At 49.4% G+C, this 126,097-nt stretch overlaps 1 protein-coding gene across 3 annotated transcripts; it reads left to right on the plus strand.

The window, feature by feature from the left end:
• Nucleotides 1-69,621: 69,621 nt before the first annotated feature.
• Nucleotides 69,622-118,985, plus strand: GLRA4 (glycine receptor alpha 4). 3 transcript variants are annotated; one of them, XM_030576325.1, is made up of 11 exons: nucleotides 69,622-69,695; nucleotides 70,461-70,558; nucleotides 91,216-91,349; nucleotides 92,138-92,205; nucleotides 94,348-94,571; nucleotides 96,832-96,914; nucleotides 98,809-98,949; nucleotides 99,483-99,697; nucleotides 102,698-102,847; nucleotides 105,130-105,252; nucleotides 115,151-118,985. In XM_030576325.1, the coding sequence occupies exons 2-11, from the start codon at nucleotides 70,488-70,490 to the stop codon at nucleotides 115,439-115,441; spliced, it is 1,500 nt and encodes a 499-aa protein (XP_030432185.1). In that variant the 5' UTR covers nucleotides 69,622-69,695; nucleotides 70,461-70,487; the 3' UTR covers nucleotides 115,442-118,985. The 3 variants fall into 3 exon arrangements, with proteins under 3 accessions (XP_030432185.1, XP_030432184.1, XP_030432186.1); XM_030576324.1 differs by lacking the exon at nucleotides 69,622-69,695 and having other exon boundaries at nucleotides 70,392-70,558; XM_030576326.1 differs by lacking the exons at nucleotides 69,622-69,695; nucleotides 105,130-105,252 and having other exon boundaries at nucleotides 70,392-70,558.
• Nucleotides 118,986-126,097: the final 7,112 nt, after the last annotated feature.

A 126,097-nucleotide genomic window follows, 5' to 3' on the forward strand; every position in this document is an offset into this window, starting at 1 on the left:
CGCGTTAGTGAAAAGCACTCAGATCATGTGGTGATGAGCATAGTACAACAACTTGACTAGACTAAAAATTGCCCTTCTCCTGGGAGGGGGTAAACTCTACTGGGCGGGGGGAGCAGAGGCAGTGGGGGGAAGGCCTGGAAATACCGGGGGAAGGACTCTGCAATTTTCAGAGGCTTAAGACAGAAGCAGCCTCACGCTTCCTTCTCCCACCTGCATGTAACACACAGGTTCAGTGGGAGCTCTTAGAGAGCACCAATGATCTCACTGAGTCATCCCATGACAAGGGGGCTCTCGGGCAGCTCGGGACATGCTCGAGGGCTCAGCACTGCAGGGAGGAACTTGTGGAGCCCTAGAGAGGTTAAAAATAACACAATCACCTGCTTCTCAGCAGGTGTCAGGAGCCAGTCCCTCCTAGCTGCTTCTGTAGACAGTACAATAAAGGACACTGCAGGGGACTCTGGGTCCCAGCTCAGGGTTTTAGCAAACAGAACGGGGGGAGAGGAAGGAAAGAGGGACCCTACAGTTCCTTTTGATCAATGAAGGCCCCGGGGAAACCCGATGGCCTGCTGAAAGGTCCCCCACAGCCTCCTACACCAGACATTGACAGCAACGAAACTAGAACGGCTGCCAGGTAAAAGTGCACAGAGTTGCCGCAGGGGGTTAGACAAGTTCTGCCTCTAACAGTGGAGGGAACAAAACCCAGTGTGCAGCCTCCCGCCCGGGAGACCCCAAGGACGTGGGGGACCTCAAACCCAGGACACGGGCGTGTAAAGGAGATCCCGTCGATATCGGGCTTGAGGGGAGAATACCTGAACCTGTGGTGGGAGGCATCGACATGGCAACACAAGGTGCATGTGGGGAAGGTGACACCTTAACTCGTACCAGGGCACCTCTCCAGCAGGCTGCCGAGAAGGTGCCTGAGCCAGGGTGACTCTCCCAGCTGCGGTGAGGACAGTCATCTGCCGGCTGCCTTCAGCAGGGAGCACATCAAAGTCAGTTGCGATCCCCATGGCAGACTCCCTGTGTCACGCATTCTATTACGGAGTCTGTCATAAACAGACAGCTAAGGGTTAATGCCTCTTTTACCTGTAAAGGGTTAAGAAGTTCACCTAGCCTAGCTGACACCTGACCAGAGGAACCAATGAGGGAACAAGATGTTTCAAAAGGAAGGAGGGAAGTTTTCCTTTGTCTCAGAGTTAGTTTCAGGTTTGTGCCGGAGTGAAAAGACCCAGGAATCAAACAGGGTAGCGAGTATTAAAGAAGGAATAAATCCTTTTATGTTTATTTTCTTTTGTGACTTGTCTTGTGCATTAGAGGGATAATCAAATTGGGTCTTCTTTTGTGTGGCTAAGGTTTGTGCCCAGGGGAACACCCTCTGTGTTTTGAATCTGTTGTCTGCGAGAGTAGCTGGTATGCTAATCTCACAGAGGTATTCCTTATACCCCTTTTCTTTAATTAAAAACCTTCTTTTTAAGAACCTGATTGATTTTTTCCTTGTTTTAAGATCCAAGGGGGTTGGCTCGGTGTTCCCCAGGAAATTGGTGGAGAAGTCTCTCAAGGTTACCCAGGGAAGGGTTACAGTACTTGAGAGAGATTTTCAGGGGGGAGACAGTTTCTCAAATGACTCATAAACAGCTGTTTTAAACCATTTGGGTGGTGGCAGCAACCAGATCTAAGCTGGTAATTAAGCTTAGGGGTTCTCATGCAGGTCCCCACATCTGTACCCTAAAGTTCAGAGTGGGAGTGAAACCTATGACAGAGCCATTTATAAATACACGCCTGTCATTTATTCCAGTGCCCCATGTCCCAGAGTCCAGAATGCAGCATGCTCCTGCAGGGGGTCCTCCTCACCCACCCTCTGCCCCACCCCACAGGGCTGCAGCATGCCTGGCTCAATCCCCAGACTCGGCCCCAAGCCTTTCTCTTTGTAGGGGGAAAATGGGGTAGCCCCTCCTGGGCTGGCCTGGGGTCCCCTTGGTGGAGCAGTGGGGCAGAATTCCTCACTTAGGTGGAAGGCAATGGGAACTCACATGAGGAAAGCCCAGGACCAGTGAACAAGGGCCTAGTGTCTGACCTCACGCCAAGGGAGGACACATCAAGGCAGGGCCAGGGTGCCCTGATCACGGAACAGTGGAAAGAAACTCAGGGCTGGAGCCCTGGCTGAGCAGGGAAGCCCTGCAGAAACTGTGTCACATGCTGGAGCAGCAGTGCTGAGAGAGGGCCCAGTCACCTCCCCGCTGTGCCATGCCCACGCCAAAAGGGCAGCAACATGATCCCAGCAGGTGTCCCTGAGCCTGAAGTGTTGGCCTCCTGGGCACACTGTGTTTGGGAAACGGCTGCTGAGTGAGAGGCAGATCCAGGAATGGGACAAAGTCCCCCTGCGATAACTCCAGTCACACCTTCCCCAGAATGCTCCCAGCTTACCTCTCACAGGGGTCTCTACCACAGGGCTCGGGGAGCTCCCAGCTGCATGGGAGGAGGATGAACAGAAGGGAGTAGGAGAGGCTGTTAGCACTACAGGCCCCGTCACTGCCCCCTAAATCCTCCTTGCCTGGCATCCTTGAGATCCCCATGGCAGCACCCCAGCTCCTGCCCCTCTGAGATCTCTCCCTCCTTCCTCTTTCTGGTTCCAGCTTTTGCTGGGGCTGCATTTTATTAAGGATCTGGAATGTCTGTAGCACAGATCAACCCAGCTGTGGGGATGGCCAGAGCTTGGCTGGGCTTTAGCAGGGCAGAGAAGTAGGGGGACAAGGGGCAGAAATGCCTAATCTGGTAATTCAGCGACTTGAAAGATTGAGGGAAGGAGCTAAGGAGACTAGAAACAAAGGGGAGAGAGGGAGAGAGAGATTGGAACAAGGAAGAGAGAGATAAGAAAGGAGGGAGGGAGAAAGAACAACAAAGAAAATAGTGAGAGACAGGAAGGGAGATGGAGGGGGAGGATTCGAAGGAGGGAGGGGAAGAGTGTGGGGGAGGAGAGAGAAAGCAAAGGGAGAAAGCCAATGTAAAGGGGGAACTGAGCTAAGGAGGAGAGCATGCAAAGGTGGCACAGGGTGAGAGCAATGGAGTAGGAGGGGAGGGAGAGAGAAGTGGCCACTGGCAAGTGTGGGTAGTGGTAGTCAAGAGCTATTAGCTCCAGCACTAGACTGAAAGGGGAAGAAGCTGTCCTGAAAATGAAGCATAGCATCTCTGCCTTGACCCACCATCCCAGCAGACTGCTCTGTGATAGCAATGGCTGGCAGCAGCCCTCAGGCCCTAGGATCTTGGCTCAGGGGCAGAGTCTATCATTACCCTCTGGTGGCTGCAGACAGCAAAATCTGTCTGGCGCTAGCACAAGGGGGACAGGAGACCTCCCTTGTCAGCTTGGGCATTAGCTCACTGTGACACAAGTAGGAGATGCTGGCGGGGAGCAAAATGCCCCTTCTTCCCACCCACTTGCTGAGTCTCCTGCTCTCTGGGGCCCATGTCCCAGTATTGCATGTCCCATGCCAATGTGGACACATGGGTCACACATGTGGCAAAAGAATGCTGTGTCCCTGGCTTAGCAGCAGCAGTCAGTGGGTGAGGTGATGCATGTGAGACAGTCGTCTTTGAAACCAGAAGTGTCTACTAGGGGGAAAATAGTTGGCAGATAAATGGAAAATAATGAATAAGTTTGTGAAAAAAAATCACAAGCGGTTCCCAGAGTCTCCCCAGGCAGCAAGAGAGAAGACATGTCCAATAAATAATTAGCTATGATTTGCTTGGATCTAATTAGTTAATTAGTATCACAAGATTCACTAAAGCACTTAGCCCAAGCAACAAAAGCATTGTGCTGGAGTATAAACCAAAACAGCCTTTCAGTATAGGGCTATGCCAGGTACCAGGCTAGCGGGGCTGAGAGCGGGGAGTGAAAGAGGGTGCGGGAACAGAGGCTTTACACCAAGTACAGCTGTATAGTAAGTGGCAGACATTTTCCAGGACATTTTTTCAAAAGAAGCAATTCCCTCCAATAAAAAAAGTTTGTAAACGTTTTCCAGTGAAAAGCCTCCCCCACCCCCATCCCCCCAACTGTTGGGTTTTTTTGTTTTCATCCAAAAAATGGATTAACCCCCCTGCCAAGAGCTTGCATTTTCAGTAAAAAATGCCAAGGCTGGTGAAGGGGGTCTGATGTTCAGAGGTGCTGCACAGTCACAGCACCTGTTGGTGTCAGCTGAAGCGAGGGGTTCTCAGCACTTCCGAAAGTCTGATTTGTAGAGTTGGCAGATGGGAAAAGGACGCGCCAGAAACAGAAGGAAGACATCGATGCATGCACAGGGCTCCCTCCAGCGAAGTGTTACGTCCCATCTGATCCAGCAAAGCAATTAAGAATGTGCAAACAACTATGAGCACAGGAGCAATCCCATTGGAGCAAAAAAGAGTTCTCATACTTAACTTTCAGCCTGTGCTTCAGTGCTTTGCTGGCTCAGGAGCAGTGGGCTCAGCACCTGACAGGATGAAATCTAAGCATGGAAATAGGAATACATCCCAAGATAGTGAGTTTTGGGGTGAGTCAGGACCATACCACCAATTTTTCAAATCAGAGGTAGTCGACAACAGGCCCTCAGGAAAATGAGAACTGCTGAAGGCCAGAGGGTCTGCACAATCCCAACCCAGTGTAGCCTGAAAAGGAGGGGGCTGTAAGCAATCCTTTTACCCTCTGCCCTGACAGTCTCAGTCTGCTTAGCCAAAAATTCAGCTCTTTCAGGTTAGTTCTGGTGCACGTAACAAGCACTCACACGTGCAGGGTACAGTATGGTTTAAGTGCTGGTATGTACCCCCACAGCAAGTTCCCATATGGTGACAATCGATCAGCTATTGATTCACCCACTTTCTCTGCATACTGATGGCATCTAGCTCTAGGTGCTTTAAAGCTGGTACCAGGTCTGTTCCCAGGCAGAAGAAGAGTATGGAATTGATGCTGCTTTTATTACCCAGCTAGGGTAGCAGCAAAGATGACTTCCTGCTTTCCAAGAGGCTGCTCCTCTCTTTTAGTTTTATTGATTCCAAGGCCAGAAAGGACCACTGTGATCCAGTCTGACACAGGCCACAGAACTCCCCCCAAATAATTCCTAGAGCCAATCTTTTAGAAAAAGATCCAGTCTTGCTTTAAAAGTTGTCACTGATGAAGAATCTCTCCTGACCCTTAGTAAATTGTTCCAGTGGTTAATTACTCTCACCATTAAAAATGTATTCCTTGTTTCCAGCCTGTTTGCTTAGCTTCATCTTCCAGCCATTGGATTGTGTTAGATCTTCTTCTGCTAGATTGAAGAGCCCATTTTTGAATATTTGTTTCCCGTGTAGGTATTTATAGACTGTAATCAAATCACCCCTTAATCTTCCCTTTGTTAAGCTAGATTGAGCTCTTTGAGTCTATCACTATAAGGGAGGTTTTCTAATCCTTTAATCAGTCTCATGACTCTTCTCTGAACCTCTCCAAATTATCAGCATTCTTACTGAATGGTGGGCACCAGAACTGGAGAAGCATTCCAGCAGTGCCAAATATAGAGGTAAAATAACCTGTCTGCTCCTACTTGAAATTCCCCTGTTTATGAATGCCAAGATGGCATTTGCTCTTTTGGTCACGTTGTCACATTGGGAACTCATGGTCAGCTGATTATCCACCAGGACTTTTTCAGAGTCCCTTTTACCCAGGATAGAGTCCCCCATCCTGTAAATCAGGATTATGTTCTTTGTTTCTAGATAGATGTATTTACATTTAACAGTATTAAAATGCATTTTGTTTGCTTGCACCCAGTTTACCAGACAATACTCCTTTCTGTGTCAGTGACATGTCCTCTGTATTATTTACCACTCCCCAATTTTTAGGTAATCAGCCTACTTTATCAGTGATGTTTTTATGTTTTCTTCCAGTCACTGATAAAAATGTTAAATAGTGTACGGCTATGAACCGATCCCTGCAGAACCCTACTGGAAATACACCTGCTCTTTGATGATTTCCCATTTACAGGTTCATTTTGAGACCTATCAGTTAGCCAGTTTTTAATCTATTTAATGTGTGCTATGCAAATGTTATGTGGCTCTATTTTGCTACTTAAGGCTTCCCAGGGTCCCTTTGGTTCACATTATTGCCAGGCAGAACTCCACGGCAGCAACACACAGGACCCAGATCCTTCTGCTCTGAATGCCCAGAGCTACCTGAGATAAAGGAATTCACTATTCCCTGCTAGGGGCTATGACACACAGCTGAGAGGTGCAGATTCCTCTCATTGGTGGCGCAGTTTTATTCATTAGGACACAATCATTCTGCAAGAGGCAGTGCTAGTTCAACAGGCCTCCTTTCTGAATTGTCATGTCTGAGACAGGATGCTTAGAATACAGCAGCATCTCCACTAAGCACAAGGATCTGCTTCATTCCAGCAATTGCTAGCCAGAAAAACCAAGAATAGAGGTTAGCTATGAACATGTGGGAAGAAAGAATTTCAGCTGAGCCAGTTTGCCCATCCCTTCATGTTCCCTGGGGTGGAAAGGAGAATTTCTGCCTCCTGGCTACATATGTACATTTCCCATAGATATGCCCCAGTTGCGCCTCACATGCTTTAGTGTATTTATCCCTATCTTCCAGGGTGTTGGGAGGATAATGGCACCAACCTATTTTACCAGATGGGGAACTGAGGCAGAGACTAAAGCCCGTATCCTCAAAGGTATCTTAGCACCTAGCCCCCCTGCAATACCTTTTAGGATCTGGGGCTAAGACTTGCCTAGGGTCATACAGGAAGTCTGTGGCCGAGCAGGGTCTCAAATCCCAGAGTAACACCCTAACATTCTACGCAAAAGAATAAATGGACACAAATCTGACATTAGGAATCATAACATTCAAAAACCTGTAGGAGAACACTTCAATCTCTCTGGTCATTCAATAACAGACGTAAAAGTTACAAAACTTCAAAAACAGACTCCAACGTGAAGCTGCAGAACTGGAATTAATTTGCAAACTGGATACCATCAGATTAGGCCTGAATAACGACTGGGAGTAGTTGGGTCATTACAAAACCTAAACTAAATTTCCCCAATACTAATTTCTCCCTACTGTTACTCACACCTTCTTGTCAACTGTCTGTAATAGGCCACTCTCTTACCAATTCAAAAGTTATTTTCCCCTCCTTGGTATCCTGCTGTTAATTGATTTATCTCATTAGACTGACCTCACACTTGGTAAAGCAACCCCCATCCTTTCATGTATTTATACCTGCTCTTGTATTTTTCACTTCATGCATCTGATGAAGTGGGTTCTAGCCCATGAAAGCTTATGCCCAAATAAATTTATTAGTCTCTAAGGTGCCACAAGGACTTCTCGTTGTTTTTACCTTAACCACTGAACCTCCTGTTTCTCCAGGGCAAGCAGACAGGTGTGCACATGGACACCTAAATGAATGACTCGCTAGACACCACAAAAAGTCAAAGCAGAGTGTAGAGGCCCCAGAGCTCTCTGTTCCCCAGCAGGGGGATGAACTGCAAAAGCTACTGTAGGGAAGTGACGACCACAGGGTTCTCTATCCAATGTCATTTCTGTGTTATTTGGGGATATTTCCTCCTTTCCAGAGCCTTTCCCCACTAGGTAACTGGTTCAGATTCTTCTCACTTAATCATTAATGAGGGTCATTAGCACCTTCCATGTGATGAATATGATTAGACTCAGTTCTATTCCTACAGTACAAAAACCGCCATCAGGTCTAGTGTCACCTGGCCCCTTGTTGGCCGTCTCATCTGCATGGATTAAGTGGGCAGGAGATTAAATTACGGTCCCACTGCTCCCAGTGTGCCCCAAACTGGACCTAGAAGGATCACTATTTATTAGTATTGTAGGAGGATCCCTGGTCATGAGTGCCTTATTGTGCTAGGTGCTGCACAACCACAGCAAAACCACAACCCCTGCCCCAAAGATCCAACATGCCAAGTATAGATAAACCAGCTGCACCCATCAATAAGCCACATCCTTCCAGGTCAGCAGAATGGCAACACAGGATAGCAGAATTGCCTAGGCTATACCTCTGGTGTTGATAGCATACATAGGGCTTCACTCTCTAGGACTGGCAATATGGAACCTTTCGACAGTGCTACAATCACTTTGTAAAGAAGAGTTTATAGGAGCAAACAAAAGGATAGAGAGGAAGGGAAACTTGTCATCTTGATTCTCCCAGCAGCCAGGGACTGAGTGAAGAGAGAGAGAGAGAGAGAGAGAGAGCAAGTGCTCCACACTGGAGAAAGGAGAGGCCTTATTCTAAGCTGATCATGCAGAGCCCTCAGCCACTCAAAACCGAAAGGCTTTACCTGTAGCAAATGGCAGGTTTTGGTTCCTGTTGTGGGCTTTCCCAAGTAGGAAGCGGAGTTTTCCCGAGAACTGTCAGGTGGGCAGGAATTGTGCTCCCAACAGGGCAGAGGAAGGACTGGGGACAGGAAAATGATGTTTTATCAGAGCCTCTTGCTTGGCTGCCCTCAAGCCCCATGGTTAGAATCCTTCTTGAAGGGATGAGGGACTGAAGGGGCCGGGGAATGGCTGCAGTTAGAACAAGATATCAGCAGGAATGAGAACTTGCTCTCAACTAGGGGAGCAGGAGAACCCCTCAGCATGTCAGATGCCATGTCCAGTGCCTTATGTAGCAGGACACCCCGCTGCATCTCTGTCAGGTATGGGCATAGATTTTCCCCTTCCTGGTTAGTGGCTGGCCCTGTTCCTCTGCTATGCTTCAGGGCTGGCCTTCCTCTCCAGAGCGTCACAGGAGCAGGCTCAGGATTAGAGCTGTGCTGAGGACAGGAATTCCATTTTGCAGAGAGCTCAGACTTCAAGGTTTGTTTTTGTTCTGATTAGAAATAAACCCCCAAAAGTTCAAAGTTCTCTGTAACGGGCAAGGGGATGGGGGAAGAATGTGGTTTGCATCCATCCAAATGTTTCATTTTGACATTTTTGATTTTTTTATGCTGATATATAATAAAAAACTCAAACCAAAAAGTCATTTCATCCAAAAAATCAGAATGTTTTGCTCCAAAAATGTCAAAACATTGTCACAACTCCCCTCAACCCTCCCTCCCTGCGCACACACTTCTTATTCCTCTGAAACAACATGCTTTTGCAAAGAGTTTCAGTTCCTACAATCCTCCAGCGGAAAACTATTCCATCCGCATGTTTCTGCCCGGCCACTCATCATCGCTTCCACGTGTTGCTCATTGATAGTAAGACGGCTAGGTGATAAGTAACAGACTGTCTGCAAGCTGGCCTTCTGTCTGCAGTCTCAGCGTGACAGCTCCTTGGCTGTAGTTTCCTTAGCAATTCATTCTTTATGCCTTAGCTCCAGCTCCTCTGCTGGCAAGGTCAGTTTGCTCTTTGCATTTGGCTACAGGTTTCAAAACCATGCCTGGCCAGCCATGCTCACTGAGATGCAGGCAGGTACTGACCAATGTGATCCATACACCCTCCCTTGTAGGACACAGACAGGGACAACACTGAGCACAAGCAAGACAAGTGCATGTTTATACTCCTGGTTTTAAGTGGGTTATGGGCTGATTACGCCCCTCGGGCAATGGGGATCACAAGGGAAGGCAACTCTCAGCCTGATTCCCAACCTACCTTCCTGCTTGGAGTCTCACAAGTCATAAGACCAGGCATGAAGGTGGGGGGATGCATTCAGAACACCAGGTCAGCTGGCCTGTGGAGAAGAAGGTGGCGCTTGGAATCCATCACTTTGGTTATGTTGGAGATGAAGGTTTCATAAAAATCAAACCAGCCACCTCTGCCTGATGTTCTCCAGCAATCTCCTTCCTTGAGGGCTTTGCTTATATCCAGTGGCCCAACTCTGCTGTCAGCTCCATGCCTGGAAATCCAGAGTAACTCAGTTGATTTGCACTAGATTCACACCGTTGTGAGAAAAAAGAATCAGACTCATTATCTCTTGGAAGACATGAAACAGCGCTGCTTTTTTCTACACTATTTCAGCTCTTAACAATAAAGTGTTGTTTTTTTCCCTAGCTACACATGGAAGATCCAAAACTAAGACCCTGTTTCACTAGAGCAGGCCTGCACAACATACGGCCAGCGGGCTGCATGCGGCCCTCGGAGGCTCACTGTGCGGCCCGTGGCAGGGAATCAAAAGGCTCTGGGCTGCCAGCAGCTGCGGGGAGCCCAGAACCCTTCAAATCCCAGCTGGCGGCCAGGATTCAAAAGGCTTTGAGCTGCCCGCAGCAGCGGGGAGCCCTGAGCTTTTTAAATCTCAGCCGTGGCCGGGATTCAAAAGGCTCTGAGCTGCCAGCAGTGGCGGGGAGCCCAGAGCCCTTTAAATCCCAGCAGGGGCCGGGAATCAAAGGGCTCTAGGCTGCCTGCAGGGTGGGGAGCTCAAAACCCTTTAAATCCCAGCCGCGGCCGGGATTCAAAAGGCTCTGAGCTGCCTGCAGCCATGGGGAGCCCAGAGCTCTTTAAATCTCAGCCGCGGACGGGATTCATAGGGCTCTGGGTTGTCTGCAGCGGCTGGGAGCCCAGAGCCCTTTAAATCTCAGCCGCGGACGGGATTCAAAGGGCTCTGGGCTGCCAGCAGTGGCAGGGAGCGCAGAGCCCTTTAAATCCCAGCCGCGGCAGGGATTCAAAAGGCTCTGGGCTGCCCTCAGCGGTGGGGAGCCCAGAGCCCTTTAAATCTCAGCTGTGACTGGGATTCAAAGGGCTCTGGGCTGCTGGCAGGAGCTCTGGGCCCTTTAAATCCCTGCCCCAGCCCCGCAAAGCTCAGGGTTCCCCCAACCGCTGCAGCCCCGGGCCCTTTAATTTGCCCCTGACAGCTTCCAGTCACCTCTTCAGCTAGGAGCCCCTGGTTGATTTAAAATCAAGTATCACCTCCTCACCCCCAACCTTCCTTTTTGGCCCACAGCTGTTTTGGTGGGGCGGTGCTGGGGAAGGAGAGTTTGTTTCTGCAGGGCTGGGAGGTGCTGGGGCAGGATGTTTCCGCGGGACTGGGAGGTCCTGGGGGAGGGTGTTTCCGTGGGGCTGGGGGGTTTCGGCCCTCAGCTGTTTTCTTTGGAGTAATGTGGCCCTCGCCACTTTACGAGTTGTGCAGACCTGCACTAGAGCTGTAACTGAGTCACAAGGCCTGGTTGTGCCCAGATCTTTTTACACCATGGTTAAAAACACAGTATAGATGACACCTAATGGAGTCTTATATGTGTCCCCTCACACTATTATTGTCTAACAGATTTTCTGGATAGCCTGATTCTTTTCTAGCTGCATCCCCAGTCTCACCAAATCCTTTCCATTAGCAGGCATCCCTCTGTGCTGGTGAGTAAGACTAGGATTAAAGTTTAAGAATATGCCATACAGCATCATTCTTCTTCAAAACCACTTTGAGGAGAGAGCACTAGTGGCATGCAAAGTCCTTAGTCGTCTCATGGCCTTTTTTTTTAGTTTAGTTTTTTTTAGGTTTTTTTTTTATAGTTTTGTCTCTTTGAGTTTTGTCTCTTTGATTCACTCAGATAATCTTCAGACAGAGTAGCTTTAAAATGTCTCTTTAAATAGAAGCTAAATGTTCTCTGATGTCCTTTTAATAGTCCATCTGTCTTGCTCAGCACTATACAAAATGGTGTTTAAGGCTATTAAAGTTTCCTGGACAGGCAAAATGTTATTAAGTGAAAACACTTCATGTGATTCCAGAAAGGTGCTTTTATTCTTTGGGGAAGAGAGGGATTTTGTCATATTTTGGCTCCTTTATGATGTAGAAAATGCTTCTTCCTTTTAAAAAAGTTTTTGTGCTTCCATTTCACATTGGAAATTCAGGTCTTGTCTATTCGATGGGAGAGCCAGGAGGTTTATTCCACCCTGGATAACCAGGTAGTGGAAACTGGGCAATTAAGAAGGATTGTGATTTTTATTCCTGTTTAAAACTATTTGGATTTTTTGGTCAACTGACATTTGACTCAAATGTTCTCCAGACAATTAGGAGAAAAGTCTTTATTAAAAATTACACATTTCCAGACCTTCACTTATGGCTGACAGAACTCCTAGTATGTCTCTTAGATCTACCAAAATCTGCAAAACCAGTGAAACTAGATTCAACATTCCTGATATTTCTACTGTGAAAGAAAACAAGCAGCAAAGAAAAAATTTTCAAACCTCTGTCTTTGTACATCATAAAGAAACAAAAGAGTCACAAACCCAATTAGCTCCCCCATCCCCTGCCCTGTGCTAACTTGAAAGACTTCTCATGGCTGACTCATTGTCCAGGATTCAATATTGTGACACTCTGTATCCCAAAATGACATCCTGGCACACTCGTATTTACCATGGTAATATGATTATGATATGTTTTGTACAAAGTATGCCTTGCAAGGTATCATTTTAAAACTCTTACTCTGTTGAACATTAATATCCTGTTGAATTGTCTGTGCTATCATTGTATGTGGAGTTATGAAGTTTTGCTATGTGTATGTAAGCAGAGTCAGGATGAGCTCTACCCTGACATCTGGTGGTGAATTGTGGCAAGTTGTGGAAAAGAAATTCAGGGGCTGATCTTGGGGCTGGTCCACACTAGGGAGGGGAAATCGATCTTAGATACGCAACTTCAGCTACGTGAATAACGTAGCTGAAGTCGAATATCTAAGATCGGATTACTCACCCGTCCAGAAGACGGCACGGGATCGATGTTCGCGGCTCTCCGTGTCGATTCCGGAACTCCGTTGGGGTTGATGGAGTTCCGGAATCGATATAAGTGCGCTCGGGGATCGATATATTGCGTCTAGATTAGACGCGATATATTGATCCCCGAGCAATCGATTTTAACCCGCCGATACGGCGGGTAGTCTGGACGTACCCTTGTTTGCATATGCACACCCATCCCACCTAGCATGAGCCCAAATGGTCACTTTCACTGCTGTGGGATCCCTAGTTTCTCTGTTATTGGGGCAGGAAGAATAAAGTGTTGTTACCCTGATTATGTGAATCAAGGACAATGAAACTGTTTTTTGACAGAGGGACTCAGTGAATTGAGAGAGGTTGGGGGCAGGTATTTGTACCTGATGGCATGGGCCTCTTTTGAGAGCCTAACAGTCTTCTCCTCTCTGAAATATCAGAGCTAAATTTAATTCCATTAGGAGTCTAGTTACAGGTTGCTGAGCTGAATTCACTTTGGGCCAATGGTGCACCAGGACTGAGGCTCCTCTACTATCAGTTGAAATCAATAAAGAGCTAAAATTACTGAGAACTGAAATCACTGAGTGCTGGGGTGCCTGAAGATATGTTGCTGAGCAGCTGGCAATGCAGAGCAGTTTGTGGGACAGCTGGCAGAGCAGAGCAGTTTGCAGGATGAGTGGAGTGGCTCATGGGACAGCTGGTGGAGCAGAGCGGCTGGCAGAGTGGAGCAGTTTGCAGAATGGCTGGAACAGCTCATGGAAGGGCTGGTGGAGTGGAGTGGCTCACGGTGAAGGCTGCAGCAGAACCGCATGGAGAGGTGGGGCAGTTGGCCTTGGACCTCATAAGGTGCCCCTTAATAGTGCTGTTCTCCCCCACTCCCTCAGGGCTGGGAGGTAAAACTCTGCAGATAAAATTTTGAACTCTGGGGCTGCACTGACCAGGGACAGAGACTTTTGGGTGATTTTTGGATTGCTGGACTCAAGAGACTATTGGGGTGTTGGACTTTTGGGACTTTGGGTGATTTTTTGGGTTGCTGAACTTAAGACCCTGAGGAGAAAAGGATACTGCCAAACATACTGAGGGGGGCTATCATAACCTTAGTCCCAGATTTGGACCTTAGCGTCCAAAATATGGGGGTTAGCATGAAAACCTCCAAGCTTAGTTACCAGCTTGGATCTGGTACTTGCTGCCACCACCCAAAAAATTAGAGTGTTTTGGGGCACTCTGGTCCCCCTGAAAGAACCTTCCCTGGGGACCCCAAGACCCAAATCCCTTGAGTCTCACAACAAAGGGAAATAATCCTTTTTCCCTTCCCCCCTCCAGGTGCTCCTGGAGAGATACACAGACACAAGCTCTGTGAATCCAAACAGAGTGACTCCCCCTCTCCGTTCCCAGTCCTGGAAACAAAAAGCACTTTCCTCTTCACCCAGAGGGAATGCAAAATCAGGCTAACAAATCCAACACACACAGATCTCCCCTGATTTCTTCCTCCCACCAATTCCCTGGTGAGTACAGACTCAATTTCCCTGAAGTAAAGAAAAACTCCAACAGGTCTTAAAAGAAAGCTTTATATAAAAAGAAAGAAAAATACATACAAATGGTCTCTCTGTATTAAGGTGACGAAATACAGGGTCAATTGCTTAAAAGAATATTGAATAAACAGCCTTATTCAAAAAAAATACAAATCAAAGCACTCCAGCACTTATATTCATGCAAATACCAAAGAAAAGAAACCATATAACTTACTATCTGATCTCTTTGTCCTTACACTTAGAAACAGAAGATTAAAAAGTAGAAACTACTTCTCCAAAGCTCAGAGAAAGCAGGCAGACAGAAAAAGACCTCAGACACAAAATTCCCTCCAACCAAAGTTAAAAAAAATCCGGTTTCCTGATTGGTCCTCTGGTCAGGTGCTTCAGGTGAAAGAGACATTAACCCTTAGCTATCTGTTTATGACAGGGGTGGGGTTTGCTCATCGTTTGTGTTATGAATCCTGTTTGTGGTGTTTCCCCAACATAATGCCACATTGTTTCCCTCTTTTATTAAAAGGATTTTGCTACACTCAGACTCTGTGCTTGCGAGGGGGGAAGTATTACCTCTTAGAGGCACCTGGGAGGTGGTGTGTAATTGTCCCAGGTCACTGGGTGGGAGCTCAAGCTGGTTTTGCATTGTGTTATTGAAACGGAACCCCTAGATACTGAACCTGGCCCTTGTTGCTGCCAACTCAGATGGGCAGAAGGGTTACATGTATGTTACTGAATTATGTTGTGAAGTTGGAAACGATGGGACAGACAGACGCTGATGATAGCCCATTAAGGGGAATCCACCACACTCACAAGCACTACCCAAGGAGCTGTACAATGGACACCTCTCAGAGAGAGCACTTAAAACAGTGGTCCCCAACCTTTTAGTCTGGCGGGCACCAGATGAAGGACCATGGCAGCTGTCGAGCACCTGCTGAAATGCTGCCGAAATTCTGCGGCATTTCGGCGGCAACACCTCTGGATGATGTCGCTTGTCGGCAGCATTTCGGCAGATGCTTGACCGCTGGCCAGGATGCAGGTGCATTTAGTTGGGACCTGTGACTTAAACCATGGAGACTGCTTGACTCGTCATAACAAAAGATCCCTCTGTTATGTTGCAGTCTATATGATTTTATAAAAAATTGATAATGAGTGAATATAATGTAACTGGAATATGCTTCATGCAAAAGGTCTCTTGTAAGGTATCATTACAAAGCTTATAATCTACTGAGTGTGATCATCCTATTTGTATAAATGTACCACTCTTGTATCTGAAACTAGAAATATGAAGTATAACTCTGAGGGCCTATTGTAATTATGTAACGTGTGGGCCATTAATGGTGGTTTGGAATCTTGATGACTCTCTTTAACCAGAACAATTGTCTGCAGATGGCTGTGTTTTACCTGTAAGTCTTCCTGTATACGTGTGTGCTGGCGAGTGAGCAATGAAGTCTTGCAGTGACATGTGATCATGTTACCTGAACTGGAATCCATCTTTAACCTGGTGTCTTTCCATAGAGAAGGAGGGAGTGGAAACCCAGAGAGGGACAAAGGATTCCCACCTTATGCAAAAGATATATAAAGGGGTGGAACAGAACAAAGAGGAGAGAGGAGTCATCACGAAGAATCCCCCTAGCTACCACCTGAGCTGGAACAAGAGCTGTACCAGGGGAAAGAATTGGAAGGTGTCCAGTGTGAGGAAAACAATTACTGAAACATCTCTAAGGGTGAGATTATCTGTATTCAGTTTGATTAGGCATAGATTTGCACATTTTATTTTGCTTGGTGACTTACTTTGTTCTGTCTGTTACTACTTGGAACCACTTAAATCCTACTTTCTGTATTTAATAAAATCACTTTTTACTTATTAATTAACCCAGAGTATGTATTAATACCTGGGGGAGCAAACAACTGTGCATATCTCTCTATCAGTGTTATAGAGGGTGAACAATTTATGAGTTTACCCTGCATAAGTTTTATACAGGGTAAAATGGATTTATTTGGATTTAGACCCCATTGGGAGTTGGGCATCTGGGTGTTAAAGACAAGCACACTTCTGTTAGCTGCTTTCAGGTAAACCTGCAGCTTTGGGGCAAGTAATTCAGACCCTGGGTCTTTGTTGGAGCAGACGGGAGTGTCTGGCTCAGCAAGACAGGGTGCTGGAGTCCTGAGCTGGCAGGGAAAACAGGAGCAGAGGTAGTCTTGGCACATCAGTTGGCAGCACCCAGTAGGGTTTCTGTGGTCCAACCCAACACACTTTCCAGCAAAGCTAGAGGAACCTATAATGGAGAGGAAGTGACATCATCATTTGGCCTCTCCCCCTCCTCCCCCACCTCACAACTCAACACCTGGAAACACTTCTGGAGGACAAAGATGAACTGAGGAAGTGGTCCCAGGCTGGAAAGTAGCAGACTGGGTAATAAACTTACACTGGTCAGACTTCTGACCAGGGGAGGATGGTACAGTCTGGGGGTCCTAGGCTGGGGAGCTGGGGGAACTGGCTGGAGCCTCTCTATTGTTGGTTCATGAGAGGCTAGGAGAAGCGTTCATGTAACTCCCTGCCAGTGGATGTCTCTGTAAGTGCAGGACTTGGAGAAGTTTGCAGCTTGTCACAGCAACACAGTGTGAGAGGGAGTCCAGGTTGGTGAGACAGAGGGCTCAGTGGTACCCCAGTTCCAGGTGGTACCTCAGGGAAAGCATCACAAATATCCGAAAAAGCTATGTCCCAAATGATCAAAGGTATTTAGACACCTAACTTCTTTGAAATTAATCGGACTTGGGCATCTACATTTCTTTGAGGATCTGGGCCTATGTGACCATGGTCTTGTAGCATAGTGTTTATAATATATTGGGTAGGACCATATGTATTATATGTATATAGTTTAAGGGCAGAGTTGTGGGGAAGGGTAAACAGGTTTTTTCAAAATTGTTTATAAAACCATTTGAACATGACAAGCCCTGCAGATGCGCTGAGCATTGGTACTGCCTTTCTGTTCTTTGCTCTGTGGAATCCTTAAAACCCTGTTTTAAATTCTCTGTGCAATGACCAAATTGCTGTTCTGTTTAATGCACTTCCCTATAAATAAATTAATAATACTTTGTAGTGCAATAGCACAAATTCTCCAGGTGCTTTACAGTCATTAATTAACAAAACCTTCATTGCAGTCCCTGTGAGCCAAGTATCATTAGACCCAAAACAAGCAGAGGCAAAAAGGGCCCAAATCTTCATTGCCATGCACCGAGGGAGCTCACTGGGCAAAGTGGCTGTGAAATTCTATCATTCCGGGATGAGCTGCACACGTGCAACTCACTAGATTACTGAGCCCCTCATTCAGCAGTAGATGATGAGACCTGACCCATCTTCTCCTTCACCTTTCCTTACAGTTTTATGGGACAACACAAGGCACAGAGCAGTAGTAGAATCAACTTTAGGAATCTATTCCCTGTCATTTGCATCAGCTTGCCAGTAGACAACTGGGACTCAGGAGACCTGGGTCCTATTCCTGGCTCTGACATTGACCTGCTGGGGGACCTTGATCAAGTCACTTCCCCTCCCTGTGCCTCAGTTTCCCCATCTGTAAAACAGGGATAATAAAAGTTCTTTGAGATCTATGGATATGAGAAGTTATTATTATTATTATTATTATTATTATTACATCACTATCTCCTAGGGCTTCTTCCTGTCCAGCAGCCCATTTTGTTAATCTCTGTACCTCCTGCTCCAGATTTTCTATATTATTCTCAATGGGTCACATAGCAAGTTATGTTAACCCAGGTGCAGTGGAATTCAGCACTGGGGCTAAGGGCTTGATACTGAAAGGTGCTGAGCACTCTGGTCCCAATCCAATAAAACCCTTAAAACACCCTTAAGCACACACTTAAAATTAAGTAGGTGAATGGTTCCACTGACTTCCCCAGGGCCACTCATGCTGACAGTTGAGTATGCATCACTGCTTTGCTGGACTGAGGCCTGGCTGCTCAGTGCCTTCCAGGATGAAGCCCATCAGAGGAGTTCTCATAAGTGACATTGGTTCGTTAAAAAGTTTCCAATATGGACTTCCTTCCAGTGACACATGGTACTGCTGCTCCAGCAGATGTAGCAAGGAAAATGCCTCTCTATTCGCCAGCCAGGGTGAGGGTGAAGCCTGGCTGTTAGAAGTAAACTCTTACAAGTCAATGTGGATTGTGCTGTGATTTGTTCTAGTCTAGCCCAATTACCTGAAACGATCTCCCAATAGGCAATTAGTGGATTAGCTATTTAGCTTCCTTGGCAAAGCACATCATTTACTTACCACGCTTATGAAACAGCGTAGCCCAAGAACATAAAGATCTCAGTTACCATAGCAAGGACCAGTGCTCAGACATGATGATTGGTTAATATTGCAAAAGCGGCCTGTAGCCCCAGCTTGGGCTCTGGTAGGTGCTGTGTAGACCATCCATCACACACACTCCAGCATGCCTAGGACCAAACTCCTTCCTGGAGTAAGGTCACTGAAGTCAGTGGACTTCTGCCAGACGTGGCTTCCCCATAAGCCACACACAACAACCCAGCTCCATTACACAACTCTGGAAGTCCCAGCCATCAACAGCACAGCTGGCCCCACATGGGTTCCATTGGTTCTCACCTCTCCCATTCAGCCCTTGTCCCCTTAAGGGCTGCAGTGAGAGGGAAGGTTCGACGGTCTCTCCCAAAGACAGCACACACCTAAGGGGAAGTTCTGGGGCTCTCCCTCCTTCAATTCCAGCTTTACAATGACTTTCTTTTGTAATTCAGCTCCTGCAACATCTGTGCTTTACGAGGGCTACGTTTGGGAGAAGCTGAGACCTGGCAAGCTGGGAATTCCCATTCCCACATAGTCATCCCTGCTACACCATTTCCTATGGTGGCTACAAGTGGGGAGCAACTAGAATCAGAGCAACTACAGGCTCTCAGAAAACCCAGTGCAACTGTATCATTCCCTCCTGCTGGGATGGGAATAGCCAGGAGCTCCCAACAAGCTCCTGCCCCATTCCCTACAGAGCTCCTACTGGGGCTGGAGTGGCTGGGTGCTCTTCCTGATTCACTGGTTACTCTGGAGGTTGGGTGGGCGGCAGAGACGGTTTTGAGCTGCAGTGTGTCTATTACAGGATCTCTCTCAGCTCTTGTCTTCTGCAGCACAACCAAGCTCCTCATCCTTCCCTTCCCAGTCTCGCACTGCTTCATGCTCAAGGATTGAAATCACAGCCCTGGGTTTAGCAGGCCAATGCTCAAACCACTGAGCTATCTCTCCCTCCCAGCTACTCATCTAGCCACCCCTTTTCGAGGTTTCCCTCTCCCACGCATCTCTACTCTGTACCTTTATCCATGCTGTCACCTTGGACCGGAGCTCACACTGTGACCTCACCCACCATCTTCTCCTTTGCCTTTCCTCAGAACACTTCTTCTAGGAGCCCTGCACATTCCAGTCTTCCCCTCTTTGCAACAATATCTATAACAACACCCACAGAGCCTCAAGAAGATGCATGCAAAGTTTCCGGGTGATTCTACTGTTATGTCCCACATCCTTCCTTCTCCCACAACACTGAAGAGTTGCCTACTCTCATCTTGCTGTGTCCTCACTGAGGCTTGTCTACATGGTGAAATTGCCTAGCATTGCTACTGCAGACTAGTTATTCCTTGATAGCTAGGTTGGTATTCTCCCATAGAGGGAAGCCCTTAGAATGGATGCTCTACAGACATCTAATGTACACCCATGCAAGTCCATTGACCTTGCTGGATAGACCATTGACTGACACTGGTGAGAGATCCAAATCAAGCCCAGTCCTGCTTTCTTTGGAAGGCACCAGGCGTGTTCACACATGCTGCCTAGAGAGAAAATAAAATCAGTTATGAATATTGCTAACAACAATCAATAACACCTCAGAAGCACTGGCTCATTCCTCCCCATTCACCATGTAAATATCAGTGCAATCCAAGCCCCTCCAGCCCCTCCACCCTGATTAATCTGAACAGAGATCAGTCAAGTAGGCCACATAGTCTGGATTATCTGTCACCAGTGTCCTTTCCCCAGTAGTCTTGAATTCAGTTGTTTCCCTTACTGCTGCAACACATCAAAGGAACCTCAGGTTCTCCATCCCACACTGATGCTCTCAGACCTAAAACACCACTACATTCTGCGTATGTCATTTCTTAACATCATTCTCTGCCCTGTGGTGCTAATCCAGGGAGGCCCTTGGGTCTATTCTCTGGGGTTTACATTAAGGGCAAAACAGGAAGAACAACAGGGTACAACAAAGAGGAAAGAGTGTTGTCAGAATACTCTCCATTGCTGCCAATGGCAGCCTTGACTATGGGGTTGCAATGGGGTCACCACCTCCAGAGCACCCTCTCATGGCCTCAACAGCATCCCTGCCTCAGTTTCCCCTTCTCAGCTTGCTGCAACAGCTGCAGTAACTTGGCCCTCCAGCTAAGTCATTAAATAAAAGTCCACCCCTTCCAAGTCCAAAAATAAACTCAAAGAAATGCTCCTCCACCCAGTTCCCACCTGGGCTCAGTTCCTCCTACCTGAGGATCTGTCTTCTCTGCTTCTCGAGAGTTACTTGCCCCAGGAAAGATCCAAAGCTGTCCCAGGGCCGTCTTCTCTCTGGCTCAGAGACGCCAGCATGCAAATGCCCTCTGCTGGCCTCCTAGCCTTCCCCTGGTATCGCAGGGTCTCCTACAGGGCCCTTGCTGCGCTCAGCAGCCTTCTCCAGGCCTTTGCTCAAGTCACTCCACAGGCCTCTCTTAACTTCCCCCAGAAGCCTGCTTGACTCACATGACCCATTTCCCCACCTGGGAAGGCGAGTTAAGGATATTGAAGTAGATGAAACCCATCTCCCTTTAAAGTGACTAGGGCAGAGACCATGACCCAACATCAGAAAATGCCTATACTAAGCCTGTGGCAGGGACTTTCTGCTCCTGCTGGCACAGTCTGCATCACCACCCTTTTCAAATGCATGCAGGGTGCTTTGGCAGTGCCCCAATCAGATACAGCACACATGCTTCTGTCTATCTACCCACCCATTTATCCAGCTCCCATCACGGCACACCTCCCAGGCGTTTAAAAATAGCACAATGATTCACTCTCAATTTTCCTGTCTAGCCTGTAGGACAAACAGCTTTATTACATGAGGGAGTACTTTTGTTTGCTTGCTCGTCTGTGTGTGCACTGGTTCCCAGGAGAGGTCTGTCTCCCACACTCCTGAGCGCCTGCCCTTGGCTGGCCGTTTCACTATTCCTGCAACGGGACGTCCGAGGCACAGAAGAAGGGACAGTCTCTCAGGCAGGTGGGGCCAATCCCGCGAAGGCCTTTGAATATCAGGACTGAGACCTTAACCTGGCATGTGAATGCAGCAGTGAGCCAGTGCAGAGGGGAACCCTGGATAAGGTGCTCACAGCAAGGACATGGCAAGGGAGGTGCAGAACTGGGTATCATCCGCAAACTGGGGGCCCCTTGGCCCATGTTGCCTCCGCAGCTCCACCAATGGCTTCCGGATGTGGGAGAGGATCTGGAGACTCTGCGGGTGAGGACTTTGGAGGTGGAGGAACTGCTCCCCATAGGATGCCCTCCGAGGGCCTGAGCCATGTCAGGGTATTTCCATTCACCACTACAGCTCCGTGGAGCTGGGGCAGGTGTGACCAGGCACCAAAGGCCATGCAGACAAGTGCTGGTTACAGCAGACATAGATGAGCAAATCAGCACTGCCCTGGAGAGCAGTAGTGCTGTCCAGCGGAGGGGTGTGACAAGGGCATCCTGGGGCTTGCTGATTCTGAGCATCCCCTGTGCAGTGCATAGATTTCCCATGGAGCCCGCAGCCCAGTACAAAGCTGCCTGCCACTGCCACACCCCCTGGGGCAGGGCAAAGATCCCGCCACTGCCTGCATTAACTCCCTGGGGATTAATCCTGCTCAGGGGCAATGGCCCACACTTGTGCAGTTTGCATCTCCCAGCATAGTAAGTCAAGTCTCTCATGCTGCACTCTCGGCGTCGAGCCACCTCCTTTGCCTCTGTGGTGGAGAGCGAATGTGCTCAGACCCTTTGATTGCTGGCGGTTCTCTAGGGTTCCCTCCCCAGTTTCTGAGGCTGAAATCTGAAGATTGTCACTTTCCTTAGCCTTCCCAGCGAGGGGGCTGAGCTGTTTTTAATTCCAGCTCTCACTCGGCTTGGAAACCTTCCAAAAAAGATTTGTTCTTTTCTTTTGACGTTGGAACAAATCCATCCTCAGGGAGCCAGAAACTCCTGAACATGGGAGTTGGGGGCTTGGGGAATATTTCCTAGGATCACTGGGGACTGGGACTCACCTGGCAGGCATTCACATAGCACTATGCTCCCTGAGTGGCTAAGAGAGTGATGGGGATGTGGATCTTCCCCAGATGGCTACTCTGCTGGAGCCTTTGCTGGTGGAATGCTCCGACAGATATTGTTCCAGTCTCTGGCATGGTTTTTATTGGATGTAACTGCACCTCTGGGGACTGTTATGGAGTTTAACATCAGGCCAGGGCCACAGAGCCCTGCCCACCCTGCTCCCCACCTGTGATGTCAGCCTCAAACATTCACTTGCCCCTTGGCCACACTTCCCCTTAGGCATTAAATGTCCTCCTTGATCTGATTCCTAAGGCCACTGTCTTCACTTCCTTCAAATCCCTTCTGAAGGCCACCACCTCTGCTGGGAAGCAGAGAAGCTAACAATGACCTGGCTGGGTGGCTGTCAGGGAGAGCAGACTTTATTACTTATTATTTATAAATACAGCCCTACCAAATTCACAGTCCATTTTGGTTAATTTCACAGTCATAGGATTTTTAAAATAATAAATTTCATGATTTCAGCTATTTAAATCTGAAATTTCATGGTGTTGTAGCTGTAGGGGTCCTGACCAAAAAGAAAGTGTAGGGTGGTTGCAAGGTTACTGTAGGGGAGATTGCTGTACTGCTACCCTTACTTCTGCACTGCTGCAGGCGGTGGCAATGCCTTCAGAGCTGGGCAGCTGCAGAGCGGTGACTACTAGCCAGGTATCCAGCTCTGAAGGCAAAGCCCCCGCCAGCAGCAGCACAGAAGTAACGATGGCATGGTACGGTATTGCCACTCTTACTTCTGCATTGCTGCAATTCTGCACTGCTCTCCAGTGACCCAGCTCTGAAGGCAGCACAGAAGTAAGGGTAGCAATACCGCGACTGCCCTATAATAACCTTGTGACCCACCTCCTCCCCCCGCAACCTCCTTTTGGGTCAGGACCCCCAGTTTGAGAAACAATTTGGCATAGGTGGAAACTCCCCAATATGTTGTGCTCTAGTGAGCCAGAATCTCCTCCAGATAGGCTGAAGAGGCAACTGCGGGGAGGTGGAGGGGAGAAGAGGTTATTAACAAAGGGTGATCCACAATTACCTGGGAACTAATCAGTGTTCTGGGAACCTTCCCTGGATGGGATAGATAGATAGATAGATGAACACACTGTCAAGTGTGTTATGTGTCTCTCTCTAAGCCCAGTCCACAGAGGACAGCCTTCTGCTCCTGCTGCCAGCTAAGGACTTGGCCCTCTGGCTAAAATGGTAAAGGCCTGTACACTGAAGGTAGAGGCCCCAGAGTCAATCCCACTGACGATCACACCATGGGTGTTGCTACAGCTAGACGCTCTATCTCTGCTCCTCTCCTCTGGTGGGTTAATTAGCCCTTTCTGGAGCTGCGATGGGCATGTTTCTGCTAAAGAGGCACAGGGGATTTATGAGTTGCAGCCTTTCCTTGTTCTTTCTACTGCATGTGAAGGAAAGAAACAGGGAAATGCCTGTTTTCCCCAGGGGCTGACAGTTAATTGCGAAGGGATGAGCTGCCGGTTTTGATGTCAGTGCTGACTTCTAAGGCCATTGCTCTGCTCCTCTTTCCTCAGACATTTCCACATGCGTCTCTGTTGGTCAGTTCAGAGGAGGGGACAGCCTTCAAGCTGCCAACATCAGACAGAGAAGGAGGAGAGAGGAAGAAGCATTAGTCCCTCAGGCTTTGGCAGTGACTCTCCAAGAGATGTCAACGGGGATCACTATTAAACAGAAAGAACTGATTGTGGAGTCCTGACCTCCCTGCTACACACACAGTCCTTCATGGACAAAGATACAGTCTGTGGGCCTTCTCTCACTGCGATGCCAGAGCTGTGCTATTTGGAACCCCAGCGTGGTGAACTTCCTCATAGCAGTGTCACGTGTGTGCAGGACACTTCCCTCTCTTTTGGTTCACACACAATCTTGAAAGCAACTTTCCTGACCCTGAGCAGGGCTGGCTGGGAGCAAGGCAGCCTGCCTCAGGCTCCCTTACCTTTTGTTTTCCCTTTCTTCATTAGTTGTTTCAGTGCTGCCTGACACACCAGGCGCAACACACACACTGCTCCTCCAGTGAATGCTACCCAGTGGGAAGCGGCACAGATGTAGCAGTGAGGAAAAGGTCTGTTGTTTTAGCTAGGGGAAGCTGCACCCCCTTAGTGAGGGCATGAGCCAGTTCCCATTGCATTCAATGGAAGGACATGAGCCAGGACTTCAGTGAGAGCTGGATCAGGCCCTTGGAGGCCTGGATGAGATTCCCTGTAGGGTATATCAGCCCTGGTCCAAAATCACCCAGACGGGGCCCTGCAGAGCAATGGGAGATTCTCTCTCTCCGCTGGCCTTGGGCAGATTGAGAAACAGAGATCACAGCCAGCTGGGACTCAGCACTGCAAGATGCAAATAATTCCTGTTGGCTTCAGCAGGAATAACTCATCCCTGCAGCGGGAGCACAGCTCTCCAACAGCATTGCAGAGCATTAAGTGAGGGGCCTCAGGGCCAGCCCCCCCCGCCAGTCTATTTACCCTACCACTACACCTTGCACTTAGTGGGCAGCCATTCAGACCGAGAACTTGTCTACATGGCGACATTCTGGAAAGTTCAGGTGAATCAACTAAAGGTGTGAGGTTAAAGTGCATTAAGCCCTGTGTACACTCGCATTCAGAAGTGGCCTTCGCTCCCAGTAGTTTAATCCTTAGGATTTCCTTTCCCAAGAGTCCTGTGTAGACAAACTCTGAGAGACCTAAGGGAGCAGCTCCCAGGAGAATTCAGTCTCTGCCTCCCCTTCCCCTCCCCAGGATCAGCATTTTTTAAACAAAGCAAAGTCCAGCCTTGGAAGGAGAAAAATGCTGACTAAGCCAAGCAGGGTGAGGGTCACACTTCAGTCCCTCCGAGTTACCTGGGCATAGCAGGCCACTTTCACACACTCAGCAGCTCTGTTAGGAGCTGTCAGCTTCGGCTTCAGCTGCAGGGCAGCGGCTGGGCTCCCATCACGCCCCTCCTTTCCCTCCGCCCCCCAACACCTCTTCAATTAATAAAAATCAAGTCATCCAAATAAAGAAAAAAGATCATGTGGTGCTGCCTTGCAGCCAGCTAACCAATGAGACCCAGGCCAAATCCTTGGGGTAAACGCCGCAAAGTAACATACTCCACAGCTCCAACGGCAGAGCCAACTCTCTGGTAATCAGCCCAGACAACCTGTCACACATGCTCCTGTCATGGCTGTTTTATTGATAGCAGGGGCCAGGCACCTGCCTCGCACTGCACTGCCCAATGTTTCGGCTGGGTTCTGCAACATGCTGAGCACTCCCAGGCCCCGTTCAAAGGGTCACTGTCAACTCCAGTTAGGCCCATATTTTGTTTAAAAACAGGATTTGCAAAAACGAATGGCTCAAAATCCGGAGAGCAGCTGAGAGTCTGAAATGCCCATGAAAGGTGACAGGAGGCGCAGGTGCTCAGCAGCAACTCAATCCTGCAAGGGAGGCTACCATCTCAGGAGCTGCTCTGCACCTTGCAGAACCTAGCCCCAAGGGCTCAGCACCACTCCAGATCTGGCCCAATTAGTCACAGAAATATTTGCATGATCATTTTTTAATTTCCTTTGAAACATGTTTTCCCTCTCCATGGTGTGAGCAACTCAAGCCCAGCAGCTCTGAGGGAGTGCCCGGTAATCAGAACTGACTAGAGAGGAGAGCAATTGTGAAACTGAGCAGGCTACGTTCAGGTCACATCCCTGCCTGCAGTCCCAAGGAGTGAAATGCCAGAAAGGAAATGAAGGGCACTAACAGAGAAAAGCAAATGTCATTTTTCTTTTCAATAATTGGTCTGGTTTCATTTGTCTGTGGCTTTTTTTGAATGACTCAGGGAAGGATTTATTTTAATTGGGGATTGTTTTGGGTTGGTTTCTTTTGTTTTTTGCTTGCTGGGTTCTTTGGGGCACCAGTTTTTCAGCTCCCATTTAGGCAGTTAAAAAGGGCCAGATTTCAAAAATGCTCAGCTCCCACTGTGCTGAGCTCTTCTGAAAATGTAGCCATTTAGATGTTTCAATAGGATCTGATCCCTTTAAAATATCTGCCCCTTGAAGCTTTCACTTAAACAAATGAATGAATAGAATGTTTCAGCTCTCACCTAAAGGTAAACTGATCCATGGAAAGCACCTCCGGGTTCAGGAACAAGGAACTAGGCAGCAAAACCACCCAGAGCCAAAGTATGTCCTGAGATGCAAGTGCCCAACTTCTGTATTAATGGGAGCCGTGCACGAGCACCTGGACAAAATGTTACCATTGCACCAAAAACAAATCCCCCTCCCCTGCCCCAAATGGGCAAGAGAGATGAGTGAGCAACAATCAGGAAAGGAATAGACTTTATCCATTATACATAATGCCTCAAGAATAGTAACAGCAAATATTGTTACATCAAGGAAACTCACCTCTATTTTTAGTCAGCCATTTCCAGAGCAAGGCTGGATTTCTTGTTATCTTTTGCTGCTTTTAAACATTATTCTTGTCTAGCTCACTCTGCGGGGCCCTGCCATTTACCCTGTGCTGAATGGTTGAACAACTGGATGGGAACTGTTCCGAGCTGAAGATTGGGCTTCATGTCTTTGGGATAGTGATACTTCCACTCAATATGTAATTAAGTCCTGGAGATGACCTACAACCTCAGTCTGATACTCTGGTTCATCAGGCAGGTGCCCTCACTCATTCCTGAATAGAACTACCAGCTCTGCTGTCTGGCCCAGAGCTCTTTTAACCATTTCACTACTCTGCCACCCTGACTGAACATGTGCCTAGCAGACAGGACACCAAGGTTCTCTTCCACACTTTGCACAAACCCCTTCATCTTTCTGTACTTTGGTTCCCTGCTCTGTCAGTAAAATGAGGCTAACAGTTGGCCAAGCTCCTCTGGCCGCAGTGAGGATTGAGAAATGTCTGTGCAGTGGAGCTGGGTAAAAATTAAATCTCATCCAATCAGGGAACAGAAACAATACCATGTGATTTACTTGCCTAATTGCAGATAATTGACATAGATCCCAGCGAACTGTTCAGAATCAATTCACAGGATCAGAACGTCCCCTTGAAGTGCAGGGAATACTTTGGAATGTCAGATATGAATTAAAGGAAGCCACAGATTGAAGAAGAAGAGGAAGGTTGGTTTTGTGATGAAGGCTAGGGCCAGGATGTCTAGGGTCAGTTCCTGGCTCTGTGGCAGACTTTATGTGTGAAGCAAGCCATACATCTTTTTGTGCCTCAGTTCTCCATCTGTAAAGTAGGGGAGGTAATCTTTCCATTATCTGCATGGCCTGTTAGCTCTTTATGGCAAGGAAACTCTCTCACTCAGCTTTTGTACAGTACCTGGTCCAACGAGGCCCTGATCTCCTGGCACTTCTGTAAGACAGATAATTAATAATAATAGTGTGTGAGCAAAAAAAGAGGCCCTATTCTACTCAGCTTGTAGCTAAGAATGAGTCACTCAGCACTGCAATTCAGTGCTTTGAGGGTGCAAAGTGTTAAGTGTTTTCAGACCACTTTTAATTCAGAGCCTGAAGACAACTCTGAGGCAAGGACGAAGTGAGGGTGTGTGGTGGAGGGGGTGAGTGGGGAGGAGCAGGGCAGGCTCAGGTACAAAGAAGCCAAGGGTCAAGCCAACTTTATCTGGCAAAGTCTATGTGGAAAAATAAAACCTGAGGCCAGATTCAGCCCAAGTGTAAAGAAAATTCAAACAGGCAATAGAAGGAAACCCTCCAAAAGCAAGCCCACTGCACTGCATGGCTCTCCCGTGGAGATGGAGTTCACTGAACAGAGGAGCTCAGGATGAGAAAGAGGCAACCTCTATAAGAGAGAGAAATTAGGCAGACCAGGAAGCCTTTGGTTGCTCATACACTGCAAAAACTCCCTCTTTTCCAGCCAGTTAGTGCAGCAACTCCAGTCTGACTCGGGGCCATGGAATTGCTGAGCCTGCTTTTCCCACCTCAGCCCTTCTGAACTGATCTGCCTACCCATTGCCTCCTTGTTTGTATGGTCAGCCGGGGAAAGGGAGTTCGTTGCATCATGCAGCCTCCCGCGCCTGCCTCCAGTGCCTCAATTTCAAGGAACTTCAGGGAAACCTGAGTAACTCACCGTCCATCCGCTTGCACATAATTCAAGATGAGCGTAACGGGGCTCTGCCCTTCCCAGGTGCCCCGGCAAGGAGGCACTGTGGCTGCATTACTTACGCTGAGTTTGTTGCACGCAGTACGGATTAGCCTGGCTCTCAGAACTGTTTGTGAATGGGGAGGCAAAGGGCTCCAACTCCCCCATGTTATTCTCATTTTCCCTGTCTTGTAACCAAGCGTTTTAAGTGCACTTAGTGCCGGAGATGGGTTGATCACCCTGGACCTTGAAATCCCCCATATCCAGAGAACAGGTACATTGTGATCAGTCACAGTAAAAGCTGCCTCAGCCCTGAGCTCCGTTCCGCCTCTAAGACCCATCTGCTATTGACCTACTTGGCTGATACTACCAGACCCAGTTCTAATGGATGGTTTTGAGGTTCGGCATGTGGACACCTCTCCATGGGGGGCTGGGCAGAGACCCCCATCTCATTTTACATGGGCCACCGATTGCCATTCCCTGACTTCTGCATGTAAAAGCCATTTGCCCACAGCAATCAGAGGCCGTGAGGGTAGGTACCCAAAGTGAGTGGCTGGTTTTGAATAGTTGGCCCCATATCCATAGTAGATGTGGGGCTGCGGAGGGAGGAGAAGTTGATGTAGAGGGTGCATAATTATATGTTGGGCTGGGGGGCACTGAATTAATGAATGAGAATACGGGGAAGGAGAAGCTGGAAGCTCTGTAACATTAGACAGCAGATAGAGGTCTCATGGCAGGGCCAGGTCACTGTACTCTATGAAGCTGGGGGGCGGGTGATACCAATGATCACACACATGGTGAGGAGGGCAGACGAAGCTCAGCAATACAAACACAGACCTCCAAACTGTATTTTTTTTAATCTTATGATTTTGGGGCCACGCTCATGATATTTGGGAGGGTCCAACTTATGATCTGTGAACTTTGGGGGCTGGTAAAACTCTGAAGCCCAGAGACACCAGTGAGAAGTACCCCAGAAAGGCTTATAAATACCTTAAAATGATTTTTTATTATCCTCCTAACCCCAGAGCCAGGACCAACTACTAAAGCACAGGAATGCAGGCTAGGTCTGCTTCACCTCCGAGCCTGAGCCCTGCAGCAGGTGCAGCAGCAACCAGCACTGATGCACTGAGGCGTATCGTGCTCTGATCCGTGCTGACCCCACATTTGTCAATCACATATAGAAGAAGGCCCATTTGATTTGATCCGAAGCTGTTACTGCTGCTGCAGAGACTGGTGCATGCTTGGAGATGGCCTGCTCGCTATAGGAAACACTGTGTTTGGGTTGGGTTTAATCCTCTCCCAGAGGAGCAGCTCTTTGCTTCAGCTCACCTCAGCATAAAAGCATCTTACTTCCTTGAGCGTCTTCTACTATTTAACAGCCCAGATTCTTCTACAGGCCTCCAAGGAACCATGGGGAGGCAGGTGTGCTTTATGCAAGCAGCGCTGGAGCCAAGGACCTTTGTGATGTGTGATCAGCACCAGCTCTGGGGCAGCATCTGGTCCAGATGTGTCTTCCCTGGTTATGCCAAAGATGTCTGCCAAAGTGACTCCTGCTTCTGTCCCTCTCACCCAGCACTGACGTGCACTGAGTGGACAATTTGTATTCCTGAATTGCTGTGAGGCTGCGAATTGCTCAAATAATTAAATTAACCAAAAAAAAAGCCAGCAAAATGTGGCAGCAGGCTAGCAGAGGACAGGTGGAGGGATATGGCAGTGGCGGGAGAAGGAGGAGAGCTGAAGGACAGGTGGACCGAAGCACAGACACCAGGGGAGAAGAGATGAAGGGCAGGTGAACACATGGGAGAGAAGCAGAGGGACAAGTGGGCACAGACTTGTAGGGAATCAGGGGCTCTTAGTATGATCTCAGCCCCAATCTGCCATTGTCAGAACTGGTCCCCTTGCTGCCAGACTCAGCAGAGGTGCTAAGGGTTGAATGTGTCCCAGAGATTATCCTCACAGAGATGTGCTCCAGCCAGGAGTGGGCACATCTGCACACGTAAATCCACCAACAAAAGAGAAGAGAATTTCCTGGATTTGGCCTCATTTTCTCTGGTAAAAGTTTCTCATGTCTCTAGTAATGAGAGAGCCCCTCCCAGCACCACCACCACCCACTTACCCCCAAACACTCCAGGCTGTTCAGTACTGGCTGCTGCCTCCATCAGCAAAGGCACAGGCTGTGATTTGGAAGCCAAGATTGGGGCAGGGAACTAGGCCATCATATAGGCTGATTATTCCTGCTGCTCCATAGATGGTACCAGTGGCGCTCCCCTCCCCAGTTGCGCACTCAGCTTCCCTTGTGGAAGGATCTGTGCAGAGGGATCTGTGAGTTCAGAGCTGTGTGTGAGGAGGATGAAGTGAAGGGAGGGGAAAAGCTGTTAGCATCGCAGGGCACTCGCTGCCCCCTAAACCCTTCTGGAGACTGGAGCCCTGAGATCCACTGGGCTGCTCCCTGATTCCCTCTCCTCTGAGATCTCATCCTCCCTGTTGGTCCATTTCCAGCTCTCCCGGAGCTGTTTTATAAAAGAGCTAGAGGGGCAGCAGAACAGATAAATCCAGCTGTGCAGAGGCCAGAGCTCTCCCGGCTGGGCCTGAGAGCGTAGCTGAGAATTGGTGCTGAAAAGGTGCTGACAAGGTGGGGAATTGCTCATTCTGGTAATTCAGCTGCTTGAATGTCTACATCTACAATTTTGCAGCGCTGGTTGTTACAGCTGTATTAGTACAGCTGTATAGGGCCAGCGCTGCAGAGTGGCCACACTTACAGCAACCAGCGCTGCAAGTGGTGTTAGATGTGGCCACGCTGCAGCGCTGTTGCACACCGCGGGGGAGGAGACCTGCTTGGAGGGAGGGTCAGGGAACGCCAGAGCACACCGCGGGGCTGGATATCTGCTTGGAGGGGGGGTTGGGGAACGCCAGAGCAAACCGCGGGGAAGGAGACCTGCTTGGAGGGGGGGTTGGGGAACGCCAGAGCACACCGCGGGGCTGGATACCTGCTTGGAGGAGGGGTCGGGGAACACCAGAGCACACTGTGGGGAAGGAGACCTGCTTGGAGGGGGGGTCAGGGAACGCCAGAGCACACCATGGGGCTGGATACCTGCTTGGAGGGGGGGTCGGGGAACGCCGGAGCACACCGCGGGGAAGGAGACCTGCTTGGAGGGGGGGTCGGGGAACGCCAGAGCACACCGCAGGGAAGGAGACCTGCTTGGAGAGCAGTGGAGTTTGCTTAATTACCAGAGAGGCTTCCTCAGGTATGCTGGGATACCTGCTTATTCCATGGAGCTCAACAAAAACGCTGGTGAATGTCTACACCTGATGACCAGCGCTGGTGATCCAGCGCTGGATCCTCTACACCCGAGGCACGACCGGGTGTACGGTCAGCGCTGCAAACAGGGAGTTGCAGTGCTGGTAATGCCCTGCAGGTGTGTACACATCCTAAGTTGCAGCGCTGTAACCCCCTCACCAGCACTGCAACTTTGTAGTGTAGACAAGGCCAAAGGAGGGAGATAGCAAGACTGAAAACAAGCGGGGCAGGAGAGAGAGAGAAGAGCCTGGAGCAAAAGAGAGACTGAAAACAATAGAGGGAGATGGGCCCTGCAAACACACTGTAATAGGGCTGTTTGGCCCAGGTTTACACTGGCCTGTGCTGCCATATACCCTAGCCCAGGCACCTAGCTTTAAGGCCAGGAGGGAGGGCGCCCTGGTGGAAAACAGCCAGCACTTTCTCACTGCTGGGGAAGGCACAGAGGTCCAGTGGAACCTGAAGTGGGTGGCACTAGCTGGGAAGGGTGGGGGTCCAGGGCACATGGGGTGAATTAACACATCAACTCAGCAGCTTTCCAGCAGCTGCAGTGGTACCAGCAGCCCCATTTGAATCAGGCGGCCCAGCTGGAACGTATACCCGTGTGCTGGCTTTGGCTCAATGCAGCTCAGAGAAAGAGAGGCTGGGAAGAGGGAAAGAGAGAAACATTCCAGTCCAGACTGACAGGAAACTTAAATAGTATTTTTCATTCAGAATTATTGTCATGAGAAATCATGGATAATACAGACCCATTGGAGCTGCACAAAGGCAGCCTGCCCAGAGAATTAAGAGGCTCCCAGCTCCTTTAGCAATCCATGGGAGAATGCCATCAGTAACCGAGTATCAGCTTCTTCCCTTGCTAACCAGGCTCCAGGGCATTGACATTAACAGCTGGGCACTCGGGCACATCCCCTCCATGGCCTGCCAGCCACATCCATTGCGATGCACCAGCCAGTATCCTGCCCAGCTGCACAAGCTCTCTCCATCCACATTCACCCTCCTTAGCCTGACACTGGGTTAGAGAAGTGGATTTGACACGCCCTTTCATTCCATGGTCTCTCTGCGGCAGCTGCCAAGCAGGGTGCCAGCTAGTGCCAATCGAGATAGCCAGCAACTGTCTGCAGGTTTTGTGATGGGGGTGCCTCTCCTATGGAAACTGGACTGAGGCCACCAAACTCAGTCAGCGAGGACACTGGGGTCAGTTGCTAACAGCTTTTAATCACTACAGAGCTGTGACTGATTTGAAACAGCAACCCAGAGATGAAGGACTCCCCAGCCCATTCCCTATCCCAGACCCAGCCAACCCTCTCGGTGCTCATCTTTGATATTTGTTCTGGTTTCAAAGTGTTTTCTTGTTATTTTCTCTCCAGATCGACTTTATTTGTCTACACCAAAGTACATGCTGGAAAGCTGAGTTGAAAGCCCAAGAGTTTAGATCCCAGCCTGCAGCCCTTTACTCAGGATAGTAGATGGTAGTGCTTGGGTTTTTTCCCGTCAGCAGCAGATTATGTAAAGTTAAAATTTCAAGGTCTAAAAGTTCAAGGTCTGCTCAGCTGGTTTGTTTCATGACTAGCACAGCCTATTGGGCTTTGATTGCTCATGTCAGGGAAGGAGGGAGGTACAGACAGACAGATGTTTGTCCTGTACTTCCTATTTCAGAGTAATGGCTTGGTCAACTGGATAACTCAGAAGTGCCTTTGGAGCCCTACCAGCTGATTTTCCATGGGCAGTTTTACTCTGAAAGTGACTCAGTAACATGGTGGGGTTTATGATTTATTCCCTCTCAGCAATTCCAGTTCAAATTGGCTCCATTTAGAAGTCAAAGGATGATTTTTCAACCTGCCAATGCTGCAGCCTCCACCTGGGATCTCAAACTCAAACTGTGTTCTGTCCGCTTCCTTCAATATCACCCATAATAAAGCCCGTGTGGCCCACATTCTGAGCTGTTGAAGATGCAGAAGGCTGAATAGACTCCAGCTCACTCTAAGAGAGCCGCATTGGCTCTGCAAGGCTAAACAGCAACTGTTTCACAGAGCACTGCAATATTACACAGTAGTTTAGAACAGGAAGTGAAGAGTAATTTTTTTAACAAGCCAATTCCTGCTGCCGGCGCTGCTACACTGACCACGGGATCACACTGCAGATCCCCTATAGTCCGTAATATGCAGCAAGGTCTATGGGGCATTGTGCCTCAAGGGTCACTCTAGCACTGAGGGACAGAGTAAATGCTTCTCAGCTCCTGCTGTTTTATGGGGGGAAGGAGGTGAGGCCTCTTCCCAGCACCCTTCCGCTCACCTCGCAAGACCCTTACAGCTTGTGACTAGGTGACTCCCCTTAAGTTATGGGGGTAGTTTGCTGCCAATGCAAATGCACCTTAACAGGCTCATGAACCAATAGAGGCTGAGTTGGTATCAGCTGTTGGCTGCTTGAGTGTGTCAGTCTAGTGCCCAGGCCCTGATCCTGCAACATGGATAAGCACATGCTTAACTTTAAGCATGGAAATCATCCCAGTCGTCCCTGGCAGTCTCAGGGGAGACCCTGGAATGAATGAGCTTGGAGACCGAACAAACACGACCTTCTTGCCCCTGGAAGTGCATGGATGCAGCAAACTGGCAGAGGAGAGTGGAGAAAGTTTGTACCATCGCTGCCTGCTCTGCTGATAAAGAGACCTGCTATCTCCAGGGCTGTCAATCTGTCACCTTTCAGCACTGTTAAACTCAAGTGGCAGCAATAACTCCATTTGTGGTACTGTGCAGGCACCAGCTATTTAATAAATACTTACGCTTTCCCTTGCGCTACATGTTCTGCCCTTTTCAGGGTATATTGATAGTAGGCAGGCAAAGTAGTTCCAGGCCAGGAGGAACGTTTATACCCCCTGCTTGGAAGCACTGTTGAAAAGTTGTATCCCTTGAATCTTGTTCCCCGTACCATCATGTGACTTGATAGCACTGCACTTGCCCCTAGCATCCCTGTCCTGCATATGGTGGATGGAAGAACAGGCTGAGCTGGCGTTAGGGCACAGCTGTTTAATGTTCAGCACTCAATGGAGGGGAATCATGGGAACACGTCACTGATGGCAACAAAACCAAAGACCCATCTGATGTATTCAAAACGGCAGCACCACTGGAGGGCAAATTGGCCTCAAAGATGCTAGCTACTTATTTTATCCACCACATAACCAAGTTATTTACTGCATAAATCTGGGATAATGTGCTGAACCAAACAGCTGTCTCCGCTGCTTTCCTAGATGCAGCTTGGAAGCAATAGGGCTCAGCCAAAACACCTGTGTGCACAGTCCACACATTTTCTAGAACATTTGCCGTGAAAGAATACCTCCACTAGCATTTGCTTCCAAGGGTCCCTCCATATCACAGGCCGAGAGACTACTAGCAACCAGCGCTGGGCGAATCTCACCAGGTTTGGTTTGGACACATGCCCATATAATCTGGGCTGAGCAGTGAAACAGGAGCGTGGATCTCAGAAGGGACAGCCCTTCCTTTGATATCTGGGCACTGAAAGTTCCCATCCCAGCAGGAACACAGGAGAAAAATGAGAACGAATGGGGAAAAAATAGCGACCTGAACATGTCAGAGTTCTCACAGCTTCAGTTCAGGTCCAGGTCTAGAAATGTGCAGAAGTTTAGGGGTTCTTATTTCAGGGTCGCCCAGAGGATTCAGGGGACCGGGGGTCTTTGGCAGTGAGGACCCCCCCATAAAATTGCCACCAAAGACCCAGCACTTCAGTGGCGGGTCCTGGGACGGAAGGACCCCCCGCCACTGAATTGCCACCAAAGACCTGGCACTTCAGCGGTGGATCCCGGGGTGGAAGGACCCCCTGCCATGGGTCTTCAGGGCACTTTGGCGGCAGGTCCAGAGTGGGGTAAGTGACTGTCTGCAGTGTTTGGGTTTGTGTGTGTGTTTGGGGGTTACTTGCTGTGTGCTGAGCTTGTGTTTGTCAGTCTGTTTGGTTTGTTTGTTTGAAGGACCGTGTGCTGTAGCTGGCAGTTGGAGGTGGAGCTACTAGGAAGGTTTGGAAGCTAGAAGCCTCTGGTAATTGGCTGAACCTTAACCAGTGGGGCGGGGCATTCACTCAGGCCAGGGCTTTATAAAGCTGCGCACAAGCGACCAGGGAGCTTAGCGAACAGGAGCTGCTAACAGGGAGTTTTGCAAGGGAGTTTGGAAGGGGGGGTCCCTTGTCAGTCTCATCTGTGACCCATTGGTCCCCTGAACCCATAACCTGAGCCACATCGAAAACCTTTCTGTTTACAGCAGAGAGGAGCGGATAGGGAGCTGTAGACAGGAATTTGAGAGTGTTTGACAGAGGGAGGCTTACAATGGTGAGGAGAACCCGCAACACCTGTGCCAGCACTGCTTCTGTCTCCTCCACCTGTGCCTGTAGCCAGACAGAGCACCAAAGCATGGATGCTTTTACCCAGATTCTGGTGTGGGCTTGCAAAGACTGTAATTTGCAATTTCCACTTACTGATATCCAGGCTGGCGGTGGCATCCAATGTGAAAGGTGCCTACTGGTGGAATCTCTCAGGCAGCAGGTGGGAGAGCTACAGGAGGAGGTTGCCAGGCTGAGGAACATCTATGTCCATGAGCAATTCCTGGACAGTATCCATGTGGAGACAGCTGATGGTGCTGTCCCAGTTGACAGGACTACTGACACTCCAGTGAAGGAGGAGATGCCTCAGGGTGTATCTGACACACCAGTGGAGGAGGAGGCTCAGGGTGGACACAGCCAGCTGGTTACTTCTAGCAGCAGGCAGTGCTCCACCGCTGCTGCGAACCCTCCCGCTGTGGTAAAAGATAACCATTATGCTCTTCTTGATACAGGAGAGAAGAAATCACCCCCAACAGTTAAGGGGGTGAAGCCTCATACCCCTAAGGCTGGGAGGTCTGCTGCCACCACTGATAAGAAACGTAGGGTAGTGGTGGTTGGAGACTCTCTGCTGAGGGGGATGGAGACACCCATCTGTCGCCCTGACCGTTCATCCCGGGAGGTATGCTGCCTGCCAGGGGCCCGTATCCGAGATGTTACAGAGGCATTGTCGAGGATTATCCGGCCTTCTGATTACTACCCCATGCTACTCATCCATGTGGGCACAAATGATACTGCGAGGTGTGACGCCGAGCAGATAAAGAGTGACTACAGGGCTCTGGGAGTACGGGTTAAGGAGTTTGGAGCGCAGGTGGTATTCTCTTCGATTCTTCCTGTTGAAGGTAGGGGTCCGGGCAGAAACAGATGCATCGTGGAGGTGAATGCCTGGCTGCGAAGATGGTGTCGCCAGGAGGGCTTTGGCTTCCTCGACCACGGGATGCTATTTGAGGAAGGACTGCTAGGAACAGATGGCGTTCACCTTTCAAAGCGGGGAAAGGCCTTATTTGCGCACAGACTGGCTAACTCGTAAGGAGGGCTTTAAACTAGGTTCGACGGGGACAGGTGAGCAAAGCCCACAGGTAAGTGGGGAACAAGACCTGGGAGATGGGTTGGAAACAGGAGGGAGCACGGGCTATAATAGCAGAGAGGAAGGAGGGTCAGGGCAAAGCTGGGAGGCAAGATCAAACCAGTATCTTAGATGCCTTTATACAAATGCAAGAAGTATGGGTAATAAGCAGGAAGAACTGGAAGTGCTAATAAATAAATACAACTATGACATTATTGGCATTACTGAAACTTGGTGGGATAATACACACGACTGGAATGTTGGTGTGGATGGGTATAGTTTGCTCAGGAAGGATAGACAGGGGAAAAAGGGAGGAGGTGTTGCCTTATATATTAAAAATGTACACACTTGGACTGAGGTGGAGATGGACATAGGAGACGGAAGGGTGGAGAGTCTCTGGGTTAGGCTAAAAGGGGTAAAAAACACAGGTGATGTCGTGCTGGGAGTCTACTACAGGCCACCTAATCAGGCAGAAGAGGTGGATGAGGCTTTTTTCAAACAACTAACAAAATCATCCAAAGCCCAAGATTTGGTGGTGATGGGGGACTTCAACTATCCAGATATATGTTGGGAAAATAACACCGCGGGGCACAGACTATCCAATAAGTTCCTGGACTGCATTGCAGACAACTTTTTATTTCAGAAAGTTGAAAAAGCTACTAGGGGGGAAGCTGTTCTAGACTTGATTTTAACCAATAGGGAGGAACCTGTTGAGAATTTAAAAGTAGAAGGAAGCTTGGGTGAAAGTGATCATGAAATCATAGAATTTGCAATTCTAAGGAAGGGTAGAAAGGAGTACAGCAGAATAGAGACAATGGATTTCAGGAAGGCGGATTTTGGTAAGCTCAGAGAGCTGATAGGCAAGGTCCCATGGGAATTAAGACTGAGGGGAAAAACAACTGAGGAAAGTTGGCAGTTTTTTCAAAGGGACGCTATTAAGGGCCCAAAAGCAAGTTATTCCGATGGTTAGGAAAGATAGAAAATGTGGCAAAAGACCACCTTGGCTTACCATTGAGATCTTGCGTGACCTACAAAATAAAAAGGCGTCATATAAAAAATGGAAACTAGGTCAGATCACGAAGGATGAATATAGGCAAATAACACAGGAATGCAGAGGCAAGATTAGAAAAGCAAAGGCACAGAATGAACTCAAACTAGCTATGGGAATAAAGGGAAACAAGAAGACTTTTTATCAATACATTAGAAGCAAGAGGAAGACTAAGGACAGGGTAGGCTCACTGCTCAATGAGGAGGGGGTAACAGTAACGGGAGACTTGGAAATGGCAGAGATGCTTAATGACTTCTTTGTTTCGGTCTTCACTGAGAAGTCTGAAGGAATGTCTAGTATAGTGAATGCTTACGGGAAGAGGGTAGGTTTAGAAGAGAAAATAAGGAAAGAGCAAGTAAAAAATCACTTAGAAAAGTTAGATGCCTGCAAGTCACCAGGGCCTGATGAAATGCATCCTAGAATACTCAAGGAGTTAATGGAAGAGGTATCTGAGCCTCTAGCTATTATCTTTGGGAAATCATGGGAGACGGGGGAGATTCCAGAAGACTGGAAGGGGGCAAATATAGTGCCCATCTATAAAAAGGGAAATAAAAACAACCCAGGAAACTACAGACCAGTTAGTTTAACTTCTGTGCCAGGGAAGATAATGGAGCAGGTAATCAAAGAAATCATCTGCAAACACTTGGAAGGTGGTAAGGTGATAGGGAATAGCCAGCATGGATTTGTAAAGAACAAATCATGTCAAACTAATCTGATAGCATTCTTTGATAGGATAACGAGCCTTGTGGATAAGGGAGAAGCGGTGGATGTGATATACCTAGACTTTAGTAAGGCATTTGATACAGTTTCGCATGATATTCTTATAGATAAGCTAGGAAAGTACAATTTAGATGGGGCTACTATAAGGTGGGTGCATAACTGGCTGGATAACCGTACTCAGAGTAGTTGTTAATGGCTCCCAATCCTGCTGGAAAGGTATAACAAGTGGGGTTCCGCAGGGGTCTGTTTTGGGACCGGTTCTGTTCAATATCTTCATCAACGATTTAGATGTTGGCATAGAAAGTACGCTTATTAAGTTTGCGGACGATACCAAACTGGGAGGGATTGCAACTGCTCTGGAGGACAGGGTCAAAATTCAAAATGATCTGGACAAATTGGAGAAATGGTCTGAGGTAAACAGGATGAAGTTCAATAAAGATAAATGCAAAGTGCTCCACTTAGGAAGGAACAATCAGTTTCATACATACAAAATGGGAAGAGACTGTCTAGGAAGGAGTATGGCAGAAAGAGATCTAGGGGTCATAGTGGACCACAAGCTTAATATGAGTGAACAGTGTGATACTGTTGCAAAAAAAGCAAACATGATTCTGGGATGCATTAACAGGTGTGTTGTAAACAAGACACGAGAAGTCATTCTTCCGCTTTACTCTGCGCTGGTTAGGCCTCAACTGGAGTATTGTGTCCAGTTCTGGGCACCGCATATCAAGAAAGATGTGGAGAAATTGGAGAGGGTCCAGAGAAGAGCAACAAGAATGATTAAAGGTCTTGAGAACATGACCTATGAAGGAAGGCTGAAGGAATTGGGTTTGTTTAGTTTGGAAAAGAGAAGACTGAGAGGGGACATGATAGCAGTTTTCAGGTATCTAAAAGGGTGTCAGCAGGAGGAGAGAGAAAACTTGTTCACCTTGGCCTCCAATGGTAGAACAAGAAGCAATGGACTTAAACTGCAGCAAGGGAGATTTAGGTTGGACATTAGGAAAAAGTTCCTAACTGTCAGGATAGTTAAACACTGGAATAGATTGCCTAGGGAAGTTGTGGAACATCCATCGCTGGAGATATTTAAGAGTAGGTTAGATAAATGTCTATCAGGGATGGTCTAGACAGTATTTAGTCCTGCCATGAGGGCAGGGGACTGGACTCGATGACCTCTCGAGGTCCCTTCCAGTCCTAGAGTCTGAGTCTATGGAAGGACCCCCTGCCACCGAATTGCCACCAAAGACCCGGAGTGGAAGAAATTCCAGGGGCCCAGGCCCCGTGAGAGTTTTCTGGGGCCCCCGGAGCGAGTGAAGGACTCCGCTCCAGGGGCCCCAAAAAACTCTCATGGGGGCCCCTGCGGGGCCCAGGGCCTGAGGCAAATTGCCTCACTTGCCCCCACCTCTGGGTGGCCCTGTCTTATTTACCTCCATAATTTGCTGTTGGGATGTCTCCAGCCATCTGTCATGTCATCCTGCAGAAGGTGTCAGACCCTGGAACCACAAGTTTAAATCCTAGCAGGGTCAGCTCATCCCAATTGAGCTGGTCCCATGCAGTTCACTGCATGCTGTTAAAAATATAAATGTGTCCTGGCTAGTTTGCATGGACACTAATGATCCCATTGAACTTTGTGTAAAAGCAAGGTGCTTGGTCCACTGTCCTTGACCAGAATTTCTTCTCCTGGGCAGCATGACCTCAGTCCCAGGGGTGGCTGCGTTTCAGGGGTGCTGTGCATATAGAGTTTGCAAAGAGATTAGCAATGACAGGTGCCACAGAAATATGAGCTGTAACTATTATTGTAGCATCAGGTCCAGGTGATGACCAAGCCCCTTTGTATTCTGCAGCTCCTGGGTGACTGACACAGTACACAGGAACTTGCTACACTGGATCAGGGATCCACCTAATCCAGTATCCATTCTGATAGGAGCCAGGACTACAAAGGAACATGCAAGAAATTATGGAATAACTAGTCCATAGGGGAGTTTCTTCCTTAGCCCTATCAGTTTGAGGTTGCTTTATGTCCTGAAGCATGAGGGTTTATTTCCACGCTGTCTTTTATTGGCTGTCTGTTGCAACTATGATTGTTCTACCTATCCATACAAAAAAATATTATGAACCCTAACAAGCTCTTGGTCCCAGTATAATCTTGTGGCAGTAAATTCCACAGGTTAATTATGGGTACGGTAGGAAGTATTTCCTTTTATCAGCTTTAAATGTGCTGTCTTTCACTTCCATTGACTATCCCCTTGTCCTTGCCTCATGAAAGTGGGTAAATAGAAGCATCCTACTGATAGTCTCTACTATTCATTAGTTTGTATCCCTTTATCTTTTATCTTTTAGAAGGTCGTATTTTTGAGCTCCTCATTTTCTCGACTCTCATATACCCTTCAGGAAACCCTGAAAGGGAAAGACAAGTGTAATTCTGTCAATAGTATCTGAACAGCGCAAATATACTACAGACTTGTTCTGTTTATATTTCAAAGGGAATCCAGTATGCATGAGGTCAGACTCATCCCAGGTATAATGCCATTGACTGCAGTGGAGTCACGCCAGAAATGGATGCAGCCTATAAAATTAATTTTTAATAAGCTCAGATGAATGCTGGTGCCTCCAAACTTAGCAAAGAATGTGCTAATTTGTCCCAAGTATTTATAAATATGCACTGATAGGTGTGTAGAGGGAGGGTTGGGAGAGTGGAATGTCTTGGGGCATCTCTACCCATGGCATTCATTATGGTCTAGACTTTCAGTGCTCCCCAAAGCCACCACTGCAGATGCTCGTGTTTAGAAGCTAGTTTCCCATCCCACAGGCAGTTGACTGGCTCTTCAGAGAGAAAATTTCATTCATGAGGCTGGGAAATTTTACATCACGTCTCAGTGGAAGTTGAAGGGATAGGGGGTAACGTATGCTGGAAGGCAGGATGGTGCTAACAAGAGAAGCATGGAGCGTCACTAAGGTAATATCATGTCTCATAGACTCATAGACTTTAAGATCAGAAGGGACCATTATGATCATCTAATCTGACCTCCTGCACAATGCAGGCCACAGAATCTCACCCATCCACTCTGGAACAAACCCCTAACCTATGTCTGAGTTATTGAAGTCCTCAAATTGTGGTTTGAAGACCTCAAGCTGCAGAGAATCCTCCAGCAAGTGACCCTTGCCCCATGCTGCAGAGGAAGGCGAAAAACCTCCAGGGCATAGTCAAGGGTTAATAGAACAGAAGTACTTCATGTCTCTTTTGCCTGTAAAGGGTTAAGTTCAGTGATCCTGGCTGTCACCTGACCAGAGGACCAATCAGAGGACAGGATACTTTCAAATCTTGAGGGAGGGAATTTTTGTGTGTGCTGTTAGGATTTGGTTGTTGTTCACTCTGGGGGCTCAGAGGGACCAGATGTATAAGGCGAGTTAGGCTTATGTTTGTTTTCTTTATTTGCAAATGTGTATTTGGCTGGAAGGAGTTCAAATGTGTATTTTGCTGAAAGGATTTTAATTTGTACTTGTATCCTTAGGCTGGGAGGGTATTCCCAGTGTCTATAGCTGAAAGACCCTGTGCATATTCCATTTCAAATTTACAAAGATAATTTTTACTGTTTTTCTTTCTTTAATTAAAAGCTTTTCTTGTGTAAGAACCTGATTGTTTTTTTTTCTGGTGAGACCCCCAGGGGACTGGGTCTGGATCCACCAGGGAACTGGTGGGGAGAAAGGAGGGAAGGGAGAGAGAGAGGTTATTTCTTTCTGTGTTAGGATTACTTTCTCTCTCAAGGAGAGTCTGGCAGGGGGAAAGAGAAGGAGGGGGGAAGGTGAATTTTCCTTTCTGTTTAAGATTCAAGGAGTTTGAATCACAGTGATCTTCCAGGGTAACCCAGGGAGGGGAAGCCTGGGAGAGGTAACAGTGGGGGAAAGGGTTTACTTTCCTTGCGTTAAGATCCAGAGAGACTGGGTCTTGGGGTTCCCTGGGCAAGGTCTTGGGGGGACCAGAGTGTACCAGGCACTGGAATTCCTGGTTGGTAGCAGCACTACAGGTTCTAAGCTGGTAATTGAGCTTAGAGGAATTCATGCTGGTACCCCATCTTTTGGACGCTAAGGTTCAGAGTGGGGGTTTATGCCATGACAAGGGCCTCTGCCAATCTGCCCTGGAGGAAAATTCCTTCCCGACCCCAAATATGGCGATTAGTTAAACCTTGAGCATGTGGGCAAGACTCACCAGCCAGCACCCAAGAAAGAATTCTCTGTAGTAACTCAGATCCCATCCCATCACAGACCACTGGACATACTTACCTGCTGATAATCAAAGATCAATTGCCAAATTAATTGCCAAAATTAGGCTATCCCATCATACCATCCCCTCCATAAACTTATCAAGCTTAGTCTTAAAGCCAGATATGTCTTTTGCCCCCACTACTCCCCTTGGAAGGCTGTTCCAGAACTTCACTCCTCTAATAGTTAGAAACCTTCATCTAATTTCAAGTCTAAACTTCCTAGTGTCCAGTTTATATCCATTTATTCTTGTATCCACATTGGCACTAAGCTTAAATAATTCCTCTCCCTCCCTGATATTTATCCCTCTGATATATTTATAAAGAGCAATCATATTCCCCCCTCAACCTTCTTTTGGTTAGGCTAAACAAGCCAAGCTCTTTGAGTCTCCTTTCATAAGCCAGGTTTTCCATTCCTCGGATCATCCTAGTAGCCCTTCTCTGTACCTGATCCAGTTTGAATTCATCCTTCTTAAACATGAGAGACCAGAACTGCACACAATATTCCAGATGAGGTCTCACCAGTGCCTTGTATAACGGTACTAACACCTCCTTATCTTTGCTGGAAATACCTCACCTGATGCATCCTAAAACCACATTAGCTTTTTTAACGACCATATCACATTGGCAGCTCATAGTCATCCTGTGATCAACCAATATTCCGAGGTCCTTCTCTGTTACTTCCAACTGATGTGTCCCCTATTTATAACTAAAATTCTTGTTATTACTCCCTAAATGCACTTGCACTTTTCACTATTAACTTTCATCCTATTACTATTACTCCAGTTTACGAGGTCATCCAGATCTTCCTGTATAATATCCCAGTCCTTCTCTGTGTTAGCAATACCTTCCAGCTTTGTGTCATCTGCAGACTTTATTAGCACATTCCCACTTTTTGTGCCAAGGTCAGTAATAAAAAGATTAAATAAGATTGGTCCCAAAACCGTTCCCTGAGGAACTCCACTAGTAACCTCCTTCCAGCCTGACAATTCACCTTTCAGTACGACACATTGTAGTCTCCCCTTTAACCAGTTCCTTATCCACCTTTCATATTGATCCCCATCTTTTCCAATTTTACTAATAATTCCCCATGTGGAACTGTATCAGATGCCTTACTGGAATAGAGGTAAATTAGATCATCTGATCTGTAGCCAACAAGAGAACACCTGTGCAGCTAGCACCTTTGGCCAGCAAATAAATAAATAAATAAACCCCCCCTAGAGAAAAGGCCCAGGCCTAAAATAGATCATTTTATCCATAGCCCAAAGCTTCTCCTTGTTATTTGTAGATCTGAATAAGTCTTAAATACTTGGAAAAATATATAACCCTCAAGGTACAGATGATCCACATTAAAATAATTGCATTTCTTAAAACTGATTAGAGTTGTATAACGCAACTGTTGAATCAGTTTCCCCCCCAAAGTAATTCAGGGAGGGAGGAGAGTTGGGGATTGATTAATTTCATTTATTACCCTCATTATCATTTATTACTACTAGTTATTACATAATCCTGCCTGGAATGCAGGGGACTGGATTAGGTAACCTATTGGGGTCCCTTCCAGTCCTACACTTTGATGATACTGTAATGCCCATATTACACTAGGTGCTGTATAGACACATAGAAAGAGACAATCCTTGCCTTAGAGAGCTTTCAATTTAACTAGACAAGCCAGTAAGAAGGGTGAAAGACTACACTAAATACACACACGCACACACATTTCCTAATCAGAGCTGTCACAGCCTGTTTATGTGGCCAAAAGAACAGAACCTGAAAGAGTCAGCCACAGGAAGGTTGCCAACACCTTAATTCTAGTAGCATGAATGGGAATGTAACAGCAACGAAACACCTGATGAAGAAGGGAGGTTGTACCCGCCCTGACTCAGCACATGAGGAAACGGGGTGACAGATTGTTTCCGAGTTGGGGCGCTCCTGCTTCAGCGGTGGCAAAGTCTCCAACGGCAGGAGCTGCCATTATTTCCTCTAGCAATGTTGCCCAAATTGGGATGTAATGCTGGAGAAAGGTGGAAGCAGCTTGATTGGGTTGTATAGCACCTGGATACTGCAGTGACGGGTTCATTAGACATGTGATAGATCAGTACACCACGCACTGCTATTATCAGGATGACCCCGTGCCTTCACTCCCACAGCTGGCAAGAGCGGAGATCTCCCTTCCAAGCAGCATCTGCTTCCTCCACTGTCATTATTTGCATCTCTGTGCACTGGAGGAACATTTGATACCTAATTAAACTAATCCTTCATCTCCTCCGTTTTGTGAATGCAAGGCAGGGGAAGCGAAGGGTGGGAGGAGTGGAAAGGGAGAACGTTAAGGAGTCAGGGATCCGATTTTTGATTCCTTCATTCTCTCATTTCCTGATGCCAAAAGCACGTAACACCTCGTTTTCCAAACTTGTCCCTTCCAGGACTCTCTGGAAAAAAAAAAAGTACATTCCAATTAGCCTCAGCAGGACAGCCTGTATTTAACGCAGGCAATGCTACAGCATATTTCGCTTCTAGTAATCTCCTTCTGCTTTAGTGCTTTGAGACCATCGGGGTTTGGGGTGGGGGAAGAAAAACAAATAGAACTCATCAAAACCAACAGAAAAACCTCATGCTCCCAGCTCATTAATCCTCTCTGGGCCTACTAATCACCATGGCAACGAGTAGGCCTGGAGACACCCCCCCCCCCCCCGGCTGTCCATCGAGTTGTTATCTGAGCCACCTTGAACCTACAGCGACCTCCTAGAATGTTTGCAGTCCTGGGAGAATTAAAGGGGACGAGGATACTCTAACGGAGGAAGAGGGAGAGGGATGGGGGAAGTCAGCATTAGCACCTCTCTTTCCCAGCTCTATGCAGGCTCTGCAGGCTGAACCTTTTCTCTGGGTTGGCATCAGCCAACGCATTGATTTTTAGAGCAGTTTCTCGCCTTTGTTTACAGGCACAAACTCAGACAGGCAGGAGAGGTAATGGGGGAGGCTGAAGCCATGGGCAGAGTTCTCTTAGATCAGGCACAATTGAGTGCTAGCCTGTCTGGTCTCATTTCTGCAGACACATCTGCCAAGAGAACACATTTTGATCGCAGTATAATGTACTCCCCCAAAACTGGTTGGAAACACTTGAGGCACTTAGAGAGACAGGACTAAACTAATAGAACACCCCTTCCATAGAGGCATGCAAGCAGCCTGGGGGCACCTGCCCCGAGCCACCACGTCAGTTGTTCTTGAGACTCATGCCCTTACTCTGAAGATCCCACATGAGGCTTCAGCCACCTTGGTTATCCTAGAGTGCCCCATCCACCCTCCCTTTGGGCTGTAAGCTCAATCGGGACTATTCCAGAGTGTCCCATCCTCCGCACTGAGGCCTCACCAGGCCGCCGGCCACAGGTGACTACCCCAGAATGCCATAGCTTCCATATTGAGCTCTCCAGCCTCCCACTCATCATGCTCATACTAGAATGTCATCCCACTATCCCCATGGACATCCCACAGGTGTCAGCACCCACTGTCCAAGTCTTAGGGCCAAACTCCATGCCAGAGCAAATGGGTGCAGTTCATCTGTAGCCAATGGTGCTACATTTGTCGATGCCAGCAGTGCATTTGGCCCTAGGGGTGTGCCCTTCCTGAACCCTGCACCTGTCCTCCAAAGCAGGGGGATCCTTCACATCAAATGAAAGAGAAGGACACATACTAAAAGTGAAGCAGCCCCTTGACATAACATGGCATGGAAAGGCGATACAATACTTTCACCTCTTCAGATTAATAGTGTGCCCTGCGCTCTGTGCCCCCCAGTGCCACGTGCAGCACCCTTGCTTGCGCTCAGTCTCTCTCAGCATGTGGGGAGGGTACGTTTCAATCATATCATAGCTTCAGCTATGGCTACCCTGCGCACCTTACAGCGACACAGCTGTGCCACTACAGCAGTGCCACTCAGGAGCGGCGCCAGGGTTTTTGGCACCCTAGGCAGGGGTCCTTTTGCGCTCCCGGTCTTTGGCGGCAATTCTGCAGCGGGGGGGGTGTCCTTCTGCGCTCCAGGTCTTTGGGGCACTTCGGCAGCGGGTTCCGGAGCGAGTGAAGGACCCGCTGCAGAATTGCCGCCGATGACCCAGAGCACGGAAGGACCCCCTGCCGCCAAATTGCCGCCGAGGTCGGCAAAATGCCACCCTCCCAAATCCTGGCACCCTAGGTGACCGCCTAGGTCTCCTAAATGGAAGCACCGGCCCTGGTTCCGCTGTAAGGTATGCAGTGCAGCCACTCTTTGTCTGCAGAAACAAAACGAAACCACCCCTAGTGAGTGGTGGTAGCTATGTTGGCAGGAGAGTATCTCCCCAGACAAAGCACTGTCCACACCAGTGCTTTTCGTAGGAAAAACTTTCATCAGTCAGGGGTGTAATTTTTTCACACCCTTGACCAACAAAAGTTTTACAGACGAAAGTGCAGTGTAGACATAGACTAATGCTTTACATAAGGTTTCCCTTCAGAGTTCTGTCTCAGAGCAGACACAAGGGCTGACATTCAGTGCCAGGGTCCAGATGGACTGCAGGTCTCTAACTCTTTTATAAGCAAGGTGGGCACAGTACTGAACTTCCCCAAAACACTGCAGAGAGTAAATAATGGCAGGAGAGGCCCAGAGAAGTACAGGTGAGGGACAAAAGCTATGCCATCAGCTGAGATGTGGAACTACCAGCAGAGCAGATGAGGCAGAGACATGGCCGTAACTGTGCCAGAGGACAGGCGCTACAGAAGAGAAGGCTCTCGTGCCAGCACTGGAGAGGTTGTTGGAAGACCCTGGGGAGAGATTGTCCAATAAGCAGGCAGGAGCAGGTCCACAGTGAGTTTGAACTGGATACCAAAATGAATGAGGAACCAGTGGAGTGGTTTGAGGAGGGTGGTGGGAATGGCTCTGGGTATGGGAAGGGAATGGAAAATGCTACAGATGCTGGAGCCTAGCGAGCTGGGGCAGAGCTCCTTCCAACTCCCACCCCATGGTCAGTCCTGTCCTCACCATCCTCTCACGGCTTCTCTTTGGTGACTTTCACTGCAACCAGCAGCAGTGAGTGCCCACCAAATTCACCACAAGTAACATGAAAGTACTGCTCCTCCCTCACACCAGTGGGGGCTTCCCCCAGGCACAGCTCCATAGGCCTTCCCTGAACCCCCACAAAGAGGATGAGCCCAGTCGTAAGGACATAGATGTCAGAAACAAGGATGGGGATGGCCAGGCCTAGGGTCCAGAGCAGCAGCTGTCAGGTCTAGGAGTTGGAGCCAGAATCAGGAGTCCAGAGCCAGGTTGGAACAAGGCAAGAGTAAGGCTGGAAACAGAGCTGGAGCAGGCTGAGGCCTGTGGAGTCTGTCACTGTTATCAGGCAGGGGAGGGTTCCAAGCCCTGAAGTGACTGAGCTGCTGTTTCTCATGTGAGGCTTATACACCTGCCCTAGGAGTCACCCCACTAGCTCCTGGCTTGTGCATGGCCTGAAGCCTAGCACAGGAATGACTCATCACCACATGCAGCTTAATCAGGTTCTAGTTCTGGTATGACTCATCTCCTTGCAGTAGGACAACACCTCTCACTGGCCTGTACACCTTGATGGCACCTCGTGATTAGCTAGCCTCCATGGACAGGCTGTTCCAGAGGCTAATTGTTGTCACGGTCAAGAAATTCCCTCTAATGTCCAGCCTACAGGTTTCCATGTACAGTCTCCAGTCTCACTGCCTTGTTCTGTCATCTCAGCCCCAGTAAACAATCCCACCCCCTCTTTAGCCTCACATATTTCACGAGTTATCTCCAATGTGACCACATTTCCCTGTATTCTCTGGCCATTTGCTTCCTTTTCCCCCTCCTCAGAGGCCCCATCTCCTTCTAATATTTTAATCCTCTTTGTCACCCTTCTTTGGATTCTCTTCAATTTCTCAAGGTCCATTTCACAACAATATGTCCGACTCCCTCTGCAGCTCTCCCACTATGCTCCCCATACTACTGCTGTGTAGAGGGGCTGTTACCAGCTCATGTAGTTTATACCAGTAACTCTGTGCATACCACATAGCCCACAGCAACATTTGCTTCTTGAGCAGCTGGCTGACATTGTGAGGTCTCAGCCCATGAGGTACTCTCTCACAGCCCAAAATCCTCAACCGCATTCTGCTCATCAACTTTTAGGAGGCTGTCAGGTCGGGGATGCTAGACTGGGGGCTCAGGGGTTCTCCAGCAGCAGTAAGGAGAGCCTTGCCTGCCACAAGTTCCATCTCTCCTCTACTGACAAATTCCCTCCTCTCTTCCCTGCAGGGACTCCCCACACAACCTGCCTGCATGATGTCACTCTGACCTACCCTTTGGGCCAGGATCCGCTTCCATGGGGGTTCAAGAAACAACAGGGCAGCAGAGTGGAGGCATGTGGTGCGGGCGAGGAAACAGGCCAAGAAGATGGGAGGCAGCTGTGTTGGGGCAATTTTGGGGTGGCTATGGGAGGGGAGCAAAGCCAGGTGACTTGTGGGAGAGGAGGAGATGAGATCTGCAGCTAGCCAGGCGTCAACGCATCCCTGAAGAGAGGAGCACTCTCAGGGTTAAACTGCAGTCTTCCATTTTGCATCTGTGCTGGCCTTAGCTTTTGGCCCCAAGTGTTTTATTCAACACTTATCTAAATTAAATCTCCCCTTTCAGCATGCCCATCTCACTAGGACCACAGGATTATCCCGTAATGGTGCTTTATCCATCATTCTGTTTGCAGTCCATGTCCCTCCCAGTTTGCTGTCATCTGCAAATGTGATCCAGATACAGTTTATTTTATGAAGAGCGCAGTCAGTACCATGTTCTCCCCCACAGATCATTACAAACAAGATTTTTAAGCCCCAGGACTCAGAAAGGCATGTGGGCATATTTGTCCGAGCCTTCACACAAGTGCAGGAGTTCAGCTGCTTGTACACAAATGTGCACAGGGATGTCCAGATATATGCATGCCTATAGATAGTAACAGCAAGGAGTCTGGTGGCACCTTAAAGACTACCAGATTTATTTGGGCATAATCTTTCATGGGTAAAAAACCTATTTTTTCAGACGCATGGTGTGATGGAGTAGGGGCTGTCTATATGGGGAATGGGAGAGCAGGGGAGGACTTTAGGGGATGAATGATACCGGAGCCTGTAACCTGAGCTAGGTAAGGGAGGGGAAAGGTCAACACCTTTGCCCGGGAAGGGGGTCAAAGGAAGGGAATGGCAGGAGGGAAGGAGTTTGAGTTTGGGCTTGGGGCTGTGTGGGCGGAATTCAGGGTATCCTAGCTAGGATCCAAGCACCCTGAAAGCCCAGAAGAACTCGATGGAGGGGTCCTGACTGTGCCTGCAAGCTTTGCTGTAACCTGTGTTCCTGTTGTCCAATAAACCTTCTGTTTTACTGGCTGGCTGAGTCACTGTGGGTCCCAGGAAGAGGGGTGCAGGACTGGACTCCCCACACTCTGTGACACATGGAGTGAAAATTACAGATACAGGCATAGATATATATTGCCATTCCATGCAATATATAAGTGGTTTTTTTACCCACGAAAGCTTATGCTTAAATAAATCTGTTAGTCTTTAAGGTGCCACCAGACTCCTCGTTGTTTTTGTGGATACAGACTAACATGGCTACCCCTCTGATACCTATAGATAGTAGTAGGCATCCTTCAATCTTGACAGACCATGGATATGTACCCCTGAGATGTAAAGAAATGCCTATAGATAAGCACAAACATATGTATAAGTGCATGCAAAAACGCAGATGTGCATCTATACAGTTACATGCTTACATACACATGTACTTTCATGCTTTCCCAGCGGTGGCTCCAGGCACCAGCACTCCAAGCACATGCCTGGGCCGGCAAGCCGCAGGGGGGCGGCCTGCTGGTCACCATGAGGGTGGCAGTCAGGGAGTCTTCGGCAGCATGCCTGCGGGAGGTCCGCAGGTCCCACGGATTCGGCGGCAATTAGGTGGCGGATACTTCCAAGCTGCGGGACCGGTGGACCTCCCACAGGTAGCCGCCGAAGGCAGCCTGCCTGCCATGCTTGAGGCAGCAAAAAAGCTGCCCCAAGGCTCTGCCCCAGCTTTCGCAAAGTCTTTTGTGCTTGCATGAACAGCAGTTTCCTTTCTCTTTCTTTTTCTTTAGCCTTCCTCATCACTTGTTCTTTCCTCCACCATATTTTGCACTCTGTGAAGAGTCTTTAGAGCAAAAGGTTTGAAACCCACCTGTCTACTCACCATGGATTATCATTGCCTACTGTTTATAGGCTTTTGTACTGAGAACTAGATGCCAAGAGAAGAGATCCACAAATCTTGAGTGGGTCACAACTGAGGATGCCAAATTCAGGACGAACTGCTGAGAAATATGGCAGAAACACTTCAAGATTGGTTGCTAATCCCCCATAGGATATACCAAACCAGCCACAAAAGTAAACTTCTGTTTCACCATACTGGTTAACAAAAAGTCATAAAAGCAGTTTCCTCCAGTATCCCAGTCCCTGTATTACCACCAAAACCACTGGATTTAAAGTTGAGTGGTTCTTTACAATCAGTTTCATCAATGATAAGGTTCTTCTGATCCCAAAGGACCAGCCACACACCCAGGGCAATATATAACTCAGATTTTACTCAAAAATCACGCTGATGCCAATTCTTTAGTATCTAAAATCTAAAGGTTTATTTATAGAAAGAAAGAAAGAAAAAGAAAAAGGTAAGAGTTAAAATTGGTTAAAGGAATCAAATACATACAATAATTGCAAAGTTCTTGGTTCGTGCTTTTAGCAGTGATAGAATAAACTGCTGGCTTAAATCAAGTCTCTGGCTGCTTCCAAATCACTGGAAGGTCCTCAGTCCCTTGGTTAGATGCTCCCATTAGTATAAATTCATATTCCAGAGGCTTGAGCAGGATAGAGGCAAAATGGAAGGGTTTCCAGAGCCTTTTATATCTTCTGCCATGTGGAGGGAACAAAGCCCTCAGCACAGCTATTGGAAAATTACAGGTGACAAGATAGTGTTTGGAGTCACATGGGCAAGTCACATGTCCATGCATGAAGGTTTGGACACAGTAGCAGCCAACAGCAGGTCTGCAGGACAGTCCATTCAGTGTAGATGGGTGTCTGCCATGTTCCATTGTCTGTTAAGTGTTTATTGATGAGCCATTTAATTTGAATAGTCCCTCCAAGAGGTGCTGGCTAACTATCTTGTTAGTTACCCCAGGAGCAAATTTTTGAAATCCAGGTGTAGAGCCAATACTCATAACTTCAAATACAAAAATGATACCTGCATACAGATAGCATAATCATAACCAGAAATCATAACCTTTTTATAGACATCTTACATGCTACATTTTGTACAAGATTTGTTGCAAATATATAACAGTGGTTGCAACAATGATCTATACGGTCATATTAACCAGATAACGTCACACCGGTCTACACTGAAAACTCACATCGGCATAGCTGTGTCTCTCAGAGATGTGAAAAATCCACATCCCTTAGAGACAGAGCTATGCCAACCTAACCTACAGTGTAGACAGCGCTAGGTCAACAGAAGAATTCTCCTGTCTGTCAGCCTAGGTACCCCTCTCAGTCAGGTGGATTAACTCCGACAAGGGGAGACATCATTGTGTATGTTTGTATACAGACAAAAATATATAGATAGGGAACCAGGTTAGAGCATGGCATAAATTATCCTTATGCCAAAACTCCAGGTTCAATACCTTACAGCTGTATTATTTCTTGGCTTCAACTGACTATAAAGACTTTTAAAGAAAATGTATTTGATTGTCTTCTTTTGAAATACACTGTAATGGACTGATTTCCAGAGTCAGTAAACTGTGTCTGCCACAGATTCATGTTCCAGGGCTTAGGTGGATGGACTGCAGGTAAGGAGCAGGCATCCAAAAGGTCTGAATCAATACTATGTGAGGTCAGGGAGTAGGAGTAACCTCTCCTGGCTTGGTAATGGTTTGCCAGCTTATTGAGCAATTCCTTAGTTCTAAAAATCCCCTTGGTGCCAGGAGGGAAGGATGAAAGCAGATTGTATACCTCTACCCCGATATAATGCGGTCATGGGGAGCCAAAAATCCCTACTGCGTTATAGGTGAAACACTGTTATATTGTGGTAGCGGTGGCATGGCTGCAGTGGTGATTTAAAGAGCCTGGGTTTCCCCACAGCAGCCGGAGCCCCGGACCCTTTAAAGCGCAGCTGGAGCCCTGCTGCTGCAGCCCAGGGGTAGTGGCAGCAGGGCTCCAGCGGTGATTTAAAGGGCCCTGGGCTCCCTGCAGCTGCTGGAGCCCCAGACCCTTTAAAGCGCCACCGGACCCCTGCTGCTACCATGCTATATGCGAACCTGTGTTATATTGGGTCGCGTTATAGCCGAGTAGACGTGTATTAGCTGATCCAAACTCTTACAAGATGCCCAGACTACGAGGGCCATTCCAAAGAGAAGGGAGAAGATCCCACCACTGCTGACCACAGTGGCTGTGAGGAAGGTTTTAAACATTGAGGGGCATTTCTGCACACCTAAGCTACAGGCAGCTGTATTCTACTCCCTCCATTCTATTCCTCCACAGGAGCTCAATACAAGCCTGAAAATGTCACCTGCTGCAGGAAGCAGGGGAATTCAGTTTCAATTCACTGAGTCCTGGAGGGACTTAACATTGCTCCACTAATGGACTCCAGCCCCTGAGAGGGGAAGAATTTAGTCTCCAAATTCATTCATTCCTGGGATAAGAGTGTGAATAGTCAGGGTCACTATTAATAGAAGAGACACTGACCCCACTGCAGTTTTCTGCCTGCAGAAATGGACAGCAGCAACTAACAATGCAATGGAACACATGGGAAAGGATCCCCAGGGAGAACTGAGTTCAGCTTCATAAACACAAACAGCACACCACGGTTAGCACAGGACAGAGCATCCTTCCCTCAGACGCACACGTGCAACTGCCATTGATGGCAGAAGGAGCAGTGCAGGTAGCAGCAGCTGGCCCTAAACATCAGCGACATTCTGTCTTCAATGGCCCCCATCACCACTGTCTCTGAGCCCCTCACAGTCATAGCATCTTCATCCTTCCGACACACATGTGAGCTACAGCAGTGCTAGGATCCCCATTGCACAGATGGGGGAATTGAGGCACAGAGAGGCTAAATGACTTGTCCAAGGTCACACAGGAAGTTGGTGGCAGAGTGGAGAATTGAATGCTGGTCTCCTGCGTCCCAGGCTAGCCCCCTCATCCTGCAGTGGTTTCTTTGAGCTTATCTTCAGGATGAATGTTATCTGGTGTATGGGGATAGTTCTGTTCTTTGGCCTTCTTCTATACCCAGCATAGCTCTAATGCTGATGTCATGATTTGTTCCATGGTCTGGTGTCAGGATTCCACCCTTGGAGGGACCTGAAGGGGGACTGTCACAGTGGATCAAACATTTGGTGAAAGAGAGCTGCGGGAAGCAGCGCGGGCTGAGGTACTTACTGGCCACCGCTTCCCACAGCCCCCATTGGTCTGGAGCAGCGAACCACAGCCAGTGGGAGCTGCGATCAGCTAGACCTGCAGACGGGGCAGGTAAACAAACCGGCCTGGCCCACCAAGGGCTTTCCCTACACAAGCGGCGACCCCAGTTTGAGAACCACTGTGCTAGATCCCTAGGATCCCGGCAACGTCCTTTCTCTGGTTATTTATCTAGTCCGCTCTCATGCTAGGTGCTTAGACAGCCGGATACTGTAGAATTTAGGATTTTGAGGTGGAGGGCAGTGAGGTTATTCTTTGAGGAAGGGGATCCCTCCCCCTCAACCAGTCTCTCTTCCCCCAGTCTCTCTAACTAGTAAGCTCAGTCCACAAGAGAATTCACAGGCCTCGGTAAAATCTAGGCCTATCTCATGTAGCGTGAATCCCACCAGTCTAGTCTCCCTTGGCCATGGGCTTTGCAGGTCCTAGAGGTCCTTTCCGTCATTGCTAGCACCAGGGTTCATGTTTGGCATGGGGCAGGGAGGGGGAGAGGGAGGAAGTCCACATCTAAAAAAAACAGATTAATCCTGCATTCCTCCCCACCCTGAAGCTGGATTCAGCAGGAGCTCTGGGTGTGCCAGGCCAGGTGGGTGGGGCCAGGGCCCGGAGAGCTTTGGTAATTAGCAAGGGGAATCAGGAACCGTCATGTGAGATGGGGCTGGATCCACCTTTGCCTGGGAGTTTTCTCCAGCAGGGCAGCAGCTCTTTGGGCAAAACCTGGTGCTCAGGTACAGCAGGTGTAGGGCCAAATGCTGTGAAAACTGGGAAAATCACTTCTGAAGGGGGTTCACTTTTTTGTTTCTGGCATTCCGTTCATCAAAAATGAGGCGTTCAAAGTGAGCCCCCAATGCCCTCCCTGCTCTTCCCCCTGCTCTTAATCTTTTAAAAGCCCGCAACCGAAAGCGAACATACTGCAGCGACCAGCAAATTAAAACAGGGTTATCAAGAATAAAAGGCATCAATTATAGAAGATCCCCTCTGGACAAAGCAATAGGCGAAGGATTACTGGGGATTTGCACCAGCAGAGGTGGCAGCTGGAGCTTCGGTTTCCGGATTGGAGAAGGGGCCTTAAGAGGCTCCCTTTGAATGCTGCTGGTGCCATGGCATGCACTCACTGTCTCTCTCTCTCCCGTAATGAGATGCAGTTGTTCGCTGCTTATCCTCACAGTCTGTGGACTTTTTGCTGAAAGACTAACATTACATGGGTTTCCATCGCTGAATTATTCATCCCGCAGCCTAGGCATGACAAACCACTCTCATTAAAAGCACAGGGTGAGACTGTCCTTACACCAGAAGGGAAGAGGGTGTGGCATAGGGCCAAACCACAAGGGCTTTCCGCATGGAGCATCCCATCCCAGGAAGGCATCGGGGCCCCTGGTTCTCCATCACGTTGTACCTGGTGGAATCATCTGCACCTGGGCAAAGGTGAGAGAAGATGCTCCCACATCAGAATGGTCCTGGTAACCCCTCTATGTGTTCCAGACTCCTATGCCATGCCAGCCACAGGAGAATTCAGGCCCATCAGGCTAAGGTGGGTGGAACAGGAGATGTGTCCAGAACTGGAACTTGCTTGTGTGGCAAGTTAGGGGAATGGCATGTGGAGATTTCCTGCTAAACAGGAGGAAGGTGTGGGAAAGAAGGGGAATCTGAGAGGTGCCCCCAGGCTGTGATAAATAGGAGAGATGCCCCAATTCCCTGGATGGACTCCAGCTACTCCCAGGCCTCTGTCAGCACCAAGAAGCTCATACCACCCCAAATGGTACTGGAGTGTGAGCAATAAACATCACCCCAGCATCTCCACCTGCCACTGGAAGGATGGGGCACCCAGAACCAGGGCCCCCTACAGCAGCAGGTTTGTCAGCAACATCTGAAACAGCCCTGTGATGTCAGGGATCCAGGCTCAGCCACACCTCTGCAGTCCTCACCAGGATGGGGAGCAGCATGTCACAGCCCACCGGAGACCTCCCGGGAACAGAGGGGAGCTGCAGGACAGAGGAAGAGGCTGCCAGGCAGAGCAGGATCTGCTCAGTAGCGAAGAGCTGTGTCCTGACTATAGCACGTGGAGGGCGTCCAAGACTTGAGCAAGCGCTAACCTCTCGCTTGGACCCTGCCCAGGTTCGGTTCCCTTCTCAGACCCTCCTCCCCTGAGTGGTGCAACAAGCTAGTATAAGCAGCTCTGATGCCTGCATGCAGCTCATGCCTTGCTCCCATATAAACAGCATGATATTTTTAGCCCTGGAAAAGAGCCATGGAACTGGAGAGAGACATTTAATGCAGTTTTGACCAAAGTCTCCTTTCACCTTGCAATCTACTCTCCTGGCCGACCTGTGTTTCCCAGTGAAGCCCGGTGCTGTCTGCATGGGATGGGCAGGGATGTGTTGTCACAAGTTCCAGGGAGAGTCCCACTGGCTGAGGACATTAGGGCAGTTAGCACCCCCTCTGGAGGCAGATATGCCAGCCAATGGAGAGGCCTGGAAAGGGAAGGCCTGGGATTACTGCAGGTTAACACATCCCACTTAGAAGTGAACAACATAATGATGCACCATTGTAGGCTGCATGTTAACAAAGCTCCCCAGGCAGCATGGATAGCTGTGGCTCAGGAACTGGAGCCTTCGTGGATAGGGCTCGGATCCTGGGCCAGACGGCTCACATTGGCCAGGAGCCCTTGAGTTCCCAGAGGGAGGGATGCACTGGAGTAAAGACAAGTGCTGCCCGAGGTGTTTTGCAGCTGGTGGAGCTGGCTAGGATGAGAAACCGATGCCTTGGGCTTAGGAGCAGTGTGTGCCAATGCCCAGGCTAGCACATATGCTCATTGCCCCGTAGAGTGACACTCCTGTCCCCACACAGACTGTCTTACACTCCCTCCAGCACCCATCCCACCCACAGACACCCATGCACCACCCACACTCACGTGCCTCCATATGCATCTCACATTTGCACCTACACATCTAGACACCTCTCACCTGCACACCCACTCATACATGTACTTGGGTACACACTTATCCACTTACCTGAGCCTACACCCTTCCTCCCTCCCATGAATAGACCTCGGCCTGCTCCCCCACCGATCCTTGCACACAGCTCCCTACACACATGGGACATGTAGTACTTCCATAGCCCCACTCAACACACTGTCCCAGATGTCAATTAAATCTCATGCCTTCCTGCCAGGCAGGGAAGTAGCTTTATCCCCATCTGTTAACAAGGCACAGAGAAGTGAAGTGAGTTACCAAAGGTCACCCCTCAAGTCAGTGGAAGAGCTGGGCAAAGAATCCAGGTGTCCCAACTCCCAGTCCCATGCTCTCACCAATAGACAGTGCTTCCTCTGAGCCGGTCCTCCCTGCCCTTGAATGATCATGCCCACTGCAGCTTTTCAGCAGGGTCTGCCCCAGTATTTGATTGACTATATTTGCTTTATGCCGGTGTTTTCCAGCATTCTCCTGAGCACCTTCCCCCTCCCATCTAGCTAGGATCCTTCCCAGTGAGCAATAGAGAAGAGGAGGGTGTTCTCACCTACTCCCCGGCCCCGCCGTCAAGAATCCCTGCCTTCTTCAGAGAAAACACAGACCTCAGAGCAAAAGCCCAGGAGAGAGAGAGAGAGCATCTCCTAGGACTTTGCCGTCCTCACTGTGCTTGCTACCTGACTTCTCCACATAGGACCTCATCACAGCAGAGGGGACAGAACTCACGTGCTCCTGCCCCAGCTTCTACCACCCTTATAGGAGGATCTCTAGTAGCTGCTAGCAGTATAGAGCTCATGACACTCAGCTGAGCAGTTTGAAGTAATAAAGAGATTGGTGGCCCTGCCATGGCACTCAGTGCCTGGCAAATTCTCCCTTTCCACAGAACTTCTTGCTTTTATTTCATTTCAGCAGCTGTTCATTTTATTTCGCCTCAGTTGTGTTTAATGTTCCAGCAACTATTCAGACCCTCCTCCAGCTTCGCAGCACTGCTTTCCCAGCCGGGAACATTCCCCAGCAGCAAACTGAAGAGCAAGAAAGTCACACTTGTTTTTGGGGGAAAAAACAAACCCAGTGTGATAGGTTAGAGCTCCACAGCTGGAGTGAAACAATGGCAGAGATGCAGCATGGCCCCTGAGAGGCTGTCTCAGAAGGAATCATAACTAAGTAGATAAACGGGGCAGTTCAAATCCCCCACCTCCAGCTCTGCCTGGGCAAGGAGATACCACAATCAGGCCCCTGTATCAGGCCCACAGTCTCCACAGAAATCTCTGGGCTCTTGTGACTGTCCTAGGGTTCACCTGTGATAGGTCCATTGATGGAGACATTGAAAGGGGCTGGTTCTTCAGAAAGTGTTAAGCATCTGTCATGGGGTGCTCCCACCACTAGTGGCGCCTCCTCCTGGCCATTCTGGGGATCAGCTCTGGCTAGGGGTTGTGCTCTCCTCCAGTGACATCTCTCCTGTCATCCTCTCACCATCTGCCACTCCCTCTTTGTGACTTGGCCCTCCAGCCAGATCACCACCTTTCCCTTTCCAGGGGAGTATATCAAATTTCCTCTATTCAAAATGGCAGTCTTCCCTTTACTGCTCTGACCGTGCCACCCCACCAGTGACTAGTAAGGGGACCCAGGCCCACCCTCTACTCCAGGTCCTGCTCAGAGGTCCTCTCGGCAGCAGCCAAGGTCTGACTTACCCCATGCATTGCTGCTTTTCCCCTGAGCCTTTCCTCCCTCTCTGCCTCTCCCTCTTGTCTGTATTTGCCAGGGAGTAACTGTAGGCTACTTGCCTCTAGCCCCAGACTTCTCTCCCTTCTCCTAGGGTGTGAATACAGACTCCTTCTCTGCCACCTCCTCTGCTGCCAGCTTCCTGGCTTATATAGGCCCTGCCTGTTTCCACCCAGCTGATCCTCTTCTAATTAAATCCCTGCTCCCTGTCTGCTTTCCCAGCTTGGGCAGTTAATTGGCCCCATTAGCCACTCCAGGCCGTGTGTGGGGTGAACACCCTATCAGAGCATCCTCCCTCTGAAAACTAGATCCAGGCAAGGTGTCTCCAGCTGGGCTCTCAAAATCACTAACCACTTTTGAGCACAGCACCTAGCACAATGGTGCCCTGACCTTGACTGTGGTCTCTGAATTCTTCTGTAATACAGAGAAGAAGAAATAATCAATATGTGAGCCCGCTGGTGGAGCAAGAGGATGGGGAGGAAGGCCAGGGTGAATTAACATGGAGGATGAATGCCTTTGACTACCAGCATCCAGTGGGCCTTGTGAAATGAGCCAACCCGGAGACCCATTGGTGGATCAGCATAGCTAAGCTAAGACTGAGCATCAGGAAATGATGTTCTTGGTAAATGGCATTATTAAGCTAATGTTGTGGGAAGACTGCTGAATTTTTACATAATGTATCTGGCTCCTGGCTAAATATAACTGGATGGGCTAATCTAAAATAATTGGAGCCTTTGCCTTTTTAGCCGAAGGTCTCTTTTCTTGTACCTCTGGGAAAGTTCCAGGCTTCATCTCCCACGCCTGTGAAATCTCAGAGTTGCTAAGGAGCTGTAGTGGGAGTGGAGGGGACAGGATATGGTTTTAAGAAATACATTGAAAGAGGAATTTTTAGGTTTAAAAGTTATGCATATTTGAGATTATATAACTGTACTGCACACACAGTTAAATAACAGGTGATGGACCATTCCTTCCCACGGAGAGATGGGGTTTTGGTTTATTGATCAGATTAGGAGTCAGGAATCCTGGATTCTACTTCTGGCTCTTCCACCGTCTCTCTGTGTGACCCTGAACAAAGTCATTTAATCGCTCTGTGCCTCAGTTTCCCCATCTGAAAGATGGGAGATGATACCAACTTCGCAGTGACATTGCGAGGCCCCATTCATTAATGAATGTGTGCAAAGCACTGCAAGAGCCTCAGATCCTCTAGGAAGGCAAAGTAGCAATTGCTGTGTATGGAAGCACTTACTCATCAGTACGTTACACTAGGATTATTTATTATTACCCATGCTGGGATGTTAAGGTGCACACAGCATATCTGTGCTGTTTCTTCAGAGAAACACAGAGGCCAACACAATTCTGAGAAACCAGGAAAATAAATAAGAAATAAACGCCCCAGCACAGCACATGCAGAGAGCAAAAGGGAAAGAGAAACAAACCCACAACCAGCCTCCGGGACTTCTTCTTCTGCAACATTAATTTTACACCCATGACCCTATTGGATTGCTCAAATGTGTGCTTACTGGGAAGTTGCTTGCTATTACCTAACCCGGGGAATCCCTCGCATGGGGTGAGAAATGACAGCAAATGGCTCTGTGCTTAAGGCTGTATTTGTGTGCTACAGTGTGAGCACAGGGGAGACACCGAGCTTGAGTTTCCCCTAACTTGCACCTTGTATAGTACTGTGCATTTACACTTGGGCAAAATGAACGTAGTGAGGGTATAAAATGCTCCCCCCGTGATACCAATACACTGCCCACAAGAGGGCATGTGTAAATGACCACAAGAGGCAAAGCAAAGGACAATCTGACCCCTGGATTCTACCCCAGACTCTGCCACCAACTCACCGTGTGAGCTTGGAATGTTATTTCACCTCTCTGCCTCAGTTTCACCACTTGTAAAATGAGGCTAAACGTAGTCCCCTTCCCTAGGGGGAGAGTCTGGAAGATGTTGCGAGACTCACAGATGTCTGTAAAGTGCACCAGATCCTCTTCTGAGAGGCACTAGAGAAGGGCAAAGGTTTGTTGTACTGCTTTTAAGCTGGGATCTGATGGGAGACACAGGGCATTCAGGCCTGTGTTTCACATCACAGTGCAGCAGTCCTGAAGGATAATTACAAACCTAACGGAACAGTAAGAATAAAGTCCTGCTTTGCCACTGGCTGCTAGGCCAGTCTTCTATGGCTCAGAACAGCCCTGGGCCTGTTCTGTTCCTCCTGTGGTGTAAATCAAGTCAGTGGGATAATGCAGGTGTAAACCCACACAAGTCTAAGCAGCATCCCGACCCAGAGCTGTAATGAGATCATCGTATCCATGGCAGCATGATGTTCAGCTTGGGACTTGTTGACACAAACCCATTTTTCCTCTTTTCTTTTTAAAATAATGTCATGATTTATTAGAGACAGTCAGCAAGACAGAGCTAGGTAGTTAGAGATCAGCCCGAGTGGCTAAGTGGCTGAAGCCCACCACTCTTCCACCCTGTCACGAATGACAGGGGAAGGGAAATAATTGGGGACCTATGCCCTTTTTGCCTCTTCTGTGATGTAGATCTGTCTGTTTTCCTTAGAGATATGCAGAATATCAAGTTGGTTTTTCCAGTTTTGGAGGAGAAGTCCCAGGAGGACTATGAAACAGCAGAAGGAGCTTTCATTGCCCTGGGGTATAGTGAAGGCGCTGAACCTTTCACAAAGAGGTTCTTTCCTCCCAAGGGTTCATTAGGAGTTTGGGTTAAAATAATTAACCAAATCAACTCAAAACAGCATTTTAAACACTCTACCTCAGAATCCTTCCCCCTCTCATTAACACAGGTGTCCAGCTCTTGTTTCTGGTGATAAAATCTCAGTCCTCCAATAAAACAGAGAGAAGGGAGAGGTCCAGTGATTAGGGCACTAATCTAGGAGATGAGTGACCCAGGTTCAGTTCTCTGTCTGGGTAAGCCCTTTAGTCTCTCTGTGCCTCAGTTCGCCATCTGTAAAATGGGAATAATGGTTCTTCCTGATGCCACAGGGATGTGGTATGAGTAAATATGTTAACTATTGTGAGGTGCTCAGCTCCTATGGTAACAAGGGCCATATACAGCCTATGGACAGGAAAGTCTACATGCTTCTAATGTGAAATACAGCCCGTTCAAAACAAGATCTTCTGAGCCTCCTTTATACATTGCAAAGAAGGAAACCAAGTCCCCAACCGTCACCTGCCATTGCATGGAAACGCCCTTGCAATTGGTTACTATTGTTTCAATAGGGATTTACATGCAGCGTGAATTGTTTCCGGAGGATTTGACCCCTCAGGTGGCTGGTGCTCTGGAACCACAATCTTTTCCGCAACTGCATCTGTGAGTCCTAATTAGAGATGGGCTCCTGCTGCATAACTGGGATTTGATTCTGGATTTGGGACACCCAACATTCAGCCTCAGGAGTCTGGTTCTGGCCCCATCTCTAATGTTAATCTGAGCCTGAATGAAAGAGACGAGCTGTAGCATCTCTCTTACTGAGGGCCTGATGCAAAATCCATTGAAGTCCATGGAGAGACCCTCATTGATTTCCATGGGTTTTGACACAGATCTTGAACAGGGGATTCTGTGAAACTGGCCATTGGATTCATCAGGAACACCCCTGATGGCTAGCAGCATCTGGCCAATGCAGTGTGTGCCACAGTTGACTGTTAGGAGCACTGCAGCTTCTTGTTATCCCAGGACAGACTGAATCATTTAGCACAGGGGCAATGTCTGCTCCATAGCTAACCTTCTCCATCCTGCTAACAAGGGGTTAATCAAGATTCCTCAGTGGCTATGACTGTCCAGTTTCAGAGTGGCAGGAGAATATCACTGCATGGCAGGCAATGGTGTCACCTACTCTGAGTGACCCTGTAAAAGGGGGCTGGGCGGGTACAGTGATGAGAGTTGTGGGGTTGGTTGTTAGAGACCCTGATGAAGGAAATTGTCCTATGCCTGCAACTCTGACATTTAATTAAAATAAGCCAAGACTCTCCTGAAGCATCTGTCTCTGCCACTGATTAATAGCATAGCCATTATCCTGTCTGTGGTTTGCCTGTTCATTTTGCCCTCTCTGGGGCCATTCCAAATGCTGCCTGGTGCCATGTGACTTAGCATCAGGGTCTCCGTGAACTTTCTCCACAGCCTGAGCCATCTGAAAGAGCTGCCTTGTAAATTGCTCTTACATTCTCTCCTCTCTAAGCTCAACTCCCTCAGGCTGGGAACACTCTAATTGAAGCCATTTGAAATTCTCACTGCATGCTGCTGTCATCCTCTGCAATTCTCAAAACTCCTACCTCTAGCCCTCCCCTCTCACTCCAACTCTTTTGATTCAGCCATGTGCATCCAAGCCCCAGAGGTGGCTGAACTTCAGTGGTGGGCAAGGCTTAACTCTGGGGCTGTCCTTGCCTGACACTTCAATGCTATTTATTTTAGAGATGGAGCCCTATGTGTAAATGTGAATTTGGAATCAGACCAGAATCCCCAAAGTTCAGGGGGTCTGTGGATTCAGGCATCCAGTTAAACCTATTATAGGACTGTAACACATCCTCTGCCCGCCCCTCTTCCTGGGGCCCACTGGCTGCCCCAATAAAACACAGAGGCTTCTCCTTCTGCAGCACCCATGGCTTTATTTGCACGTGTCCTCCTACCACCAGTGATATGTTATATACAGAGCAGGCCGTACAGTCTCCTCTTCCACCCAACATCTGCCCTCAGCCCAGCAAGCAAGAGAGAGACCTTCCCCTGGCCATCCTCCCTCTTCTGGCTACCAGCCAGCCTTTATAACCCTTGAACTCTCAGGCCCACAGGTGCAGCTAGTTCTAAAGGCCAGGCACCAGACTTCTCCCCAGCCCCAATCTATTTCCCCTGATTGGGGCTGGCTGAGCAGGGGCTAAATAGGTGCCTTTGCACCAGCACCCTGCTATAAGGACAAAGGTTGATTCACAACATTCCCCAAAGTGTGTGTGCATGTGCATGCACTGAGCAAAGCTGGGATCTGGTATTGGAATTCTTCCCCCCTCTGGTTAGGACAAACATTGACAGCTTAGACAGCTTGTTTAAAAGCCATAACAAATCTGTGATCATCTAGGACTTCATGGTTCTCACTATTCCTCACATGCAGAACTTCATAGCAGCAGCAGGAACGGAAGTCAGCACCTCCTTCTCTAAAAGCCTTTGAACTACAGGAGAATCTCCATTACTTAGTAGCAATATAGGACCTATGACACACAGCGGAGCAGTTCCCATTCCATCCGGTGGAGTGCAATTGTGACATATACACGTTGCTTCCTTTGAGACAGTCAGGGAATTGCTCTTAGTACTAGATATCAAAAGCAGTTTGCAATCTGCAAATAGCAGGATAGCCAATCAGAATTCAAGTCAGAGGAGAAAACAAAAGGCACCCATGAAGTGTATTTGCAACCTGCAATGCACATGATATCTGTCTCCTGTGCATTCTGCTCATATGCAGTATGGAAACATTGATAAAAGCAGCATGTTCTGAAAAGAATACATAACAACAATACCCTGAGGTGGAGATGGCCTGGGGCTGAGTTTCCTGTCTATTCAGTATCCCACACCAGAACCCACCCACCTCAGAGCGCTCTCAATTTCTGTCTTGGTCCGTAACTTGCATGACCGACCCCCCTTACAGAAAGGTTAGATAAGAGATATATAAGGATCTCTTAATTTGCCCAACTTTTACTCTGTCCTACATCCGTTGCAGCCTGTGGAAATTCTTCCTTAGTAAAGATTTGAGGATTGGACCTTCGCTTATTCAATGAGCTGGCTCTTCAGGATTCCTCTGGATCTAAGGTGTTACATCAGTGTAAAATTGGTATCATCCAACCCTAGCAAGAGTCAGTTCTTCCCCTTCAAATTAAGTCTTCCTAAGAGCCTGAGAAATCCCTACTGTTTGGACACCCGGCCCAGCCTGTGTGATACCTAAGTCCTGAAGCCGGTCGCTCAGACTGAGCATTTCCAACCCAGGTCTAGCACCTAAATCCTCTCTCCCTACAAAAATGACCTGTGGCTGGGAATGGATGTCGTCCCCTCAACTGGGCTGGAAAGTGGTTTGGCTGCTATTGTGATCAGAGCTAACCCATTTCAAAAAGCAAGCCTGGTGGACAGAGGGGACCAAGAGAGCTTCTTGCAGTGGGTGTGGAAAACAGCATGAGTCTGACTACAGTAAGGCCAAACTGCTTCCAGCCTTGTTTGGGAAGGGGGAAGAAACAGGGTGCGGTATCTGCAACCACAAATCATTCAGCCCCTGGCCTAGCAAGGCCCAGCTCCTGACTGAGGTACTACATGCCATCCATACAAAGAGTAGCATTTGCCCATGCACTGAGGGAATTAGGCATCTAGATACCTTCAGAAATCCACTCCCACCAGGTGTTTAGTCCCTCCTGGGAGATGAGGCCGGCCAGGAGCACCCATGACAGCAGCCGACGGTACAGTATAACTGGTAACCATCACTGTCAACTTGCAAAGCAGCAGACGGTACAGTATGGCTTGTAACCATCTTTGATAACTTGCAAAAGTCAAGGGGATGCTGCTGTGTAGTGCTGCAGTACCGCGTCTGTTAGCAACATCCAGTAGACATATGGTGACAGTGAAAAAAGGCTGAACAGGCTCCATGGTTGCCATGCTATGGCGTCTGCCAGGGCAATCTAGGGCGCAAAATGATTGTCTGCCATTGCTTTCACGGAGGGAAGATTGACTGATGACATTTACTCAGAATCACCCACGACACTGTTTTTGCACCATCATACATTGGGATCTCAACCCAGAATTCCAATGGGTGGGGGTGACTGCGGGAACTATGGGATAGCTATGGGATAGCTACCCACAGTGCAATTCTCCGGAAATCAACGCTAGCCTCAGTACATGGACGCACACTGCTGAATTAATGTGCTTAGTGTGGCCGAGTGCACTCGACTTTATACAATCTGTTTCCAAAACCCGGTTTTTGTAAAATCGGAATAATCCCGTAGCGTAGACATACCTTCTCTGACCCCCAAGCATGGAAATCCCTCTGAGGACCGCACTGCCTTAAATGCTGTTGGGCATTGAGCGCTGTCCAAGTGCTGAAGCCTGGTTCCAGTGTGAAAGCTGCTTTCCACTGCCCCTAAAGCCCCATTCCACAGCCTTGCAGGGAGAATGACATCGCCTTGAACAGAGAAAATTACCTGCAAGGAAAAACCCAAAACACAGCAGAAAGAGTCAGCCTGCTCCTCAGAGACACGCAGAGGCCTTGCCCTCCCTGTTAGCACATTCAGTAACAGGACTGCACAGTTCTGTGAAAGCAGCTAAACTCCCTGTAATTTCCCCCAGGTCAAATAAACACACTGCCAGCACAGAGTGGCTCTACCCTCAGGATCTCCCTGGAATCACTGCTTGCATAAAAAGTGCACCCGTCCTTTTAAATAAAACTGAGAGGTGCATGGGGCCAGGTCTCCAGCAGCCTGGAACCACAGAGCAGGGTTGAGGGCTAAGGGGAAGTTTCTAGAGAACTGTTTGCAGCCATGTATTGAGATCAAATCCAACCGCCTCTTCCCTGCCATAACACTACCACTGTCACATTGATTGTGAAGCAATGGTTCACTTAGCAGCATAGTTTAAATGTCCTGCCAACCTTTCCTCCAGAAATCCTGTTTTTCAGGGGTTTTATCACTCAACCACTTTAAACCATGTTAGCTGGGCACTCAGTACATTTACCTGCCTGGATCAAAGATATATACTCTAAAAAAAGGGGTGATGCCAAATTTTATGTCTAGCCTAACAAAGGAGGGCAGCTCCTGAGCTGGCTTAAATGAGCACAACTCTGTTGAAAACAGTGGTGCTAGGCTGGTTTACACCAGCTAAGGATCTGGCCCCTATGGGGATTTTTTTTGTAGGGGTGACAGGGGCCTGTGCAGGAATAAAAAATTGATAGCTTTTGGAGGGGCACATTCTGTGCCCACCCCCCCAACCCTGGGGCCAGAGTTCTGTTCCCCTGTCAAATACGGGAAGGATGGTCCCCTGCTTGCCCCCCTTTGTGCACACTCTGAGGTGTGATGCTTTCTTCTGTCTCTTCCTCCTGCCTCCATCAGCACCTTTCATCCTCAAGGTGTGTTGAGTCTCCCCTTATTAATAGAACATGACAAATATCCTGCCATGATAGTCTGGAATGCTGTCTGTTTGCAATAGTGTTGTTGCAGGGGATGGGACTGTTGCTGGCAATTGCTCCAGTAATTTTTTTAAACAAGCTGTCTCCAAGAAAGGTTGGATCCCATTCTTCGCAAAAGTACAACAGTACAGCAAGGATCCCAAAGTGTGCAGTTCACTAGCAGGATACTACCAGGGCTTGGGGCTATTCCTGGAGAATGTTGTTACTAAGGAATACAGCTCCAGCCAGAGCACTGGCCACTGTGAGTGCTTGTGTAGCAGCAAGCCTTCTCCTTCCCCAGGGGCCAGAACATTGCTCGTTCAGCCCTCCACACCCTGGCTGGGTCTGGGGAGTATACGGAGAAAGGCAGGGCCCTGGCTGTTCCAGGTGCTTGTTGTCTGCAGAATGCTACAAGCTTCAACTGCACCGCTGGGCTGTGCACGAGTGTCTTTCACTGTTTACACGGAAAGGTCTAAAAGTTAGGAGTCAGGGATGACTGGGGAGCAGCTGCACTGGTGGAGAGCAGCTCATTTTGACTGTCCAAGAAGATCACCCACCCTGGATGCCCTGATTAGTACTCCCCCAAGTCCCACGGACACTGACTGGAGCAGGGGGCGGGTTTGTAGCACCTCCAGCCTATCTCCTAACTTCCAAAAGCCCCAACAGCATTTCAGTGGCTGTTAGAGTTCCCCTTTGATTTCCATGCTTGTGTGTTTGACATTTTCCTTTTGCATGAGATTATTTTCCATGCTGCTGAGCTCTGTACAGCACCGGCTGACTCAGAACCTCAAAGCACTCGCTTTCCTGGGAGGTAGATAAGGTTTAGCTCCATTTTACTGCTGAGGAAACAGGGACATGGGAAACATGGCCCTTGCTGGTAAGACATTGGACTTGGAGTCCACAGACCTGGGCACAATGCTTGTCTCTGTCCCAGGCTTCCTGTGCAGCCTTTGGCAAATCATGCGCCTCTCTTTGTGCCTCAGTTTCCCACTCTGTAAAATGGGGATAATACTACTTCCTTTCCCCTAGATATAGACTGTATATTTAGACTGTAAACTCTCAGGGACAGGAACTGTATTTTTCCTAAGTGTTTGTGCAGCATCTAGTATGGTGGGGCTTCAACCTGGATTGGGGCTTCTCACATTTCTGTAATGCAAACAATTATAGGAGATTTGCGCTGGATTAGATGTCAAATCAGCGGATGCAATGGGACTAGAACCCAAGCAGCCTGCCTCTGAGTCAAGTGATCCTTGCTAACAGGCTACACTTCTCCCCTTTTCAATGGGAAAAAAACCTCGCAGGAAACTATAGACAAAGATCTACATTTTCTATATCTATCGCTCATTTTTCCTCATTAAAAAACCCCGAAACTCAGCAGAGAGCTTTCAAAATCTGTGATTTGGCTTTTTTAAGAAAGAGAAGCCAATACAGATGCAAAAATGTGCTTTTGAAATCTGCGACCATCTGGACTCATGGGATGGAAATTGTGCCATTCAAAAGGGAAGATGCTAGCAGGCATTATGGATCGGAGCCAATGCCCAGTCAGGACCCTGGGAATATTTCCATTGACTTCAGTGGGCTTTGGATCAGGCCCTGCGTCACCTTGGGTTTCATTTATCCAGGGCCAGAGAGGATTTTCTGTGGTTTCTAGTATTCCCAGTGGCAATTTAATGAAATAACTAAACAATGAGAAAGGGGCAAGCCAAGGAAACAGCAGCACAGAGGTGAAGTGATTTGCCCAGAGTCATATGAAAGGTTAGGACCAGAACCCAAGGACCAAATTCTCCCACAGAGATCTGGTGTATATAGGGTGTGTCTGAGAGCAGGATCTGAGCCTAGATTCTCTGACAGCCGGGCTTGTGCTGTAGTCAGAAGAGAGTCATTCCTTCCGAGCCCAAACCAAGCTGAGGGGCTGGCCTTACTAGGGAGATGGAAGGAAAATGCTGCTGATCAGGAAAGTGCCAGGAAAGCCGAGGAGAAGGACCTGAAAGGGAAGGAGAAGGGGGCTGCAGGTGAAAGCCCTGTGTCCTGGGGGCTCTGCGGGAGAGCACAGCGGCTCTAGTCCAACACAGGTTGGCCCTGGGGGGTTAGACTGATGTCATCAGCTGCCTTGGGTGTGGGGCCAGTCTTTCATTGTGCCCTCCCAGAAAGAGGGCTAGAGCGGGGGAGGCCGAGCCCACAGCTCAGGGCGGAGAGCGGGCAGAGATCCTGCCCCGGCACCAAAGTGCTTCAGAGCTAGGCTACAGCGAGGGCTGCTTAAGGCACTAGCGGGACTGGCCTCGCCCGTCCCCCGGGAAGCTGGCAGCGGGAGGACGCCCAGCTCCTCCGCCCTGGCTTTCTCCAAGCTGGGCTAGCGAGCGGCGCTGGCACTTGCGGTAGGACTCCAGCTCCGCCAGAGGGAAGCTGCCAGGCGGGAGTCCCACGGATCAAACAGCTGCAGGCTGGATCGAGCGCCTCCCCAGCACAGCCCAGCTGCTCTGCACCCCGCTCCCAGCTGCCGGGGGCTGCGCCTTTACAGCTCTGCTTCCACAGCCCGGGCAGGGGGGGCTCCTCTCCGCCAGGCTCCGGAGAGCGACCGCTGCCCGCTAGGAGCCCTGGGCTGGCAGCTTTGGGCTGAGGAGGAGACTTCCAGGCGCTCGCAGCGAGGCGGGGGGTGGGGGAAGCAGGAGAGGAAACTCCCGCGGAGGAGGGGGAGGACATGTCTGTGATGAGGCAGGGGGGGTGCGCTCTCCTTCTCGGGCTCCCTGCGTCCCCTAGCAGCTCCTCTTCGCACGCAGAGAAGGGGGGTTCAGCTTGGCCGAGGAATGAAAACTCTCGCCCTAGGCACCGTCTCCTTCTTCGTCTTCTGCCTTCTGCAAGAGCACATCCCGCTCAGGTGAGGAGCAGGGGCTGGGGCAGCGCAGGGGAACACGCACGAGCAGGGCTGGTGGTTTAACTTGGTGGTGGTGGGGGGTCCTGACCTGCAAATCCCACCAGGGATAAGAATTGCCCATTATGGCCCAGAGGAAGGAGAGGAGGGTGGGAATGCAGTTGTCTGTGAAACTTAGCCCCCTCCAGCGTGCTGGGATCTGTGGGCCACACCACTCGGTCTCCCCCTGGGGCTCCTAACGGTACTGACCCACTAGCCTTTGGCGACCAGGCACAAGGGGTGCATGGCGCTGCACAGTGGAGGTGGAAGTGGTGCCTGGCCCCAGCTCGCTCGCAGACAAGGAATAAAGGAGGTTCCGTAGGCAGGCAGTGTGGGGGGGGGACCTGCTTTTTAAAGAACCCCGCCGGGTGCAAGGAAGGGTGAGCTCAGGCGGAGGGGTGGGGGGCTGGGCACTGCCGGGGAGACGCAGGGTGCAGCACTGAGAAGCTCCGTCCACATGCTGCAGGGCAGGAGCCCGAGCGGGATTCTCAGGTTCAGAGTCACTCTGCTGCCCACAGGCTGCGGGGCAGACACCAGGCACTGCCTAAGAGCCCTGGGGAGGGCTGTGACATAACCTTATTCCCAGATTCTGGACCTTAGCGTCCAAAATTTGGGGGTTAGCATGAAAACCTCCAAGCTTAGTTACCAGCTTGGACCTGGTACTGCTGCCACCACCCAAAAAATTAGAGTGTTTTGGGGCACTCTGGTCCCACTGAAAAACCTTCCCTGGGGACCCCAAGACCCAAATCCCTTGGGTCTCACAACAAAGGGAAATAATCCTGTTTCCCTTCCCCCCTCCAGATGCTCCTGGAGAGATACCCAGACACAAGCTCTGTGAAACTACGCAGAGTGATTCCCCCTCTCCGTTCCCAATCCTGGAACAAAAGCACTTTCCTCTTCACCCCGAGGAAATGCCAAATCAGGCTAGCAATCCAACACCCAGCTCTCCCCTTGATTTCTTCCTCCCACCAATTCCCTGGTGAGTACAGACTTAATTTCCCTGAAGTAAAGAAAAACTCCAACAGGTCTTAAAAGAAAACTTTATATAAAAAAAAGAAAGAAAAAATACAAATGTTTTCTCTGTATTAAGATGATACAACACAGGGTCAATTGCTTAAAAGAATATTGAATAAACAGCCTTATTCAAAAAGAACACAAATCAAAGCACTTCAGCACTTATATTCATGCAAATACCAAAGAAAAGAAACCATAGAACTTACTATCTGATCTCTTTGTCCTTACACTTAGAAACAGAAGACTAGAAAATAGAACTACTTCTCCACAGCTCAGAGGAAACAGGCAGACAGACAAAAGACCCAGACACCCACTTCCCTCCACCCAAAGTTGAAAAAATCCGGTTTCCTGATTGGTTCTCTGGTCAGGTGTTTCAGGTGAAAGAGACATTAACCCTTAGCTATCTGTTTATGACACGCCCCCCAAATTGCAGACAGTGGGGAAGCTCACTGGCGGCAATTTCCTTCTAGAACTTGAAAATAAACAGATTAATACAACACATGCACCTTTACATATACTACTAAGTATATAACTAACAGACTTTTACATTTTAAGAACACTTTTTAACTACTGGATTCTGGGAAACTCTCACGGGAGAGTGCATCAGCAACTTTGTTAGAAGCTTCTGTGATGTGTTGAATTTCAAAATCAAAATCTTGGAGAGCTAAACTCCAACGAAGAAGTTTCTTGTTGTTCCCCTTGGCAGTATGAAGCCACTTTAGTGCAGCATGGTCAGTTTGTAGTTGGAACCGCCGTCCCCAAACATATGGGCGTAGCTTTTCCAGGGCGTACACAATGGCATAGCATTCCTTTTCACTGACTGACCAGTGACTTTCCCTCTCAGACAGTTTCTTGCTGAGAAACACGACAGGATGGAAGTTGTGATCTGTTGCTTCCTGCATGAGCACGGCTCCTATACCACGCTCAGATGCATCTGTGGTTACTAGGAATGGTTTGTCAAAATCCGGGGCCCTGAGTACAGGGTCAGACATGAGCGTTGCCTTAAGCTGGGTAAAGGCTTTTTGACACTCATTAGTCCACTTAACGGCATTTGGCTGGGTCTTTTTGGTTAGGTCGGTCAATGGGGCAGCGATTTGGCTGTAGTGTGGTACAAATCGCCTGTAGTATCCGGCCAAGCCTAAGAAGGATTGGACCTGTTTCTTTGACCTTGGGACAGGCCACTTTTGGATAGCATCCACCTTGGCCTGTAGGGGGTTTATGGTTCCTCGACCCACCTGGTGCCCCAGGTAAGTCACTCTGTTTTGGCCTATTTGACACTTTTTGGCCTTAACAGTTAGTCCTGCCTGCCTGATGCGCTCAAAGACCTTTTCCAGGTGGAGTAGGTGTTCGGGCCAGGAGTCTGAAAAAATGGCCACATCATCGAGGTAGGCAACTGCAAATTCTCCCAGTCCAGCTAGTAGACCGTCTACCAGCCTCTGGAAGGTGGCGGGTGCATTTCGAAGGCCGAAAGGAAGGACATTGAATTCATACACCCCCGTATGGGTGACGAATGCTGACCTCTCCTTGGCAGGTTCATCTAGCGGTACTTGCCAGTACCCCTTGGTTAAGTCTATGGTAGAGATGAACTGGGCACGTCCCAACTTTTCCAATAGCTCATCAGTACGTGGCATTGGATAGTTGTCCGGACGAGTTACAGCATTTAGCTTACGGTAGTCCACGCAAAAGCGTATTTCCCCATCTGGTTTGGGTACCAGAACCACTGGAGATGCCCATGCACTGGTAGATGGGCGGATTATACCCATCTGTAGCATGTTCTGGATCTCCCGTTCTATAGCAGCTTGGGCATGAGGAGACACCCGGTAGGGTGGGGTTCTGATTGGGTGAGCATTACCTGTATCAATGGAGTGGTATGCCCGTTCAGTCCGTCCTGGGGTGGCTGAGAACAATGGGGCGAAGCTAGTGCACAGCTCCTTGATTTGTTGCCGCTGCAGACGTTCCAGGGTGGTTGAGAGGTTCACCTCTTCCACGCCACCGTCTTTTTTCCCGTCGTAGTAGACACCGTCAGGCCACTCAGCATCATCTCCCTGGACTGTAAACTGACAAACCTGTAAGTCTCTGGAATAGAAAGGCTTGAGAGAATTAACATGGTACACTTTAGGCTTTAGTGAGGAATTGGGAAATGCTATGAGGTAGTTTACAGCTCCCAGGCGCTCTTGGACCGTGAATGGCCCTTCCCATGATGCTTCCATCTTATGGGCCTGTTGCGCCTTCAAGACCATAACCTGGTCTCCTACCTTGAAGGAACGTTCTCTGGCATGTCTGTCATACCAGGCCTTTTGCTCTTCTTGAGCATCCTTTAGGTTCTCTCTAGCAAGGGCTAACGAGTGTCGGAGGGTGCTTTGTAGGTTGCTTACAAAGTCCAGAATGTTAGTTCCTGGAGAAGGCGTAAACCCCTCCCATTGCTGCTTCACCAACTGTAATGGCCCCTTAACCTCGTGACCATACACAAGTTCAAATGGTGAAAACCCTAAACTGGGATGTGGTACAGCCCTGTAGGCAAACAGCAACTGCTGCAACACTAGGTCCCAATTATTGGAGAATTCGTTGATGAATTTTCTTATCATGGCCCCCAAAGTTCCATTGAACCTTTCCACCAGGCCATTGGTTTGATGGTGGTACGGGGTGGCAACCAAGTGATTCACCCCATGAGTTTCCCACAGTTTTTCCATGGTCCCTGCCAGGAAATTAGACCCTGAATCTGTAAGGATGTCAGAGGGCCAACCTACCCTGGCAAAGATGTCTGTTAGGGCCAGGCACACAGTGTTAGCCCTGGTGTTGCTTAGAGCTACTGCTTCTGGCCATCGGGTAGCAAAGTCCACTAAAGTCAGTACGTACTGCTTTCCTCTGGGCGTCTTTTTTGGGAAAGGGCCCAGAATATCCACAGCTACTCGCTGAAATGGGACCTCAATTATGGGGAGTGGCTGGAGAGGGGCCTTGACCTGGTCTTGAGGCTTTCCCACTCTTTGGCATACCTCACAAGACCGGACATACTTGGCAACGTCCTTGCCCATCCCCTCCCAGTGGAAGGACTTCCCCAACCGATCCTTGGTTCTGTTCACCCCAGCATGGCCACTGGGATGATCATGGGCTAAGCTTAAGAGCTTCTCCCGGTACTTAGTTGGAACCACCAACTGTTTTTGCGGCTGCCATTCTTCCCGGTGTCCACCAGAAAGAATTTCCTTGTATAAAAGTCCTTGGTCTATAACAAACCGGGATCGATTAGAAGAGCTGAGAGGCGGTGGGGTGCTCCGTGCCGCCGCCCACGCTTTCTGAAGGCTGTCATCTGCTTCCTGCTCAGCCTGGAACTGTTCCCTTGAGGCTGGGGTCACCAGTTCTTCCTCAGACTGTGGACTTGGGCTTGGTCCCTCTGGAAGCGATGTAGGTGATGGGGTTGTTTCCGTTGCTGGTGAACCGCTCTCCGCTGGTGCACCTGAGGGTATTTCAGGCTCTGGCTGAGCCTTTTGGGTATGGCTGTCTTTTGCTTTTGCCAGTTCTGGCTTGCTGGCGCCCTCTGGCGTTGAGTTTGAAGATGTGGTTGCACTTGCTGGTGCTGGTTGCTGTTCCAGTTCCGGGCCTGGGACTGGAGATGCTGTGGCTGTTTCAGTGGTAGGCATGGAATCCGGGTCCACTGCCTCTGTCTGGGTCTCTGGTAACACAGACGGGGCTTCTGTGGACGGTTCAGGAACAGGAATGGGTCTGGAAGCTTGCCTGGTTTGGCTACGGGTAACCATTCCCACTCTCTTGGCCCGCCTCACCTGGTTGGCCAAGTCTTCCCCCAGTAGCATGGGGATAGGATAATTGTCATAGACTGCAAAAGTCCACATTCCTGACCAGCCTTTGTACTGGACAGGCAGTTGAGCTGTAGGCAAGTCTACAGCTTGTGACATGAAGGGGTAAATTGTAACTTTGGCCTTTGGGTTGATGAATTTGGGGTCAACGAAGGATTGGTGGATAGCTGACACTTGTGCCCCCGTGTCTCTCCACGCAGTAACCTTCTTTCCGCCCACTCTCAAATTTTCCCTTCGCTCCAAGGGTATTTGAGAGGCATCTGGGCCTGGGGATCTTTGGGGTGATGGTGGTGTAATGAATTGCACTCGCATGGTGTTTTTGGGACAGTTGGCCTTGATATGTCCCAGTTCATTACACTTAAAGCATCTTCCATCTGATGGGTCACTGGGCCGAGGTGAGTTACTGGAGACTGGTGAGGTTGAAGAGTAGGGTATCTGTGGCTTTACTTGGGTGGTATGTAGGGTCTTTGGCTGTCCTCGGTTGTAGGGTTTATGGTCTGTGTGCCCCCTGGGGTAATCGTTTCCCTTGACAGTAGCTTTTTTGCTTTCTGCCAGTTCCATCCATTTGGCTCCAATCTCCCCCGCCTCAGCGATAGTTTTGGGATTTCTATCTTGTATGTACCGTGTGATGTCTTCAGGAACACCATCCAAGAACTGCTCCATTTGTATGAGAAGGTTCACTTCTTCCAAGGTTTGAATGTTGTTTCCTGTTAACCAGGCCTCATAGTTTTTTGCAATGTAGTAGGCGTGTTTGGGAAATGACACCTCTGGTTTCCATTTTTGGGTTCTGAAGCGCCGACGGGCATGATCTGGGGTTATCCCCATCCTGTATCTGGCCTTGGTTTGAAAAAGTTTATAGTCATTCATTTGCGGCTTGGGCATTTCAGCTGCCACCTCTGCTAAAGGTCCACTGAGGTGTGGCCTTAATTCTACCATGTACTGGTCTTCGGGGATGCTGTACCCAAGACAGGCTCTTTCAAAATTTTCCAAGAAGGCCTCGGTGTCATCACCTGCCTTGTAGGTGGGAAATTTCCTGTGCTGTGGAGCCATAATTGGCGCCGGGTTGTTAGGGTTGGCTGGCACATGCAGCCCAGCTTTTGCCAACTCCAGTTCATGTTTTCTCTGTTTTTCCTTCTCTTCATTCTCTTTTTGTTGTTTTTCCATTTCTTTTTGGTGCTTTTCCATTTCTTTTTGGTGCTTTTCCATTTCTCGGCGGTGGGCCACCTCTTCTTCTTCTAGTTTTCTTTTGTGTGCTGCCTCTTGGGCTGCCTGTTCTCTTTGGAAGGCTGCCAGTTTGATGCTTTCTTCCTTTTCTTTTATCTCCATCTCTTTTTGTTTTATTTCCAGTTGTCGCCTGTGTTCAGCTTCTTTTAATTGGTCTTCGGCCTCCATTTTTGTCCTAGTAGACATGGTTCCTGTTTTCTTGTGTTGGGGTGCCCTCCGGTGTTTCTCTGTTGAACTGCAGGCTCTGTTGCCTCCTGAAGTCTGCCTAGCAACAGTGCTTTTTTCCCTTTCTCTCTCTAGCTAATGTTCAATGAAGGGAAACCAGAAAAACCACTTTATTTGCATGCATATAAGTGCTGGTACTTGCCTGCTAATGGGAGGGCTATTGCATGACAAAAGACCCTCAACAGTCTTCTCGCTTAACATGCAAACCACAAACTGCTAGAGAGAGCAGAAAAAAAAAAATTCTCTCTGGTTCCCTTTTAAAACCAAACTGTTTCTCTCTGCTAAAAAGCCCTTAGCAGAGAAAAGAAAAATATAATATTCCTACTGGCTTCTGGATTCTGTCTATATCCCGCCGCTGCCACTCATGACATAACCTTATTCCCAGATTCTGGACCTTAGCGTCCAAAATTTGGGGGTTAGCATGAAAACCTCCAAGCTTAGTTACCAGCTTGGACCTGGTACTGCTGCCACCACCCAAAAAATTAGAGTGTTTTGGGGCACTCTGGTCCCACTGAAAAACCTTCCCTGGGGACCCCAAGACCCAAATCCCTTGGGTCTCACAACAAAGGGAAATAATCCTGTTTCCCTTCCCCCCTCCAGATGCTCCTGGAGAGATACCCAGACACAAGCTCTGTGAAACTACGCAGAGTGATTCCCCCTCTCCGTTCCCAATCCTGGAACAAAAGCACTTTCCTCTTCACCCCGAGGAAATGCCAAATCAGGCTAGCAATCCAACACCCAGCTCTCCCCTTGATTTCTTCCTCCCACCAATTCCCTGGTGAGTACAGACTTAATTTCCCTGAAGTAAAGAAAAACTCCAACAGGTCTTAAAAGAAAACTTTATATAAAAAAAAGAAAGAAAAAATACAAATGTTTTCTCTGTATTAAGATGATACAACACAGGGTCAATTGCTTAAAAGAATATTGAATAAACAGCCTTATTCAAAAAGAACACAAATCAAAGCACTTCAGCACTTATATTCATGCAAATACCAAAGAAAAGAAACCATAGAACTTACTATCTGATCTCTTTGTCCTTACACTTAGAAACAGAAGACTAGAAAATAGAACTACTTCTCCACAGCTCAGAGGAAACAGGCAGACAGACAAAAGACCCAGACACCCACTTCCCTCCACCCAAAGTTGAAAAAATCCGGTTTCCTGATTGGTTCTCTGGTCAGGTGTTTCAGGTGAAAGAGACATTAACCCTTAGCTATCTGTTTATGACAGGCTGGGTTAGGCTGCTGGGACCATACAGGGGTTGGAGAGACTCATAACTGAGCTTCCCCCTAAGGTTTGCCCTATTCTGGGCTTTGACTGCCCAGTGTTAGTGGGCAGTGCCAGGGGCAGGAACCGGGCATCAGGCAGGGATGTGCCCACAGGGTGGTGGTTTCCCTGCCCTCTGAGCCTTCCCTGGAACAGGGAGACCTGCCGGCCTCGGGACACAGGGAGCCCAGCCTGCCTTCCAACCCTGGCCCAGCTATTCCCCCGCAAGTGCCATTAGCCGGAGACACAGAGGGGAATTGGGGCTGCAGCCAGCAATTCCAGACCCCACCAGCCTCCTGCTGACTCTCCAGTGCCCTATGCCCCCAACCTGGGCTGCATGCCCCACCAAATCCTCTGGCATCAACCCACGAGAGGGGAAGGATCTGAGGTAATGCTGAGAGGCTGGAGAAACCCTCCTGGGCATAGGTACTGGAGCTAGGGGTGCTGGGGGTGCTGCTGCACCCCCTGGCTTGAAGTGATTTCCAACACATAGAGGGTTTACAGTTTGGTTCAGTGGCTGTCAGCACCCCCACTAGACAAATTGTTCCAGCACCCCTGCTCTCGGGTCACAGGCAGGGCTCTAAAGAGAACAGGCAACACTGTGGAGCAGGGCTTGAGCAATTCATAGCTCTGAGTTCACAGGGAGAGACAGGAGAATTAGGACCAGGTGGGGTGGGAAGCGACTGCCAAACAGGGGGGTTGTAGCCAAAGGCCACCCTCTCCCCCATGACAGATCTGTTGGCATAAAATAGTTGCAAAAACAACACAGAGGCCTACCCTGGAATTCCTCTTTCATAAGGGACACTCCCAGGTAACTGAGAAACCCCACCTCATCTAAACCCCACCCCACCCTATCCCAGTCCATGGTGTAGGGGGAGTGGCAAGGAAAGAGAACATGGTTAGGTTACCTCTATGCTTCAGATGTTATAGATGGGGTATGAGGGGGGATGGACAGGACACAGACTCTTGGGTCATGGACAGTTCAGTACAAGTTGCAGCAAACTTTGTGTCACCTTTTTCCTCTTCTCTCAACTGATGCACTGAGAGAAACTTGGAGACAGCTGGGAATCTGGGCCTGAGGATCTGGTAAGCACAAAGCCAGTGCCAGGGTTTATAACCGAACATCAGGGTGTGTATTGCTCTGGGAGGTGAATGCCCAGCACTAGGTTTTATAACTGAGTGGTAAGGAGGCGCTGCCCATTGCTCGTTGACTGCAAACTGGACATTTGTCTCCAGGACAGTATGCAGTGCTAAGCAGTGTTTGTTGAATGGGCATGTAGCTAGTTCCAGAGGCAATGGCCTGTTCCCTGCAGTTCCCTATTGCCAGGGCCAGCGCTTCCATTTAGGCGACCTAGGCGGTTGTCTAAGGTGCCAGGATTTGGGGGGGGGCGGCATTTTGCCACCCCCGGCGGTAATTCGGCGGCAGGGGGTCCTTCCGCGCTCCGGGTCTTTGGCGGCAATTCTGCGGTGGGTTCTTCACTCGCTCCGGGACCCGCCGCTGAAGTGCCCCGAAGACTGGGAGCGTGGAAGGCCCCCCCCCGCCACCAAATTGCCGCCGACTGGGAGCGTGGAAGGACCCCTGCCTAGGGCACCAAAAAACCTGGCGCCGCTCCTGCCTATTGCACATGCAACAGCACTAATGGATCGATCCTTCCATTTGCACTGTGGAGGAGGGAGAATCTTTCATCCTCCTCTAAAGTGAGGGCGCAGGTCACTGGTCTGTCCGGCAAAGGCCTGACTTAACTCTTTGCTGAGCTGGTTTCTGGAACACAGTGGGTTTCCTATCACTGGGCTGCCCCACACCTCACAGATTCTCTTCCAGCCTTTTGGTCTCATCCAAGCTGCTCATGCAACAAGCTAATATGGAAAGAGATGTTGTCAGGTGCACATAGGAATTAAGCAATATAACTTGATAGGCAGGGTTTTTCCTGTTGACTCTAGCCCAGGCTGTGTCTTTTTGGGTGACTATAGCATAGGCAGGGATCAACACTTGCCTTGGGCAGTGCTATGAGGTAACCGATTGACTTTTATTTTCCCAGAGACCCAGCATGCTGTGTTTTACTGCTCTTAGGAAATGGAATTTGCAGCTGCAAGTAGGGGCAGCAGCATCACATGTGCCTAGAACTGGCATGATAGCAAGCAAGGATGTAGCATCACTAAGAGCTAGTGCCAGAGCTCCCTTGGGCCCAACCATTTCTTGTGTGTTACAGCACGCCCTTCAATATGTTTAGTCAATGTCTTTTATTTTGTTCCTTCAAATGATCATTACAGATTGACGGAGGGAGAGAAACTGACAAGCAAATGTAGATTCATAAAAATATACCGTTTGAGATCAGTTCAGATAAGTCTCCATCATCCACAGAAACAGTTCAGGAAATAATTCATGTCAGATTCTCCTATGATTTCAGTGCCTGGGGTAAATGTTCACCCCTGTGCTGTTTCACTCCTGCAGTCCCATGAAGCTCTGCCAATATTTTTCACTTCTGGGTATAACTTCCTTAGATATTCTACACCAGGAGTCCCTACGCCGCTCTGTAAATGCACCTCACTCTTGTCCCACAGCATTCTGGGTATTACAGCCCTCCAACCGCACAAACACACCACCCAGTGCAGCCCGTTTCTGCCTTTCAGCATCCCTAAGATATTTCAATTCCAGGACACCGCTGTGCTGTGCCAAAGCACCACACTCTAGACCCATAGCATCCCAGATACTCCAGGCCTAGACCACCCCAGAGCTTGGCCAGTGCATCTGATTCCCAACCTGCAGCTTGACTAACATTCCAGTACTGAGCCATTAAACTCTATGGGTGACCCTACAGCCACATACACTATGTGCAGTAAACAGCGAATCTTATGCACACATACAAAGTGTTTACATAGCTGATATGAATTCTTACAAAATAGTATGAAGTTTGGAATAGTAATCCCATCAGGCCCATTTAATCAGTGGGCATCATTTAATCAGGCAGGAAACTACCGTACAACACTGAAGGGGAAATATCATTGAAGATACTATGCACTGACAGAGATCAATCACCAGTACTGGGTTTAGAACAGAGTGTAAGGGAGCTGAGTGCCCAGCACTGGCACTAACTCTTCTATAATTAATGCAGAGAAGCTTTTTCTGTTTAAAGGACAGCTTCTCCATGTGCTATAGAATCCCCATACTTACTTGGTTTGCCTTGACATTTGCCATGCCTCATGGGGGCAGATGGGAGGTTCATGATCCAAAATGATTTGGCATCATTTGAGCAAGAGGTTCCTGAGATACAGCCTCCTCCAGCTAGCGCATGGCACCCACTGCCCCTTCAGGGAAGCAGTACTGAAAACATCATTCAGCAGAGTTACTCTCCACATAGGTATCGGGGGGGTAGCCGTGTTAGTCTGGATCTGTAAAAAGCAATAAAGAGTCCTGTGGCACCTTATAGACTAAACAATGTATTGGAGCATAAGCTTCGTAAGACGCATCTGACGAAGTGGGTGTTCACTCACGAAAGCTTATGCTCCAGTACATCTGTTAGTCTATAAGGTGCCACAGGACTCTTTGTCGCTTTCTCCAGATAGGATCAAGCCTAACACTCAAAAGACAAGTGGATACACAGCACATGCGCAGATAGATGAGCCCACAGGCTTGCTAGACGACCAGTTTTCACACTGTGGCCACCGAACCTGCACTACAAGTCTGAGTACACCCTGGGCAGAAATCTGAAGGTGAAGCATGGCAGGTTGCTACAATCTGCTTCAGAGCCATCATCTCAGGCTGCATTTATCTCCCTGCAGCGTTCTCATTCAGCTGAGCACAACTTATCTAGCTGATGGGGCCACTTCGCACCTCTCTGAACCTCCAGTGCCGCAGCTGGATGTGCAGAGCCACTTCCTTCCAACCTCCCTGTGTCCTTGCAAGTAGTTCCCCTTTCAGGATTCCCTGATGCTGACGATCTACATTAGCAAAGCAGTTGCTGATGATTAATTTCATGTAACATTATAGCAGAGCGGCTGTTCTACTACAGTTACGACTGAAAAGACTTTTCTGTTTAAAGGAGATTCTTCTAAATTCTCTAAAATTGCATGTATAGCTGGATTGGATTAACATTTGCTGTGCCTCCTGGGGGGTGCACAGCAAGGATAAGTTTCATATTCCAAATTTGGGGTCATTTCCCAAGATACGAGGGGAAAACAAAACAACCCCCGCCCCCAAAAAGCCTCTCAAGGTTCACAGATTCTACCAATATTTTTGTACATATCTGAGGCTCAAAGCATGTCTTATATTACTCTCCTACCTCCAAAACTCAGTTATAAACCCTGAAGCATGATTATAATCCCCATTCCACTATAACAAAATGTACAGGAGTGGGGAGAAGCATTCAGAAATCATGTAGTATCCTTTACCTAGCCACAGTAACATCTCAACTGCAAACCTATATGCTCACTACAGCTTCATACGTGATCACTAACTCCTACAAACAAAAATTCTCTTTCATTAAAACAAAATCAAACCTAGGAAATTCAGTGATGTCAAACTTCATGAGTGCAGAATTCCGGTTGCCCAGTGGTATCTGCTGCCCTTCCCAAATGTCAAGTTCAGCAAAACTCAAACAGCTAATAGCTAAGAAATACAGAGTTAAGGTAAACACCCACTCAACCTTTACTCAGCCCTCTTTGCCTCAATACACCGCAACTCATTCGCATTCTGCCTTTGCACGGTAGCAAACAAGCTATCTACATGGATCTCCACTCAGACACTTCCCCTACTCCAAAGAAAGAACCCCACATCTACTTTTACAGCCCTCCACCATCAGGCACACAGTGCCATCTAACACTGCACTTTCATTTACCCTTCATTAGACCTACAGACCACCCTTATCTCCCACCTAACTCCTTGGATGAGGATTGTTACTGACACAGCCTACACCACACAGTGCTGAAGTTAGCCATACTGGATTTCTCAAGATACACATGAGCCTCTTCCCTACAATCACACACCCAGGGGTCAGGGAGACAGGTCACATCAGTGCTTAATTTGTAATGAAAGAGGTGTCGGGGCTCAAGCAATTTTTTTACTTTCATAACTAATGCAGCACGCCCAGAGGTGCTGGGGCTATGAACTGCCAAGCCCAGAGGTGCCGAGGCTATGAACTGCCAAGCTCAGAGGTGCCGAGGCTACAAACTGCCAAGCCCAGAGGTGCCGGGGCTCAGCTCTGGCACAAATTAAGCACTGGATCACATCTCTCCCTCCCAAGGAACACAGTCTCCATATTGCCTCAGATCACAGTTCCAGCTCTGTCAGGCTGCTCCCAGCAATCCCTCCACCATCCAGTACAGCTACCCTGAACAGAGTACATACAGATAATTCCCAGTGATTATGGCCAGCTCCAGGGGGACAGAATTCAGGTACTGTGAGGGTGAACCTTAACTCTTCATTTTCTCATTCTCAAGCATTTGCGTTTTGCAGAACTCAAAACAAAACCAAGACACCTCTGGGCAACCTGAACTCTGCATTAGTGCCGTGTCTGGTCATTGACTAACTGTGTGTCAGGCCCAGTGCTGGGATTTATAACGGAGGCTACGTCCACAACTGGAGCAGAGCTAGGGGATGTGAGGCCTCACTCAAGGAGACATGCTCATACACTAGCCCTCCTCGAGCTAGCGCACTAAAAATAGACGTGCAGCCACCGTGGCAAGGGCAGCAGTGAGGGCGGCACGGGCTAGCCGGACCAAGTACGTACCTCAGGGTTCAGGCCAGTTTGTGCTCAGGGCAGCCTGCCTCTCCCACTACTCACTGCTGCCAGTACTGCCATGATTACATTACTATTTTAGCACGCTAGCATGATGAGCGCTAGCACAAGCTGGGGAATCACACCCCTAGCTCCTAGTGTAGACGTAGCCGGAGTGTCTAGGAGCGGAGTGTCCGGCGCTGAGGTTCAGGACACCAGTGGAAGTTCAGAGCCTAAGTAGCCTTGAGGATCTGCCCCCCTGCTCCCAGCTGCACCAGGAAGCAGGTGAGGAGGGAATAATACTTTACTGGCCCATCACAAAAGAGGACATTCGCCAGGCAGGTGGGTGTGCAGCAGTATCTTGCAAGGCTGCCTGAAGGGGCAGGTAGATCGGATGGAGAATCCCAGCTAAAGTTTAACCCCGAACATCAGCCTTCCTGGAATGAGGAGGTGCTGTTATTTCCAAAGGGACAATCATTAAGAAAGGGAAGAAAGGAGGAAGGCAGCAAACTTCCCACCACCCATCCCCAGTGTATTTGTATGTGGGCGCAGCATCTTCATCCTTCCATTCACACCCACCCGGGCACTCACAGCTCTGTCAGCAGCCAGGCAGACTGAGCTGATGTGTAACCCTCCCTCCTTTGCAGGACAAACACTCTGACAGCAGCAGCAGAGCCAATCCCTCTAATCAGTGAGTTTACCAGCTGACAGCTGATTGACCGAGAACTAGACAGGAGGTGACACCTCTATCCATCACCTTCCTACCTCCTTGCACTCCTTAGTCACTTTATGCCCTTGCTGCAAGTGGGCTGGACACAGAGCCCCCCCATCCCCTTTGCTGCACCACTGGGGGAACTCACCTCTTCCTGCTCTGGTCCAGGCCCAGCCAGAACCAGCAAAGAGTCCCTGCACCAGATCACTTCACTATCAGCAGGGTTAGGAGGCATTTCACAGCCCTAGAGGAGTGAAAGGACCCACTGCACATGACTCCAGCAAAGCCAGTGCCACAGAGCTGGGGTCCTGTTGGTGTCAAACTACATGGCCATTGGCAGAGTTGCTCACATACTGCAGAAGGCATCAATGCCTACATAGACAGTGAGGCAAACAGGCTTTACTAGCAATTATGCTTTATTGTCAACCAGTCCATCCTCATGCGCTGGGAGGCAGGTATATATGGCAGAGATACTGGATACGTACTAATGGAAAAGCTGAGACATAGGGTGACATTGTGGCCCCAGTTGAAGTCAATGGGAGTTTTGCCATTGACTTCACTGGAGGTTGGATTTCACCCATCGAGAAAGGTTAAATCCTAGAATCAGACATACAGGGCTGGAAGAGACCAGGAGGCATCATCAAGTCCAGCTCCCTGCGCTGAGGCAGGACCAAGTAAACCTAGACCAGCCCTGACAGGAGTTTGTTTAATTTGTTCTTAAAATACTGCCAGTGCTGGGGGTTGTACACCTTGGACACCCATCCCACTGCTTAACTATCCTTACAGTCAGAAAGGCTTTCCTAGAATCTAACCTAAACCTCCCGTGCTGCAGATTAAACCAGTACTTCAGGTCCTACTTTCAGTGGTCATGAACAACTGATCAACACCCTCTTCAGAACAGCCCTTAACACATTTGAAGGCTGTTATAAGCTCTCCCCCCAGGTCAGTCTTTTGTCAAGACAAAACGTGCCCAGTTATTGTAACCTTTAGTCATAGGTCAGGTTTTCTAAAGCTTTTGTCATTTTTATTGCTCTCCTATAGAGTCTAATTTGTCAACATCTTTCCTAAAGCGTGATCCCCAGAACTGGACACAGTACTCAGGCTGAGGCCTCACCAGTGCCTGGGTCTCAGATCTGATACTCCTTTTAATACACCCCAAAAGGACATTGGCCTTTTTCCTACCAGCATCACACTGTTGCCTCCCATTCAATTTGTGATCCACCGTAACCCCCAGATCCATTTTTAGCCATATACCCACTAACCAGTTAATCCCCATGTTGTAGCTGTGCATTTGATTTTTCCTTCCTAAGTGCAGCACTCTGCACTTGTCTGTATCAATTTTCATTATGGTAAGTCCAGACACTAAATGATTTGCCTGAGATGAGAGAGTACATGTCAGAGCCAGGAGTAGAACTCCAGAGGCCTGGCTCCCAGCCTGGTGTTCAGGGCAGTATTATTCCGTAGTTGTGTGAGGCACTGTACAAACACATAACAAAGAGACAGGCCCTGCCCTAAAGAACTCAGGCCAAGAGTCAACTCCAGCTACTTACACGAGAGGCACAGACCCAGAGTGCACAGAATGGGGTACCCGCCCTGACACAAGATGACCACAAGCTCATGAGCATAGACCAGCAGGACCCTGGGCCCAAGCATAGGTAAGCAAGCTGATGCCACCAGTGGAAGGCATCTGTGCTGTGTGAAGTCAGGCAGGGCAGAGGCCCACGGCTTGTTCTGTCCCTGCTGCAAAGCTTCTGCTTCTTGTATGCTGCAGCTGCTCTTCCCCAGGTCAGATGCTCCTCACAGAGAGACCCAGATGCTGTTATAGGTAAGGCTATGTCTACACTACGGGATAATTTTGAATTAACATAAACCGGTTTTATAAAACAGATATTATAAAGTCGATTGCACGCGGCCACACTAGGCACATTAATTCAGCGGTGTGCGTCCATGGTCTGAGGCTAGCATCAATTTCTGGAGCGTTGCATTGTGGGTAGCTATTCCGTAGCTATTCCATAGTTCCCGCAGTCTCCCCTGCCCCTTGGAATTCTGGGTTGAGATCCCAGTGCCTGATGGGGCAAAAATCATTGTCGCGGGTGGTTCTGGGTACAGCCTCACCCCTCCCTTCCTGAATACAGCAGACAACCATTTCGCGCCTTTTTTCCTGGGTGAACTGAGCAAAGGCCATAGCACAGCAAGCATGGACCCTGCTCAGATCAATAGCGCAATCGTGGACGTTGTAAACACCTTGTGCATTCTCGTGCTATCTATGGTGAACCATGAACTGCAAAGGCAGGCGAGGAGGAGGCAGCTACGGCAGCGCGGTGACGAGAGTGATGAGGACATGGACACTGAATTCTCCCTAACCGCGGGTCCCTGTGCTTTGGAGCTCCTGCTGGTAATGGGGGAGGTTCTACCCATTGAACGCCGATTTTGGGCTCGGGAAACAAGCACAGACTGGTGGGACCGCATAGTTTTGCAGGTGTGGGACAATTTGCAGTGGCTGCAAAACTTTCGCATGCGTAAGAGCACTTTCTTTGAACTTTGTGACTTGATTTCCCCTGCCCTGAAACGCCATAATACTAAGATGAGAGCAGCCCTCACAGTGGAGAAGCGAGTGGCAATAGCCCGCTGGAAGCTTGCAACGCCAGACAGCTACCGGTCAGTCGGGAATCAATTTGGAGTGGGAAAATCTACTGTGGGGGCTGCTGTGATGCAAGTAGCCAAAGCAATCATTAAGCTGCTGCTACGAAAGGTTGTGACTCTGGGAAACGTGCAGGTCATAGTGGATGGTTTTGCTGCAATGGGATTCCCTAACTGTGGGGGGGCGATAGATGGAACCCATATCCCTATCTTGGCACCGGAGCACCAGGGCACCCAGTACATAAACCGCAAGGGGTACTTTTCAATGGTGCTGCAAGCACTGGTGGATCACAAGGGACATTTCACCAACATCCACGTGGGATGGCCAGGAAGGGTTCATGACGCTCGCGTCTTCAGAAGCACTACTCTGGTTACACGGCTGCAGCAAGGGACTTACTTCCCAGACCAGAAAATAACAGTTGGGGATGTTGAAATGCCTGTCGTTATCCTGGGTGACCCAGCCTACCCCTTGATGCCATGGCTCATGAAGCCATACACAGGCAGCCTGGACAGTGGTCAGGAGCTGTTCAACTACAGGCTGAGCAAGTGCAGGATGGTGGTAGAATGTGCACTTGGCCGTTTAAAGGCTCGCTGGTGCACATTATTCACTCGCTCAGACCTCAGCCAAACCAATGTCCCCTTTGTTATTGCTGCTTGCTGTGTTCTCCACAATCTCTGTGAGAGTAAGGGGGAGACCTTTATGGCGGGGTGGGAGGCTGAGGCAAATCACCTGGCCGCTGATTACGTGCAGCCAGACACCAGGGCGATTAGAAGAGCTCACCAGGAAGCGGTGCGCATCAGAGAAGCCTTGAAAACGAGTTTCATCACGGGCCAGGGTACGGTGTGACTGCTGTGTTTGTTTCCCCTTCATGAACCCCCCCCTTTATTGACTCCTTCCCTATAAACAACCCACCCTCCCCCTTCGATTACAGCTTGCTTAAGGAAATAAAGTCACTATCGTTTAAAAAGCATGTATTCTTTATTAAAAGTCATTCCCTGTAAGCAACCCACCCTCCCCCTTCGATTACAGCTTGTTTAAGGAAATAAAGTCACTATCGTTTAAAAAGCATGTATTCTTTATTAAAAAGTAATTATAAAAAGAGGCAGAGAATTAACAAGGTATCCCGGGTGTGGTTTGGGAGGAGGATAGGAGGGAAGGAAAAGGCCATTAAGCACATTTCAATGTAATGACAGCCTTTGGTTGGACTGTCCACGGGGGTGGAGTGGGCAGGTGCACATAGCCTTCCCCCACGCTTTCTTACATGTTGGGTGAGGAAGATATGGAACATGGTGAGTACTGAGGGTGGTTAAACATGGGCTGCAGCGGCACTCTGTGACCCCGCTGCTCTTCCTGAAGATCCACCAGACATCGGAGGATATCAGTTTGATCACGCAGCAGCTCCAGTGTTGCATCCCGCCACCACTGATCTTCCTGCCTACACCTCTCATCTCGAGCGTCTCTCCTATCCTCACGTTCACTGGCATCTTTCCTGTACTTTGCTACCACGTCCTTCCACTCCTTCAGATGAGCTCTTTCATTGCGGGTTACTTCCATGATTTCAGAGAACATTTCATCTCGCGTCCTCTTCTTCCTCTGCCTTATCTGAGCTAGCCTTCGGGATGGAGTAGGGAGGCTTGAAAAATGTGCAGCTGCATGAGGGAGGGAAAAAAGAGAGAGAAGATACATTTTACAGAACAATGGTTATACCCTTTCACAGTGAACAACACTATTCACCTTAATAGCACATGTGATTTCACTACAAGGTCGCATTTTGCATCTTTTAATATTGAGTGCTGTGGCTCTGGTGTTACAGATCTCACAGACGCCCGGGCATCACAATTCAGCTTGCATGCGTCCATGGTAAGCCACTGTTTTTCAGCTTCTCCAGCCTTCATATACACAGTGCCCTCTGATGCTTCTTTCCTGTTAACAAGCAGCGGCAGACGCCAACCCCTCCCCTCCCTACTCCAATTCTCTAGGATTGCTTTATCCCTCCCTCCACCGCATGGCTGGTATCATGGAAGATCGCTGCTAATCACCCCCCTTTCCCCCCCCCCCACCACGTGGCTGCTAGCTGGGAAGATTCCTGCTGGCCAAACGCTAAAAAGCTCAGCGCTATCCTTCCTCCCCTCCCCCTGCTTTGCTACATGCAAGGAAGGATTTCTTTTAAGCAACAGCCCAGTAGGAAAATGGCCATCTCTGTCCCCTTAATTAAATTCCTTAATTTCAACCAGGTTACCATGAATGATATCACTCTGCTGAGGATAACAGAGCGAGATAAAGAACGGATGTTTCTTGAATGCCAGCAATCACTGGGACCATACGCAGCTATGCTTTGTCATGCAATGATACTCGATTACTTTCTACATGCATGGCGTGGTAAAGTGTCCTACCATGGTGGACGGAACAAGGCTGCCTTGCCAAGAAACCTTCTGCAAAGGCTTTTGGAGTACCTCCAGGAGTGCTTCATGGAGATGTCCCTGGAGGATTTCCGCTCCATCCCCAGACATGTTATCAAACTTTTCCAGTAACTTTACTGGCTGTGAATGCATCCCAAGCCCTCATGGCAAATCAATCATTAAAAAACGCTTGCTTTTAAGCCATGTTTTGTATTTACAAAGGTACACTCCCCAGAGGTCGCTTCCATGGCATCACTGTCTGGGCTAGTGGCTTGGGGGGGGCTGGAAGGGTAATTCCGTCTGGGTCACAAAAAGCTCCTGGCTGTTGGGGCTAACGGAGTGCTGTGTGCTCGCTGCAAGGTCATCCTCCTCTTCCTCATCCTCCTCCTCCTCATCTTCCCCCTCCGCTGAATCCTCAGCCATGGTTGAGATTACAACCCCCACCTCGGAATCCACAGACAGGGGTGGGGTAGTGGTGGCGCAGCCCCCTAAAATTGCATGCAGCTCAGCGTAGAAGCGGCATGTTTTTGGCCCAGACTCGGACCTTCCATTTGCTGCTTTGGTTTTCTGGTAGGCTTGTCTGAGCTCCTTAACTTTCACTCTGCACTGCACTGAGTCCCTGGTGTGGCCTTTTCCCATCATAACCTTGGAAATTTTTTCAAATTTTTTTCATTTCGTCTTTTGGAACGCAGTTCTGTTAGCACTGAATCCTCTCCCCATATAGCGATCAGATCCAGTATCTCCCGTGCGGTCCATGCTGGAGCTCTTTTTCTATTCTCAGGAGACTGCATTGTTACCTGTGCTGATGAGCTCTGCGTGGTCACCTGTGCTGATGAGAGCTCCACGCTGGCCAAACAGGAAATGTAATTCAAAAGTTCGCGGGGCTTTTCCTGTATACCTGGCCAGTGCCTCTGAGTTCAGATTGCTGTCCAGAGCGGTCACAGTGGTGCACTGTGGGATACCGCCCGGAGGCCAATAACGTCGATTTGCAGCCACACTAACCCTAAACCGATATGTTATTATCGATTTTAGCGTTACGCTTCTCGTTGGGGAGGAGTACAGAAATCAATTTAAAGAGCCCTTTAAATCGATATAAAGTGCATTGTAGTGTGGACGGGTACAGCTTTAAATCAATTTAATGCTGTTAAAATCGGTTTAACTGCATAGTGTAGACAAGGCCTAAGAGGAGAAAGAACAGCTCCAGCAAAGAACGAACGCCTCCCTACCGCCGGCAATGCAATTCCCCAGCTGCATGTGACTGTTTAGCACTGGTCACGTACAGTATTTCGAACACACTGCAAAGGGGAACAGCTGCTTGTCCAATTCCTCGATATTTACAATACTCCCACCCAACCCTGACATTGAAAATAACCATGCTAGCAGGTTGTGAGCTTCCTCAAAGCAGTGCCTTGGCAATACCAGCCAGGATGACAGCAAGCTTCTTCAACCCGAAGCCCTGTCTGTGCCAGGCAGGTCTCTGGCTCTAGGAGCTCCACCACAGCAGTGCCTTGAAGACTCCTTCTCCCCGGCCCTCCATACTGCACTGAGGCAGATGCTGAGGCATTTCTGGCCAAAGAGGAAGGATTCCAGCCTGCTAACCTCCATCCTTTCCCCCTTCAGGTTGGTTTCTGGGAAAGAGGAGATTAAATCCACTTCCACAGGCTCTGGCCAGCCGATGTCACCCTCTGATTTCTTGGACAAGCTCATGGGAAAAACATCAGGGTATGACGCCCGGATTCGACCTAACTTCAAAGGTAAATATGGGGCCCAAATAAGGCTTAAAAATCCCACAGCGACTGAAACCCAGAGTCTCTCAGACAGCACTGACTAGAACCAGGGACAGTGTGAGCAAGTGATTTGGTGCAGGACCCATGCCAATGCCCCTCAACCTTGACCTGCCTCCCTTGCTATTCCAGCCTGGGAACCCACTACAGCTCTGCCATTGCCCCTCCATTCTGACCTGCAGCCACCCACTATTCCAGACCAGTTGTTATGATTACAGTATTGCCTGGAGCCCCATTGTGCTCAGGGCTGTACGTTCACACACACACTGAGAGACAGCCACTGCCCCACAGAGCTCACAGTCTAGCAGATAGGACAGACAAAGAAGGGAGGGGAAGCATATACCTAGAGAGAAAAGCAACTTGCCCAAGGTCCCAGCGGCAGAGTTGGAACAAGAACTGTGGGCTCAGGACTCCCAGCCCACTGCCCTTGCTTTTGTCTACAAGTTTTCAGAAGGTGAAGAACCAGCCAGATTTTTGCCCCCATGGCCTTTTCTCCATCCCCTGGAGAAACCCACAGATACAGAGTTTGTAAGTGTAAATGAACCCATGGGGGGGTCTGGAAACTCCCCCCAACCCCTTAGAGTACGTGTGTGTGCGCAGGTGTACGGGGGTTCTCTGTGTGTGCATGACTGTATATCTATCCAGGCAAGTGCCTGTGTATTTATTGAGGTGAGTGACTGTTGGAGTGCAGAGGGGAGCAATTCTCCTCAGACCAGCTGCACTAAGGAGGGCTCACACCTTGTCTGGTTGTTTCTCAGGCCAGCCTGTCAATGTGACATGCAACATCTTCATCAACAGCTTCGGCTCTGTCACAGAAACCACCATGGTAAGACTTCGCCATCTGTTCCACTCTCCTTCCCAGCCCCTTCCACTCCCCTAGAAGCCCGCGGAGGGGGCAGCTGGGTGTGGCACCTCCCATCAAGGGCTGGGAATTTGGCTTTCTTTGCTGTGCCTGCACCAGGATCTTGGAATGGGTGACCATGAGATCTGGGGTCAGATCCAGCCCACCTGAAGGTTTGTTCAACCCCAGCTGTAGTGTTAATCCTGTAGTTATCATGGAGACCCATTGCCCATGGTACTGGGAGACTTATGGGGAAGTGGTGGGACTCTTGTGGGACAAGGGGCTAAGCAGTGTGGGGCCTTGGGAGAAGGGTGTGAGAATGGACTAGGAACCGCATTGTGGTGGGGAGAGGTGGATGGCAGGAACCTCGTGAGAAGCTGGAGCCTTCTGGGGGCCAGAGAGGGATGCAGGAAAGAGATTAGTATTCTCTCCCTTCCGCAGGCAAGTCTTGCTGCTCCCCAAGGATGTGCAAGGCCTCTCTGAACTGGTTCCAGTAGGAGTGTTTCATCCCCAATGGAGTGGGATAGCACTGCCTGGCACAGTACATTCAGCTCCCCTGTGAGGAGCAGCGATGTCTAGCCAAGTACCCTAGCTGCCTTCCCCAGGTGAGGTGGGGCCCCTGAGGCTCACGGTTTCCTTAAAACATGCCAGGCAGCGGGGTCCAGAAGTCCTGTCCTTTGGCCAGACCCACTGTCAGTCTTGTAGATGAGAATGAACTGACAGGCCATGGTCACTCCTGGACATCGAGGACCCTAGGACACCTTCTGCCAGCAGAGGAGATGAACCATATGCAGCAGGGCAACCCCCCAGGTCCTACAACTGTGAGTCAGACGCTCCACCCAATCATGAGACTTAAAAACCCTCAAGATGTTTGGGTCAGAGCTGATGATGTGTTTTTTGTTTTTTTCTTCGTTGAGCTCTCTCTCTTCGCCTCAGTGTGTGCAACTGTTAATGCTGCCAACTCCCCCTCCCCACCCTCCAGTTGCAGAGTTAAGCGAGTAGCAATCCACATGTAACTTGAAGCAGTGTGAGGTGCAGCAGGCGGCATTGCGATGGTAGAGAAAGCTATGCTGCTGGTCAGAACAAACAGATCTTTGCTTTAGAAGAGCTGAATGGGCATGGGAGAACTCTGGCATGTGACCCTGAGAGAAGAGGGCTGCAGGGCTGAACTGAAGTCAGAGCTGCTGAAATTACAAAAAAAAAAAAAAAAAATCGAAGGAGTCCTAGGCTAAGCCTCAGGCAGGAGGGAATGGATCATCCCACCCTGTGGCTAGAGGCCTGCAACCTAAGTACAGTGCCCTCACAGAAATGGGGAGGACAGTTTGAGAGATACAATAAGCACAGGAACCGTGACTTCTTTGCTGGTGGCAGGGGAGTGGGGGCTAGGACAGTGGTACATTTATAGTAAGTGCCAACAGCTGTGAAAGCGAGTACTATCAGAGGAAAAAGGCATTTCAGAGAAACGTATCTTTAAAACTTTAGACAGTTTATATGCAGGCCTGGCTTACCCATCTTCCATAGGAAGACCCCTGGCAGGTTTGAAACAACCCCAAATCCTCTCACAAGGCCTGTCTCTGGTCACAAACTCCTGGTCTGAACATGAGACACCGACCCCCTTCTGCAATCAGGGCTGTCCCTGTCTAGTTCCAAGTACTTTGTTTGCCAGGAACTTTGAGCCAGGTCACTCGATCTTCTTTTCTCAGATACAAGAGGATTTGTTACCTGCATTATCTTCAGTAACTGGGGATTTGCATTAGTCACCTTGATTGACGTTAGCTCCTATAGGACACATCCATGAAGCCAGGAACAGTCACTGTAAATGTTCTAGATATTTCAGTAAGGTTGTTAAAAATCTGACTATTCCAGAGTGCCATAGTACCTGTCACAGGCTGCTCCCTCTCACCCAGCCCTTCTCAAGAACGCCTCTCCGCCCTGCGCGGAGGAAGGGGAGATTTGCCTGCTTCCTGCAGCAGCTCCAATTGACTGCTCTTCCCCAGGAACCTGGCCCTCTTTCTCCAGCCCCATTCATCACACTAGAGCCAAGTCCCTTGAGGCATGATGGGTGTTTGATAGTAGGGAATATTCTTCCTCCCCAGCTGGTTGTGATAGTTGGTCCTCTCCCCTTAGGATTACCGGGTGAACGTCTTCTTGCGCCAGCAGTGGAACGACCCCCGCCTGGCGTACAGGGAATACCCAGACGACTCCCTGGACCTGGACCCCTCCATGCTGGACTCCATCTGGAAGCCAGATTTGTTCTTTGCTAACGAGAAGGGGGCCAACTTCCACGAGGTCACCACCGACAACAAGCTGTTGCGCATCTTCAAGAACGGCAACGTGCTGTACAGCATCAGGTACCCACGGGGCAGGGAGAAACAGAGAGAGCTCCCTTGTGGGTGTGTGAAGGGAAAGCAGGAGAGGAGGTTCCGCCTACCTAGGGGGGAAACAAGGCAGGGTCATCCCGGGGAAAAAGGGATCAAGAATGAGTCTCAGGATCATGGACACATGGGGATAGAAGGGATCTCATCTAGGCCATCCTTTGTATTGAGGCAGGTCCAAATATACCTAGACCATCCCCGACAGGTCTTTGTCCTCTAACTTGGTCTGCAAAACCTCCACTGATGAGGATTCCACAGCCATCCTAGGTAACATGTTCCCGTGCTTAGCTGCCCTTAGAGTTAGAAAGGTTTTCCTCAAGAGTCAACCTAAATCCCCCTTGCTGCAAACTCAGATGATTTTTCTTGTTCCACCTTGAGTGGACGTGAAGAACAATTGATCGCTGTCCTCTTCATAACAGCACTTAACATATCTGAACACTCATCAGACCTTCTTTCCTGTAACCTAAGAACATGCAGTTCTTTCAATTTCTCCTCATAGGTCATATTTTCTAAACCTTTTGTTACTTTTGTTGCTCTTACTGGACTCTCTGCAGTTTGTCCACGTTGTTCCTAAAGTGAGGTGCCCGAAACTGGACACAATACTCCAGCTGAGGCCCCACCAGTGCTGAGTAGAGCAGAATAATTATTCTTGTGAATAAACCCAGAACGATGGTATTTGCCTTTTTCCTGCCAGCATCACATTGAATATGAGTTAACAATTTGTGATGCACTATAAACCCCAGATCCTTTTTTGCAATAGTACCACCTAGCCAGTTAATCTCCATTTTGTAGCTGTGTGTACATTTGATTTTTCTTTCTTAAGTACTTTGCACTTGTCTTTACTGAATTTCCTCTTGTAGATTTTAGACCATCTCTCCCATTTATCAAGGTAATTTTGAATTCTAACCCTGTCCTCCAAAGGTCTTGCTACCCCTCCCAGTTTGGTGTCATCCATAGATTTTATAAGTGTACTCTCCACTCCATCATCCACGTCCTTAATGAAAATACTGAACAGTACTAGACCCAGGATGTACCTCTGGGGAACCTACCCCACTAGATATACCCTCCCAATTTGACAGTAAGCCATTGATAACTATTGCAAGTATGTTTTTTCAACCAGGTGTGCATTCCCCTTATAGTGATTTCATCAGGATCACATTTCCCTCAACTCTTGATCCTCTGACTTGTGTAGAAGGGAGCACTCACCGGAGGCCTGGCTGGATATGGTGTAGCATCCTTTTCCTTTCCAGCACCCCCTGCCACTGGTCACTCTGGTCCTGTGGTGGTGCCTCATCTTACAACTTGGCCCTCCAGGATAGTCACATTTCAGTTCTACCCCTTCCAAGATGACAAAGTCTCACAGATAATCCAGTATCTTTGCATCAGCCCCCCAGCTCTCACCCTTGTGGTTCTTATATACTTCTCTCAGGACTTCAGATCATCTTTATTCTCTTACAATCTGTGTCTGGTAGGGAACCCAGGCTCATCCTCTGCACTGGGTTACAGTCCAGGGACCCGTGGACGAGCAGCCAAGGTCTGCTCTGTCAGATGCCTTGCAGCTGCCTCCCTGGACTCCTTCAATTAGCCTTTCTTCAGGTCTTTACCCAGCCCCTTCCTTGGCTCTTGGTAACAGGCAGCACCTTCCAGGGCTTCTCCCCAGGGGTTCAGTTCCTGTCCTTGTGTCAGGGTCAGCTGCAGGAACTTGCTCCAATCCTGCATCTGCCAGAGAGTAACTGCAAAGCTCTTTACCTACAGCCCTTTCTGAGCCAGACTTCTCTTTATAGTCCCACCCAGCACTTCCCCAACTAGGCCTCATCTTTAATTACACCAGGTGCATCCTCCAGATGCCGCTCAGGCCTACATTAACCCTTTCATCACCCGTGTGAGGTCACTACCCCATCACGCATGGCATATATACTCCACTGATTCGCACATGTCCCTCCCAGCGGTGAATAGCCTATTACTATTACCAGCTCAGGGAGTTATTCCTTTAGCTGGAGTGATACAGGCCCATGCTTGCAGTGCTGAAGTTTCCTGGCTCAAGCCCCCCCGGTGTGGGAGCCATTACACACAGAACTAACGAGAGGTTCCACGCCTGCTGTTAACCATTGTCCAGCAGCACAACTCTCCGACCCACGCAAAGTCCCAGGGCTGCTTTGGAAGAGAAAGGGCGGGAAGGGCTATCCAAACGCAGCAGGCTCAGGCAAACCTGCTCCATTCTTTCTGCTCCTCCCAGGCTGACACTGATCCTCTCTTGCCCCATGGATCTCAAGAACTTCCCCATGGACATCCAGACGTGCACCATGCAGCTGGAGAGCTGTGAGTATGCCCTGGGAATAAAGGGCAGGAATAAGGATGTGAGGCAGGATTGAGGGCCATGTCCCATCATCTCTCCAGGTTGCTCCTGTGGTGGCTGCCTGCTGTATCACTAGGGGAAGGACGATCAGCAGGCTGTGTCCAGCAGTTGTCATTGTACATGCCTCCCATGCTGGCCCCCTCCAGAGCTGGCTGCATGTAACCAGGGCCAGTGCAAGGATGTTTGGCGCGGCGTCCTAGGCAAAACTTCTACCTTGAACCTCCCCCCGTGCCCCTGCCCTGAGGTGACCCCCCCCGGCAGCTCCCCACTCCCCACCCTTCGCCCTGAGGCACCCCCCCACCCCAGCTCACCCCTGCTCCGTGCACGAGCACAAGCACTGCAAGCCAGGGAGGCAGGAGAAGTGAAGCAGCCATGGTGTGCTCGGGGAGGAGGCGGGGCAGGGGTGAGCTGGGGCGGGGAGTTCCCCTGCGTGCCACCCCCCTCTTACTTGCTGCAGGTGGCCCTCCCCGCGCTCCCCTGCCCCAGCTCCCTCCGCCTACGTACTGGCGGTGACCGGGGCGGCCGAAGATCCAACCGCCGTAGTTGCTGCCGAAGAAAATGGCGCCCCCCAAATCCTAGCACCGTAGGCGACCACCTAGGTCGCCTAAATGGTTGCACCGGCCCTGCATGTAACCTCACTTCTCCTGCAGCCTGGACCCCCTCGGCCCAACACACCTGCAGCCCCTGCTGCTGCTTGTGATTGAGGGGGCTGCTGGGTAACCGGGAGAGGAGAAAGGGGAGGGGTGCAATGGAGGGAGATGGGGAAAGGGATGAATGGAGGTGAGGGGGAAGCAGGAGAGGAAAAGGTGGAAAGGAGGGGCAAATGGTGGTAGCAATAGAAAGATGAGCCAAGGAAGGCTATGGAGACACAGTTGAGGGGGGCTGTGGGCACAGGAGGGAAAGGGGCATGATTAGTGAGCAGCTGAGAGACACTGGGGGGGGGGGGGAATTCTGACCCTGTGCCTTCCCTTCATTTTGGGATGAGTGGCCCTCACTTTGGGTTTGGGTGTCCTACACTGCAGGAGGGGAAGGGCAAGTGGGGAGAAAATAGGCTTAATACTTATATGAGATCCTGGTGAGAGGATCATGGCTGCTAGAAAAACTCATCCATACTCTACTTCCAGGAGAGAAAGAGAGAGAGTATTTCTGATGCTATGCTTGGGGAAATGATTACAAGTGTCAGAGTATGTGTGTGACGGGGGGTGGGGGGAGAGTGCTGGGCCCATCGTGTGAGTGCTCTCACTGTGCGAATAGCCTGTATATCCCACACGTGCTCATCAGTACGTTTGCATGAGTATGAATTTCTGTGGAGGCGTGCATCTCTATGGCACAATGTGCATGCATTTGTGTCTGTTATTGCATGTGTGAGTTTCTTAGTGCATGCTTGTCTGTGGTACGTTGCACATGCATGTGTGTCTATTACATGGCATGCATATCTACACATTTGTGGCTATTCTCTTCCAAACAGGAGCACTTCCAAGTCCTTACGCCGCTCTAGTCCCAAGGCGTGAATGCATGGACTCGCAGTGCGCATTGCAGGCAGCATTTCAACATGTCCAGCTATGCAGGGCAGGTCTCACCTCCAAAACAAGGGTCTCACAGGACAGGGCAGAATTCCAACTTGGGAAGTTCTCCACTGCACCACAGCCCTTCACAGCTACTGCGGGATAATGGGCTAACCTCAGTGGGAATGCCCTGTGCCAGCACACGGAGCAGCCTCAAGTCTGCTTCTCCATCATCCTGTTTCTAGAGTTGGCCTGAGGGTCCTGAGAATCGTCTCCCAATTTTCATTCTCTCTCCCCTCGTTCCCTTAGTCCATCCGCCCTCACTCTCTCTTGTGCTCTCTCGGTTTGCCAGTTGGCTACACCATGAATGACCTGATCTTTGAGTGGCTGGCGGAGCAAGAAGCTGTCCAAGTGGCAGAGGGTTTGACGCTCCCACAGTTTATTCTGAGGGATGAAAAGGATTTGGGATATTGTACAAAGTATTACAATACAGGTAAGCACACACACACACACACACACACACACACACACACACACACACACACACACACACACACACACACACACACACACACACACACACACAAGTAGAAGTCTGCCCTGACAGCATCACAGCACAGGTAAACAACCCCTGTAGACTGCTCCGCACATAACTCCACCCTGGGGTTTCTGCAAGTGATCAGAGCAGGGAGGGTGATCCTGATTCCGCCCCAGGAACAACAGTGTAGGCCTGGAAGTGTGGCTGGAGATTGTCTCCGATTGAAACAGCAGGGGGAGCTGGGAGCATATCTTCCTGAGTTATCACTTGCCAGGCCAACAGGGCTAATGCCCCAACTCTTACAAAGAGTGCCAGCGGGCCGACAGTGGCCACACCTGGCCAATGCTTTGGTTTTGTGTCTCCCCAGAATGCCAGCCCATGTGCCATGAGCTAGGGAGTTCTGACCAAGTCACCACAACCTCTCTTATGGCTGTCCAGACCTAGTGACCATCCATGGTGCTGACCTGTCCTTTTCTCTCTCCTTGCAGGAAAGTTCACCTGCATCGAGGTGAAGTTCCACCTAGAGAGACAAATGGGCTATTACCTGATCCAGATGTACATTCCCAGCCTGCTGATTGTCATCCTCTCCTGGGTCTCCTTTTGGATCAATATGGATGCTGCACCCGCCCGGGTAGGGCTGGGGATCACCACAGTGCTGACCATGACCACCCAGAGTGCGGGCTCCCGGGCCTCTCTGCCAAAGGTCAGTGGAAGGGGGTTATGGATCACGTCAGCATTGCTTCTGCCATCATATCACCTATTCTGTGCTCCAACACCACTGCTCCTCCCACTCCTCCAGCTTCAGCCAGCTGTCATGCAGGGAGATCTGGAGCAAAGCAGGCCCAGGGCAAGCTGTTTGCTGCTATCCCAACTTCCTGGGCACAAGCCATGTACCCCAGTACTCTCCCCACTCCCCCTAATGGATGGTAACTATATGTCAGATCACAGACACAAGAGTTCTCAATTCCTGTGTGGGGTAGAACCCAGTGCAGGTACCAGTAACCAAGGGCCAAATCCTCAGCTGCAGTAAAGTGATGTAGCTCCACTGAAGTCAATGGAGCAACACTGATTTACAGCAGCTGAGGAGCTTGCCCCTGCTCTCAGTGTGCTCCAGACCTGCTGAACCTACAGGAGCATGCACTGTGGAGAAAAGTCTCACCTTACCACCTTTGGGCCTCACTGGAGCTCTGCTTCCTCTCCTGTGCTGCAGCAAATTGTCCTCACGGCAGGATCACTCTCAGTCACGTTGTTAACCTCCCAACAATGTGAATTTAGTAGCAATTGCAAGGATGCAAAAGCAGAACTACACTGTAATTACAATCACTGCATTCGAAAATGGAACTGAGAAGCTCAAGCCTGGAATAGCTGGGAGCTGCAGGTCAGGCCTGAGGAGCATTGGCAGAGCAGTGGGGGAGCCCAGACCTGGACTCGCAAGGGGCTGCATGTCAGGAAAGAGGGGCATTGGCAAAGTGGGTGTGGGGAGCCCAGGGCTGGACTAGCAGGGGGCTCTGCAGCTGAGGGTTGAGGTACTCTGTCAGAGCTGAGCACAGGAGAAGCGTGCTCCTCCCCAGCATGCACCGTGCCTCACACCAGTCTGTTCTCTGAGTCCCCAGTTCACACGCGATTTGCACTGTCTGATGCAGTTGAAGGAGGTGTTTCAAATTTTACCTTTCTGCTGCCAGAAAAGATCCCTTTCGGCCAGGCCGGCTCCTGTCAACATGCTCAGCCCATCTGCTCACCAGGACTATTTATAGTTTCCTAATTCAGAAGCAAAATGTTTTGTCCTGCTTCCTGCACATCTTAAGGATGATGCTAGGTTTTTTCCAGCTAACCCCATGCACAGCGTGCAAACAAATGATGCCATTAGCCAGTAAGCACATGTTCCAAGAGTCCTGCCCTAGATGTTGGTGATGTCCCTGTAACCGCAGGAACTAGAGGAAGCACAGTTGTTGCACCTGGAGTCTGGGAGGGGGAGTAAGGGACAGAGACACAGTCTTGGATGCTGACAGGGTAAACCTGGCCCTGAAAAGCTAAGCTGAGAGGTAACATTCCTGTGCCTTTCTGTTCTGACTCCAGCAGAACATCTTTTAAAGCAAACAAACATCCCCTGGCAGCATTTGCAACCCTGCTATTGACTCACTCGGAGTGAAACCAGTTCTAAACAACTGAATCAGATGTCCTTGAGCTCCAGTGTCCAAGCAGAGGGAAATGCACAGAGAGGACAGTCAGTATAAGCAGGGTCAGCTCCAGAGGAGTTACAAGCACTCCCACTTGTTCTATTAAGGGGTCAGGGAAGGAAAAGTCTTTGCTTAACTGTGGGCCAAAGATCTCAGCATGCTGGATGCACATTTGGTGCTAAGCTCAGTTGAAAACCTGGCTGCATCTTCTTCCAAAGCTGACAGAGTCCAGATTTTGTGGGGAATTTAAATGAGGTTTTCTAGTTTTTAGCAGGGGGAAGGGGATTGTACTAAAGGTTCTTCTTTCAGCTCAAACAGGGGCAAGAGCTAGTTATGAGTTATTCAGTATTCACATGACAGTAGAAGCCCCGACTCAGAGCAGGGCCCCATAATAGCAGGTACTGTACAGACACATAGTAAGAGCCAGTCCCTGCCCACGAGAGTGAATGAGTGGTGCATTGCATCAGAACACCAACTTTTCAGCACCACAAGCTGGAGGTTTTTGTTTATATCACAAGTAAAGTGAGTTGGGATGTCTTGTCCTGCTTCCCATTGACACATCATAAAACTGCATGACTGGCAAGGGAGATTCAAGGCTGGAATAGCAGGGGGCTGTAGGTCAGGAGTGAGGGGCATCAGCAGAGCTGTGTGAGGAGTGGGGCAAGACTAGAAGAGAAATGGATTTCCAGACCAGGACAAGGGTGCCTTGGCAAAGTTAGCTCAGCTCCTGCCAGCCCCATGTACAGGCGACGATGGGACAAGCCCCTGACTTTAATCAGCTCTCAAATCCGTTCTTCATTCTTAAGAAAAGACTGACTCAGGCCACTGAGCCCCCCTCACACTCCCAGGCATGAGCAGTGTCTGGGACTGGCATTGTCTATTGTGGCGTTGGCTAAGGGGTTCCCATTCAGGAAGGGCCATGAAGCCAGCCTGGGAAGGCCTGCCCTTGGGTGAGTCAGGGCTGATGGGGAGCAAGATCCTCCTCCTCTCTTGCAGCACTCAGAAGGAGCACCAAGCCGGCAGAGGCCCACGGCTGTTCTGTCCAGCGGACCCGTGAAGCAGCGACAGCGATGATAGGAGACGAAAGCTGCTTTGGGTTAATAAAAGCAGGAGCTGGGAGGAAGCACATGGGTGGAAAATGTGTCAAATGCTGCATAATTGATTTTCTTCTTCCCCTCTTTTCATGGCCCCTGCCGGCCCCACATGGGGCCTGCTCCATCGTAGGGGCTCCAGGAGAGGGTGGGCACAGGGCTGCTCTCCTCACTGTTTTAGCACAATCAGTTCTGGGGTCGGAGATGAAAAGAGGGAGAGGGAGAGCGAGGACGGGGGAGGGGGAAGTATGGCTGAAAAAGGGAGGAGAGAGGGAGAAGTGAAAGGGGCTGGGCAGGCCCAAGGAGATGGTGAGAGGCTTTGTCTAGCAGAGGGGTGTGGGAGGCCTGGGGCCAGAGGATGGCCATGTCCCCACAGGCCGGAGCAGCCCAGGCCCTGCGCTTTCTGACCAGACCTCCCTCCATGCCGGTTTGCAGGTCTCCTATGTGAAGGCCATTGACATCTGGATGGCCGTGTGCCTGCTCTTCGTCTTCGCCGCCCTGCTGGAATACGCGGCCGTCAACTTCGTCTCCCGCCAGCACAAGGAGTTCATGCGCCTGCGCAGGAGGCAGCGGCGCCAGAGGATGGTGAGTCCCCCCCCACCCTCCAGCATGCACCACATCCTCAGTGTTACCATGGGGACTGGCTGGTGGGGATCTCCCCGGCTGGCCCTCCCAGGCCCATACTCTGCACCCCACCGCCCCCGGAGCCCTGAGCGGTTGGAAACGCCTGTGCCGGGAGTTTAACCAGGCTCTCTCAGTCGTGTCCCAGTGCTTCTGCTCCAGGGAGCCCAAGGGACAGCCCTGCGAGATGCACCTAGCCTTGGGGCATCCGGGAAGCAAGCCTTACAAGACTTAAAACCTGCAATCCTGCTGCCCAGCTACAGCCCGGCTGGGAATGGCCACTCGGCTTGGGCAGATATGGTCACAAATTCCCAGCCAGTTTAGAATGACATCATAGGGGCTGGGAGCAGGCAGTGCCTCCTTGCAGGGGGGCATGCATCCCAATAATAGCATCGAGCTGGGGGAGACAGTGGCCTGCCAAGGGCCTGATGGCACCTTATTCTTTCCGCCTATGGCCCATGGTCACAAGCCTGGCTGGAGGGTTCTGTTACCTGGGAGCAGCTCTGGAAACCCACAGCCCCGAGACACCTGTAAAATATCCCCGAAGCATCCTGCTGCCCCCAATATGAGCCTCGTAGGGCCTAGTCCTGCTCCCATTCAAGCCAAGGAGAGATTTTCATTGCCGTGGCTGGGACTGGATCAGGCCCGAGATGGAGGAGGCCCTGAGACACAGTGCCGCCAGCTGCTAGCTCAGTCATGCTGCCCATCCTGACCCCAAACTCAGTGTGTGGAAACAGAAGAGCTGGTAAATCCTCCTCTAGAGCCTAGAACGCCTGCCAGTGGGGGGTATCAATAAACCGAGCAGAGAAAGGATGGTGTGTGTGGTCCCCAGAGATCTCTACTTGGAGACCCATCCGAGGCCAGCAGGCTGAGCGGGGGCACAGGGATTATTCCAGGCAGCCGCTTTCCTCCTATAGGAAATGCCATCACTCTCTGTGCTTTAAGGTGTGGGTGTGCTGGACGGTGGGGGGCGATGGCCCTCTGTCCCCCGTCCCAGGGGCAAGGTTATCAGTATGTTGTCATGGCAACAGAGGATATGCTGCTGATCAACAGTCAGGGCATCAAATAGGCTCTAAATAAAAGCAGCATTGCCAAGCTCCACGTTGGTTGCCTAGTGACCAAGCCAAGATAGATGGTGTTTGTTAATAGTGAAGCTCTGATCTGAAGTGAAGGGCCTCTGCCTGCTCGCGCTAGAGGCTGGGGAGTGCCCATATGCCAGGCCCATATGCTGCTGCTCACGACCGGCAAGCGACCCCGGCCAAGTCTCTGCACCAACCGGCTGTGGATTGCGGCAGCTTAGTGGGGCCTAGGCTCAGACACCAACCCTCACCTAGGCTCCTCTTCCTCCAGCAGAGCCAGCTGCCCAGGCCATGCTAAAATCTGCTCAGGGGGAGGTTGTGCCAACACCCCATCATCAGTGGGATCCTTCCTGCTGCCTTCCAGGGGGCTCCTAGGCAGGGATCAAAAGGCAGATAGGCGTTCCCTGGAAGAAGCAGAGCAGCCAGCACACGAGGCCAGATTTCCATAAGATTGGTAGGCCCAGGAAGCCAGCTCCAGGGCTGGCCCTTTGTAGCCTTCCTATTCAATTTGTAATTAAGTTGTGCTTTTCACTTTCCAGTGTCCTCATTACATTCAGAGGGGCTGGGTGGGTGCCCTCTGGTGGATATTGTAACAACTGCAGATCCCGGTTATTCAGAAAGAAAGGCTCAATGTAGCCTGGTCAATAAGAGGCCTGATTCTTCCCTGCCTCTTACCAGAAGGGAGCGTGTGACAGCCCCCTGGCCCAGATGTGAACGAACTACCCAAGATAAAGGGCAGAATCAGGCCATCGGCCCCACTCATAGACTCCCTCATTCCGTCCTGCATGGGGATGTGCGTCCACATCTTCTGCTGCAGTTAATGTGAGATCAGAGTGCTCAGCACTGCCAGAATCAGAACCTCAGTCTGGATATGTTCCTGGCACATCCGTATTGCGTGTGGGCACAGTGCTGCTGTCCGACCTCTCCAGACACCCATGCTAGAGGCACTGTGCTGCCAGAGATATCTACCTTCATAACCTGCCACTTCCCTCTCCCCAGCACTGCATCACCAGGTGGGCACCCTTCACCCTTGCCCATTATACCCCCCTCCTTTTCCCTGGCACTATGGCTCTTACTCAAAGCTTCTGTGCACATGTGCTGGTTGGTGGCGCCACCAATCATCCACTGTCCTGTTTTTGTTTGGTCTGCACTATTGGATTCCAAAAGGGCCTGACCAGCCAGACGCCCAGCCTGGAGTCCTTGCAGCAGCTGAATGGCCTGACCAGCCGTGAGCCCACCTATGGAACATTCTCTCAGTTCTGCAGCTCCAGCTCCAGCTCCAGCTCCAGGGTAAAAGCAAACCAACCACTCCCCACTGTGAGAAACCTCCCTGGCTCAGCCCATTCTGTCCCCTTCTCTTATGTTAACCTCCCCTCACGCCTGCACTCTCCGCCATGAAAAAATAGGGTAGTCCTTTCCACTGGGGTTACCTGCATCCATGACCTGGCCTGGTAGCACAGCAAAGTTATCCTGCAGGGATGCTCAAAGGCTAGGAAGATGAGAGCCACAAAAATACTTGGCGTGGGGGTGGGATTTGGACTTAAAGGGAGTGAAAAAGTCTCACTGTCCAGGACGAGTGCATAGTGACTAGGACACAGCAAGAATTTCTGGATTCCAATCCCAGCTCTGTCACTGTGTGACCTGGGGCAAAGCATTCTGCCATTATGTGCCTCAGGTAATGATAAGTACCTCGGGTAGGGGGTGACTGATGTATAGAAGATGCGTTGCTGATCACAAGAGCCGTACGATTTCTATGGAACAACAGTCACATTTCATGACTTGCACCTTCTCCAAAGCATTTTTGCAGACATCCCTCAGAGGGACTAAGACGTGAAGGTTCTTGCCTAAAGCCCCACAGAGAAACAATGGCAGAGCCGGGTCTGAAACTCAGGCATTCTGACCCCCAATCCTGTGTCTAGTCGTCTTCTCCTCTTCTTTTTGAGGCTTCTACTCCGCATCTCTCCTCAGAAGGGCAATCTCCTGTCCTGCGTGCCAGTCACTGCTTCTTACGGATTCCCCATGGGCAGACAAAGCAGCTCTCTAGGGACCATAGAAGAATGTCCAGTCAGAGCAGGAGTGGGCAAACTATGGCCCGCGGGCCACATGTGGCCCATCAGACCATTTAATGCGGCTATCAGCTCTAGCTGAGGAGCAGGGTTGGGGGCTTGCTCCACTCCGCTTGGCTCCCAGGAAGCAGCCGGCATGACCCACCTCCGGTTCCTACGTAATATGCGGAGGTGTGGCCAGGTGGCTCTGCGCGCTGCCCCATCCACAGGCGCTGCCCCTGCAGCTCCGATTTGCCGTGGTTCCTGACCAAAGGGAGCTGCAGGGATGGTGCCTGCAGAGGCAGCGGTGCACAGAGCTGCCTGGTCACACCTCTGAACCAGAGGGAGGACATGCTTCCAGAAGCTGCTTGCGCTCCTGATCCCCCCGCACTCCAATTCCCTGCCACAGCCCTGATCTCCATCCCGCCCTCTAAACCCCTCGATGCCAGCCCAGAGCCCTCTCTTGTATCCCAAGGCCCCCATCCCCAGCTGCACCCCAGAGCCCGCATCACCAGCCAGAGACCTCACCCTTCCTGTGCCCCAACAGCCTGCCCCATCCCTGATCCCCCTCCCTGATCCCCCTCCTGCCCTCCAAACCCCTCGGTCCCAACCGAGAGCACCCGCCCGCACCCCAAGCCCCTCATCCCTGGCCCCACACCAGAGCCTGCACCCTCAGCCAGAGCCCTCACACCCCTCCCCCATACTGCAACTGCCTGCCCCAGCCCTGACCCCCTCCTGCCCTCTGAACCCCTCGGTCCCAGTCTGGAGCCCCCTCCTGCATCCCAAACCCCTCATCCCCAACCCCACCCCAGAGCCCTCATCCCACCTCCCCTGCACCCTAACCCGGAGCCCCTTCCCGCACCCTGAACTCCTCATTTCTGGCCCCACCCCAAAGGCCGCACCCCCAGCCAAAGCCCTCACCCCCTATCATACCACTACCCCCAATTTCATGAGCATTCATGGCCTGCCATACAATTTCCATACCCCGATGTGGCCCTCAGGCCCAAAAGTTTGCCCACCCCGAGTCAGAACCTTCTTATCAGTGATCCTGGGAATTTCTTCCAAACGCACTCCCAGGAGTGGGCAGCAGCTCCCCTGAGCCTTCACACCTGAGGAGAGTGACCACAGCTGGACAGACCAGTGCACTGAGAGAGAAGTGGCATAAGAAGGTCTTGGAGAACCCCTGAGCAGAGACATTCTGAGATTGTCTTTACAGAGATTCTGTTTGGTCATAAAAACACGAAGTCCAGCACAGTGAGGACATGCGTATGGGGTTCAGAAAGGTGCAACAGGTGAAGTCTGGTGGGGCAGGTGAGTGCAGGGAAAGCAAACAATGCTCTAACCTGAATGCTAAATTCAGTGAGAACAACAGGGACTGGTGCAGGTCAGAATGGTGAGGGTGGGAACAAGACTAATAAACTCAGTGCAGGTCAGAGCAGTGAGGGTGTATTTGAGTGTGCGCTCAGGACTGTCACTTGAGGCAGGTCAGAGCAGTGAGGGTGTATTTGAGTGTACAATCAGTACTGTCACACTCGGGGCAGTTCAGAGCAGTGAGGGTGTATTTGGGTGTGCAGTGAGGACTGTCACTTGAGGCAGGGCAGAGCAGTGAGGGTGTATTTGAGTGTACAATCAGTACTGTCACACTCGGGGCAGTTCAGAGCAGTGAGGGTGTATTTGGGTGTGCAGTGAGGACTGTCACTTGAGGCAGGTCAGAGCAGTGAGGGTGTATTTGGGTGTGCAATCAGGACTGTTACACTCAGGGCAGGTCAGGCTTCCTGTATTTTTGTTAGTGCTGCTCTTGGACTCCCCAACCTCCTCAAAGGAACCTTCTAAAGAGTTTCAAGGTCAGGCAGAACGAAATGTCCATGTTTGCTAACAACAAAGCACTGTAACCCTGCATGCCTCCTCCCCTACTGCTCTCCCTTTGTGATCTCTCCCAGCCCCCCTATGCATCCTGTTGCAGACCCCCAGCAGCCCCAGAAAGCCCAGCTGTCTTACCAGTCATCTGTGCACACCTCCGAGCTGCCTCAGCCCCACTCATCACCCTCGGCACAGCCAGCTTCCTGTACCACCTACCTGTTCTGAATACACAGCTCCATAATTCAAAAGGGATAATAGAAGCCAACTTAGATTGGATGTTCCTGGTTTCCCTTCTGCATAATTACTCAGCGGCATATTTTGTGCCATCAGAGCATATGCAATCCTTCCAATTAAAGATCCATTAAAGACAACAGGAGACATTCTGCTCTGTCTCCCCAGTGTAAATCTGGGACAAACCTACTGAATCCAGTGATTTACACCAGCCTTGCAGAGAGTAGAACTGGGCCCAGCTGCCTGCTCCAAGGAGTTTACATTGTAAGGGCCCATCTGTGCTCCAGATTGGCAGCATTACAGTGTCGCTACTGAATCCCCCGACAGAGTTATGTCTGGAGTGTAGTTGGGGCCCTAACTGAAGCTGTTTAAAGCACAGCTCCATTCTGAACAGGGTTTGTGCAGAACTGACACCTTCTTACTCAGCAGATCTCAGCCCCTGGGCTGTAGGAGAGCCAGAGCTGCTGACAGAGCCACTATCAGAAGTGTGTGTGAGTTTTACTGCTGTTAATGGTGCAGAGCCTGCGTAGCTAAGGCCTGCCTGTGCTGGCAGGGAGTCCTGATTTCAGACTTTGGTGGCCAGGCACCAGCATGGTTGCAGTGGTACAAACCCCAAATGTAGACAGAGTAAAGTGCTGGCAGCTCCCATTTTCCCCTAGTGCATCGTAACCCAGCTTCCAGCGCCACTGGTGCTCGCAGCAGCTTTACGGGGCAACCCTAAGGGTTTGCACTGGGGAGGTTATGCTGGTGGCCAGGAATCAATGGCTGGAACTAGGGCAAACCCCCAAGTGCAGACAACACTGGAGAGAGAGAGAGCAGGAGTCTGTTCCTTCTTGTGCCTTGTGACAAGGCCAGTCTGTGGCAGATGGGCAAACCCATTGCAAAGGGCAGGGGGTCGAGGGGAAGGGGGAATTGCATGCACCTCACCAAGGGTCTAATCTGAAGAGAGTGAGACTGCACAGATGTAACAGAGCAAAGTCTTGTTGGCTCATGGGACACACTAGACTACAATGCCTTTTGCACAGAGCCACTTGTTAGAGTGGAACCTTTGCTGAAGCCAGAAAGAAATGACTGTTTTTTGCAAAGCCCTCCAGCCAGAGTCAGCCGCCTGCTTTTCCCCGTGGCAGTCCATGGATGGGGATTGGCACAAAGGTGGCATTATGTTATTGCTTTTAACAGCAGTGCTGTCAGGAGGAGACCTTGTAACAGGATCCCTGGCTTAAAGTAGCCTTTGCCTGCCCTCCCACAGGGCTGAGAGTTCTGTGGAGTGCTTCCTGGAGCTGCAACAGAGAACCTCAGCCTGTGATTCTAGCCCTTATGGCCAGGAAGAAAACCTTCCTGATGCAAATGGAACCATTGCAGCAGTCTGTAGACAGCTGAAAGAATAATTCTCTGAGGGGTGAACTGCCCCTTTCCTCTCAAGGGGGTGTTCAATTTAAAATCTGACACATGGTGCTAATTTCAGTGACAACATAGTTCCACTGCTGATTGTTTTAACACCCAGCTAGAATGCCTATCCCAGAAACCCAGACTACCTCCCCGACTCACTGCCTGCTGCCAGCTTGTTATGCAGCTGCCATACAAAGTTCTGCAGCAGGTTGGACACGTACAATTTGAGGGCAGCATAAAACAAACAGAAGGTCATATCAGATTAAATAACTGAGAGGACTCCCTGGCGACTGGATTATTCATGTCCAGGTGAATCCAACCCTCGCTCTAGTACTATACCTGGAACTGCCACCGAATCTCTAGTTGACCGCCCCAGATAGGGTGACCAGAGAGCAAGTATGAAAAATCAGGAGAGGGGTGGGGTATTATAGGCACCCATAGAAGACAAAGCCTCAAATATCGGGACTGTCCCTATAAAATCAGGACATCTGGTCACCCTAGCACCAGAGTGCCACAGAACGGAAGGACTTGGCTGCAGAAAGTAGCTCAAGCTTGCTGCCCACGCAGGGCTTTACTCAAGAGCTGCTCCCTCTTCTGGATGAAACTGGCAAAGCAGGATTTCGGCATGGGAGGGAATTCCATTCAGAATGTCAAATTTAACATCTCTTGATTTCAATCTCTCTTTCGCACAGCCAGCCAACCCTCCAGCCCAGCGACAGAGCCTTGTCTAGGGATTCTCCCCCATTCCAGCTGCCAGCACAGCTGCGCCAGTACAAACCCCATGCAGAGAGAGCTTGGCCAATCAGCTGCGGTTTGCGCCAGTGCAGCTCACCTGGCTGACAGGTTTGCTTACCTACACTAGACATTTGCTCTGTTGCAGCTGCATCATGGCTGCTATTAATGGCAGCTCTTGGGACACAGCCTCCATCTAGGCAAGGCCTAATATAACTGCAGGTCAGGGTTCAGCCTTGGGGTTTGGTGATCCTCTTCCCAAAAGCACCAAACTCCTCCAGCCAAGAGAGGTGAGTCAAACCGCATCTATTTCTGCAGTGTAAGAAAAAGCTGAGGTCATCATTCCAGCTCCTAAAGAAGCAGTGAAGGGCACAACCCTCTGTCTGGCATGGCAGTTCACCCTTAGCAACCCTGCTGTGTGCGCCATTCTTCCAAGCGCTCTCTCTGCTTTCCTGGATTTTGCAGCTAGCAGTAAATCTAAAGAAAGGGCTAAATAAATCTCTGCAATGAAAGAAAACTAATATCAATAATTTACCAGCTTCCTGTTCTCCACCCACTCCCCGGGAGAGACTTGCTTAGTAGGCAGTTATCTGTTAAAAACCAAATCAGTGCTCTCTCTGCATGAGAACCCCCTGAGCTGGCTGCTCTCCACCCCAGAAACTAACATCGGGGAGGAGTATGGACCCTGCTCACTCATGCAATGAGATGAGCGGGTCTGTGCTGAGGACCCTTGTGAAAGTGAGAAATAAGCACAATGATGATGATGAAGAATCATGCTTTACCATTTCTGTAGCCTTTCATCCGAGGATCTGACAGCCCCTTACTGAAACCTTTTTCATGATTGTCTGTAGGACAATAGTGTTCAGAGACCCCCCAGCTGAGATCAGAACCCCATTGTATCAGCCATTCTACACAGAAAGGGACAGGCTTAGCCAGGAAGAGCTTACAACCTAAACAGAGGAGACAGTGGGTGGGAAAAAGGGTTACAACATACAAACAGAAGCTTGGGGAGTGAGGTACAGACATCAAATGACTTGTCCAAGGTCTGTGGCTGAGCCACATGTTGATCCCAAGTCACCTTAGTTGCAGCCCCATAGTTTAACCTCAAGATCATATTTCTTTCCAAATTAATTGCTGGCATAGTTGGGAGCAAGACCATTGAAGTGCCGCTGGATCCTGTTAATGCCAGGGCTAAATTTGGCCCACTAAATATTGGAACTCCTCGCTGAGATAGGTAAGGGATGACTATGGCTCATTTGACCCATTACTGAAATGCAGCCACTTCTGGAGTCAAACAGCAGCTGTTAACCAGCACACAGTGACACTACCCATGAGAGGAAGTGAAGCTGAGTGTCGTTATCCAGACTGGAATTTGCCCAGAACATTAGGGGCAATACTGCTACCTTGGTAAAAAATGCCACCGGGGTCAGGGCCTCAGTTTTACATCTTGTTTGAAAGAAGAAATGAGCTTTAAGGATCAGCTTACTAAGGAGTGAAAAGAACTGTCTGTCTCAAAGAAAACCACAGTCCATATGGATTGAGTGAGGCTACAGAGCCCGTTTCTGGGTGTCTTGACAAAAACACCAGGGCCAGAATAATCCACTGTGGGAATGTGGGTGACAGTCAATTTATGTCATGCTGGATGAAAGAGTCACTATCCAGCACAGGTGGTTCAGCCCTCTGGGTTTATCGAGGTAAGGTGACCCCAGGGAAGCTATGCAAAGGCTTGTCCCCTGGATCTGTATCACTGAATGTGTGTTTCTATAAGTACCCCACACCGATAGGCATGCTAAAGCTCTCCCCATGAAGCAAGCCAGACACAGCACTGTTCTATGGGATGATAATGCAGTGTAAGCAGACAGGGTTAGAAACAGCAGCTCAGAGCTCACCTACCATGCCCAGGCTGCCAGGGCATCAGTTCTGGGCCCTGAGCACTGCCTGCAATCCTATTATTATATGGCTGCTTATGTCTGTAAGTTTTGTTCTACAGACACACAACAATGGGTGTAGTTCACAACATGTCCTCACAATGTATAGATAGGGATAGTAGGGCCCACCCACTCATCCCAAGCGGATGCTGATCAGGCCTTTACACCAGCTGCCACCGTATCCCTGCATTGTGGAGGCATCAGTAGTGACCCAGAGTTAAGGGGTTGTTAACAATTTCTGTATTACAGTCCCTCTCTTTCAGACTCCAGTGATTGCAGCAAGTCTCTATAAACATGGAAAACATAATCCCAACTATACATATAAAATGATGGGGGTCTAAATTAGTTGTTACCACTCAAGAAAGAGACCTTGGTGTCATTGTGGGTAGTTCTCTGAAAACATCCACTCAATGTGCAGCGGCAGTCAAAAAAGCAAACAGAATGTTGGGAATCATTAAGAAAAGGATAGAGAATAAGATCAAAAATACCATATTGTCTCTATATAAATCCATCATATGCCCACATCTTGAATACTTCGTGGAGATGTGGTTGCCCCATCTCAAAAAAGATATATTGGAATTGGAAAAGGCTCAGAAAAGGGCAAAAAAAATGATTAGGAGTATGGACTGGCTGCCATATGAGGAGAGATTAATAAGACTTGGACTTTTCAGCTTGTAAAAGAGATGATTAAGGGGGGGATATGATAGAGGTCTATAAAATCATGACTGGTGTGGAGAATGTAAATAAGGAAGTATTATTTACTCCTTCTCAAAACACAAACTAGGGGCCACCAAACAAAATTAATAGGATGTTTAAAACAAACAAAAGGAAGTATTTTTTTGCACAACGCACAGTCAACCTATGGAACTCCTTGCCAGAGGATGTTGTGAAGGCCACGACTATAACAGGGTTAAAAAAAAAACTAGATAAATTAATGGAGAATATGTCCATCAATGGCTATTAGCCAGGATGGGCAGGGATGGTGTCCCTAGCCTGTGGTTGCCAGAAGCTAGGAATGGGCAACAGGGGATGTATCAATTGTTCTGTTCATTCCCTCTGGGGCACCTGGCATTGGCCATTGTTGGTAGACAGGATACTGGCCTAGATGGACCTTTGGTCTGACCCAGTATGGCCATTCTTATGTTCTTTACACTTGGCCTGGTAACTCTTCCAAGGATAATGTCTCCAGGAAGGGACACTTGGCTTTCCTGACCCTTCTGCCATGGCTCTCAAGCACCCCAACCAGCAGACAGTGGGGGAGACCACATCTGCACCAAGGCAATGGGCTCCCAGCAGGGCTGCTGCCTCAGTGCACTGGGGAATCCTTCAAGCACTGATTCCGAGGCCCTGAACTGCCCCACCACAATCCTCTTCCCCATTCACTCTCTGGTTACCCCTACTGCTCTGCTCACCCCTCATAGAGCAGCAGCATGGGGGAGTCCCAAGGGGGTGGCGAGGGGCTATGCAGGGGGAACATGGGGGGCAAGTGAGGATGTGAGGGAGCAGGATTGCATGGAGACAGCATGGGGAAGGACTGGAGTAAGAACATAAGAACGGCCATACCAGGTTAGACCAAAAGTCCATCTAGCCCAGTATCTGTCTACCGACAGTGGCCAATGCCAGGTGCCCCAGAGGGAGTAAACCTAACAGACAATGATCACGTGATCTCTCTCCTTCTATCCATCTCCATCCTCTGACATACAGTGGCTAGGGACACCATTCCTTACCCGTCCTGGCTAATAGCCATTTATGGACTTAACTGTATAAATTCATGGTGGTTTTCTTTTAAACGATGTTATATTCCTAGCCTTCACAACCTCCTCAGATAAGGAGTTCCACAAGTTGACTGTGCGCTGAGAAGAGAAGCTATGGGGAGAGGTGCAATGGTTTCAGCTCTTACATCACCTGTGTACCACACAGTGCACTGGCCTTCTCCCCTCCATCTCCACACTGCACATTCAACCTTTCCCAGATCAGCTACTGCTAAAACCCAGTGTGTGTCCTCCTCACAGCCCCTTGTGACTGCTATTACAAACACGCCATTCCTCCCATCAACCACAACACCCTGAAACACATCCATCCACTGGCAACCTGCCACCATGCATGCAAGCCCTTTCCTTCCAGTACTACCCCTCAACCTCCAGAGCAATCCAAGAAGAGTCATTCCCAGCTCGGCTGTCTGATCTGAGGTGCAGGCTGCACTCTGTGTGCATGGAGGTGGGAATGTTGTGGGTAAAATAATCCAGAGGAGGTTACCAGGGCTGGGTAAGCACTTAACTGTGATTTCCTGGCTTTTCTATGCTGGTATGTACATGTAACAGGTTCCTGCTCCAGGTCTTTAGGGGAGGTACACTGTGTGGAGATGGATTATCTTAGCTCAGTGGTTCTCAACCTATTTACCATTGTGGGCCGCATATGTGGCTCTCTCCGTTTATGTGGGCCACATCCATCACCCACCCACAATCTGTACAGCCCTGAGGATGTGACAGGGGCCGCAGCTGTGTGCTGATGGGGGCCCAAGCAGCCCACAGGTTGAGATACACTGTCTTAGCTACTCACACATCACTGCCTATGGGACAGATGCATGGAAAGCACAGCCCTGGTCCAGCAAAGGCATGTGTGAGTGTGAACTCCTGGGCCCATGCACAATCCCATAGCAGAGTGTCCCACTGTAGCCAATGGGACTCCCTGCTATGGGATCTGCTAGCCTGACCCTTCTACCTGTACAATCCAGGCTTATAAATGTGTGTAATGGTATTTGGTATTTCTAAATTCTATATATCCATGTGCTGGTATAGATATTGTGTATATGTAGGGCTATATATATATTTTACACACACATTTCCATACAGTATATATGATCAAAACAAGCCATGCATATATATACACTCCCTATATAGACACACTGCTGCAACACCTTCTCTCGCTGTCTGGCATCTAACTGTGGCCAGTGATACTGAACTGACATGTCATTCCCTTCCCCTCTCATCTGCATCTCTCCAGGAGGAAGAGGTTGTCCGTGAGAGCCGCTTCTACTTCCGTGGCTATGGCCTAGGCCACTGCATGCATGTGAAGGGTGGCAATGCTGTGGAGGGTCCCAGCATCTACAGCCCCCCTCCGCCAACCCCTTTCCTGAGGGAGGGAGAGGCAATCCTCAGGCGCTACGTCGACAGGGCCAAGCGGATTGACACTATCTCCCGAGCCGTCTTCCCCTTCACCTTCCTGGTGTTTAACATCTTCTACTGGGTGATCTACAAAGTGCTGCGGTCTGAGGACATCCACCAGGCGCCCTGATGCAACACGGGACATGGCGCCAGGCAGGGTAGCTGCTATGTCTTCCCAGTCTCATATGCGCACTGAGGTGTGGACTGGAACCTTCCACCAGCACTAGTCAGACACTAGTAAGTTTGCCAGGAGCTTGTCTCTCTCTGACCCAGAACTTCTAGTACCAGCTGAGAAACTTGGGCATGCTCTGCATGGTGTTAGGGGGCACGATGCTGCCTTGAGGACCTAGCTGTACTCCATCTACCCATACTCTAGCATGGCGTTGGGGTTTGCTGTAGCTTGAGGCACTGGCCTTTATCATCTAGACACGCTCCGTCTCCCAGCAGGGAGTTGGCGAGTACTGCACTGCAGCTGTCCATAACCAGTATGGACTTAGAGGGTGCTATGATGCTGGAGCTGCTGCCCTCCAAAACAGAGACATGTTCCATCCCCCGATATGTAATCAGCATGGTAACATGGGATAATGGACTGCTGGGAGTGTATCATTCTAGAACGAGACGCTCCATCTTTCCAATACCCCCAGCAGCACAGAGCTGGGGGCGCTAGGCTACCGCATGCCAAAACTTGGACAGGTGCCATCTCACACCACCCCAGCAAAGTGACAGAGGGTATTTGCTGCTGGAGGTGCTGTCCTCCCTAACCCAGCTATAACCCACCTGCTAATGCCCTACCTTGGTAATGCTATGCTCCCAGGGGTTCTGTCCTCCTCCATAATCTGCTGTAGAAGTGTGGACAACAGTCAGTTCGTGGTCAGACTAGATGAAAGTCATCATAACAGTGCTCCCAACACAGCCCCAGCATGGTGCTAGGATGCATTGTGCTGCTAGAAGCGTTGTGTACCATCCTCCAGCTGCCAACAACCTAGCATGGTGATGGAGGGTGCTGTACTGCCACTATGGTTATTAACCAAATCTTGAGCTCTTCTTAAACTGGCAAAGCTCATCCAGCCATGCAAACCAGGCCAGGCAGCAATGGACACCATAGGGTAATCAACTCTTCCTCTGATATTTACATTCTTAGCCTTCTCGTCTCCTGCTTTCATCCCTTGATTCTTTATGGCCACGGGGCAGAGGTGCTTGCTGTGGGCACCCCTTTTGGTGAGCATGTCAAGTACAAGACACCCAGTCTCCTCTGAGACTCTGAGGAGACTGGTCAGAAGGCTGAGGCGTGAAAATGGCAGTAAGGCAGAAAGCACTGAAGCCAGCTGTGGAGATGGTTCACTGTAAAGGAAAAGGCTTCAAGGGTCTGTCTAGGGGGCCATGATTATGTTCTTGACTTACTCTGTGAAGAAACAGTCCCAGTTCTCCTCACGCTCCAGACAGTTTACTCCCTTTCTCTTCTCATGTCAAAGTGAACAGAGCCACCAGAGTTTGCACATTATGCAGAGCTCTAACACAGATTTTAGGTGCAGGAGTGAAAGGGAAGGGTTTTTTTTAAGAGGTCAGAATAAATAAGGTCCAATCCTGTGTGTGATGAGCACCCCTAAATCCCACTGGTTAAACTGGAACTTAATGGTGCTCAGAACCAAAACAGGAGGTTCTTCGTAACTGGCAAGATCAGGCCCAAAGTTGATCTGCCTTAAAAGGTTTTGTTGGGCAGCAGGGTTCTCTAAGGTGCCGTTGGCCTTCTTGTCTGATACCAGAGGGGAATGAGTCTGCGGATGGCTAGTGTCCCTGGATCAGCACCTTTGATCTCGCCTGTGGAGTTGCCTCCAGTTGCAGTGAGAGCAGGATACAGTCCTGCTGGGACATGAAAGGGTGAATGCGTTTTCCCACCATAACACAAGCAGCAGGAGGAAGTACTGGTCCTCACCAATCTCCTTCCATTCCCTGCCTATTTTCCCTTTCCAACACCACTAGGCTCTCTGGCTCATTTTAAACTGGGTCAAATTCACCCCTGTTGCAATTTTATTGTAGTCAGTGGAGTTGCATCAAGGTTGTTTTGTCAAGTAACTTAAGCCTAAATCTTAAGGAATCTAATAATCTGGGGAACAGCAGACCTGAAATAGCTTAGAAAAATCCACTGCTCTGCCCCAAGAAATAAAAAACAAAAGGCAACATTTATATAGGTCCTACAAAAAACAAAACAAAACACTATGTTTGTGCTATCATTCTCCCTCTCTGGCATTTTGAGTTTGCCTGTTCCCTCTGCTCACATGTAACTAACCCAGACAGTGCCCAAAGCATAGCTCACCTCCTCAGAGATGCTGGTGCTCATGCTGTACAGCCATGTCTGGGGCTTCCACACCATGCAGAAGGTGGGGCAGGGGAGGGAACCAGTGTTTGCCAGTTGGACCAGAACAGCCTTGTCAGGAGAAGTGGGATGATCACTTGTCTAGAAGCTCGTTACAGGCAAGTGCAAGCCACAGCACAGTGAGCAGCGGGTGTCCTTTTAAATCTCTGCATGCCTGGGACCAAGCGCCAGGCTGCAGAAAGGGGGCAAGGTCTTGGCACATCTCACAGTGCCTCTTATTGTAGATCTGGTCCAGATGGGCAAACAGCACAAATCCGCCTTGTTGAAAAACTTTATGGACAATGCCCAAGGGACAGTAATGGGGCTGAACAAGGGAGCCTCTTTGACTGGAGCCAGGCCCCCAGTCAGCTGGTGCCAGACCACCACCTCAGTCCCAGCATATACAGAATCAAAGCCAAAAGACCAGAGAGCAGCCTCGCTGGCCAGGGAAACAAGGGGCAGAGTGCAGATCATAAGAGCTCTCTCTGCTGTACTAATACCCCAGCGAAAGGTCTAGTGCCCTCAGTTCCCTACTGCAGTCACATCAGGTGCCCAGAATGTGATGGAAAACCTAATACAAATCTAGAGACACAGAATTCTTAGTCTTTTCTCAGGTCTTACCCCCTTGACATCAGTTGCCGGAGTAAGAACGTCAGGATTTAACCCAACAAGGATGCTCAGCACCTCACAGGATTGGGCTTCCATAGCGCTTTTTGTCATCCAAAACTTTTACAAACATTCGCTAATGAATTAAATCTTGCCCCGCCCTTTGGGATCAGTGGGTAGGTAGATATTGCTGTTCCCATTTTACAGACATTGAAATGGTGGCCGAAAGCTGAAGTGACTTGTTCAAAAGGAGTCAGTGTAACAGCCAGGGTTCCCCAAGGAGTGGTCAAACTACAGTAGAACCCTATTTGGCCACAAATCAATTACATTGTGTTGTTCCACTCATGTTGATGGGGCCCACTAATGTCCCCATAAGTCATGCAGGCTTACTAGATATTTCTCTCCTTGTGTTTTGTTGTTGATTCCGAGTCCTGGTTGGTAGGTCTGGCCTGAAAACAACCCAACATGACTATTTAAAGACTTGCTTTTGGACAGATCAAGTCTTTGAGGCCACTGGAAGTGATCCTCCAGCTGGTATAAAGTCACTTCCTCTATCTTGCAAAACTGCTAACTGTTCTCTCCTGGCACTGAGGAGCCTTGAAGCGCCAGAGGTGCATACATTGTATGGCATGTGGACAAATGTCAAGTTTTGAAATGAGGGATTTTTAAACAGCATTGATCTTCCTACACAAATAAAATGTATCTGCAGTTTTCATTAATAGTGCTAATGTTATTTATAGAGGAAGGGATTTAGTTTAACATTGACACAACACCTGTTAGTCTTGACCTACTGCCACCTCCCACAAGCCTCCTACTCCCTTCAAAGAGGAGACCATTCTTGCCTGATCTTGCTTTCTCCATCACTGGTCCCCAGTGTGAAGCAGAGGATCACAATAGCATCTTCAAGAGCACAAAGACTATTTGGTCTCCTTTGTCATTCAAACCTGTGCATCCCTTGTTCGCTCTTTGTCATCAACAGATCCGAACTCTGCTGTCACAAAGAAACCACCCTCTCATGGGGTCTGAAGGAATTCAGTCTCCATGGTCATTTCAGTCTTGACACAAGTTGCGTACAACCCTCCACCTGCACAGGAGAAACCATGTTTTCCATGGGTCAGAGGGAAAATTAGACTCCCTATTCATTCAAACCTTGGTGTCCCTCAACTCATTGTTGCATCAAAAACCCCAGCTATGCCATTAAGTGTTTTTTCAACTCCCCACTCTCTGCTGTGTGTCGTAGGCCCTAGACAGCTCACAGGTGATAGACATTTCTTTTAGCTCAGATGATAGGGGCTGGAGCAGGAGGATGTGTCTTCTTTCCATTGTCGCCATGTAGCTGCAGTTAGTGACAACCTAAGAGCTCTAGGTAGTCACGCAGTAATTACAACATACGTAATCAGCCCAGTCTGACTGTAGGCAGTCAGGCACAAACACCTCATAGCCAGTTAGGAGACAGACTGTTCTGAGAGAATTTTGGAAGTTTAGTTCCTGAAGTTTTGCAGTACAGTCTTCGATCTGATTGAGGACCTCACTCTGGCAAGGTATTCCTTCCCTTCAGAAGAGTAAATACAGGCAAACACAATGTTGGTAGTTTGGCTAGAATGTTGTTAATGGTGTTGCATGTTTGAATTTACAGTAGAACCTCAGAGTTGAAGACACCTTGGGAATGGAGGCTGTCCATAACTCTGAACCAGACATTATAGACTTCAGCCATCGGGGGTGGGGCAGAGGGCAGGTTGGGGTTGCACCCTGGGGGAGGAGGAGAGACCCCTAGGCTTCTGACCCTGGGGAGCACCAGGGCTCAGGACTGTAGATGTGGGGGGAGCGCTGGGGCTCAGGGCAACAATCCCAGCTTCTTCCCTGCAAGGGACGCCGGGGCTCCTTGTGGCTCTGCTCCCCAGTTTCAGCTAAGGAGTGTGCCAGGACTTGGCGCTTTAGCTACAGGGGGAGCACTGGGACTGAAACCAGCACTCCCCTTGTAGCTAAAGCCCTGAGCTTCAGCGCCCCCTGTGGGGCTAAAGCCAGGAAAGGAGCTGCAGTGCTGAAGCCCCAAGCCCCGGCGCTCCCAAGGGTCAGAAGCCCTGACCCCCACTCCCTGCCCAGACCCCTGACACTTACACCCTGCAGCTGCAGCCCTAACTGCCCCCCCATCCCAGCTGAAGCCCCAAGGCAGTAAAGTATTTGTTTTGGGGGAGGAGAGGTGTCCGCTGCTCTCTGATTACTTCTGGTTCCAGAGGGTATCCAGTTGACCGGTAAGTACGTAACGTAAGTTTGTATCTTTGAGGATCTACTGTAATAACAATTTGAGATTGTCAAACAAGCTCAAATGAAATTATGCAATCAAAGATGATCAGTCATAGATTAGGGCTACATCTACACTATCACTTACGTCAGCCAAGTTTGTGTCACTCAGGCTGTGACTATTCCACCCCCCGAGCAACACAGTTATGCTGGCATAAACGCCAGTGTGCACAGCGCTATGTCAGCAGCAGAGCTCCTCCTGCTAACATAGCTTCTGCTGCTCACGGGGGTGAGAACATTTTCACTATGCACGCTGCAGCCGGACCAGTACATCTGCACCGCTACAGTGCTATAAGCGTAGACATGCCCTAGTACAGGAAGAACAGATTACTGTACACCAGGGGTGATAATGTAAGAGGTGGCCCCTGAGACACTCTTCTCTGTAACTGGTGGGATGCTGCCAGTTTGCACTCCCGGCATTAATTCCTAAAACCTCTGTCTTTTAATAGGGTCTGAAACAAATAAATCCCATTGTGGAGGAAAAAAAATACTTCCCAGTGATTAATTTCATTGTGTGTTCTGTTCTGACATTTTCATTTTACTTATAGAATTTCTTTGATGGTATCCTCAGGTTCAGGGGTGGCTATATGTTTTTTGCCACCCCAAGCACAGCAGTCAGACGAATTACCTGCCGCCGAAGCCATGGGACCGGCAGATCTCCCGCAGGTGGGCCACCGAAGGCTGCCTGACTGCCACCCTCACAGCGACCGGCAGGCCGCCCCAGCCCCCACTCCGTGGCTTGCTGCCCCAGGCAGGCACTTGCTGTGCTGATGTCTAGAGCTGCTCCTGCTTAGATTACATGATTAATAGGCTAAAGGGAATTCTAATCTGCTCATTAGTACTGTTTCATCCCTTACAGAACCCATTTGTCCTAACAATTATCCTTTATCAACCACCCAGTCCATTACAGAAAACATCTGCCATAACAAGTATTCCTGGTCAATCACCCACTTCTGTTTATATGGCTGCAGGCACTTTTAGTAGTTTGAAAGGGTCTTCCCTGAGACACCTATTTTCCTATAGACTTGGAGGCATCAGCCATAATGAAGTACAGTCTAATATTTGATCACATGAAGTACCTGAATATAGGTCAGTCATGGGTTAAAAATCAACACCCTGGCCTTAGAATTCAAACACACTTTTTGCTAATACCATAAAGATTTGGGGAGAATAGGTAATATGTAAATGAATTGACTATACAAGAAAAAAAGAATCAAATGGTTAATATTTACTAACAGGTACTAGTCTAAATTAAATAAGCAAAAACTCATTTGTTACAAAAAAAGGAGACTTATTTACACTGACCATCCCTGTTCCTCAGAGGGGAAACGTGACTAGAAGTCCACTGCATATTCATTATTCTTTTCCTACAATGTTAAGTGTTGTAAATAGCAAGGACGCTGGGCTGGTTACAGAGGTTCATTTTCAATCATCTCCATTTAAATGAAATTGCAGAAGCTCCTTCTCATCAGCGATGAGAGGACAAGCTAGTGCAGAGGCTGCATGTCAAGGGAAAGGATCTGCAGTGAGGGATCACATGAGTTAAGCTTTCCGAGGTGCTCCTGTACAAGGAGTGTCATAGACACAAGGCTTGGTGTCAGGCCCAGCCTCTGGCGCTGAGAGAATTAGGTAGTGCTGCCCTCCACTAGTGTCTTCTGACTTCCTTAAGGAAAATCCAGGCCCTTGGGGGCTGCCCAGCTTTGGGGACTGGAGCCTTTCACCTTATCTGCTGCATCTGCACTGAGCTGTCTTTGAAACATCTCACCATTGCTCTAGCACTGGGATCACTAGTGTAGATCAACCACAAGCTCTCTTTCATCTAAGACAGGGAAAAAGAAAAGAAAGAGCTGTGTCATTGACCTAACTCTGCTCAAAACTGTGGTTACGCAGTCAGTGGCTGACCCAGCCTAGTGCTTCTGCTGTTCCTAACGCTGTTGGAACCAAATCTGTGTTAGACCAGCAGTGGGAGATTGCCAGACAGGGTTCAGTGTAGACCACGTAATGGCCCTGGGTCACACATTTAGACCCAGCTTGCTGTGGCAGTGAATTAAAGTTGTTATGGTCTGACGTTTGCTCTTCGGCCTGTGTGCGATGAATTTGATGGTACTCGACAGACAGGTGTCCCCATCACAATCCCTTCCCCATCACCGTGCATTTGGCCCCTTCTCCATCTCAGCAGAGGCCAGGACTGAGCTCCTCATCACTTCATATCGGTGCTGAGCCACACTAAGGGGAGAAGCTTTCACTTCTGTGGATACCTAGATGGCCTCATCCTCCAGGGTCGGTCTGTCTGACAGAGAGAGAGAGAGAGAGAGAGAGAGAGAGAGACAGAGTGTGTGTGAGAGAGAGAGAGAGACAGACACTGTGTCTCTCTCACACACACACTTTCCCACCCCTTCTCCCATCTTCACTTCTAGAGCAGTTTCCTGTGCTGAGGGCTCAAGTCAGGAGATGTGAAACCTATCAGCCTAAGCAGATAACACAGATTCTATCCACCCCACTCCTGCAGCACAACCTTTGGGGCATGTTGCCCCATTCCACTCCTATCACTGGACGAGAGGCCTCTCTTATAACCCTGAGCAAGAAAATTACTGTGGAAACTCCAGAAGTAGTCTAGGGCCTTTCTGCCAAGAAAGTAGGACAAGTAACTGAAGGGCCCACAGAAGCTTATGTTGTTTATGTTTATGGTCTGCTCTGTCTTGAGTGCAGCCTTCCCATGAGACATTACAAATCCATGTCTCCTGGGCCTGTCACTATGATGCATGCCATGGCCACGCTGAACTTCCCAGCAGCATCAAGGCAAGATCTCAAATACCTCTGCTCCAAAAGCGCATGCATCTGCCCTTAGAAGCAAAGGAAAATCTCCATTGAGCAGTACAGGGTCCCTGACACAGTGAAAGCAGTACTAATTTTACCCACTAGGGGATGTCAGCCACCATGAGATCTCACAGTGGCAGGTGCATCAACAATACAATAGCTGGTTACGGAAGGAGGGGAGGTGATGATAAGAATGCCTTTAGTAGGCATTCAACGCTGGTGCAGGGAGTGCACATTAAGTAAAGCCCACATTCAGTATCATATTGTTTCCATAGGGCGATGTTGGCCTCAATCAATTGTAAACAGTGCTCTTGGCTTTCCCTGCTGTGGGCTGTTAACAGCACATGCAGCAGCCTGGACTGGAGACTGAGGCAGCTGCAGGTGGAAAGCAGCCCTGGCAGAGAATTGCATTGGGATGTAGTTATCTCCAGCGGTGATTTTTCTGACATAATTGGCAGTGATTGTCTTGTTTCATTAGACATTACACAGCCAGTTGCTGAGCCCAGCACTCCAAGCCTGTAGCTAGGAAGCCTCCTGCATTTGCTGACTGTAGGGATGGGGGTACAGTTGCACTTATCCCTCCACTTAGCTTGGGACCTCATGCCCCCTCACAAGCCCTGTCTCAGTCAGCTGCCACCAAGCTCCCCTCAGAAGTGCCAGTCACACTGCGTGTGGAGAATTCCCCAGGCTACGCCTCCAGCCTCCATGGCTAGGCTGGTATTTTCCTTTATATTCCTTTTGTTCCCAAGGCCTCAGACACAGCTTTGCAGTGTGGCTACTCATGCTCCGTGCTGATCACTGACATTAACACTGCAGTGAAGGCATAGCCCAAAAGCGGACAGAGGCATAGCCCCCTCCACTATCATCTCAAACCTGTGAAGAGTCACATCTATAACATTGTCCCCCACTCTCCTCCATGGACCCAGGAACTGATGGTGAAGACCCAATTGCACTCCCCTGTGCACATGCCCCTATTGGACCAGCAGATGAGAAAACCTTGGCTGAATCCCCCTGGAGTTTCCTGAGTATCTTCTCCTTCACTGATCCTAATAACTTCAGAGGACAGACTCTCTAAATGGTTTCGGATGTGCCTTGGTCAGAGCCTTAGCTTCTTGTACATCTCCACTTGTGATCACCAAGTCTCCACTGTCACTTCTAAGGTTACTCAGCCCAACATTCCACAGCTATGGTCACTCAGTGGCCTATGCCCCTCCCTTTGTCTTTGGCTTAGGCTGGCTCCCTCAGGTTGCTGAGCTTGTGGGACCTGTGGGGTGGGAATAAAGTGGATGCATATCTCACTCATAAGTAGGTGATATTTACTTTCATTCTCATTGGTGTAAGTCAGATCATGGAATCAATGGAGTTTCACTGGTGTAAGATCAGAATTAGACACACAGGATGAATTTCCATGAATCCAGCCTTACACTTTCCCTCATGCACACACACGGCCTTTCTCCTTTTAACTCCTCAGGGTGGTACAGGTGCTTTCCTCTTCTTTCCATTAGAAAAGCCAATTATGCCTTTTTCTCCTCTGCATCCCTCAACTCCTCTGCAGTGCTAGGCACACACACAGCCTGATAGAGATATACCCTGAGGTGATATTAACAACTTAATTAACATTTCCCCAGACCGCTATGTAGCCCTTTAATGAGTTCACAGAACCACAACTGCTACAAAACAGCCCAGCCAACATCATGTTGAACCTGGGACCTGCTTCCCTCCTCTCTCATCCCTACTTCAGTGCCCTATATTAACTGCCCAAGATGCATCCAAAGTTTGCCCACTGCCCAGACAGCACGACCGCCAATTGCCTGGTCACAGTCCCCATGCATGAGCTACAGCTGGGGCATGTATTTCAGAGGCTGACCACTTCCGTGGCTTCCAGAGAGACAGTGAGAATAAACCAGTCTATAGAGAGTTTTAGAATGACGCTGAGTCTCACACCGTAGCTCCAGTTGCTTTGGAAGCAATACAAGCTCACAGGGGTGAGGGAGAAGGGGAAAAAGAGATCTTAATGAGGAGTCTCATCTCTGGTAGAAACCCCAAGTCCCACTTCTATGAGCTATTTCACCTGTGGGAAGTAAAGGGGGAGGTTTACTTGGGACATAACTGCTCTCCTCACAGAGTCGGCTAACTAAATGACAGCTCCTCCCCTGTTGCCCCCTCACCTCCAACCCCCATATCTGTCCTCCCCTCTCCAAGCTGGTCAGAAGCCAGCATTAGAGAATTGCCAGCTGTCCTCAGAGACTTAGGGCAGCCTGGACAGTTCTGCAGTACCATGAAGGGCCAGCGCTTTTGTTGACAGCTGGCATCAGGGTGAGGCAGAGATCACAGCTGATTACTCCACTCTGGAGCGAACATCAATCTCCCTCTGTCCTCACAGCCAACTTTCAATAGAGCTGATCTTTGAGTGACAGCCCAGCCCTGGCCTCTCACTAATGGTGTGCAGGGCAAAGCATTTGCTCGTACCTTTTAGAACCATCTGCCTCTCCCTTTTCTCCACCCAAACCTGATTTCAGCCTTCTCCCAAACATCACTGCTTTTGCTCAGCCCTGGGGGAACGCTTTCAGTGGGGATGCTGGCCTGTTCCTGGCCTCACCCCCTAGTAGAGGCTCCACATCAGAAATGGGCACAGACAACTCAGCCTGCTTCACTGCTTAGGGCCAAACAAGTGAAATAAGCTGGCAATCAGTTTTTGGTGCTCAAACT

Source organism: Gopherus evgoodei, chromosome 9 (assembly GCF_007399415.2).
Source record: "Gopherus evgoodei ecotype Sinaloan lineage chromosome 9, rGopEvg1_v1.p, whole genome shotgun sequence".
NCBI classification, from domain to species: Eukaryota; Metazoa; Chordata; order Testudines; family Testudinidae; genus Gopherus; species Gopherus evgoodei.

Coding starts and splice junctions, on each gene's coding strand:
- GLRA4 (XM_030576325.1), top strand. CDS start 70,488: ATGAAAACTCTCGCCCTAGGCACCGTCTCCTTCTTCGTCTTCTGCCTT. Junction 70,559..91,215: donor CAAGAGCACATCCCGCTCAG/GTGAGGAGCAGG, acceptor TTCCCCCTTCAG/GTTGGTTTCTGGGAAAGAGG. Junction 96,915..98,808: donor CACCATGCAGCTGGAGAGCT/GTGAGTATGCCC, acceptor TCGGTTTGCCAG/TTGGCTACACCATGAATGAC.